We start from the raw sequence: 123208 nt of genomic DNA on the forward strand, positions 1-123208 counted from the left end.
GAAGTAAGGGTTGGGCGGTAAGGGAACGGGGGTGGTTTAATCTAATGTTTAATTAAAAAAAAATAACTATACAAAACTGTTTTGATACGGAAGGGGGCGTAAGATTTTGATATCAGCCTTTATGTACAATGTTAACATGTACGTATACACTTTTAAAATTTTCTCTAGTTATTTTCTCCTCTAAAATTCTTTATATTTCTTGCTTATTTTTACCTTTTGGCGATATCTATTGTCTGATTATGAAAATTCATTTTCCATGAATATGTTTATAATAATGATGAAATTGGATTTTTAAAAATAAAAATTTTTCAAATTTCTTGTTGAGTTTTTATTGGTGGAATGGATTATTTCATAGTTCACAAGATTACTTAATTTCATCGATGGATACACTTGGTGAAAATTCATGTATTTACACACCAACATTTACATTCTTGGTGTAGATGTGTCCTTCTCAAGGACTTATTCATAATGATACCTAGGCCTCTCTCTCTCTCTCTCTCTCTCTCTCTCTCCAATCTTTTTTCAAGTCATAACTTGATATTTAAACCTGATACAGTAGATATAAACATTGTATGTAATAAACTCTATAAGAAAATGTAAGACACTTGGTAATACTTCTTGCATACTACTCAGTATTATGAAAGAAAGGCTTTTTTCGGTTTGCTCATTCGCCATCATGTCTTTATCTAATTTTATTCCGCTTTCACCTGTCCGTATCCGGGGTTTTTTTTCGTATGTACACGATGGAGAGAATCCATACAATACTTTATTACAAATGTATCAGCAATGATTGTCGAGATGAAGACACATCACAGAGACCTGGTTTGTATATGATGAATCACAATGGGCCATATTCTTTAACCTCTTTTCTCTGTACTTTTCATAATAAGCAATGCACATCAATTAATTTCGTCATCATACCACTTTCTTTTAATTCTAGAAATTATGACTTCCTTTGGGCCATTTAACAAAGTATCATATTCTTTCATTCATTCAGTAAATGCTACACCAATTAATGATTTTTACTGACAAATATGTATAATTTTGACCGTAATGTGTGGGCATTTCCTTTGTCATACATGAAATCAATTAAATTGTTGTAAACGCCGCATTAATTGTCAAGGGGTATGCTTCATTCACATTTATTAAAATAAATTAATTATTATGCACTCTTCTATTTATAGTAACGTCGCCATAAAAAACCTTGTAAATAACACAATAAAAGAGTTTTGTCTCAAATCTAAAAATCTTTGAACTACTATCTCGTTGTTCGTCACTGCCCTCTTTTCTGTTTTGAACCAACAAATCTAATGGTGTAATTTTAAAAGAAATAGCATTTTTATTTTGTCTGTTAGACGATTTTAAAGGACAAAATGCAAGATATCACATGCGGGGTTTTTTATATACATATTTTTGGGGGTGTTTTTTTTTATAGATAGTGATAAATAATCTATAATGTCTGAAGCATAAAAATAATGCTACAACGCCGTATTCGATATTTACAATGATTCTGAAACTCGTAGTGATTTTAGATTTATTCTTCTAAATAAATGTGCTTTAGAAGACAGCCCCTCTATTTAAAGAGAATGATAATTCGATTCGTTGAAATATTAATTACTAGTTTGTTTTTAAGTTACGGTTTCCACAAAAATTTTACATTGTATTTTGGCTTTTATTCAGAGGAGGTACATAAGTTGGACAGTGGTAACATTGGTCATTTTGAAAATGTCAACATATTCTGTTAAGTTTGAATTCGAATTCGTTGAATATCAAGTTCAATCTTTGCATTTAAACTTTCGCCTATGCTGAAACTTATGTAAGTCTTTAATGAAATATAGGTTTGAATAAAGTTAAGATCATTTAATGATGAACAGCTTTCGATTAGTATTCTGGAGCGAAATATCTCAATGTCGGTTGTACGCAAACAATAACTATAGGTTTGACTTTTCTTAAATTTATTTTTATTCTGACAGTATTTGCCATCAATCAGTTATTGAACTATGAAATGAATAAATAAATCCTCTCTTTATTCTTTTAAGGCCATAAAATATTTGAACATGATATTTCATTTATCGGTCATTGTCTGTGAGACATTTCAAGCGCGATAACTGTGAAGACACTGTTAAAACTGTGCTGTTGAACTAAAGCCCGCAGTATCTTAACTGACTTAATTAGTGATCAATCAACCTAATTAGGATTTTAACAATGATAACGCATTTTATTACAGTGCACGACGAGTGTATTACCATGGACTAGGAAGTAAGTGAGTTGTATGAAGAGTATTGGAGCATTCAGTGGCCACTGATATATCACTGGGTGTGCTTGCTGCCTTTGAGAGAACATTTTAGCTTTGTCACGGTGAAACACAATGTCATGTTACTGAAAGGCATAATCATCTTTTAATAAATTACGAAATTGGAATCTAAATGAACATTCACATTTGTATATCACTTTTTTCAATCATTTTCTAATTTCTAACAAGAAAATCGTTAATTTGAAAATTAATGTACAATAAAATAATATTTTTTTTTAGAATACAATGATCTATGAATGTGATAGTTAAATCAAGGCATAATTAGTAAGTAAGTAAGTAAGTAAGTAGCTGTGGACAAAAAGTAAGTAAGCAAGATAGAAAGCAAATAATTCTTTACAGTGAAATATTTAATGTTAATAAATGTAGTTTATCATTTAAAACGGCCAAACTGATTCTCGCTTTCTTAGACTACAGTTTACATTTGTATTTGATTAGAATTAGCTGGCAATTCCAAGACTATTGTTTCTTGTTCCTTTGTTTTAAATACATTTTTGATTTTGTAATTATGATTTTATATATGTAAAAAAAAATATTTTCAAAAAATTATTAATTTATTAAATTTTGATAATCAAATTAAAACAATATCGAACGATAATATCAAATAAGACGTATCTTTGAAATACACTGCTTGAATACATATCCCGTTCGCAATTGTTATAGCTAGATTAATTATCATTTCAGTTAGCGTATAGTTGTCATGAACTAATTTCCATTGCGCGGTGACGATCTGATACATTTCCGTCTTATCTTTAATCTTCCGTATATATCACAAGACAACTTATTAACTGTTATATCAGATAGGACGGGAGGCGTGGAAACTTCGTCACAGACATTTCATTCGCCAAACGCTGTGTCAACACAGGCGCTTAGATCTATAAAGGCAGAAGGTAGCGAGGTCTGACACTTATAAGAGTTTTCATATTTGTCACAATTACCACTGGAACTATTTTTAAGATATTCTGTTGTGCTCCGTTTTTCATTTAATGGATATGGCTTCCTCAGAAGAAAGGATCAGTCTGGCTCTGGCTTCATTGAAAGCTGACTTGGTACGACCTTGATTATTCGTTTACCTGTCGTGTTTTTATTTGTTTTGCAATTTATGCGGATGTCTTTTTACAAAACGCTTTCATGCAATAGTTTTCATTGAACACTTTTGACTTTTTTGCAGATGGATATGCGGAGTCAAGATGTCCAGTTGATGAAGCAGTTGATTGCTATTAACACAACCATCAGCTCCATGTCCAGTAGCAGACGACCAGCGTTTCCTGTCCACAGAAGCGCCAGCTTCAGCGTCATCAACAAAGCTCACCCAGACACGTACCAAAACAGACGATGCTCAGACAGTGCCTGCACCACCAGAAAAGTACTCACAAGACACAACAGCGAACCTGTGCAGACCCACAGCAGCTCCTTAAACTCTAGCATGGAAGGTGAGCTTCTTTTCTGTGTCATATTGAAGCATAAGAATCAATGCACTCTTTTTAATCAACTGACTTATCAAGATCTCTTTTTAACAAATAAATAAAACTGGAAATTTTTGCTATTTTTCAGAGATTGACAGTAGCTACGAAGATCTAGCTGGGTCTGACTATAATGATAGTGACAGTGAATCGTTCACCACCTCCCCACCATTGGCTGTCTCTAACCGCCGCTCTGTCAGGAAAACGTCTCTTTACTTCATGAGGCCTCTGCCAGAGGAACACGATGGCCTTGACGAGAAAAAATACCACGGGATTCTAATGAAGAACATCAAATTGTGGAAATATTCTCAGGAGTCTTTAGACAGTGCTTACAACACCGGAGATTGACGATCTTATTGCTGGCGCCGTCTGGTGACGCAAAAAATCGCCGCAGAACTCTTCTGCATCCGAAGGAGGAAATAGTGAGCGTTGTAATTAGTAGTTGATGAGCCGTCCGCGTAGTGTCGCTAATGCAGAAGGTGAAACTGAAGTGCCCCTGTCTCATATATCACAGTTTAATCTATCTCCTAGTGAAGGCAGCCGCTCTAATGGCACGAAAAGCTGTACATGCACCGCTTATGTAACACAGCTTGCCGAGAGAATGCGTACATTAAGGTGAACTTACCGAGATGTTAACATGGACTGAACGTTTCGTTCGTGAAAACAACGTACATGTACCATTCCATTGACTATTGTATGATGTACAGTATTTGTTAGTCAGAAGATGAAATCGATTCTGTCGATTTTTTTTATACAATTGTTATTTTTTTTATTGGTTTGTTAAAAGTAATAAAATCCCCAAAAAATGATTTCATGTTTGATTTATAATTTATCTTAGTAAGATTATTTGCCTTCGTATTTGTGGTATTGAATTACAAGGGATTTGCGCAACTACAAAAGCGGATAAGAAGAAGACCCATTGAGATTTTCGTTTAATAAGAGAACTTCTTTCCTGTCATGGCGTCACTTTGTAGCTTTAATTGCTGAGCTGAAATTCAATTCTATTTAGAAGTTGATGTTTCTCTAAGGAAATAAAGGACCTAACCTGTTCAATCTTTACAGAAACTTTGAAAGGTAGATAAAATTTACCTTTTGCAAACAGATTTTGTCTATCTGCAAAATCTATCGACGATAATTATATACATTTACTTAGTATTTAACAAAAACATGAAATTGCCAATGTAACTTTAAAACAATTTGTCATGGACAACGGTGAATGAATTATAACTAGAACAGACAGCTTCCGTGGTTCACCTTTTTTTTTAAAAATGATTTATTATGGTTTTTCAATTTGATGAACGTGTGCATTATTTTCTCTGCTGTATTTGCTGTGTGTTTGCTGTATTCACATTAAAGACACAGCACGCATAATTATTCTGTATTGAAAGGAACAGATTTTTTAGTCCATAAAACGTTGAAAAGAAGTTTCCCCTTTGATAGCTTAAATTGTCTCATGACACCACTAGAAATGACTTAAATGGTGAACTCGATGGTACTTAAACATTTTGAAGGGTTTTAGCATTTCTGGAGGCCAGTTGTGGGAACAATGAAAGGTCATTTCATGTTGGTAATAAATTCTGAGACACAGATGACTTATAAATTTTGTATTTTAAATAATTTATCAAACTGCATGTCATTTTCAAGAAAAATCGTGCTCTTATGATCTTAATGTAAAACCATAGGACCTACATGTAACATGATACGTCATCTTATTATTTGATGTATTGTATTTCATATTCTTTGTCTGGTTTCTTTACTGTTGCTATTTATTCCACATGTGGTCAACTATCGAAGGAGGCTTACATATATCTCGGCAAATTGTGTATCTCCAAAGAGAGTGTTTCCTGTTCTCAATTTCAAACAGTTTTATTTTGACAGTTCCTGTATGAAAAATATATGAATATGGACAAGTTATATACTTCTACTCACCGATAGTTTCGGCGAGAACAATATTATAATAAAACTCACGAAAGTAATGAAAAAAACCCATCACTGTCACGAATAGTAAACATCGTTATACATTATAAAATGCTATCAGAAACCCAACCATTCTTTCATTGAATAGATAATCAGGAAGAATTGGCTAATAATCATTCATCATTGGTTGAATATTTTATGCTAATTACACCATTATACGCCTGGAATGTGACTTTGATAGTACCTACTACAGAGGAGATGGTTCGGTGAAAATAGTACCTGTGTAGAAAGTAGAGCAACCAGAACAGTATCGGCCAATGAAATTAATTCAGTTATAACTGATGGTACTAGATTTGCTGAACATAAAAACATAAAATGTAGAAATTTTGTATTTGTATGTACAGCCGTGTTGTCATTTGAGATATGAAATAAATTAATTTTCATAAATAGCGGAAATACTTTATTGAAGTACAAATCATATTAAAGTAATGAGATAACTTATAGCATTATTACGATGGTGTTTATTTATGAAAATAAAATCCTATTTGCGGTAATGTAATTTGAGACGTTTTGCAAAAATTGCTTATCCTACTCTGGTTTCAATTAATTTTGAATAAAAAAATTAATCAGTACTTCAAAGCACAAAGTTCATGCACTGTTTATGATCGCTTACAATACCGAGCCCCCACAATTAACCTTAAAGTGTGACCATTCTTTAAAGCATAACAGTACATGCCCATCTCATTAAGACAATCATAAACAAAGATAATCAATACACAATAGCAATTAAAGCAGTTTGTTTACTATGGGGATTTAACACTTGTTTTTTGTAAATGCTCGATCAACAGAGTCGGTGGTTGGGTTACAATGTACTGTTGTATGTGTACTAGTCGTATCGGCAGACACAGGAATTCTCTGGAATGGTGCGCGCTTATTGTTGATCTGTGCACATCGAGACATCAATATCTTATCAGTCATCTCTGTTTATTTGTTAAAAAAAATATCTTATTTCAAAAATCTCCATGTCTTTGAATCTTGATGGATTCAAACAACATCGCTTTGTGTATTTGTCTACAAATCGAGTGATAAAATACATATTTCCTTGTTTTTGCAGACATTAAAGTTATGTGATAAAAAATTTATCTAAAATACGTAATTTCCATAAGATTATCACTAAGTTGCTTGTTATCTATTTTGCAAACAATTTGAAAGATGTTTGAACCAGCATAGTTAAAATTGTGTGCGCATTAAGGTGATTCTATGTTAAAGTACTTCTGACTGTTTACTTGGGGATCGCAAAATGGCACAGTCGTCTGTTATGAAACTGTACTCCCATCTTAAGTGCATAGAAGACGACTTTTTGATAGTCTTCTGTAGATTAGAGAATCAACTCGTATTCTGAGAGTGCATTTTCAACCATTTCGTCTCATTATGATCTTTCTCATTGTAAGTCTTTCTAACCTGGCCGACATATTGCAGCCAAAAAAAACAGAGTCTCAAGACTTCGTGCAGACCTGTGGGAAGATGCACTCTCAACAAATAAAACAGTGCATGGGAAAATGCACGGGCTAATTGGGACTGGCGTGAGAGGAAATTGTATAATCTTTATTTCTAGATTAATTACCAAACAGGTTTTGCAACTTGTATTATTTTTTTCTCTCAAGTTCTGGCGCCATAAAGAGAATGATATGAATATAATATAAATTCAAAAGGAAAAAATGGGCACTGACTTGAATCTCCATAATTGAAAAAGGTTTTGTTTTTGTTTCGTTTTGTTTTGGGTTTTTTTGCCATGATAGCAGTAGATTTGCTGAACATCTTGATCTACATTAAAGTGATGAAATAACAAGACATTTAAGGATATATTAAACATAATATTATAGTATTTAACTACGGTTTAGCAATTAAAACATGTAAATTGTGGATCTGAATTTCAAATAGCCACCAATGTGGGAATTTTTGTTTTCTTAGAAATGTTGTGTGAAGCATTTCCTCGTTATTTAAGTATGCTTATTTATTCTTCTCATTTTCATTTATCTACTAGACTTCTTTTACAACATCTTGGTGATAATTACCTACTCTGCGCTCGGACAGACATTAATTTCACTAATTGCCATCATAAAAACTGAATTGAAAGGTGAAATAAAATGTTTTAAATAACAAATATGGTACAACTATTTTAAAAGGTTAGACAGATACGCTAATATTATGTAATTGGGTTTCTGCGGAGAAGCTGAAAATAGTTCCACAGCTGTTTATCAAATCTATTTCAAAACCACCAATATTTAAAATTTAAAGGCATCCTGAACAATGATAAATGTCGATATATCTTCCTTGAGGGTCATAAAGCATTTTAGACCTAAGACAAAAATTGTACACTGTCTCAATGTCTCTTGATTGAAAACACTGACAAAATTGAATGCTTTAAAAAATGCCTTGATATAAAGTTGTTAATTACAAATTTCAGTTGTCATACTATGATAAACAATCATTCTATGACGGGCTGAAATTTTGGCTGAGGTCTGAAACTGCTTCATGATCCTGAGGCCTGGTTTAGTATCTACAGCTAGTCATATAAGAGCTCACACCCAGCATTAATATAGAATTAACTGATGTTTTTGGTATTTTAATGTAAGTGAAATAATTTTCTTTAGCATGTCCAAGACATTGGACTACGTGTCTATTTTATCAGTTAATAAATTGGTATGTTAAAGAAAGGTCTTAGGAACACTGCATTAGAATTCATTTTCATGCAAAATTATGGAATTAGCATAAAAGGTACAAAGTTGTTATTCCTACTATTCCTTGATATTCATTTAACCCAGTTACCATTGTTTGCAGGTTTTTATTGCAGAGAACAAAAGGTCGGCTTTATTAAAATTAGCTTTTTGAAAACTGTGGCGCCGAATATATATTTTTGTTTATAAATAAATGTAACTAGAGCTAAGAGGCGCTTGATACATCTACGTCCGAGCTGCGTTTAAAGAATAATGGACTGTCAAGTGTCAATTACACTAACAAGTAGATATTATTGTACTATAATGTGTTTTTGATCTGATTTCAACGTGATTGTTGTAGTAATGATTATGAAACGTTGTTTATTAATTCCCCCTAATATTTCACAATTCTAATTTCATCTATTATGTTAAAAAAACGAAACAAGACATGTGAGCTATGCCATCTCTGACATTGACCAAATTTTATGTCTTTCATCGTTAATGATTATTTAATGTTCTGATGTTCGCTAATTAAAAAATATAATCTCTTATTTGTTTTTATCGGACCGCAAAGAAAAGTAAATGCGACTGTTACTGTCAGAAGTTTTATAACGGAATGAATAATTGTCTTTTTTTTAAATTTCTGTGTGCAATCTTTTCTATAAAAAAATGGTCTTTCAATAGGGAAAAAACATCTTATTGCATTGTATTGTTTTGATTTACAATTTTCTTCATAATTAAAAGAAAATGACCATCTTACTAAATTATCATTTTCACTTCCCTGTTTGATTTCTTATGCAAATGTCTTTACAGTTTGACAGCTGAGGTCAATAGAGTTAAAACTTAATGCAAAGTACCAACAACAATGGCGCTTAATAACACGAAAAGTACAGACTATAAGTGCCATCTTAGTACAGTGTACATACATCAAGTATGGAATGCGATGTTTGACAGTTCAAAGACGGTCAGAGCATTGAATATGCATGTGTAAAGTACACGGTTGTACTCACGGATCGGTCCGTGTGTTTGTGTATTTGGGGGAATGGTAGTGTTTGTCTGTGTGTTTGTCTGTGTGTTTGTGTGTGGGGGGAAGTACATTTTGTGATAATAAAATTCGGTCATTCAGCTTTATGAATGAGAAAAAAATGTTGTTATATTTTTACCAGGACGTCATAGTGACCGGAGGATTGAGCACACTAGATACCTGTTTTGTAAGATTGTTTGAAGATTGCACTGTTCCTAATTGATTTTTTCGTGCAGGTTAGAACCGCATTTTATGCCTTTTGAATACAACAATGATAATGTTTGACTTAAAATATGTTTGGTCTATTCTTTTGGTCTTCTGTAGGGGATCTTGTAAACAGTGAAATTGGCTTTTTAGAGTAACTTTCAGCTGTATGAACTGTGTATTGGAGAGTAGTTAAGAATGACGACCGCCATTCAAAACCGTTTGATGTTGGAAAGTCGATTGATCGTTATAACTTTGGCCTATCTGTTTCGATCCTGGAGGTATCTCTCTGGAGGTATATTGACATTGTCACCTGCATTGTAATGCAGTGACACTGGGGGTTAAGGTAGATACAGGTGCATTGTTGTGGTCCATTTCATTACCCAAGAAGAATCAATCCTATAAAATTTTATCTATTCCTCCAAGACTATTGTAATATATATCAGACTTGAACGAACGTTTTTATGATATGAAATTCGTGGTGGGTACAAAAATCTATTTACCCTCCATACAAATTCACAAAATTTTCAATTAAGCCAAAAAATACGCAAAACTAGAGTTTAATTTGTTTCAATTTTTGAAAAAAGAAGGCGTTTTTTCTCTTTTATCTCAGAATGACAGTTTAAGGCTGAACAACTTTTTTATTCATTTTTTTTTGGTAAACATTTATATTATGATTCAACAGAGTTTGGCATTCGGTCTTCCGAAATGGCAATAAAAAAGGCTAAAAACTCAACGGAATACCACACATAGAGAAAGCCGTCTTGTAGGCGGCTATTTACGTATTCCAGATCAAACGTCTTTCACCACCAGAATCTACTAAATGTCTCAGCGGAATCAAGAGGTAAAACGTGTTTACATGTTGAAAGACAATATTCTCCTCAAAGACGAGCAATTAAAAAGAAAAAAAAACAGATAATGAAAATGATTTTTTTACTTTGGAGGTCGCGATTACATTGTGTTTCTTGTGCGTTAAACTGTTGTTTCTTTGTCTGCATATTTTTTTTTTCAACCTATCTATTGGAACAAACGTATTTCTATACATGGTACCTAATAAAGATAATCTAATGCTAGCTGAGGATGGCACCAAGCTTCCATGTAATGGTATATATAACAGTTACTGACATTCTGACCCGGGTCATGGTTACAAAAATAGCAGAGCGATTCTCCTTAAACAGATGACGTGAGCTGAAACCTGATCCGTTTTTAGCTGTTTGGGTTTTATTTATATCGTAATTTTGATTTTCCTTTCAATAATTGTAACTGATATCTTGGAGGAAAATTTCCGGATGTAGCTTGATTGACACTTATTATGGGGAAAAGATTATGATCTTGTTGTACAAATAAACTTCGATTGTTTTACTTTTTAATTAAATACAGGAAAAAGGATGTATTTCTTTCAATTAGCTGTCATAAGTTAATAAACTGCTCGATATTATGTTTCAAGAAACGAATTTTATAAAAATATGAATATTTCACATTAACAAACAAAGAGATGTTCAAGATTTTGAAATCACTGCACGATTACGTCGTAATGCAATAGGAACCGACTGTCTAGTTTGATTGAAGCTTTCTGAATGAATGCTTAGTTCTGAAAGTTATCACAGTAACGTAATTAACATTCTTTAATGACTTTTAAATCATTGGTACGACCTACTTATCAGAAAAACAAACTTACAAACGGCAACAAATGAGCATTAAATACAGTCTAGTGATCCAAGTCGATTCCGCACTGAATCAAATTCCAGACCATTATCTGACAAGCTAAAAGCAATGATAAAAGTCAACAAAGAAAAACCTTTTTATCAGGAGGCCATTCTTATTGCAGTAAATTGCTTATTTGGCCGAAACAGTTCTATTTCATTCATGAAATGGTCACATTTTTCTTCCAAATGTTGAAATTCTTTTCTGCTGTTAACAGTTGGCCGATTACGATACGTGGGTTTAGGGACTGATTAGAAGGGACGAGGAATGTTGTCTTTGATTACCTGTGGTCTGCGGTTTATATTCCGAACAGGTACCGGCCGTCAGGCTACTCCATACAGATAAATTAATATCATGTTTTTACGAAAGTTTTCTGAATTCCTCTCTCAGTAAAGGTCGCATGATATCCGTTCGGACCGTACAAAACAGGAAATTTAAAATTCATTTAAATGGGTTAAAATTGATAATTAATGAAAAAATGTCTTAAAAATTTCAGTACAGTTTAAAGGTGATTGACGTAACGAAAACAAGACAGGTGAACAATATTTTCTAATATTTGCAATATTTTTGAAAAATTACCTTTAATCTTTTCCAACAAATCTAAACTTTTTTTTTTTTTTTTTTTTTTTTTTTTTACAAAATATTAGTAGTTATTTTAAATTGAGAAACACTGATGGATTATTTCTTTTTTTTTTAAATCAAATGTCAATCATAGAAATAAAATATATTGGATTTTACATATCATTGCGGAATCATCTATCTTTAAAATTGTAATTTCGGGAGGAAGGAATGATAGATCACGTACACAAATTGATGCACCTGTATAGATACATGTTAACTTTATTTTGCGCAGTAAAAATATATTAGATATACTTAATTTATGTTCAAAAAGCATTGGTTGTCGATCGAAATACTGTATGATCGCCAATATCAAATCGAATGCAGTTAATGTTTCATAATACATGCACTAATATTCTGTTAAGCCTTCCCATTGGATAAGGGTCTCTATTTATAAATCCGATATATTTAATTTTATTACAAAATTAATCAGTTTGATGCATTGAGAAGAAGATCGATAGCTTTCAGACATGGAGTAAATGAAAACAGTTTATTGGATATTGTTCTCATTGAACTATTGATTGAAAAAGTATGTACTGTAAAAATATTGACGCCAGGGAAATAGGTGTATACATTTCAGATTCATACATAATGCATACTTGATTGTTTTTTTTTTTTTGATAAATCTAGGTTTATTCTTTGATTTATATCAATAAAAGTTTGATTCCATGTCTGTGAAAGATTGGCACATATATCACAATATATTCGCCTGATTGGAAGTTTTGAAGAATCGTTAAATTGTAAAGAATGCAACAAAATATAAGAAATCAAGGTTGATAATTATTTTTATTTACAAATGTATCATTCATTGATTGATATAAATCGATTGGTCATTTGATGTTTGCCGATAATCCTTTGTTTTTTGTACAAAATTTTCATTCATTTTTTGGATGTCAATGCAAATACCTATAGCTGGAATAAAAGCACCTTAATTAACAAAGTGCATTTCATAAACATATTTTACATGCAATTACGTGCATCGTGTAATGAACCCCACCCCACCCCACCCCCCCCCCCCAAAAAAAAAACCCCACCCCCAAAACAGTACATCTAAATAAAATTATACTACTTCACGCTAGTCAAATCTATAGGAATCCTTCTGAAAAATCAAATCATCCCTTGCTGCACAGAGTTTTTTTATTTGTGTTCAAATCTACTGTCATGTTGTAATTTTTGAATTTACTGGGTGGGTGTAAATACAAAATTTACAACATGACACTACTCACAGTGCACTTACGTAGAATGTGATACATGGTTCTTATTAGAATTCAAGTCCATAAGCTTGTCAGAAAAATAAAGTAGAAACAGGATTGAAAATGTAAAAATGAAAAGAATAAAACCCTAAGAGAATATATATGGCAAAACGTGTATACATACAACCATAAAGATGAATTTAAAACACGCGAAACATAAAATAATAGTGTCTCGTACACTTATAATGTCTAAATATAAGATTATAATAACGAAGCGAAGTTTTGCTAAATTATGAGAAAGCATGCGCTGGCACTAAAAACACATGTTGAAAAATATTAAGCACTATTTTTATGTCATTACAATTCTCCAACCTGTTTTTATTTTTTAGATTTAATGACGTCAATGAAATTTTGGTATCACTCTATGCCCACGTCTAAGCTAACTAAAATATCTCATATAAATTTAAAATGAATGTCATTAAAGTTTTAAAATTAATAGACTCGAGCACAATAACATTAATAATCAAGTAGCATAAAGATGGACAAAGTATGGATATTGCGGATCCATCTTCCCATAACCTACTAAAAAAAGCCCACCATTTTTCAACTATGAGTAGTTATATAAATTTGTATTGTAGATGTTAACATTAATATGCTTAAAGAATGAAAATCAAGAATTGTAGTAAATATCTTAAAAGATGTTAGACACAAATATGAAATCTTGATGGAAATTTGACAATATATAGTGGATGGAAAAGATCAACTAATCTATTTATAAACGTATAATTACATTTTGGAACTGTTTGAAAGTAAAGCAAGATAGAAGTGAAAGCAATGCCCATTGTATCTTAATATCTATATCAAATGATCACACTTTGTGATAATTATAAAATATTTTGAATATTAAACCGTAAATTCATGTCGCAATTAATTACATAGTATCATCTTTTCCACACCTGATTTTTATCTCCTTGGCCGTGAAGTTGTTTTCCTGTGTTGGGTTTTCGCACCTCTCGAGGTATCTATTCTGTTTGTCTTTTACTTAATTTTACAAACAGAAAAACAATACTTTCTTTGTACAGCGAGTTCATGGTCATCGTGTTTGTTTGTTCATTGATAAATACATCTGACAGGGTGACTTCTCTCAGTCAGACGTCTGTCTTGGACCGTAGGGACACGGTGTTTTGATGTGTTAGAGGTCATCCCGTGTTGTCTTTTATCGTAAATAGACTCTTCTATAATCTATGAGGTCATTTCTCTCAGTCGAGACCTTGGGGAAAAAAAATTACATGCAAAGTAAGATAACCGAGTAAACGACAGGTTGTGTTGAGTATATATTAACGCCATTGTTTTATAATATTGGTGAAATGAAGAAAACTAGTAAAGACTGTGTTGTTTCTATCAGATGACTAAATAATAATATCATACTGGTACATGTATATGTACATGTTCTTACAATTGGCACCGTTATAATGACCTTAGATATACACCCTTCCTTAAAATACATAAAACTTTTTGGGAATCTTAATTGCTGATACATGTATATTGATTACTGATATTACATGAACACCTCTTTGGGTATTTATACATGTAGTTCCACTTTAAATATCATTTAGTTAGAAAAGTAAAAAGAACTGGGCAGCCGTCAATTTGCGTATTTAATGCTCTCCAAAAAATAACTAATTCATAATTTTAAAAATGCAATGTTTTTCAAGTAAAAAAAAAGGTTTTCTTAAAAAATAGAAAAGCGAACAACTTTTTTCAGGAAACTTTTGACATAATCATGAACTAGAGCAGTTAAATTCCCATGATGCAATACTGCAGAGTTATTGCAGATCATATAGCTGAAACATGTACATACATCTATAGGATGGATAACTGGTTTGGCTCCTGCTTTCACGGACCCCTGAACGGTACAAGATGGTTTTAAAAATTCTCGGACTTAGCAGAATTTCTTTGATGTAAAATGGATTACTGCCTGTGTATGTACATGTACATACATGTATTGCATATCTAACCAAAGTAATTTCTGTCGGCGAAAAAATTAATGTTTTGCCACTACCAACATTAAAATAACATCGTCATCCGCGGAATATAACAGAGATACAGCATAAATTAAGGTTTAAATTAAGTATATACCACGTTGTACTCACTTCACCTAGTGACACTATAATGTATTAATCATGGAAACTCGAAGTATCTTCTGTCTGTAGACTTTTATAAACTTCATGTAGCCTATATTTAGAAAGGTGTGGCTTTATGGTTTTCTTAAACAGGTGCACGTGTGTAGAACAGGTGCTCTAAAATTAACATTGGTTATTTGCTGCTCTAAGCATGTATCATGCATAGTTATAATTTAGAACCATTTTAACCAGGCCTTGGGCTTCCAGTAGGACGTAACTATCTATTTCTTGCGTCAAAACAAGTTAAAAATGACACCGATTGAGTTGTCTTAGCTCAAAAGCCAGACAAATCGTGTTAATTTCAAAGAGCAATGGCTGAGTGGCCTACAATGAAATAGACAGGCCTACGTCACATTGCAGTTTGACGTTTGACACCAAATACCCAAAGTCCAAGCTCTTGTTAAAATGGTTCTATACTTAGTCCAGTACTATCCCGTACCAGTTTCTTGCGCCGGTTGGAATGCACATTTCTGTCATTATCAAAATAATAACGCTCGTCATAAAATATCTTAATTCTCAGTATGATACAGACGCGATGCTTGATATACACAGATAATTAATCGATTGTTTCACTGGTTCGATTCAAAAATGAGACTCATCATGGTTCCCATTTTGACATCGATGGCGCATCGCAAAAGTATAAGCTGTCAAATGCTTAATGAGAAGTCCTATAATAGAAGTATTATTTTAACGGTCTATTTTATTTTGGCTTAAAAATTACACTTTATTTTACTTGCGGATAGAAGGAAAGACCACACATTGTAAAGTTCCGCCCCGCAGTCTTCAGTACGAATTAGAATATGTTCATTTTGAAATATTTTTGTGGGGTGGGGCTGTCTGTCTTGGTCAAGGGATACGCTATTTTGGCTGTGTTATAGGTTATCTCATCTTGTCTTTTGTATTTCTATAATATCTGGGGCCATCTGTCAATCAGTGGCGCGTACGTCAATGTAAAAACAGTATTCAAAGTGAGATAACTCTGTAAACGACAGAATGTGCTAAATATTAAATAACACCTTTTCAATTTTCTTCATAATATAGCAGCATTTTAAACAAAATAATTTCTGTCGGCGAAAAAATTAATTTGTTTTTAATGTTCTATCACCACTGACAGCATCAGTATTAAATTTGTCATCAGTTGAGGTCATGTCAGAGAGACACAGTGTGAAGAGAGTAATTAAGTACCACACTGTCCTAACTTCACCTAGTGACACTGTAATGTACTAAGCACGGAAACTCGGAGTATCTTTTGTCTGTTGACTGTTTTAAAGTACTTGCTATAAGCTTCATGTGATCTATATTTAGGAATTAAGGCGTGGCTTTATGGTTTCCAAGTACAGGTGTTGTAACAGGTGCTCTAAATTTAAACTCGGTTATAATTAAACTTGCTCCTCTAAGCTGATATCGTGCATTTTTATCATAATGATTTATACTAATATCAATTTTTGCACCAGTAGGAATGCACATTTTCGTCCTTATGAAATTATGAAAGCTCGTAATAATAGATGTCAACTCTCGGTACAGACGTCGCTACAGACGCAGTATTTATACTATTAATTTTCTTAATGTCCTATTTGAGAATGAGGCAATATCCCACTGTGATATCATCAGTCCAGAAGATGGCCAATATTCCGGTCGGTGGTTCAGCGGGACTGAAGGAAAATAAGCCATCGAATCCTTGACTAGAATTATTGGCAATCCTCTATTCGATTCGAATTCTGTATTATTAACATGTCCTCAGTTTGAATTAAAATGTTCTTTGGGGGGGGGGGGGGGGGGGGGTGCGGGACATTGGACTTACATTTCATTATATAAATATATAGTTAAAATTCATTTCTTAAAATTATGAATTGTACCAGTATCTGCCTTTAATTCATGCACCTGAGTGCAGAACATTAAAAGGACGTTGGTTCCATAAACCTGTATAATACGTTTGTTGCTTGATGATGATCTGAGGCGTTGAACGAAAAACAATCAGGACACCCCCCCCCCCCCCCCCCCCCCCCCATCCAACACACTCACACACTCAAACGCATTTTTATGCAATATATTGATTGGGGATTGAGTTGTCTTGTGATTTCAACTGGGTTTTTTCCTTTTAAAGTATATATTAATAAATGTGTATTTTGCACTCTTGTTGATAATTAGTAGATTCATAAACCCCGTTTAAAAATGAAACAAACCAACCAACATAATGGGTAGAACTTGAATCGTTTGTCCTTCTGGAAAATGTTTCTATACATTTGTATGTTTACATATAGTCACTAAAAACTGTCATTAAAAGTAAAGGGTTCATTCAATGACAGTTTTTAGTGACTCCTTTTTAAACTATGATACTTTAAAAGAGAATGAAGAACTATATTTTCTGCGTGTAGAAAATCGACTTTTAATACAGTTTTAAACCACAAACAACCATCCCTAACGTTCTTTATACTTAAGACCTATGTTTTAATGAGAAAAGAATTGTTGTGTCTGATGCCTTCACAATGTATAACTTTTTGATGGTATTAAATCACGTGTCACTATTAAAGAAGCTGTTACTACCACGCATGTCTAGTTGTAAAGACTTTAATTCATGGCTTTTAAATTCTGATGTTGACTATATTTAGATAGGATGGTTTACTTTTACCGAACCCCATGCTGAACGTGTGAGCGATTCCATGTTCTTAAAAATAACTGTAATTTATAAGCTGTACAAGGTGTAAATTATAAGAATTTTGGCACAGCTATTCTATTTCTATGCAATGTATGACGTAAAAAATGGAATCATCTTTAATGCAATGTAGACATGTTAGTTTTTTTGTTTTTTTTTTTTACAAAATGAATAATTTTTTTTACAAAATGAATAATGACAATGGGTGATACAGTCTGTACCTCTGTCATAGTAAAAATGAAACTGAGGTGAAATATATAATTCTATACTGCATGGTGCCTGGTTTTCCTTGTACAAAGCATTTCTTTAATTAAGTTACTCTTTTAAAGTATTTAATTAGATACCACTTGACACTTGAAAAGTTTTCACACAGTTAGGTCTTGTGGCCATATGTACATGTATAATATATGTTCACTACATCTCACCATTAAAAGACTCCTACCAGAATTTCGATTTTGTATTGAATTAATTATTGATTCATATTAACGGTAATTTGTACAGAGAATGTCAAAAATAAGTAACAAAAGTATATGAAGTCATTATTACAAAAAGGTTTGTTACCTTAAAATTTAGCAAACATTGCCATTTAAGCGAAATGTTATATAACAATTTTTATGAAACTGCATGTACGAGGGTTGATCCAAAAGTAAAGTCACAGATGCGATAAAATCGTGAAAAATCCGCGTAAAGTGACAAAAACTTGTGCTTTGAGCTATCTAACTATTTCAATTCAGATAAAAAAATTTAATGCATTATGATGAATATTTCTGAAGATAATATCATGCTATAAACATCAATATCTTGTTAATTAAGTGTTCAACGAAATTTAATCAAAATTTTACTTCAAATTAGAATTTTGATAAGGAAAATTTTGATGTATCATTTTGTATAATACAGCGCCAGTGTGAAACGCGGTGCATAGTGTGACATTACTTTTGGTTCAACCCTTGTACGTTTATATGATAACTACATGTAGAAAACCAAAATTTGTATTAAAAGATGCATTGGTTTGAATTACGAATAACTTATGTCTTCTAACCAATTTCATTCTGTAATTAAATTAAAAGTAAATTCAATTATTTTGGAAACCATGCAATTATACTGAACATCAGTGATTGCATTTCATCAAAATATTTATCAAATTCGCGCACCAAAATTAAAAGTGTGTTTAAGTTGTTTCTGTCAGCTGAAAAGGTAATAAATAACCCGAATAACATTTTATCCGACGAATATACCATATATTATAAAAGCAAACATCTGAACTGTTCATTTGTGAAAGATTTTTTTCTGAACAGAATTCCTTACTGTATCGGGCTCGACATACATTGAAATTGGTCGTAAACTTCCTGTGAGGTGACACGGATCGTTCGATGTCGGATGATCCTATCTTACGTACGTGTTCTACCGATAAAGTCGCCTTTTAATTCAGGTAAGAAAATACTTTACATTAAAGTCCTTTTATGCCTCAAAATTTCATGCCATTACAGGTATGTATTAATTAGATAAAACGCAAACATGTCTGCATATGCGTGTACGTTTGACAGGTTTGCACGCTTTTGATTCGTGCCAGTCGTGGTACCGGTACTTTCACTTTATCTATGAAGAACGCGCACCGGGTTGTTTTATGTATGTTAAAGTAATTCAAAATTATAGAGCATTTTGGATTACTGTTACTGTTCATAAATGTCTGCATGTATACAATGATATAAGATGAACGTGATAGCATGATGAAATTTAATTGTAAAAATTGAAATAATTTTTTTGACTGTTTAGCGTATTATTATTTTTTAAAAACTAAATAAGGATGAATTAACTATGAGTATTGGTTTGTTAAATATTAATCCACCTTTACAACAATATAAAAGTCTTGGTACATATGGTATATTTAAAAAAGTTTTGTTTCCTCTCTTAAAACAATGGAAAAAGAGTCCATTGTTTAAAGAATTAGGATTTATTGCTTTACTGCTCAAATACCTATATACCAAAGGCCAATTACCATTTCACATTGTTACATAGTTTTATTAGCACAGGAAATTTTATACAAAAAATGATATAACAATGCACATAATGCACTGGTGAGATATCGTATGGTTCTTGGCATGAATTGGTCTTAGGCCAGTAAAGTTTTGGCACTTTAACACATTACAAACTCATGCAGCCATGCACAAAAAATAACCATTAATAGAAATTTTGAAGAGAACAGTTAGCAATGTGGGATAAACAGTATTTGCAGAGTTTCACTAAAATCTATAGGAAACTACTTTTTTTCTGTTCTATCTTAAATCACTATAGCTGAGCTCCATAGTGTTCTACCTACTTTGTCCCATACCATCTTCAGAATGTGTCCTTACTTGAAGACTTTTTCAACATCCATATCCTATGGCCTATGCCATGATCAGACTTAAAGCTGTCATACAGATTGATGTTGAACTGCAGTAGATATTAACTGAGAAATAAAATTGTGGCAGAACACAACTCTACTTCACACAGACAGCCAGCCACATTTTTAAGATGTACAAACTTGCAGTCCTTAGGATATGAACATTGAAGAGCATTTAGCATAGTTGTTAATTATCTGTCAGCAATGAAAGGTTTGTGATAACCAAGCTTTTTCAATGCTTATTTTCTCAGCCAAAATGCTAATTTTTATGGACAAAACGGAATCGATTTATTCATGGTCAGCTGCAATTGATATTCATCTCAAAGAATTGGTAAAAATCAATGTCTTATTCATAATTAAAACCCTTCTTGTAATTTTCTAATCTTTTCATTCCTTTCATTTCTACCATTGTCATATTTTTTGCTACCAGTCTGATTGTAACAGACTCCTTCAATTGTACATGTAAGGTCTAGGTTTTTTACCTTCATGTGTTGCTGATTGACATCAGGTCTCAATCATTACTTAAATACATTTCTACATGGAGAAATATTCATAAGAATAAACCAACAATTTTTTTATTGTCAGTTGTATCTGATGTACAGCAAGTAATTATAATTTCCCAACTGTGAACAACAGTTAAACATTCCCAAATTTTGTCAGCTTCAGCAAATTGGAAATCTATAAATCCTTCAGATAAATGTGAGTGATTTGGGTTACAGAAGAGATAAGATGCTGTGTTATTGGGTCTATAACATCAATACCACCCCAAATTGTTTGATCCCAGATCAATACAGCTCTCAGCTGCGGCTTCTTCGCCTCCTTGTGGACTGGTTAAGTTGATGCTCCAGGCAGTCCTATAAGCTGTTAGTACTGATTAACCACACTGATAGTGTCAGGGCTTGTATATTGTTTTACTGAAGGTTTAGTGGGTCATCACTTAAGATTCTGAGCTGCTAGACCTACGGGTAGCTCAATAGCTCATTCACAATGTAAGTACTAGTATTTATGCAATTTGAAGAAAATAACTTGACTTCTTTGTGCATTTTTCATTGTAAAAGATTAAATTTAAGAATTTTGAATTAAGAATGTCAATTGTTTGTTTAAATTTAAACAGTATACCATGAATGGTTGATTAAGCTTTAACTTTGGAACTCTGTAATACTAATTATGTGTCTGTGTTCACATTATTTTCTGTTAATTTCTATTCCTGAGACAACTAGTATTGATCTAGGTTGTTAGATATGTGGGCTCCTCAGTCATGTATGTAGAGTAATGGGTCCACTCTGGTGCTGTTTATAGATTTTCATATTGATTGACATCTGTCTAATCATTTAACAATTAAGGTATGAAGAGTGTTATTAGATTTATTACATAATAGGGTCCTTGTGATTGCATGTACTTTCATTCTTTTATTTAAATAATTCTACAACATATTTAAACACAGAAGGAAATGAAACTTAAGAAAGATTAATATTGATTTTATGTTTCTAATAGAAAAAATACATAAATTTATTGGAGATTATGATTAATTAGCTATTTCATAATATGAAATCATTATACATGGTATCACATGACAATGATGACAGCAGTGAAGCTTTTTACTGTGACATGAATTAAAAAACTCGTGTGATTGAATTGATCAGCTTGTTTTGAATTCAACATGACGTCCATTTCTCCATCTATTGGGCCTTTGCATTGTCTGAGATTTCTACAAGGTTGCAAGGCTTTTGTGTTACGCATTGTCACATTTTCATTGAGTGCTATATCACATCATCTGTCCTGGTCATCAATTGATTTCAGCAGGTTCAGCAGGTGTTAGGATGGGATGTTTTGGAATGACGTCTTGTCCTTGCCATTATATAGAATAAAGCAGTGAGATTTTTATTGTCCTTGACTTTATATTTACATGTACTTTATATGCTTTGATTAAACCTTCACTGGCTGGGGTATAGTACTCGCGTGGCTATTTACATACAGGTAAAAAGGTCAATTTAGATTTGACTTATAAATCAAACATGCTGTGGAAGATAAGTGTTGATTTTTGGTCCGGACATCACACACATTATAGCTAATGATTGGCGAGTGTAGAACGGGGAGAGATATAACATGTACACATGCTTTAAAAGGCTTACATATTTTAATATATTCATTCAGTACATTCAGAGGCCAGTGAAATATTTATGAATTGCATACTATCATTTTAAAATTCTTATCTATGACTGGTAGTTCAAATTACAGAATTTACTCTTCTGAGAACACATATCTGTATATCATTTCTTTGTATTTGTCTTGATAAAGAATCCAAGAATTTAACTTCCTTAATATCCCTGTTTTGTTCTGTAGTGTTTTAAATCTCTGATTTTAGAACTGAGTGTCTTCCTCTACCACCAACATGTCCGCCAAGGCTATTTATGAAGCTAAGGGGAAGGAGCTACTGAACAAATACTTAACTGATGAGGCTGCTAAAAACAGGTTTGCTGTAGTCACAGAAACTGTCAACTGGGACACACTAACAGCTGACCACCCCTGGCTCCTCACAGAGGTAAGATCTACCTGTATTCTTTCTTAAACTCAGGTATTACAAGTATTTTTTAATTTATAAAATAAACCTTAACTTGCCTTGTTAAAGTATGTCATAATGTAAGGAATGTTTTTTAGTAATAACAAAAGTACCATATTAATATATCAGGAGTTGTTGGAAATTGAAATCAATTCTACATTGTTTAGTCTGTATTGAGTCTTCATTGTCCCAAATATACTTCCTGATTTATCCCTTGCTGTGTAAAGCTGTTTGATTTTACCAACACAAAAATGTCGAGGTTTCTCCAAAATTCATGAACATGCTTCTAATGTTGTGTTTTTACAGAAATTAGTGGTAAAACCTGATCAGCTGATCAAGCGCCGAGGAAAGCTTGGTCTAATAAAAGCTGGGGTGGATCTAGAGGGAGTCAAGGAGTGGCTGAAAAACAAACTGGGCAGGGAGTTTGAGGTAAGACTTCATATACACAAAAATGAAGTCTAGAATATCACCCCGTCCATCCCCAAATTATTTCCAACCATGAAAAAATATTTTTACTGTGAATGAAAGTGTTTCATTATTGATATTGTTTTAATTGCTATGATAATTTGTGGAAATTTTAGTGATGTGCCACACCTTGGATAAAAAAAATGACAGTCACTTGTAAATGTAGTATCGACGAAAATACAGATTATGATAATACCCACCAGGAAAAAAGCTGATTTCACTTGGTATTAAACAGCTGTGTCTTCTCTATGGTGTAGACAAGGAATACATGTTTATTGAGAGTCCTCTAACATAATGTTTGATGTCCCTCTTTAGATATTCTTTCAAACTGTGTGCTGTCTGTCATTTACTATAGATATATTGGGTAGTTATTCTACTTCGCCCTTACATGTCATACATATACATCATGTCAATAGTTTTTCATAATTAAGTTTTCTTCAAGTTGAAAGCAAACCCGTTTAGACAAACTGTAGTTGAGCTGAGGCAATGACTGTACTGCCTGCTTTTAGAAGTGATTGATAAGTTTTCTAAGAATTCAAGCATTGATTCGCAGAAGTAAAAAGGTTACAATGAAATACATGATGGAATAGCATGAAGGGATTGATTTTTGGGGCTTTATAGGCCTAATAAAGAAAGTCTTGATTAGAGTTGTTATGTGAAGTGACTAGAAGCAAGGAGACAAGATTGGCCTCCGCGAAAAGATAGCAATGTTCAGAGCAGGATTGGAACCGTTTGGTTAAAATCAATATATGAGGCAGTAGCTTTGCTTCCATTTCCCTTTTTTTTTTTTATAAATCTGGTAAAATCATGCAAATGTATCAATTACCAGATAAACCTAAAACCATTGTGGTTTAAGCTTTGAAATTTATGACTCATCTTTACAGAAACAGGGAGGATGAGTACTAATGTATGTCATGTATGACTACATATTCTACATGTTTATCAGATAAATATATGGCATTGGTCATGCTAAGAAAGTTTTCATGGTTGATTATTGTACTTTCTTTGTGGTTTTGTTAAGTGCCACTGGGTTTAGTAAGTCTAGATTGGAGGGAATGGGATGGATTTTACACACACAAGTTGAATCCAGATTTATATGTATTAGGCCTACATGTAACCTCAGCCATAAAGCTGATACATGTAAACTCTCAAAAATTTTCAAAAGCTGACAAATATTAAAAAAATTAATCAATCTTAAAAGTTTCAAAAGCTGATATTAATATTGAACTTCTTATATCCTGACATGTTATCCCCTAGAAACTTTAAACCCATTGAAATATCCATTGTAATTTATTGAGTTTACGCATACCGTAATGTATATAAAAGTGAAGCAGTTTACATTTGTGGGGGTTTCTTTATCAGAGAGTTTTTATGGCAACCTTTGAGAGTTTACTTCAAAGCTTTTTTTTTTCATATTAAATCACTTGCATCATGAACACGCAAATTTTAGCTTCCTTCAGATAATATCCTTGAGTTTATTAAACAGTGTCCTTGACTGATAAAGATTTCTACCTGTTTCATTGATACCAGCACTCTGTCACACCTGTAATCTGTTAGCTGACCATGTGCTGAATCAGCAAATTAATGTAATGATACATCACATTGTCCATACTACATGTAACTATATATGCATCAATTGTACTTAAACTTCATACATGTTACATGTTTATATTAATACATACAAGTCTTTTGTAGAAATAAAAAATTCATTTGAGATCTAAGTGGGTTAAATAAAATTGATGACCATCAAAATACAGGTTAAAAAAGAATGAACAATTGATATGTTTTGTTTTGTTTATTTAGATTGGTGCAGCTAAAGGGAAACTAAAGAATTTTATCATTGAGCCTTTCATTAAACATGAACAGGTAAATGTACATCAAGAATGTACAATAGTGGTCTGTGAATATCTTTTCAATGTTAAATGACCATAGAAGTTTCATATCATTAAATTAAAAAAAATATTACAGATTGTAATTTAAGTACAGACACGGATCAATAAACATGAAAATACGATTGTCTTTTAAGATTATATTTCATTTGTATACATACATGTATGAGTGTTTCTTTGAATATTTCTTTTCTTCTTTTTCAGAATGAAGAGTTTTACCTGTGTATATATTCCTCCAGATACTGTGATACCATACTGTTTCATCATGAAGGGGGGATAGATATTGGGGACGTGGATGCCAAGGTTATTATCTCAAAAACTTACTGGTTGTACATAATCCATCTATCAATTTCTCAGTGTGATCAAATATTTCTTAAACAGCAAAAGATACTTTGATATGATTTGTGCCTACTGTAAATTCCTTATATTACACGAGTACTTAAAATAAAATCGCAAACGTTGAACTTTTCTCCTTATTTCTTATAGTTTTCAACTCTCAGAAAATAATGGCGAGATTTTAAAATCCGCGAAGGATGCTTTTCGCGATTTTATGCGGATATTAATTCCTCGCGTTTAATTAGGAATTTACAGTATTTTAGATATCGAGGACCTAGTGGTATTATCGTATAATAATTATTGTGTCTATTTCAGGCTGTTAAATTAGACATTCCAGTGCTAGAAGAAGTCTCTGATTCGGACATTAAATCCAAACTGTTGTCCAAAGCTCCGGCCTCCGCCCAAGAGTAAGTGGAGGATATCATGAGTTACTGCCCTTTGATTGTGTTAATTTCTTTAAAAAAAATGTTTTATTTATCATGCATGACTTTTTTTTTATATTTATTAAAAATTTTGTCCATACAGTTAAATTCAACTTGTATAATACAAATAAGATGTATATTCATTTTTCTAACCTGTTATATGTTTTTCTTCCTTACAGACCCCTAACAAAATTCATCAAAGCTCTCTACACTCAGTACAGGAACTTACATTTCACATACTTAGAGATCAATCCATTGGGTATGTATTCTTCACGCTAAATATCTAACTCATTTCATTTTTTGAACTGTTCTTTGCTGGAAATGACTGTTATAACTGTTACAGTAATTTGTTTTAATAGATTGTGCTATCAGTAGATTGAATTGAACAATGCATGTATATTTTGTAGTGTTCACGGGCGGCAGACTCTACATCCTGGACCTGGCGGCTAAGATTGACCAGTGTGCCGAGTACCTGTGTAAATCACTTTGGGGAGACCTGGAATTTCCTCCACCCTTTGGGAGGGATGCTCTCCCAGAAGTAAGTTATAGATGTATGGCTGGTACAACATTGTCTAAATAAAAATTCACATCAGAAAGATTTTATTTCATCACAAAATGTTGCCTTTTTTGTTGCCTCAGCATGAACAGGTGCAAAGTTATAATTGATCATGGAATCAGAAATCAACAATAAGATATTGAAAAAAAAATTTCTTTAGGAAGCGTACATTGCTGAACTAGATGCAAAGAGTGGGGCATCTCTAAAACTAACCATTCTGAACAAATCCGGCCGAATCTGGACAATGGTGGCAGGGGGCGGAGCATCTGTCATTTATGCGTAAGATTTTATAATCTTACTGGTCATTGATTAAAAAGATGTTAAAAAATAGAACATTCTTCTATGCTTTTTGTGAAGTGTTTAAGTCAATTTAAGAATCAAAAATTTATTTTGATCTCTCTTCTTTATAGTTGATTTGATTATGTCACAGTATTTCTAGGTTTTATAGAATCATCCTCATTTAGAGAAATTTTTTATTTTCAGCGACACAATCTGTGATTTGGGAGGGGCCAAAGATCTTGCTAATTACGGGGAGTACTCGGGCGCACCTAGTGAACAGCAGACATATGAGTACGCAAAGACGATCCTGTCACTAATGACAGCAGAGATCCACCCCGACGGCAAAATCCTTATTGTTGGAGGGGGCATTGCTAACTTCACAAATGTAGCAGCAACATTTAAGGTACATTTTCTCAAAGTTACTTTAGCAATTTCTTATGCAATTTTCTCTGTGTTACAGAAATATAGTTACAAGTCAGTATTAAGCAATAAAGGTATTCCCTGTGGGCCGAAATATCCATGTTGAAATGAAGTTAAACAATGTATATTTTAGGGAATTGTTAGAGGCCTGCGAGAGTACCAGCAGAAGTTGATTGAAGGCAACGTCAGTGTATATGTGAGGAGGGCCGGACCGAACTACCAGGAGGGCCTCCGGATCATGAGGGAACTCGGTCTGTAAAGTTGTTCCTTTATTAATCTTAATATTTATGACCTCATTCTCATTATGAGAAATTCTCTTTTTTGTCGTCCTTTTTGTCTTCTTTTACGTAACATGGTCTCATTTTTATAATGAGAGATTATCTTTTCCTTCATTTGATAAATAATGCCTTAAGACATATTTCCCAGAAGATGAAAAAGCATGAAATCTCACATTTGTTAAAGCCTTAACTTGTTTATCGCTGATTAAAATAGTTATTGCATGTTTACTTTGATCACAGGAAACACCCTGGGAATCCCGATCCACGTGTTTGGCCCAGAGACCCACATGACAGCTATAGTGAGCATGGCCCTGGGTAAGAGGGAGATCCCTCACACACCGCGCCCAATGAACACCACCGCCAACTTCCTGCTGCCGACAGGAGGGGTAAGTGATCACCAGACCGTAACACAGTCCAAAATGGTCTCCAAGATTTATGAAAATTTCATTACATCTTCCTAAAATATAATGCCCTATTTTATAAGATTCAGAACCCAGTTGGATTAAAAAGATGTTGATTGTTGTCTTTAGGATAGTTATAAATATTAATGTTCATCTACGTGTATTTGATAAGACCCATTTTCCTATTCCACTGTTTTATATATGTGTTGAAATCAACCTCTACTGTTTTCTTACAGGTAGTTCAGGTAAAACAGAGCATCCAGTGTTGTAGTGTCTGAATGTTTGTAGAATTTACAACAATCATTTCTAAATCAGCTGGTTGAAGTAATACACACACTTACTAACATGTCTGAATTTTAATTTCCTTATTCTCTCTATTATATATTGTAGAATAACCATTGCATTATAGCAAAAAATACAATTTACCTCACACTGTGTAAAGTTTAAATAAACTTATGCATTAGACTTCTATCTAAAAAGTGCATTATATTCTATACAATTCCTTAAGTGTATTCTTTAGTTGTTGAATATACAAATATATACAGTTGAATTTCGATATCTCAAAAACTGATATCTCGAATACATTGGATTATCAAAGTGATTTGTAAGTCCAAACCATTATTTTTTAAGTATTTTACCCTCTATATCTCGAGTACTTGGAGATGGATATCTCAAAGTTTTTAACTGTCCCATCTAGTTCGAGATTAAGTTTGACTGTATATCATTTTTATATGAAGTGAACTGCAATTATGAGTTCAGGAGAATATGCCAAAGAAGATCAATATGTAAAGTCATGTACCGGTACTATTGCATCCTTGTATCTATATCAAACTACTAGCTAATGTATTGAGATAAACTAGTTCTCCTTATATTTATTTTATGGAGAAAGTTATGTATTTTGAGCTTTGTTGTTAAAAGACATGAGATAATTCAAAATTGGTGGCTATTAAATTCAGTTGAAGTAATACAAAAGTCAAAGTGTATGACCATGTAGTATAAATATTCAAAAGAAATATGATTTCTGTGAGTCATCATTAGTTTGACCTTTGAACCATTGTGACCTTTGAATTGACACTATATTTCAGGCCCCCTCGATCTACCGCCAGCAGGGAGGGTTAACTGGGGTAACTCACAGTGTTGTAATCTGAGCATGATTGACTTTTGTGACGACTGTCTTTGAGTACATAGTGTAGTTATTATAATGGAGTTCTTTACTTCGTACCATAGTTAAACTATTCAGTATTGTTTATCCTTATGTTTCAAATGTACACATTCATTGACTGACTGCTCCTATTTCATACACTGTTCTTGTATATCATTCTTTTTGACATTTTTTTTTTATCTTTCTTATTCAGTGTGTATTTTAAATTTATGAAGTTATTAGTGGGGTATTTATTTAGTCATTGAAACAGTAGGAATCTTTGTTAATGTACACAAGCAAATTTTATACTTCAAGAATCATATATAGCCCATATTAAACAGATTGAGATACTTGTAGATCAATTATTTAAAGAGAGTACCTAAATCCACCATTCCACCATGTAGCAAAGAGTGAGAAACTAAAATTGATAGCATATTGACGTGCGACCAGTTCTCACCGAGTACCATTTCTTACCAATGCATTTTTACGTCATTTTATCAACACGTAAAATTATATACAAAAAATGACGTACGTAACAATGCACTGGCAAGAAATGGGACTCAGCGTGAACTGGTCTCACGCCAGTAGATCTTGTGTAAAAATTGCATATAGTCCACAACTGTCAGAAAAATACAAGCAAAATTTTAAAATCATTATATTTTGCAGTTACATGTATTAGTTCCTCAAGTTCAATTAGTAGGAAGCAAGAGTATTTTTCAAAACTACATGTATGATATTCAGTTACTTTCGCTTAATCTCAATCAATAGCCACAGAGAAATTTTTTTATATAGTTGTGAAATGCAGGAAAACTACAAAACTAAAAAACAAGTATAGAGCAGTATGCAGGGATACAATTGCTTTGCTTCAATGCATGAATCCAGTTTTTATGTCGAAATTTTCTTGCTGCACGAATTTTTATAAAAATTTAGAAAATGATACTTGAAAACTAATTGTTTGTGAGGTTTCAAGTTTGACAGGGCTTGGATATCAGCTTTGACAATTATATCTTATATCTATTAAAAAAATACATAAAAACTTTAAAAAATTGCTAAATTATTAAGAAGGTATTTTGTAGGGCATTGTTTAAATGTCATTTGTGATTCCCTATTGTTGGAAGGAATATGGTAATATTTACTAGATAATGCCTATTGATGTGTATATATATCTGACGAAGTTAACTTGGCTGAAGTTGAATGTAATCCTCCTGCATGTGTTTTCAGTATATTCTCATCCATATTTAAATGACTCTGAAATGTTATTGCAAGAAGGTCAATGGAGAACAAATCATCAAAACCATTACATCAATGCTATAATATTTCAGGCTTCCCCAGCAACCAGCAGAAGAGGGTCAGTGAACGAACCCTCTTCAAGGTCAGAGGGCAAGGTCACAGTGCCAGATCAAAGTCAACAGGCCTCCTCCAAGTCTGAGAGAACCCAGACACTGTTTACAGAGAAGACGCAGTGTATTGTCTGGGGCATGCAGCAGAGGGCGGTGCAGGGCATGCTGGACTTTGATTACGTCTGCTCCCGCCGCGAACCTTCTGTGGTGGCCATGATTTATCCATTTACGTTAGTCACCTTTTTTTGTAATTTTTTTTGTCTTTCTTATTCATTTAAATCTGGTAATAAAAATTTTTTCAGAAAAGTACTTTCATTGATAAAACTTGTTACACAGTTAATTAATTTCATACATTATGACAAGCATTAAGACCGCGGAACATTAACTGGCAAGATTGGAAATATACAGCGTACGTCAATTTCACTTGTTGCAGTCAAAACATTTGAAATGGGTGGGGGAAAATTGACACAGACGTCTGAGAAAACATTGGATTGAAACTGTACATGTAGTTATAGGAAATGTATTTTCAATCCACCTCGGCATTTCTAACTAGCTATATACATGTTAATTAAAGCGATCGAAAAACATTATATTTAGTATCAGCAAAGTGATTTAAAAAAATTATTTTACCAATAAGTATATAATCAGCAAATATCAGAAGATCTCAATTTCGGGAGAGATAATACACAAGGCAAGGCATTGTCCGATGACTTCAGAGAATCAGTCGTTACAAGTCTTATATCAAGTGGGGTTTATTCACAGAGAAGAACAATCAAAGTTCCCATTAATAAGATTAAAATTATATCCAATAATAGAATATATAAAATGTTTCATATAAGAAGTCATCGGACAATGCTTTGCCCTGCGTATAATATCTCCGAATTAGTATTTTTTCACATTTGCTGATTATACTTTTTGATGAAATAAAATGTTTTTCAACCGCTTTTCTGATACAAATTAAAATGTTTTTCGATCGCTTTACATTAGTATGCAAGTTAGAAATGCTGACTCGGAGGTGGATTGAAAATACATTTCCTATAACTACATGTACAGTTTCAATCCAATGTTTCTCAGACGTCTGTGTCAATTTTTTCCCACCCATTTCAAATGTTTTGACTGTAACAAGTGAAATTGACGTACGCTCAGTCGCTGTATATTTCCAATCTTGCCAGTTAATGTTCCGCGGTCTTAATACAATCACAATCAGAAGTCATGTCATTGGGAAATCTTAACATATTGACACACACATATATATATTATATATATGTTATCTGTTTTATATGTCATGGAATTTCAGAATTTTTTATTTTTTACTTTAAAAATGATTGTATTCCCTTTATTTTGTAGACATATGAACCATTAATATTGAAACTATTTCATTTAATTTTTCAGAGGAGATCATAAGCAAAAGTTTTACTGGGGGCATAAAGAAATTCTTGTTCCAGGTGAGAATCGTAAGGATTTGTAAGAAATATGGTAAAGTAGGATAGTTTTTCCTAGTACTCACATGTATTGTATATTTAGTACATGCATAGTTTTATGGTAGATTCATGTTTCATGAAACATAACTGGATCTTTGCAGACAACAAAATAATGTTTTCACTTGTTAAAACCCTCAAAATGTGAACTTCAACATCTAAGAACACATTATTTTCAATCTTTGCAGTGTACAAAAACATGGCTGATGCCATGAAGAAGCACCCCCAAGCTGATGTTCTCATTAACTTTGCCTCCCTTCGCTCAGCCTTCGAAAGTACCATGGAAACCATGACTTACCCACAGGTATAGAAGCAGGCAAATGCTATCATTAAATCACAGGAAACCTGCTGAAGGATATATGTTAATTTAGTGTCTTTATTGTGTTATCTTATGAAGGAAAGGAACAGTGACTGTCAGCTAATAACATTATGTTGCCATGCTTTGATCAACATTTAATAATAAAACCAGTTCTTGTTTTATACATACTGGTAGATTGAATCATTTTATATTTAATTATTGAATAAGCTTTCATATGCATATAAATGTCTTTCAAGATACGTTCCATTGCCATTATCGCCGAAGGAATCCCAGAAAACCTAACCAGACAGATCATCAAAGAGGCGGACAAGAAAGGCGTATTTGTCATTGGACCTGCTACGGTAGGTGATACTTATTATATTTATTGTAACTATGCAAAATCTTTACTCTAGTATCATTTATAAACAAGAACATAACCATTACTTCATAATAAATTTTGACTTTTTAAACATAAACTACAAAGCCCGAATTCATTTCAGGTTGGAGGAGTGAAGCCGGGCTGTTTCAAAATTGGAAACACAGGAGGAATGTTGGACAACATCCTGGCATCTAAGCTCTTCAGGCCCGGGAGGTAGGGAATTGAATTTCAAGAAACAGTACAGTGTTTTTGTAAGAAATAAGTTCTTATTAAATGTACTTTAAATCTTGAAAATTCATCCTTTCCTAACAGTGTGGCATATGTCTCACGATCAGGAGGCATGTCCAATGAGTTGAACAACATCATATCACTGAACACAAATGGAGTGTACGAGGGAATAGCTATTGGAGGTGACAGATACCCCGGTACCACCTTCATGGACCATATACTGAGGTACCAGGACGACCCTAATGTCAAAATGATCATCTTGCTTGGAGAGGTAAGTCTGTTATTTTCAGTGTGAACAGTTTATAATTAGGGTCTTCCGTTTCCAACGGAAGACCCTCTTGTTTTTCTTCGGTTTCTTTTTATTATTATTTTATTTTTTATTTTTTTTCTGACTCCTTCTCAGCTTTATATCTCAAAAAGTTTTCATCCGATTTCAATGAAATTTGCAGAGCTTTTGTAAAGTTACCGTGCCTAAAAGATGTTAAAGTTTCAGCATTTACGTCACTTCCGTTCAAATTTTGCGGCCATTTTTAAATTTTAAAAAAGTGATTTTGTCCGGAAGAAATCTCCGTAAACTTTAAAGATATAACTTTGAAATTTTTACTGATGATAGATGTATCAATTCTTTAATGTACTGGGGGGTTTAAAATTTTGTTCATCAAATTTGCTCAAAACCGGAAGCAGTTCCAATTTTTGGAAATTTTCATTTTTTTGAACAAAATAATACAATACTACATTCTTATAGAACTTGCCATGGTGAATTCAAATCTGAAATCCGTTTGAAAATTGGACGATGCATTACAGAGATATCGGGGTTTAAAAATTGATTTTTCCGGAAATTTTTATTCCGCTTCCTTGGTTTAAAAAATAGCGTAATGTTCAAAGTTAAATTAATTCGTACCAAAAATAATTGTTAAGTCGTACTTGAACACATTCGGATTTTTTTTGGTCAAGTCGTTCTTGAAATCAGAAAGGTTTTTGTTAATTCGTACTTAAAATCATTCGGATTTTGGAAGTCGTACCAGGAATAATTCGATTTTTTCATCTTTTTATTTTAGATACTCTTGTTGTTGGTTTAAGAGCTCTGCTTCTTACAGGAACTTCCGGCTTTACTTCCGAAATTAACGGAAGACCCACTCGTTGCTTTGCAACGAGCTTTGCTCTAGTCTATATTTATATTCATGATTGATTGAAAGTTTCTTTTGTTTTACCAATTGGATGCTAATATTATTGTATCAGATGAGTAGATATAGGTTTTAAAGACTAATAGAGACTTCAAATTCTTTTCAGGCCAAGGTCATAAATAATTAAATTTTAGGTCAATGTCATAGAAAATTAATAATTTAAGGTCATTCAAGTGGTTTTTCGCGCTATCATATGACTACTCTCAAGAGAATGAAGTCAAATTAGTTATATTCAATATGTTCAATTCTTACCTGTACATTGATCGTGAACAGGTAGGTGGGACAGAAGAGTACCACCTGGTGAGTGCCATGAAGAGTGGGCGTGTCAACAAACCGGTGGTGGCCTGGTGTATCGGAACCTGTGCCAAGATGTTCACCTCTGATGTAAGAGTCTCAAAGAAGGACAAATAAAGACATGTGTTTTGTTTATTTTCTATTTTTTCATTTCAATTCAAAAACCTATGAATAGGGGCTTTAAAATTAAACAAAAGTAGAAAAACTGCTAATCTACATATATTTTGGAAAGAAAATTATATCCCAATGCATATATTACAGGTATTTAATTTAAACATACCAATAAGTATGGAAATGGCCACTATTATGATGGTGTGATACTGTTATTTTAGGTACAGTTTGGCCATGCAGGGGCGTGTGCAAATGCAGAAGCTGAAACAGCATCAGCTAAAAACCAGGCTTTGACTGATGCTAAAGCCTACGTCCCCAAGAGTTTTGATGAATTGGGCACACTAATCAAGTATGTTTATCAATCTCTCGAGATTTTTGATTGCACATTCATCGAGTACCTATGTATATATTATCACCAAGATTATTTTGTAATTCAACAGTCATCAGATTTGGAGACTTTAAACTTTGTAAACTATATACCAATAATATTCCACCATTTTAATGCTTGGTATCTGTACAAAAAAATAATAATGTAAATTGATTGTACAGGGATGTGTACGATAAGCTGGTTGAGAATGGAACCATTGTACCAGAGCCTGAACAACCCCCACCCACAGTACCCATGGACTACACCTGGGCAAGGGTAAGTTCTTTGATTTCCGTGTAGTAGTACATACCGTTACTGATTTCCACAAACAGGTACACATTAACTGCGTTTCATGATGATACACATGTAAATGTACATGTACAGATAAAATGTGACATGTTGAATATGGCATTTCAAGGATTGGTGTATTCAAGTATATTGTTTATTTCTCTATACTTTATATAAAGGAGTTGGGTCTAATCCGTAAGCCGGCCTCCTTTATGACCAGTATCTGTGATGAGAGAGGACAGGAACTGTTGTATGCTGGGATACCGATTACCGACATATTCAAAGAGGACATGGGAATCGGGGGCGTGCTAAGTCTGCTGTGGTTCCAGAGAAGGCAAGTTCTCTCTGCTAAGAGGCTGTATCTTAGTCTCCATGTAATTAGATTTATGTAAGATGTGAACTTAGACCTCAACTATTATACTTTTAGTAAGTTTGAATGCAGTCCTACCATGGACATTATCAGATTTACCTCCCTTTTCACAACTGTCCTAGCTTTGTGTAGCTTTCCATCTAACAATTTGCAGATTCCTAGTAATCATTATTCCAACAGCAAATTTTCTATAACACAAAGCACTCTTATAGATTTTTGATAAAACCAACACTCAATATAATACTCAAGTGACAAAAGCTTAACTTATCTTGGTAAAAGTCTAAATAAAACATTTGTCTATTTCAGGTTACCCAAGTATGCGACTAAGTTCATTGAAATGTGTCTGATGGTGACAGCTGATCATGGTCCAGCAGTCTCGGGGGCACACAACACCATCGTGTGTGCCAGGGCCGGCAAAGATCTTGTGTCCTGTCTTGCATCTGGTCTCCTCACCATTGTAAGTCAAACTAGTTGTATAAAAGCTACTCTTAGTTTAGAATCATATTACATGGATTGGGAAACATGTCTTTAATCAAGTGAAAGAAATGAATTATTTGGTTCATATAATGCAAGAGGTTTTATACAACAAGTTTATAATAAATTTTAAATTAAGGGAAAATGAAACTTTGCTGTGATCATAAATTTCTTGTGTGTTTGATGCAACTGTGTTTTATTGTATATTTCACCCTTTCATGTTTTGTGATGGACAAGGCAAATAGTTAAGGATCGTGAGAGATACACTTATGTCTTATAAAAATTATCTAATGTACATTATTACTTTTTTGACCCCTAGGGAGACAGGTTTGGGGGTGCCCTGGATGCTGCAGCTAAACAGTTCTCTGATGCCTACACCAGTGATATGATCCCCATGGAGTTTGTCAACAACATGAGAAAGGAGGGAAAACTCATCATGGGCATAGGTCATAGGGTCAAATCTGTAAGTTCAGGTCAAAGGTCAAATGATCAAGTCTGAAACAAGTACTCATTGTATAATGTCATATTGAAAATTAATTGTTCTCTGATATAGAATTGAATTACTTGTATATTTATTTTCTGCTTTGATAGATCAACAATCCTGATATGAGAGTTGTCATTCTAAAAGAGTATGCAAAGAAGAATTTCCCAGCTACACCGCTATTAGACTATGCAATAGAAGTAGAGAAAATCACTACATCCAAGGTAATTGTTAGTCAAGAATCAAGAGGAAACAAGGGGAAGAACTCCTTCCTTCCAAACACTTTGTAGAAACTGTGCAATGAATATTGTAAATAATTTAAGTTACGTAATTTTCATACCCATCAAACCTGCATTGATAGATTTCAATAAGGATTTTAAACTGGAGTTCAGCATTGAAGTGTTGAATGTTTTTGTACATAGACATTTAAATCATGAATGATACAATGGAAATAAATTTTTTTCATGCTTTGTTAAGAGAGGAAATATTTTTTTCTTCTAAAGAAACCCAACCTAATTCTGAATGTGGATGGTTTCATTGGAGTGGCTTTTGTGGATTTACTCAACAATTGCGGATGTTTCACCGGGTAAGTGTCTCGATCCCACAATGCTTTGTAATCTTCAGAATAATAAAATATGCAAGGTCATGTGGGGTCACTGTCATTAGTTAACCTGGTAATTAATTTTTCAATTCAGTCATTGCTAAAGTTTGCAAATGTTGCAATGTGTAGATCTTGAGTAGTTGATAATGCTGTATAATAACCTATGCATGTTTACTTTTCAGGGAGGAAGCCAGGGAACTGATAGATGTAGGTGCCCTCAATGGACTGTTTGTGCTGGGTCGTAGTATGGGATTCATTGGTAAGTCATCTTACTTTTATTACAATTTACATTTTGCAGTGTAGATTAACGTGACTGTTTAAATCTGTAGTGAAAAATGGCAAAAAAATTTGAAAAACCTGTCATTATACACAGTAGATACATGTATTTCATGAGGTTAGTCTGTTTGTCTTGGATCTTGGATACATTTTGGATGTGCTGGATTGGAAATACTGTGGAATCATCAATATTCGTGGGGGGACCAATGTTTGTGGCTTTCGTGGGTAACGCTTGCCCAAGAATTTATAACCCCACGAACGTATTTACAAGCATTTGTTTAATATTTATTAGTATTATCCCAAACTTCTATCAACGAAATTACGTCCCCACGAACCACAAAAAATTTGGCTAACCACGAAAATTGACCCCCATGAATAAAAATGATTCCAAAGTTTACACTGTATCATGTTTCTATGTCAAAATTTCTTATTGCAGGTCATTTCCTGGATCAGAAGAGATTGAAGCAGGGGCTATACAGGCATCCTTGGGACGATATCTCGTACATCATGCCGGAGACTATGGGACTAATGGGAGAAGACACAGACAAAATCTAAATACCGCCAACTATAGTGAAGACTGTCCTCTTACACTGCCAATCATAGTGTAGACTGTCTCCTTATTCTGAGCAAGGCTGGCCTTGAACAATCCAAGATAAACGCTTAAGAGACTTAATACATGAATGTATTAGATTTTACACAGTGCTAGATAAAAAAACGCATCAATATTTAGCTATGTGTACTATTTATTGAACTACCGGTATAATGAAATGTTTTAGATAGAAACACGTCTGTGTTATATACTTTTATGCAATTGCAAACAGCATAATAATTTAGCTAGAGAATGGATGACAATATTAGCTTTATATGAGTATGTTGCTTAGTTTGGCTTGTAAAACAGACAAAAAACAAAAGAACTTAGTTGTTATTATCTGATTGACTTCTTCAATCTTTGATGTGCAATAGCTGATATTCAGTTACGTACAAAATGTTACACAATATTAAAGACCTGTTGTAAGTTATATAAAGTCTGCTGTTCATCTATTGAAACTATTTTGAAATGTTATAAGTGAGAAAGATACCAGTTTTGTGACTAGGTGTGCATTATAAGTACCATATTTACTTGGTATGTATTGTGGCCATATACTTTGTGGGTTATTAGTTTTGCTGATTTTAAATGTATAACAGATACACACGATTTTAATACATGTATATTCTAAGATCATTCCTCGACTTGACAACCATGATTTTGTTTTCACATTAGAGAGATACATTAATAGCACTGTTTTTTACATTACATGTATTACCTTTCGTTTATTGTGCTTACATTAGCCATTTTTTTCATTATTTATAACGGACAACATTGGATTTAAAATCCTCGATGGATTGTCTCTTGTTATAATGAATATAGTTAATTACATGTACTGGTATGTATGCCAACATCTCTTCTTGTTTGCCATGAATTCCCTAGTTGGACGTAGGTGTAGTTTGTATGTGCTATTTAATCATTTGTTGATGTTAATTTGTTAGAATCTCTACTCATATTCACAAAGCATATTTTAAAGTTTCATCCACATAACAAAATGTGATTATTTCAATGTTGATCAATAACTTTAAAAAGAAATTGTAAGAATTATTCATGTGAAATTTGATTTTCCACACAAGTATTTCGTCTCTTCTCATACAAAGCAATATGTGAAAGCTTGTCAAATACTGAAATGAATTGGCATTATAGTTGTATGTAGTGGTACATGTATCATTTATTTTGATCTGTTTAGTGTCAAAATAGCACATCCTCATATATATTTTTTTTATTTCAGTTATGGGTTACATATCAAATATGTGTATCTGAGCTTTGGTTTAAATAGAGCAAGGCAAAAACAAAATTGTGTTGCGTTGTTTTTATCACACGTGTCCTCTATTTCTTGAAAATGTTTATTGCACTAAATTGTTGGAAGTTAGTTTACCAGGATTAGAAAAATTGTAGCTGGTACATTGAACAGCGGTCACAAAATATTTCATTATATCATTATAATTACTTCATAAAATGTTTAAGAATAGTACTGCTTTCCTCTCTAAAACCATAAAAAAAAAGTCATGTTAAAGGAGAGACAATTCTTGCCTCTGCACCAAAACACTTCACACTTTAGAACGGTCACATCAAATACTTAAATTTCAATATTGGTATAATTATTGTTTAGTTCAAAAAATGTTGTCTTAAGAATAATATGTTCAAAGATTTTTTGACATGCCTATGAAAAAAAGACTGTTTGGAAAAAAAGAATGCCTGTATTTTGATTCACTAGGTGGTATGGCACACTTCCATATTGTGAGGTATTTCCTATCGAAATAAGCAATGAAATCAAGTATAATTTTTATATATTTTTTTCTTTCCTTTAATCGTTAACTTAGAGCATTGCGCAATGGGATAGAGTGTTCACTAAAAATCTGTAAGTCATGAGTTTGAATCCCTCTGGGACTTTTATTACTAGTATTCTTTCCTTTCCAACAATTCAAAAACACATTTTTTATTTGGTTAAATATTATAAAGATTTGAAAACTAAAGACCAGGGAAAGTAAATTAATTATAACGGACTTTTATCTACATTAATATCGACAGGTGTCCCATACTACAAAATGTACCTTAAATATGTAGTAAAACTCGGAGTTGAAAACAGGTGCCCAGTTTCTTACTTTATTTTTTAACGCAAGTATTTTGTTTGATTTGTCAATTAGTTTTACATCACTCCTCAAGTATGTAAATAAAACTTTTCTCTCTGATGGAAAAACATAAACATCTTGAGAATTGAAATATCTTCTATGCTTCCAGAATCTTTTATGTTCTTGAATGAACAGATGAGCTGAGGATTTGGCTAGTTTGGAGAACGAATTATGTAAAGTGCAGTGTCTAAATAGAAGACAACCAGGTTAGATAAACCTGTTTCTGTTGGAAGACAAGAATTGTTTGTTATGTCTCTGAATGGCCCATCAAGTAAGTGGTGTTTTATAGAAAAGTAAACACGCAGAAATCAAATCCAATATTTACTTTTCCCTCAATAGGCTTATGTAGACTAGATGTGTGGATTGGAGATAAGGGAATCCCATTCATAAAGCTGGCCCTGTCTGTACATGTAGATCTATTCCAGGTTGTAGGCAGTGTGAATAACAAGGGTTTACTGGGAGACGGTTGACATTGGGGCTTGGCCTTCAAGATATCTGTTATCCCAGGTCAATCATGAAAAATGTATCATCTGGGGAAAAAATGGACTTCCCCTTCAATTTCCATTGTCTTAGTCACTTGAAAAGTGTGTGTGTGTGTGTGTGGGGGGGGGGGGGGGGTAAACAAAACTTGAAAAAAAATAAATTTAAAGCAAAAAAAAAAAAAAAAATACATTAATAAATGCATATATATACAAATACCTTTGTATATGTACATTTGTATACATATGTATTGAATAATTAATTAATTTTTAAACTTTAAATATAAAATACTTTAAAGATATTCGTCTTTTTTTCTTCTTATATTTCAGTTCATGGATAATATTCAACTTTTATACTATTGAGACATGTACAAAAAAGTTAGAACGTTTATCTACAAGTACTTTCTGGGAAGATTTTGTTGACTAGAAAAAAAAAACCGGTGTGCATATGAGAGTAAAAAGGGTGAATATTTTAAAATAATTATTATTGATTTACAATAAATATTCATGTTTGTTGAAAGTACTATAAAATTTATTATAAAAGTTAAGTAGAGAACAAAAAAATTTGCCTCCCCGGCGGGGAATCGAACCCCGGTCTCCCGCGTGACAGGCGGGGATACTTACCACTATACTACCGAGGATTGGCGATAGTAAAATGGTTTAATAATGTACAGTCTAATCTATGCACTAAGACGTTATACCTGTATATTGCAGTACCTGTATATATAATATTTATGTTAAGCCGGCACGTAGCATCGTTTTTGAAAGTTGGGGGGGGGGGGGGGGGGAGGCAGACTCATCCAAAAAATCTTGACAAGCAAAAAAAAAAAACAAAAAAGGGAAAGAAGACTTTCCCAAAATCTTCAAAATCCTAATCCGGGGGGAGGAGGGGGGGGGGGGGCTGGCGTGTCTATAACTTCAATTTCAATCCTAATTTCCTTATTTTCATATCAATTTTTTACATCCTCCAAAAAAAAGTGGGGGGGGGGGGGCAACTCCAGGATAATTCAATTTTTTATATGTAAATTGTAAAAAATTACTCGCTGCAAGAAAAAGGGGGGGGGGGGGGGGGGGCAGGCCCTCTCTGCCCCCCCCCCCCCCCCTGATGCTACGTGCCTGTTAAGAGTGGTTTTTTTAAAATTTAAATCAGTTTTATATTATTATTCATGGATATACAATTAATTAGTTATAATTCTTTTTTCATTGGAATTTTAAATTTACTTTTATCAGATAGTTTGATACAATCTACATTCATGTATGGAATATTAATTGCAATCGCACACAGCGCACATATGGATATGAAATTGCATTTTGAAAAAAAAAATCAATATATGCAGCTGGAACAGTTACAGAGCTTCCTATCATTTTCTAAAGTCAGTTTCCAAAAAATAAATGTGCCATTTTATTTACAATGTCACTATAATAAACGATTACTTAGTACTTTCTTACTTAATGTACCTAAAATTATATATATATATATATATATATATATATATATATATATATATATATATATATATATATATATATATATATATATATATATATATATATATATATATACCGGTAGATAGAATAACAGTTTTCATTCTTTTAGTGTGTCTCGACAAATTGTTAAATATATAATTTATATTAATATCCTTGGAAATACATATAATTCCTGAAGGAGTAAATATTTTCCTATATTATATAGGGCCTACATGTACCTGTGTAGAAAATCCCTTGTGAATATTATTTTCTATTCTCCATTTTTCATAACAGTAAATATCTCTTAAAATGTGAGATAGATCAAATTTTTAAAAGTGGTCACGTGGTATGTTTTATTTTTTATGGAAAATTCTTCTGAGACGATTGCAAAACTGCCACATTTGCACTGGTATAACTCTCTACAAATGTAACACATACGTAAAATGTACATTTTCTGCAAATAGAATTAGAAATAAAGAATAAATAAAATAATGAATAGAAATAAAACAACAACAAACAAACAAAATAAAACAAAAACAAACAAATACAAAAACAACAAAATCGAGGCTAAAACCACAAAGAATTTTTAAAATATAAGAATACATATTTGTCGTGCACCGACCACTTCTGCTTTACACTGCTGATACGCTTACGATTTAAAAGCACTTAAATGTTACAAATTCTTTACAGTTGTCAACGAAGCATTTATCGCGCATGCATGACAAGTCAATTAAATTATTATTTAATAAACTGCACATGATAATTCTGTCATGGAGAGTTACTCCATGGGCGTGGTCCTTTACGACCGAGCGTGAATTCTTTGGGTGGAACCATTCTGCCAGTCCTTAAAACGTTAACATGCTTTGATCAGACAAGCCTAGCGGCGAAATGTTTCCAAAGGAGGAAATTCAATGATAAAAATTATTGCACTGAATGGACTTCCTAAAATCCTTTTTTACTCCTTTTATTAAGGCAAAAATAATTTATAACTGAATGAGTTGCATAATTTTGTGTATTTGACTGTGGGATTTTGTGTTTGCGTGGGAGGATGCATGAATGACAAGAAAGAATGGACTTAATGGGCAAAACACATTTATATATTACGTTTGTAGTATTTTCTGTTCATATATGAAACGCTCAGAGGAAGAGTTGATTTATGTAATTTATTAATGGGCTATACATGATGTTGAAATGTTATCCCGGACTTTGTAGTCTACGATACGTCATCGAATGACCTTCAGAAATAAAGAGATGCCTGCATGACCGCACACAGCGCTGTAAAAATGTCTTTGTAATACTCCGCGTACATGTAATATGATTTATATATATGTATACGTGTTTGTAAACTTCTTCAAATATTTAAGCAATTTGAATTGCAATTTTGGGGGATTTTTTTTTTTTTTTGTTTTCTTTAGATTCACTTTTATTGAAATGAAAATCAACTTTACCATAGACTTTATATGGTAAATGCTGTTCATGTACATTACTCGTAAATAATGCAAGTTTCATTTGTAATTATTGTATAATTTGAATCAACTTACAGATAAATGAAAAACAGTATTACGGTTTATAAACTATTTGAAGGATCACATAGAACAAGTGAACATTATTTTCGTTCTTCCAAAAAATTATTTGGTTTGCTGTTTTTCATAGTATACATTATTTTAAATTTTTCTTTTAGTCTTATCTGGGTGATGTTTTATTTTTGAACTTAAAAAATTAATTTGTTTGTTCAACGTTTACACTTTTTGCAGCAAAGTTTTACAAATTAAAGTATAACGCTTTAAATGCTTGTCCGGTGTAGTACATTTACATGTACATGTATATCGGTAACCAGTTACACATGTACTTACACATTACAGATGTACTTGTACATGTATGTGTACATATATATGCTGGTATATTGAAGCATCTGAAGGCAGTCAGAATTTATAAATTGGGGATGTCGGGGAAACATCATAATATCAACATGAGAGAAGAAAAAAAAACTGTTTTAATACGACAATTGAATTTGCTAGAATAGCTGACATGGGATAAAATAAATTGCATTCCATATTAATTGAACTCTAAAATTAAATACTGCCGATCTAATTACATAACCATGATTGATTGAGCATGGGTATTGTGTGCAGTGCCGAGAGGAAAATAAATAAAGGCCGTAATGCTATAGCCGGATTACTGCTGCACATTTTAGCCACGTTATGCTTGCCTTGATTATAGGTTTAACATTCTAAAAATGTTCCATGAGCAGAAAAAAAGATTGATAATCGTCATAAATCTTCCTAATCTTGTCCCAACGCCATTATTATTAAATTGATTCATATTAATTATTTCTCCATTTTGCTCTAATTTGTGTGTATGGAATGCATTTAGATCTTTTTTTATTTAATCTGGTTCTTATCTTTTCATCAACTCAGAGACACATACTTCAGATCTTTGTAGCGATTGTCGTAAAACGCATTCCGTTTTGTACCCCACGTGCGATAGCAACCCCAGTGTTGCTTCTCAAGGATTTGTCATCTGATACTATTAAACGACCATCATCAAAGTTAAACGATCAAACTTTCGGTATTTGATTAATCTTTAAGTAATGCAACCTCCCGGAGTTAAAAGAGAATCGGGGATCCATTTTTCATTTCTTTTTGGGTTACTCTAAATTGGCTGGAGATTTCTTTACGTTATATAATCTCTTTGGATTTCAGGTTGCCATTGGTTGCCATTCTCTTAAAGGTCTGACGTCACACTTCTCACATTTTGTTGCCAGGTTGCTGCAAGTGAAAAGAATGTTCACATTGTTCTCTGTGTGAATCTTTGCTATAATGACAAATTTGCTTTCTCAGATCATATCTGAGATGAACCCATCATAGGAGAACCCTCTGCAATGTTCTTCGATGAAAATTAAACCATAGCAAACGTTTCTGGTTTCAACCTGGAGTTAGATCATTTGGTTTCTTCGTTATTTTTGTGACATTTAGAAGTATCAATCTATCAATTCTAATCTCTATCAAAAACTTCCACAGATGTCGCTATGACCCAGTGACAGCAGACGACAACTTTTACCTATACTGGTAAAACAAATCAATGCCTTCTTTTGTTCCCGAGTTGAGATCACTTTTTACACCTGCATAAATTTTCCTGAGTCAGAGAAGATACCTGTATGATTTCAGTAAATGTGCGGTGTCTAATCTTTAAAACGAGACGGTCCTCTGCATTTCAATTACATTTATTGCTGTAATATGATTCATTGTTTGCTTTCTTTATGTTTATTATGTAATAGAGTGAAGACATTGTCTTCACCGAGATTTCCATGACAAACCTTCCCACGACCATAGCATTAGCATATAGATCTGATATATATCCGGTTTACAATTTTTTTTTCAATTTAAAAATCGTGTGCAGATACGCTGAACAAATAAATAAACTTAAGTTTTTTTTATGAGTTTTATATCATTTACACGAAATGCAGTGATGGAATAATGAAATTATCTTTAATGCTCTTGTATCTTTAATTTGGTATCGGTAGTTATTAGTTAGTTAATAACCTTGAATAATATTAGGTTGTATGACAAGAGAAGTGGTTCTAGTACCATGTACACACTATCTTCTCAATGTAGTAATATACATTAGTACATATATTGTTTAAATATCTTTAAAATATACATAATTGTTTATAATCATATATATATATATATATATATGTATCTTAATTACAGTTTTAAAATAATAAAAATGATGTAGATCTGGTTGCACATGTACATTTATATAAATTATAACAAATGTATACGTTTTGTCGACAAAAATCACATTATGAAATACATGACACATGATGAAACTAGTTATAGTTTCTTGGACTCTTTGACTTTTTCCAAAGTTTTATATTCTTCATAAGAATCTGGTGATACTTTGCATCGTCCATTTCTTCCTCCTCGGTTAGAGAACCCATGAGTGTGATAGAACTTCCTCTTCCGGAGAAGGATAGCGATAGCGGAAAAGCTGGGGCGGACTCGGCATTCAAATCTGACACCGATTCTTGGGAACCAGTTTTGTCTATATCGTCATCTATCACCAAAGGTTCACTGCCGTATCTGACCAATGGGTTTTTGAGATTACACATGACGTCATCGCACGCTCTTTTCTTCGTGTATTTGACGGTTGGGCGTTTTTTTCCAGAACAACTGAAGGTGGCGCTCCTTGAAATGGGGTTTCTGGTTCTTGGGTTGGTAATGGAGGTTATGACGCTATTGATGGCCAACAGTTGTTTCATGAGTTTAACATCCTGACTTCGGATATCCTCCTAAAAAATCATAAATTGGATTTAAGGAGATGATTCATATGTATTTGATCAGTTTGATTAGCCATTTGTACCCCTGTTTTGATTCAGTAGTGTCTTCGAAACTGATAAGGAGAATATAAACATAGCTGCATGACATCTAACAACCAAATAGCAAGAGTTAAAACGAAAGTAAACTTGTCCAAAACTGAACTTACCAAGTCGGATTTTAGTTGTGATAAGGCATGGGTTATCCTGTCTTCTGGGCAGGAATCCTTTTCCATCTCCTCAGACAGAATCAGGTTTCACTAAGCTCCGATCCCTTCTGTTCTTGTTTTCAATAGAAGAGTTGTATTTACCTCAGACAAGACAGATCACTTGCATTTTGTACGATATTCGTAACATCCATTTAATCGTGAGGTTTTTATGCGGTTTTTATGTGTCTCTCTCTTCGATCAGTAAAATTCTACCTTTCTGTCGTATTTCATTAAACCTTCCATACGCCTGAATAAACATCAGACATTATACAGTAACGCTTTTTATAAAATTTATTACGCAAGTCTTCAAAATATTTGATGACAAATAAAGTACCGCTTTACGGACAATTTATTATACATTTGTCAATCATATCTTGAGTCTGAGTGATCTTGGTCAAACAACACCTCTATAATTTATTTCAAGTGCCAAACAACTTTCTATTTTCCAGTTTTTAAAAGAAGAGATTTGGTGAGCAGATCCCAGCGAATTCCTTGCCTACGGAGGGTGTCTTTAATTAAATAAAAAAGTGGAATTTGTCGTTATTATCAGTTCACGCACTCCAGCCGTTTTTAAAAAGCAATGACATTTATATTTACAATATAATGCAGATTGAAGGAATGTCTCTCATTAGAGAAAACAGGTTCAACACAGTCCGTTTTGTTGCTTCTTTGTATGTATATTTTATTGAATTGAAAATTCGCGTCATAAATTTCCGTATGTCGGTGGTATCTCATTACAACTGTTATAAGCGTACGTTTTCTTTTCAGAGTGGGCCTTTTTGGCAGATTTTGAACAAACGGACAATTTTACAGCTATACCAACAAGTTCATTAAATCTTAGTTCGACGATCTGTGAAAGAGGATGCATTCAAATAGTTCATCTAATCAGGGATTTGAACTGCAAAGCACCCAACTCTGTCGACCCTGGCACAATGGTTAAAGTACTACCCAGTTATCGCAACAATTCAAATATTTTGCAGTCGACTCGTGATGTTTAACATTCGCACTCTTCACTGACTGTATTTTGAATTAATTGTTACATGTTTGAGTTTTTAATAAAAAGAAGTTGAGGATTGTCAAATGTCCTTGGTTCGTTTCCGAAGAAATCGTACTGGATTGCGGGGTTATGTATATATACGGAGAGGGAAAAGAAAAAAAATGTTATTGCTACATAAAACATTCTCTTTTCTTGAGAGGCAATTTATTGGATGTTCAAGTCAAAGTTTCTATTTTACCGAAAATTCAAAATCTTTAACAAGCTCGTCAAAATGCTTTAAAAATGTACTTGGCCTAGCTTATTCTCTTTTCAAACCCAACAAAAGCGTTACATGTATAGTTTGCACTTTAAATACATTTAGAAATCGTACTGGATTATGAGGTTATATATACACAAGGAAAGACAGAGAAAATATTATTACTAGATAGAGTCACTTGTTCCTAACTGAGAAGCAATATATTGGAAATTCAATTCGAATCAAAGTCGCCACATATACACTGAAAAAGTAGAAATTTTAACACACCCCCCCCCCGGAGATTGTCTTGTACATGTTTCTAACCCCCTCTTGTTATTGGCATTTGAATTTTGCACTTTATATTCTTTAGTATTTTGGCTAAAATCATACTGCGTGTGTAAACACATATAATGTTACATAGAACTTTTTGCTTACAGGTTTTAAAGGTTAAATAATTTTAAAGTACCTGTAGTTCAAACGGACTGAATAAGGCGGGGGGGGGGGGGGGGTTGAGTTAACAAATTTCAATTCTTTTAAAAATAATATTGTATACCAGTTTTAAGAGAAAAACAATGAAAATGTCTCTACATCGTTCTTAAAAAGTTGCACAGTTATTCATTTTAAATTGTTAATGATAAGTTGCTTTATTTTGTCAAGAATTAGTACATGTACCTGTACCAGTATCTTTGTTACAGCTTAAAACGATGATGAGTAAATTTAAGTACAATCAAATCTATTAAGCCTTTTTGTTGACCTAGTAACTTATTTGTCCTACATCTTACGTGTATATATCGGACCGATAAACAGGAAATCTTTATTAATCAATCTCATGCATGACTTCAGATGGAAAGTCGGAAAAAATTCAGAATAATTGCTTCTTTCTTTCAAAACCGATGTGTGTCGAGATTCACAAAGAATAAGCAAATGAATTAGAATTTAAAAACGGAATTAGTCACGACAAAGATGTAATCTCCATTTCTAGATTTGATAATACAAACAATTTCTTTTTTACTAGTCAACTCTCAAAATTTGATTTGACACGTTTGCGTTTTGGAAAATTGGTTTGCATGATTCAAAATGATAGAATAAAGAAACAAAATTGACACGGTCCTTTATTGTTGGTTAGAATGCAATTTTTTAACAGCATTCAGAACTCTTTCTACAGATTCTCTAGTATAAATACCAATTTTCCATTACTTAATCCCCCAGCGATCGAACTCTAAATTTACCATTTGTCAAAATGCAGCATTCTTAAGATTTATAAAATAATACAGATATGCAAAACTTCGATTTGTTTAACTTTGGTATAAGGAAAAGCAAGGAAATTGTATTTAAAAGACATTATCTTTCTGTGAGACAAACGATCTCGAAAACTAAACTGCAATATGAAGTTTTTTAACTATACACATTACAATTATACATTAAGTCTATCTAGATTGAATATAGACGAAAGGGAAGGAAAAACAATTAATACTAATACCAAAAATATACGGTAACAAATTCACATGCTACATAACACTCAATTTTTGTTCAATATAGATATTGATAAAATATCACAGATAATTACTGAACTTGATTGCCTTTGAAATAATTTAAATAATAAATAAACATGTTCCGATCTATCTTATTGAAGTCAAAATACATTTGAGCTATTTGAGTAATAGCAATTTTTAAAAATGTAGTATTTCTTCCCTTTAAAAATTATGTTATTTGGTGAACTGCGTGTAAGTAAATAATGTCAATGAACAATAGCAATAAAAAGATCGAACTACTTTCTCTTTCTTCCTTTGTAAACTCTCAGTGCACTGTACGAGTCTCTCTTATTTATCTATATAACGGATTGTGGTGGGATTACGGGGACAACACCACGGGTTTAGTTTTAATGTTTGTAGTAAGCTGCCACTCCCGTTCTCAAGCTCCCGACACAGACTGGCTTTTATTTTGCTAAGGCCACTCATCATACCTGGAAATGGCCCTCTATTATCCGCGCTAATTGTCTCGTGCACTTTATGACTGACTGTCTAATTTTTTGGTTGTTACGTTTGACAACAAAAGTGGGCTTGAATTGAAGATCACGTGATCTCAGGTAAACCTCTAGAAGGACCCGTCAATCAATTTTTTTTAAAAAGAAGGAGACGTATAAAATCTGTTGACACCTTTGCAATCGGTTTAAAAACTCTACAATACACACCCGTCTACAGTCTACACACGACTCAAACAGTTAAACATGGAGAAGGATTCATCTTTGGACAGAATCACCCTAGCTCTGTCGAAATTAAAATCGGAGTTGGTGAGTTACGAAGAAAATAAAATACTTTATCATCTTTTTTTTTTATTAAAAAAATCATTAAATTGAAATTTTGCATGGCTTTTAATCTAATAAAACATTTTTTTTAAATTAATTTTTATTAATTTCAATCGATTTGGATTAGAGAAGCAAAATTTTTATGAAACAGGGTTATCTTTTCAGATGGACATGAGAAGTCAAGATGTGAAGCTGATGAAGCAACTGATATCCATTAACATCACCATTGGCTCCATGACAAAGAGTGGACACAGAAACCCGGTGTTACGTAGCGCCAGTGTCTGCTCCCTGAAACCCCGGAGTATGGAGCGGATAGCCAACCGACGGAGCGCGGAAGTGACCACCTGTCTCCGGAACCCACTGGTCCGGCATAGGAGTGCTCCAGTCATGGTCCAGGGGGACGAGCGGGATGATTCCAACTCAGGTACACAGATATTCCATATATCCACTTGTCTATAAGTTATCCACGTTTTTACTTGTCTATGTATCTATTCATCGAACACTTATGTATAGTTATCTACATATGCCAGACTCATGATAGCGGTTTTGAAAGGGGTGGGGAGTAATTAGTCAAAAACTTTCACAACCAAATGAGCATTGGTGCCGTGAATTACCCTTGTCACTATATGCCCTTAGCTACATCTGTATTTGCTTCCAGTTGTGACATATGAATATATCTACATGCACGTAAATCTTACTAGAAACTGAAAATAGTATTGAAAGTCTATTGTTTAGATTCTGAATTACATTTTATCTATTAACAGACATTGAAGACGTTGGCGCCAGCAGCCCCACCGATTCAGAGAATGACATTGCATCTCTGTGTTCTTCCGCATCATCCATCATAGCGTCCAATCAGCTTACTCCTCCATCATACCTCCGACCACTTCCGGAAGAGGAGGACACGGACGACAGAATGTATTACGGAATATTAATGAAGAACATAAAGCTCTGGAAATATTCACAGGAGTCTATTAATAGCTCAGAAAGTGACATCTCGATTGACAGTTAATTAAGCGTAGGAAATGATTAGCAATTTTAATGAATGTGGTTTTTTGCGTGTGGATATGATCATATGAATCATGTGCAATATTGACAGTTAGGATCCCTAGACGTAAATCATCCTATATTCTCCCTGCATCACTCGGCCAAGGAACCCATAATGCAGCAGACCACGGAGGAAATATCACTGCAGGTGCGCGACGGCATTGTCTTATCAATTGAAAAAAAAAGAGAAAAATACTTAAACATGTATACACACAAAATTGATGAATCTAAAGAAACACAAAATGGATGAATCTAAAGAAACAAATTTGAGAGAAAACTGAATGCTTTTATATAAATAGAAAACTAACTTTATCCATTGATTTTTTAATTCCGTAAAATGAATACTAATGATTTCAAAATTTTATTTTTCAGGTTTCTTTGACAAAACAACAGACAGAAGCTGGGAAAAGATTTGTTCTGAATGAAAGAAGGAAATGATATATTAATGATGACATTCCATTTTTCTTCATCTCTTGTGTGCAATACTCTGACATTCTCAGTTGGAGCAGAATTTATCGGTGTATTTATTTATGAATAAACATTTTTATTATGTTATTATAATTTTAGTTATAATTTTTGCAGACCTTACTTTTCAAAATTATGAGAATAATCATATTACAAATTCTTTTATCCGAAGAAAAAAGTTTTGAAAGCATGTCTGTTAGTATATCAAAATGCTACAAAATTTTATTGTTAAAAAAACCCAGTCCTTTTATGTATACCTATACTTAAGGAAATAATTATTATTAACCTGTTTGTGTATATTTTATCAAAAGTTCAATTTAAACGTTACAGGGAAATAGATATCCACATTAGCTATTAACAGTGGCCAAAAAGAATAAAGAATAGCGGTACTTCCCTGTTTTAAGTTTATCAACATTATTTGTCCTTTATCAAATCTTTTGGATTCTTAAAAGAGTTCTTTTCGAAAAACAACATTCAACATACTCGTGAACAATTACACAAACGCTGGACTGATACATGTATATATTGGTTTTAAATACTAGTGCCTGTAATTTTGATTAATTAAGATTAAGTCTTCGCAGGAATTGCTGATACTTAATAAAAAAAATTAACAAATTAAATCTTTGGCCACCAAACGATAATAACGGTGTATTCGAGTGAATGATAAAGTTCTGCATGTGCTGATTTCGATTTCAATGGTTGAATCAGACTTTACATATCAAAGAAAATACCTTTCTGTATTACGTAAGGTGGATATTTTGAATAAGACTGTAAATTACTCAGCCGCCCAACAGTCTATTCAACATTTAAGTCAATATTGTTTAGTTGATATCTACAAATATTGACTTGTGAAGTCGTTTGGCACACGGGAAAGTCGGTAGTTCATTCATGATCAGAAGGGGAAAAAATGAATGAATTTTGGACAGAAGCCAGGACAAATTCTTTTAAGTAATTTTTCCTTAATTTTGACGTCAATAAAATCAAAATACGAAAATTGGATAAAAAAGCCTATCTTTCAATCAACTTTCATCAGAGGTTAGAGCTAAGGTTAAGAGGAAATGGGGAAAATATTTCCGTTAAATTTTTTAGGTAAATCACAAAGATTCTTACAAAAAGAAAAGAAAACCCAATCCTTGAACTACGAACGAGAGAGAGAGAGAGAGAGAGAGAGAGAGAGAGAGAGAGAGAGAGAGACATTTTCATGCAATTAGATACTGGTAAGTTACTGCGGGGGGGGGGGGGGGGGGGTCGATATAAAAAAACAAGTTTTATAAAACTGCACCATATACATGTACGTTACTTATGGAAATGAATTCGTATTACCCACGTATAGATGTTTATTGAGATTAGCCTTTTGGATTTCTTTTTGTAATATTTGATAAAAATGAATGTTTGTTATGTAATTAAGGAATCGATACTATGAGAATTTAATGGCACTGCAAGTTTTCTACATACGTACAAAGTAGCCTATATAATATCTTTAAAATGCCTTGATTATTTTTTACGTGCATTTCATCAACTTTTAACAAGTTTTGTCTACTCGCTTATTTGTAGTATATTACATTTATTTGTTGACAAGATCTTGATGTGTGAGACGGCTAGAAATTATTGTGAAAACCAAATTAATTGTATATATCAAATGGGAAGTTTTCATCATGTCAAACCGTAAACTATATCCAAGTCAAAGTTGATGGACGTAATATTTCAACAGGATTTCAAAATTTAAATAAAATTCTCTAGCTTAGCATTATAAATGACTGATATCTCTCATTTTTTGGAACAATTATCATATTTTCCTATTTAAGCCAGCCAGAGCCGGCTAATTAATCTTCATTTAAAGAATTTGACGGTTGTGGATTTTTTTCGATAAAAGGTTACGATCAGGTAATCAAAGGCATTTATAGAACCGATCTAGAACCAGACTTGCGTGGAAGCATGTTGCTGATAGCCGGTTTATGAAAGACTGTGAGGCGTTATCGTGGAATCAAATCCACGATTTAAAGCGCAATTAAACATCAATATGTGTTTGTTCCGATATCAAGGACTAGAAAACCTTCCCTATCTTCAGACATATTTGACACTTGTTCATAAACGCACAGAAAAAATCGATGGTATCGGCTGTCATTTTTGTGCTCAATTAAGTAGGTATAAAACACAATCAAATCATATTAAATTTAATATTTTTTTTAAATGTCGTCAATAAAATAACTATAGACTATTGAGCATGCCTTTGATACATTGATAATCAATTCAAAATAAGGTTTATGTTTTAGATATGTCACTATTGTGGATTAATTTAAAATACCATCAAAAATTAATTGTTTCACGATTATGATGATAAAATTGGTAAAATATATAAACTGCCCATATTTTGTATGACTCTCAACCCAGATCTTGATGAAATGTGTCACGTACATTGTCATTAACTGTTACAGCTAGCTTACCGATGTTTAAACATTTCGCAACAAAGAACTTCTTACAAATTTTAAAATTTAATACAATATGAAAAAAAAAACATAACTAGAATATAGAGTGTTCATCTTTTTTGGACAACGCAATAGAATCCCCGCTCCCAAGTTGGAAATGCTCCAGCTGCAAGTCTGTAGATCATGTTCTGGAAAGTATTCGGACGGACGACCTGGAGATATAGTTCCGTGCATGTTAAAAAAGTTGCAATTTATGGCGCACAAAAAGCCACAGCATTGGACTGACTAATCTTATTTCCACACAAATTCTGTAGAAAAAAATTAATACCATTTATAATTATTTAGGCAATTAACTACTGATATCATCACTTTACTTGCCTCATACACGCTAACCCACCTCGGAAAATGAAGTATATGAAATGCACGTGCAGATCGAGAGTAGCCATTTTGCTAGCTAATGACCCGAAGCTAGGAAATGACCCATCATCAAGGTAAATGCATATACTTCAGCATTAAGCAACTTCAAATTGGATAATTTTGTTTTGACCCAATTGTACCCTCCCCTTTTCAACACACATAGTTGTATTTCTTAATTGTGAGCCATCGGGACGTAAGAGATTTACATGTACTTTGATTCAATGCTACTACACTGTATTTCTCAATTAGTTTACTCATGTTTATCTTAATACAACTAGAAGTTTTTCAGGAGAGTTACAGGAATCGATGTGTCTGAACTTACTCTCCCTTTGACTTCAGCCGACGTCTCGTCAGGTCGAACACTGAGCAAATATTGACACTGGATACCTACAAATATTGATTGCTGAATACTGTATATGGGAAATGCAAACGTCTGTTCATTCCATTAAAAAAAAAAGAGCTCGGGAGTGTTGCCACTCCTAATTCTTGTCCTTTCTTTGAATTCTTTGAAGGTGCGTTCGATTTCATCAATGCACAGGACTGATTGAAAAAATGAGTTTCTTACTTGTTTCCTATGACATTTACATTTGTAATCATGAAAAATTCGAAACAAGGATAATATACACTACCTTTAATATTAAATACGCTAGGGTCGGTAAAGCGTGTTGCAATATTGTAGCATGTCCCCGATTTTTACGGACTTTTTGCAGTTAATCATTCACCAATATTAATTGAAGACTGCATGCCATTTTTGCCTGTATGCGCTTTTGGGAAAGCAAATGAAAACTCACTAAATTCTAGTGTTATAAACTGTAAATGTATATTCATACATTTAGCATTTTAATGGTCTAAGCTATTGTAATATACAACTGTTCTGGTGACTGTTATACGATACAAATTATATATATATATATAACACTGTCAAACACTATCAAGCCATATCAAATAAAGGACAGAAATATACACAAGTGTAAGGTTTGTGGTCAGATTATCACATGTTTTGCATTTTTAGGATCTTGACCTAGTGATTTGAAAGGGAATATTATCAGGTATCTAGTGTACAACTGGGGCTTTTTTTCCTTAAAATTTTTGTCATCTTACGCGATATCAAACTTTTTTTAAACCGCACAAAGAAAGACTACTCGCTTTTATGGTAACGTAAAGAGATTTCATACGTATGCGCTATAGCTAGAGTTCACAATTTTTAAAATTAAATCTTCATGTTTATCTTGAAGTAACATACATATAACATAACGATATGATCAGATAAATATCATGATAGTTTTTCATTTATTTTCAATCTGTATCATGGGAAGGGCAATAACTCATATATATATATTTAACATTATTATGGCATATTTGAAAGATAAATCATAACATATCAGTAAAATATTTTGATAAAACAAAATAGAATGTATGAGCAAAGACGTTTATTAACAAACGAAATGATATCCAATATCAGTATAAGATGGCACATACTTGTGGTTTCATCAATATTCAATGAATACCAATTTTCGTGGATTTCGTTGTTAAGTTGATCCACGAAATTCAATGTTCATTGAAGTTCAATTTCAACTAACATTTCGTATTGATTGGATCATTGGCCACGAAATACGTATCCTTGAAACTGTGGTTTTTAGAAAATCCACGAAAATTGATACCCACGAAAATTAATGAAACCACAGTATGTTGTTTCCAAAAACAATACTTTTTAAGATAATCATTTATACGGGTGAATATTGGTCCGAAAAAACATAATTCACACAATATTTACAAACACTCCGAAAGATAAAATTTCTAACCTTGACACATTTGAACACTGTTTAACAGCTATGCTACGTATAAAAGTGTAGATTAATAGGTGTGAGTTAATTAAATTTGATGCTCCTGAAACTTAGTCAGGTGATCTAGAGGGCATCTTTGCTAGCCAATGATTAATGATCTACTCTGCTCCTCTACAACAGGGTTGTGAAGGAGAAGAGTGGATCGTAAACCCTTGGTTAGCGACAAGAAGGTTGTCGAGGAGCAGAGTGAATCGTAAACTCTTGGCTAGCGACAACAGAGTTGTAGAAGAGCAGAGTGGATCGTAAACTCTTGGCTAGCAACAACAAGGTTGAAGGGGAGCAAAGTGGATCGTAAACTCTTGGCTAGAGAAGATGTGAAGAGGGCTGTAGTGAGAAGACCGACATGGACTTTCAAACGTTAACAATGAAGCTGGTCCAATAAAAAAAAATTGTGAGTGTAGATCGCATATGTTTAAAAAGAAAGGCTACAAGATAATGTTGACAATCATCGCAGATATTAAACACAGATGTACAAAATTACTCAATATCCCAGTAAACAATTGAGAGCGCATTTTAGAACCATTTTAACAAGGCCTTGGACTTTCACTAGGACGTAACTATCTATTTCTTTCGTCAAAACAAGTTGAAAATGACACTGGTTTCAAGCGAAATATACACCGATTGCATAGTCTTAGCTCAAAAGCAAGACAAATCTCGTTGATTTCAAAGAGCAATGACTGAGTGGCCAACAATGAAATTGCTGTTTGACACCAACTATCCAAAGTCCAAGCTCTTAGTAAAATAGTTCTAAAAGTCAAAACCATGCATATCATGCGTGTCAACATCTTGCAAATCATGCGTGTCGAATAGCCAAAGTGCAGCAGGCTCCCGTAAAATGAATAATAACTCCTTACCCAAAGGATATCAACCCTTATAAAAATCAAGATGGAGTTATAAAATCGACAGTCTGGCTGTTTTTCAGAGACTGGACAAAATTTGACCAAATTGAGAGCAGAATTACCAAATTAATCAAAGTACTGAAATACTGAAAGCCGGGCTCTGTTGGTGTGTCTTTATGCATATTGTGTAAAATCTCTCTCTCTCTCTCTCTCTCTCTCTCTCTCTCTCTCTCTCTCTCTCTCTCTCTCATGCTTTTAATGTCGGCAAAGCGTCAGAGAGCGATCAAATTTTATAAGCGTCTATAAACAAAAATATGTCTGTTTAGTAGAAAAAAGTACAATAGTTGCTGCCTTGAATTTTACAACAAGCGTTATTTATTCAATCCTCATTTCTTCAATGCGCAGCAAAGTAGTTCATGGAATTCATTCGCATAGTATGTGTTCAAAATGCATAGCCTTGTTTTTAAAACAAGTTATTAATAAGAAAACTATAAAAGATAGACAATTCTCACGAAATTAAAAAAAGAAAAGAAACAAAATGCCAGCACTTTTGACAAAACCTGGCTCTTTGAGTAACTATTTGGTATAGCGGAAGCTTTTACTTTGACGCTGTTTGGTTTTTTGTTTACTTTTGAAGTTGTGCAATTTAAAGTAACTGCCTACAGCCAGGCCTCTGCTTTCAGCAGAGCTCAATAAAATATAACAATATATTTGCTCGAACAAAAAAAAAACCTTCAGAACTAGAAAAGGAAATATATTTACCTGTAGGAAACTAAATGAAAACGAGAAAATATAATACGAAATAGAAGCAGGAACAAAGAAATAAAAAATAAAAAAAATCAATTATAATGCTATAAATAAATTGAAGTACTGAAAGCCGGGCTCTTTTGGTGTGTCTTTATGCATATTGTTTGGTAAAGACTGAAAATTAATCTCTCTCTCTCTCTCTCTCTCTCTCTCTCTCTCTCTCTCTCTCTCATAATTATGCTTTTAATGTCGGCAAAGTATTAGAGACCGACCAAATTTTGTAAGCAGCTACAAACAAAAATATATCTGTCTAGTAGAAAAAAGTTCAACAGTTACTGCCTTGAATTTTGCAACAAGCGTTATATTATCAATCCCAATTTCTTCAACGCGCAGCAAAGTAGTTCATAAAAATTCATGCGCATTGTATGTATCAAAAATGCATAGTCTTGTTTTGAAAACAAGTTATTAATAAGAAAACTAAAAAAGATAGACAATTCTCTCGAAATTAGAATAAAAGAGACAAAATGCCAACACTTTTGACAAACGTGGCTCTTTGTGTAACTATTTGGTATAGCGGAAGCTTTTACTTTGACGCTGTTAGGTTTTTTGTTTACTTGTGCTATTTATAGTAACATTGGCTATTTGCCTTCAGCAGAGCCCGGCTAAAAAGGTGGAAACAAGAGAATTATAAAACAATTGAAAAAAAACTACATATATAAGGAATAAGGAATCATTCTTTGAGTATTATGAGGTGATAATTTTGGTCGGGGCGTGATCAAATCCAATAAAGCCCGAAGGGCTTTATGATAGATTTGATCACGCTCCGACCGAAGAATGATTCCTTATTACTTATAATTATATAATTTTAAGCCATCGTACAATTAAATCTTTAACTTTAAATAAGAAAACTATACTTTTAATCGTGCATTTCTTACTTTAAGCGTTTTCATATAATTAAATGCGGTTAAACTGTATGTTTATCAAAAATAAACATATACGAGGGTTGTCCCAAAATAGCGTAGACAAGTGGCGTTATTCAGTTAATCGAAGACAAAGGAAGATGAAATTTGTGCCACAAAGGGTTCAAGAAATTTGCATTCAAATAATGTTTTAAAATCAAATATTGTTTGAGATTAAATTAGTGAAATGAAAGCATGTTAGATTAGAAATTCGACATGCGGCGCAATGTCAAAAACAAAAAGTTAAAATCAACATAATGAAAAGAAAATTGCGAGGAAAAGTACTTTTCGAATGAAAAAATTCAAATAAAACATACATTGATATTTGATAATAATTCTATTATTTACTAAGCGGCTTTGGAAGTAAATGAAATTAACAAAATCGATTAAAAATGCGTTTTGTGAATAAGTAGTTAAACAACATTAAAAATATTTGAACAAGTATGATAAAAATGAGTGGAAAAAAGAAACCCCGAACGATATCGGTGGACTTCAAAATGCTGAACGATACATTTCGGCAATACGGACGTTAGACAAAAGTAATACAGGCAAGTTTGGAGCCGACAGATCGATTGTACTAAGAAAATATTTAATAAAAAAAACAAAAACAAAAAAACTAGAAATATATGTTGAATGTGCAATCAGGTTGTTCAAAGGTAATATTTTTTCTGAGACATTTTCGGAATTAAAACGTAAATGTTGTCGTAAACGATGTGGAGGGTTTACCAACAACGTAAAACTGGAAATTTTCGACGTCGCACATTGCGCCGCCTGACAAAACTTGTTGTTACTAATTATTCATTTTCTCGAGAAATAAATAAAATACAGATTTGAATTTTTCAGTATTGTTTGCCAAAGGGTCATTGAAGAAAACATAGAAATCTAATGAAATTCCAGTGAACAGATTATAAATTATGTGTCCTGTCTACGCTATTTTGGGACAACCCTCGTATAGATGCCATAAAAAGTGATGGAAATCCAATACAGCAATCTGCAAAGATTAAATATCATTTCTTGTCAAAAAAATCATTAACCGTTGAAAATAAGTAAAGCTGTCATCTGTCAAGGAAACATTAATTTTAATGGACACACAAAAGGGCACAATTTTGCGGAAGAAAGAAAAATATACGTTGTTCAGTGTTTAAATCAACAACAAGCAATGTTTTAATCGCAATTATCAGTGAGTGAGGTGAAGAAATGGCGATGTTCCTTATATTGATGATGTTTGCAATGAATACCTCAGCCAAGTTCTTCTCAGAAAATTGCACATGGAAATTCAACGGTGAGGAGGCAAAGGTTAATTGCTCTGGAAGAGGTTTATCATATATACCAAAATTCAATAACAGCGTTTCTTACCTAGACTTGAGTCACAACGGTATTCATGAAATCACTCGCAATTTATTACCAAAGAAATTGAAACAGCTCAACATTTCGTGGAATTTTATAAAGCATTTAAATAGGACATCCTTTGGATGTTTATCAAAGCTGGAATATATCGACTTGTCATACTGCAACATACGTGATGTCGACCAAGGAGTGTTTGGGGAGCTGGTTAATCTACGGTACCTTGACATTTCATACAACAGAAATCTGGGATTTGCATCTTTGCCTAATATAACATTTGGCCTAAGCCAAACACAGATTTCGGTATTGAATTTTAGTGGAATCAATTGTGAAAGTGGTGTTGGTACCGTCATTAAAAGAAATCACTTGGACAACATTAGAAAAACTAATTTGACAGAACTATATCTTGCAGGAAACAGACTTGAACTTTTTGAACCGGGCGTGATTTATTACTTGCCCAAAACCATACAAACATTGGGAGTTGCAGAAAATAAATTAACAGCAGGTCTGTACATGTTAGAGTTTAGCTCGATGCTGGAATTAAAAGTAATTAACGCAAGTTTTCAATCCTATCACCCAAGATTGTATCTTAACCCGATCATAAGCCAATGCCAAGAAAAATTAGATAAAAATTGGAAAAAAAGTATTTATCAACAAGAGCACGTAACTTTCAATATCAACTGGACTATTCCTTTACCACCGAATCTAGAAACTTTTTATGCTCAAAATAGCCAAATCTATATCATTGAACCTCATTTTAAAGTTACTGCTAAAAACCTTCGACATGTTTACCTACAGAACAACTTTATATTGGCTTTAAGGGAACATGTGCATACTTTTCCAAATCATATTGAAACAATGGATATGTCAAACAATTTTTGTTCCCGCATGGTTCGATTACTTGATGCAAAATCAATGAAACATTTGAACTTTTCTCACAATGATATCAGTCAGGATCTGGAAGGAGACTCAACCGGTGAAATCTTTAATACGTTTACCAGTCTTGAGGTGCTAGACATATCTTTTAACAGGATACTGTCACTACCAAAACTTCTCCTAAAAAACTCGAACGAATTAAGATATATAGATGCAAGCAACAATGGATTATCTGAATGGTTGGTAGATGTGAGCAAAATGTCGAATCTCAAGTTACTTGATTTGTCTGAGAACAAATTTGCAACGCTAAGTTCACACGCTCGGCAACAGTTTGGACACGCTTTTCAACTATCCAATTTAACCATCGACATTTCAAGAAATGGGATAGCTTGTACTTGTGAGAATCAAGATTTCTTGGTATGGATGCATGAGAACAAAAATTATTTTCTACACATTGAAAACTATACTTGCTCGACAACAGATTCCATGTTCGATTTCAAATCTCTTGAATCCTCTGTACACAACTTGCAAAAGCAATGTAAATCATTCTTGGGTTGGTACATAGGCTGTTCAGTCTCCTCAGCAATATTTGTCACATTTATTATTAGTATAATAGTTATTAAAAACAAATGGAAAATACGATATCTTATCTACAAATCCAAGCAAAGGTTTGGTTTTGTAACTCCGTTCAACAGATGTATACCAGATACCATGCATTATGAATATGATGCCTTCCTTTCATACAGTGGTCAAGAATTAATGTTTGTCTTAAAGCAAGTAATACCTAGATTAGAAGTCAACAAACACCTCAGACTACTAATCAGAGACCGGGATTACTTGCCAGGCATTTCAAAGGTAGACAGCACCATGAAGGGTCTACAAGAAAGTAGACGGACAGTTTGCATAGTGTCCAAAAAGTATTTGGAGTCTAAGTGGCGTGACTATGAACTAAACATGGCTAAGGTAGAAGGTATCGAAGACCGTGGGTCTCTTGATTACGTCATTCTTATATTGTTACCCGAGGTATACAACGGAAATCATCTTTCTAAAACACTCATGGATCTTATTAGGAAAGAACGGTATATTGAGTATCCAATGGAATCGTGCGCATATGATGATTTCTGGGATCGATTAATCAGAATGATCGAACAGTGATTCTGATTTTCTGTATAATGATGATATTAGATATATGTGAGGAAAAATCATCAAGTGACTTTGGTGATGCATTTGAATTATTTGTACAATTTTCATAGGTGCTAAGTGACAGTTTAAGGTAGCTCACTACATCAAGATCTATACTTGTTTGTGACAGTTTAAATGTTTTTTGAATTTTTTATCATTTGATTAGCTTTATCATCATAGGTCAGTGGATAAAATATCAGACTTGTGAACTATAAATTTACAAGTTTGAATCCGGTTTTTCAACATTGCGTATTGTTTCGGTCACAAAGAAGGAATTTTCTGCTGAATAGAGAAATTAGTTCAAGGTGTAGTAAGCTTTCTGAAGTACAGTACATATTTGGTAAGTTACGTAACACATTCAATTCAGAAATAAAGTTAACTAATTTATTTAAAGGAAGATTGCTTGTGTACTCCAGAGAGAATTATCAAAAAGGTAAATTACATGGAACAATTACTGTTAATAGCAGTCTACACATTATTCATAACACTTTGATAAAACCTTGATTAGCATAGCTGATCATGTGCATAAACATTTAAATGAGTGTGTGTTTGATTGTTGATATACATTTTAGATATGTGATGTCCAAAATTTTATTAAATTCTCGTTGCATTACAAATAACGTTTTCAAATATATTATTAAATTTAATGCAGGCAATAGAACTCATGTCAGATGTGTCTGTTATAATTTTTCCGTGGCCGTACAGTTAATGTTAGTATGGGAAAAAGTTGGTAGTTTTTGCACTAGTATTCATAACCGATTTGGTAAGAAGAGCTTCCTTTAAAAGCTATTCAAAATGACACACTGATTTATTCCATTTTGTGTTTTGCGTAATTTGGGTTTTAGTTAGCAAACCAGTCGTTGTTGTAAGGTTATAACATCAAGGGTCTGGATAAGGCTTGGTCACGAACATTAATCGTTGTTTGTTGGAAGTAAAAGGCGAAATAAATAATAAATAGTTGCTTTAAAGTATACGGTTTACTTCCTGCAGATTCCATGGTTTTCAAGACACATTTAAACCATTTATTTTACTGAAGATTTTGCTTGGGTATAGACAGATCTAAATGTAATCATTTGTAGGAATAAAATTATCTTTTAATCTGAAAACGGGCTTTGTTATTTCTAATTTTAGATTAACTAGTAGCGGGAAAAACAAAATTAATAGAATGTTTTCCAAGATCTACTAAAGTTAGTGGAAAATCAGTTGTATTGGTTCAAGCAGCAAGATGAAGTGTATCAAGAATTAACTCAATATTAAAATAATTTTAAATAATACACATGTGACACTACGTTATACATATGAAAAGCATATGTTTGATCCACATACGTTAAACGTATGATTCGTTTACATAGTTTAAACAGAAGTGTTACTTGAAATCACGTTCATTGTACGTGATATCACATATGCATCTCACATGTTTAACATATGTGACATATATATGATATAAATTGCTGTGTAGATCACACACACATGTAGAGAAAGCAGAATCACATGATTATGCGATACATGCAGATATTGCACACAAATGAAACAAATGCACTCAATAACCTGCCAACAGACAACTGAAAGTGCATTTTAAGCAATCATGCGTATCAAATACTACAGGTGCAGCAGGTTTCCGTTATAAATAGCAACCCTCCCCAAATGATCTCAACCCTTAAAAATGAAACTGTAAAATCAAGATAGAATTTAACCGATTGATTAGAGTTACAAATTTGACAATCTGGCTAAATCACACTAAATCACTCAAGACGTTTTACAAGGACTAGACAAAATTTGACCGATAAAAACTTCAGAACTAGAAAGGGAAGAATATTTATCTGTGGGAAATTAAATGAAAAGAGAAAACGTCTCAAGAAACAGAAGCAGGAAACTCAAAGAAGAAATCAAAACAATTATAAACATATTAAAAAGCAAAAATAAGGAAATAAAAAAAAAAGATTAACGAAAACTACAAATAATTTGAAAGGCTTTTAGATCAAAGATTAGAATAGATAACAAGATATTTGTCAGATATTTAAATATTTTTGAATATAGATAAACTGAGAAAAAAAGTACAGAAAAGTGGGAATAAATCCATGTACTCTAGTGTTTGCTAGAAGAAAAAATGTGCATAACAAATTCAATTTATTTTATGCGACGATGAACAACAAACAAAAATCTCTGGTCGTGGAATAACTAATAAAAGTTTAGTTTAAGAATCTGACACACATCGTTATACCACTGCATTAGATTTAATTTACCAATACCCAAAGGAAGGTACTGGTATACTTGTCAAAAGCAATAAAACGGCAGGCCTAGGAGAAAAAGTCTACCATGTTATAAATGAAATATATATCAAAGGGGTACTTTAGCGACTATCCACAACGTTGCACGCATTTTATTAATATAGTCAGCTAACAAAAAGGACAATCATAAAAGACACTATAAATGTATTCTTTCTTTCCTATTATTTTTTTAAAAAGTTTTTATTTCTTTTAAATATCTTGTATTTACCCACATCTCCATAATAAAACTATTTCATCTTTAGCATTTTTGTGCGATTGAATTCGATTAAGTTGTGCTTTTTCAATATGATAATAATTAAATATAGTTAGGCGGAAATTTAACAGGCCAGACTACAAAGAATTTAAAGTCGCTTCCTCCAGAAAAAAATATAAACCGATGAACATAAAGTAAACCTGACATCTAGAAAGGAAATCTTTAATTTATGGAGCATATTTAGGACACATTTAAATTTATTCGTTAAAATTTGAAAACACTCCAAGGAAGTTAAATTCATATTGTTCAGTGCATAAAATTTTTGCAAACAATGTTTTAATCGCATTGAGAGAGGAGAAAAATGCATATCTTCCTTATATTGATAATGTTTGGAATAAACACATCAAGCTTAGGCAAGTCATTTTCAGAAAAATGCAAATGGACACACAAAGATGAGGAAGTGATGGTCAATTGCTCTAGAAGAGATTTATCACATATACCAATATTCAATAACAGCGTTTCTTACTTGGACTTAAGTGGCAATCAAATCACCTTCATTTTGCACAGTTTGTTGGGAAAAGATTTAAAACATCTAGACATTTCGTGGAATAATATCAAGCAATTGAATGAAACGTCTTTTGGATGTTTACCTATGTTAAACTACTTGGATTTTATCATACTGTAACATACGTGATGTTGACGAAGGGGTCTTTCGAGGGTTGATAAATTTACGGTACCTTAACCTTTCATACAATAGAGAACTAGGATTTGCATCTTTGCCTAATATAACATTTGGCCTAAAACAAACACAGATTTCGGTATTGAATTTTAATGGAATCAATTGTGAAACTGGTGTTGGTACCGTCATTAAAAGAAATCATTTAGAAAACATTAGGAAAACTAATTTGACAGAACTATATCTCGTAAGTAACAGACTTGAACTGTTTGAGTCGGGCGTGATTTATTACTTGCCAACAACTTTACAAATATTGGGAGTTGCAGAAAATAAATTAGCAACAGGTCTGTACATGTTAGAGTTAAGCTCAATGCTGGGATTAAAAGTGATTAACGTAAGTTTTCAATCATATTCACAATTATACCTCATGCCGATCCTAAGCCATTGTCAAGAAAAAGTAGATGAGAATTTGAAAAGAACTGTTCATCAACCAGATCACATGATTTTCAATATTAACTGGAGTTTTCCTTTACCACCGAATCTAGAAACTCTTTATGCACAAAATAGCCTAATATACCTCCCTGATCCTCATTTTACATTTACTGCTTCAAACCTTCGACATATTTACCTACAGAACAACTTTATATCGGTTGTAAGGGAGCATGTACATGCTCTTTCAAATCATGTTGAGACAATGGATATGTCAAACAATAATTGTTCCCGCATGGTTCGATTACTTGATGTAAAATCAATGAAACATTTGAACTTTTCTCACAATGCTATCAGTCAGGATCTGGAAGGAGACTCAACTGGTGAAATCTTTAAAACGTTTACCAGTCTTGAGGTGCTAGACATATCTTTTAACAGGATACTGTCACTACCAAAACTTCTCCTAAGAAACTCGAACGAATTAAGATATATAGATGCAAGCAACAATGGATTATCTGAATGGTTGGTAGATGTGAGCAAAATGTCGAATCTCAAGTTACTTGATTTGTCTGAGAACAAATTTGCAACGCTAAGTTTACACGCTCGGCAACAGTTTGGAGACGCTTTTCAACTATTCAATTTAACCATTGACATTTCAAGAAATGGGATAGCTTGTACTTGTGAGAATCAAGAGTTCTTGGAATGGATGCATGAGAGCAAAAATTATTTTTTACACATTGAAAACTATACTTGCTCTACAACAGATTCCATGTTCGATTTCAAATCTCTTGAATCCTCTGTACACAACTTGCAAAAGCAATGTAAATCATTCTTGGGTTGGTACATAGGCTGTTCAGTCTCCTCAGCAATATTTGTCACATTTATTATTAGTATAATAGTTATTAAAAACAAATGGAAAATACGATATCTTATCTACAAATCCAAGCAAAGGTTTGGTTTTGTAACTCCGTTCAACAGATGTATACCAGATACCATGCATTATGAATATGATGCCTTCCTTTCATACAGTGGTCAAGAATTAATGTTTGTCTTAAAGCAAGTAATACCTAGGTTAGAAGTCAACAAACACCTCAGACTACTAATCAGAGATCGGGATTACTTGCCAGGCATTTCAAAGGTAGACAGCACCATGAAGGGTCTACAAGAAAGTAGACGGACAGTTTGCATCGTGTCCAAAAAGTATTTGGAGTCTAAGTGGCGTGACTATGAATTAAACATGGCTAAGGTAGAAGGTATCGAAGACCGCGGGTCTCTTGATTATGTCATTCTTATATTGTTACCCGAGGTATACAACGGAAATCATCTTCCTAAAACACTCATGGATCTTATTAGGAAAGACCGGTATATTGAGTATCCAGTGGAATCATGCGCTTATGATGATTTCTGGGATCGATTAATCAGAATGATCGAACAGTGATTCTGATTTTCTGTATAATGATGATATTAGATATATGTGAGGAAAAATCATCAAGTGACTTTGGTGATGCATTTTGAATTATTTGTACAATTCTCGTAGGTGCTAAGTGGCAGTTAAAGGTAGCTCACTACTTGTGTATGACAGTTTAAATGTTTTTTGAATTTTTTTATCATTTTTTATCATTTTATCATTCATCATCATAGCTCAGTGGATAAAATATCAGACTTGTGAACTGTGAATTTACAAGTTTGAATCCGGTTTTCAACATTGCGTATTGTTTTGCCACAAAGAAGGAATTTTCTGCTGAATAGAGAAACTAGTTCAAGGTGTAGTAAGCTTTCTGAAGCACAGTACATATTTAGTAAGTTACGTAACACATTCAATTCAGAAACAATGTTAACTAATGTTATTCAAAAGATGATTGTTTGTGTAATCCAGAGAGAATCAAAAAAGTAAATTACATGGAACTATTACTGTTGATAGCAGTGTACACAATATTCAACACTTCGATAAAACTTGAATTAGCCTAGCTGATTATGTGCATACACATTTAAATGAGTGTGTGTTTGATTATTGATATACATTTTAGATATGTGAAGTCCAACATTTTATTAAATTCTCGTTGTCATACAAATAACGTTTTCAAATATATTATTAAATTTAATGCAGGCAATAGAACTCATGTCAGATGTGTCTGTTATAATTTTTCCGTGGCCGTACAGTTAATGTTAGTATGGGGAAAATTTGGTAGTTTGAGCACTCGTACTCATGACCGATTTGGTAAGAAGAGCTTCCTTCAAAAAGCTATTCAAAATGGAAAACTCATTTATTAGTCCCCTACCGGTTTCACCGGAGGGGACTATAGCTTTCCTCTGCGTCCGTTCGTCCGTCTGTCTGTCCCACTTCAGTTTTCCACACTTTTTTTCTTTATGCATTTGAGGAATAATATGAAACTTACTGAACAGCTTCAAAATGTCTAACTACAGATCAAGTTTACACTTTTATAGCGTTTGGTTGACATACTGGTATTTCGAGAAAATTGATTTTTTATATTCCAATTTTTTAATGTTCGGGTTCGTAATCGGGTTTGTTGTGTATTAAATAAACGAGGCCAGTGTGTAGTTAGAAATAATATCGTGCATTACTTGTACCATTCCTTTTATCATTTCTAACGAACAAATAAATTCTGTAAAATAGTGTCAAACATTGCGTTGTAAATTTAATCGGCAGGTTTTTTTGTATTATCACAATCGGCCGGTTCGTTGTCGGGTTCGGCTGTTTAACTGTTTGGTTTGATTCGGGGTACAGAAGACGGTAAGAAATAATATTGTGCATAACAGTGCATCGTTTTCACAAATTTTTACCGGCGAATACTTAATGGACTTGTCGAAATTACATGATACAAAATAAGGAGTATTATTTTACCGACTTTGTATTTAACTTCTATACCAACTAGAGACGAGCTCGTTGCAAGCAACGATTAGGTCTTCCGTCGTAGCTGCGTCATACTTGTGACGTAATACAAAAATTGATACCTGACCATGGTGCAATATTAGATGTATAAACACTGTGTAAAAGAAACAAAGTACATGTATATAAGCAAATACAGATCTTTAAAAGTTGTCTGAAGTTTGATTCGCCGCATGTTGTTTTTTTTGCATGTGCATTTTATTTTGAGAAACTTATCTAATCATCATAATTGACTCAATATACACAGAATATGGACGACGATTATAATCACACAGTGGGTATGACCGGTATGAACGTAAAAAGACCAAACATTTTACTCGCATTTTTTATCAAAAGCAAGGGCCAATGAATCTTTTAGAATGTATGCGGAGATCCTGGAAATTTTACAGGGGGTTCTGAAGAATTAATTTGTTTTTTAAGGGGGGGGGGGGAGGGGGGCATGCGCGGATAAGAAAAATTTTCCTGGGGTGGGGGTTGAGTGTCTGACGGTTATTTGAGTTTGCCTGGGGATGTCCGAGGCATATTTTTGTAATTTTATATTGTACATGTAATGGTAAGAAATTTTGCGGGGGTTGGGGTGGGGTCTGGAACCCTCACCCTACTCTTCTAGATTCGCGCATGGGGAAGACCGATGCCGGTAATTTAACGGTAATTTTAACCATTTTTATTTAATTAATCATTTTCAAAATTATCGGAATTCCAATATTACCTTTAAACGCAGTTAAAACTTAAAATACGAACCATTTAGTCTCGGTGAGTATTCGGCCAACATGCGTCCGCGTACGAAAGAAATGGCAATATTCAAGAAATTTGGATGGACGATCTGGGTCCTAGGTCGTCCATCCGATTCTTTTTCAGACTAAGAGCTACAGACCTGCACTTAGAGAATGTCAAACTGATTATGTCAATTTATTTTGTCTCAAAGAATCAGTTTTTTTTAATCAATAAAGTTTTACCTTAAAAAAAAAAAGAAATCGGGCACAATTTTCCATGTTAGCATTCTACAATTTAAAGGTCTTATAAAATTTTGAATGAAGTTTCAAGATCCTACTCTTCGTTGTTTTATACGAAATATTGCATGGAAAAAAGATTTACATCGCATATTTTTAAATTACAAAAGGATATACAAAATGAACTTAGATTAACCGCTAACAAACAAGCATAAAGTGAGACTGAGAACTAATTTCTTCTCTTTTTTATTAACATCAAAATAAATCCAAGAAAAAATCTAAATATTTTTTTTCCTTTATATGCGTTAATGAAAACGTTGATCAGCAAGGGCCGGTTCTATGTCGTGCAAGCACCTACTTAATACATGTAGATTGTTACACGGATCTACCACGATGACAAATATCGAAAAGGCAATATTGTGGGTGAAGGATGAAAGTGTAGTTTGTTTTTTAGGTTTATTTTTGATAATTATATTTATCTGGATCAATTTGGTCTGTTGGTTTGTTTTGTTTATTTAAAAGGGGAATAAAGAAAATGAGTAATTTCCGTTATGAAGTCAATCATATATTTTCATATTATCATTGACTTAAAACATGTTGGAAAAAAGAAATATTGTATCAAGCAGTTAGTTATTATGCGCAGATCATGCATTCCTCTATGGTTTTCACAATTGCATGTATCAGTTACTACACGTATTTGCTTACGGAGAAATAAATTTCCAAAGAGATGATATAGTTATCAGTTAAGTTCCAGATTGTCTTCTGCACATGCAAGCACGTGTGTAATCCTGATTTAAAAATAGGTATAAAGGCCGGGGGGAAGGGGGGTCATCGCAACAAAATTGTGTATTAGCGTACTAGAGTGTACATTGTTAATTAATAATTGATGTTGAATTGTTATTAACAAACAAAATCATAAATTCATAATAACATACACTAAAATGCCAGGGAGTTCTGCTGGACGCGATTTCATTTGTCTTCAATTAATAGGGTGTAAGGATGCCCGCCTACTTAATACATATGCTCACGCGTCAACCGATTAAAAATGACTGTACTTTGGATTTATAAATCGTTCTAAAACATTCGATCTGATATATCGTTGTTAACAATTCAAATCTTTGAACAATTAAATTTGTTTTTATACCTACCCCGACCCTCACGGAAAAATCCATTCAGATCAATGGAAATTTCATTTACAAGACTCCGCGCCAGAATCAGAATGTCTCATTCATTAATTTTTTCGTAGTTATAGAGTACGAGTCCAAAATAGGAATTTTGAGAAACATCATACAATGTGAACATATGCCGTGAATGCAGTTTACTTTGCGTCTATTTTCTTATTTTGAGAGTCCTTTTTATCATGTTTATCATGGCTTGAAAATGACGGAAGGCCCTTGAATATTGTTATCTTTATGCAGGCACGTAGCATCCTTTTTGAAAGTGGGGGGGGGGGGGGCAGACTCATCCAAAAAATCTTGACAAGCAATAAAAAAAAAAAAAAGAAAAAAAAAAAAAGAAACTTTCTCAAAATCTTCAAAATCCTAATCCGGGGGGGGGGGGGGGGGGGGGGGGGGGGGGCTGGCTGGCGTAGTATGTATATAACTTCAATTTCAATCCTAATTTCCTTATTTTTATATAAATTTTTTTAAATCCTTGATAATTCAATTTTTTATAAGTAAATTTTAAAAAAATAAGTTGCTGTGAGAAAAAGTGTGGGGGGGGGGGGGGGCACCCACAAGCTTGAATTAATAATTGCCTGACGATGCATCTTTAATGTGTCAACATTTATATTCATAATTGATGAAAACGTTATATGGGATGTAATAAGCAACAATGAGCAAGAGTGTTCAATTAAAAGGGCTTTTCACATTGCACGTGTGTAATCCTGATTTAAAAATAGATTGCCATATTTGAAAGGTCAAAAAAAAAAAAAGAGGGAGGTGTCATCGCAACAAGATGATACACATTGTCTAAGTAGTACAATGTAAGTAATAGTTTGTGTTGGATTATCATCATTAACAAAGAATCATCAGTTTGGATTAATTGAAACAAATATAAATTCATATAATTGGAATATTTACTTTTATTTAAAATGCCCACCTTTCCAAAACTTTTCTAAATATGATCGCATTTGTACTAGTGCCAGATGATGTAGCGCACCCATTACAGAGGTCACATCAAGTTCCCTGGGACGACAATAGCTTTTACCATTGTATTACACACGCATCATTTATTCAGCAGATAAATTATTCCCATTCTTTTGTCATATCCTATCATTTAGACCTTTATTTAAAACACCAAAATCGATATACAGTTCAGAATTTATAAACATCAAAGACATAAAAAAAATTACCAAAATATCAATTTTTATAATAGTTTGTCGTAATTATTCTGAGTTATTTTTTGTTTCTTAGTGTTTCTTTTCTATCAAACATAGACGCACTTTCTCATTGCTGGAGACTTGAGTTTTTTTTAGGTTAGATATTATGCAAATCTTCCTTACCTAAACCTAAACGGCAAAACGCTTAATAATGCAGTGCACTCTGCTGTTGAAATAGATGTGAATTAAATAGTGATGAGATAAATGTTTATTAAATACAGTTGTATACGCACGGAAAACGTTCAAAAAGTCCTTGTTTATTGACAAATGATGAATTTTGCACATATTGGTTTTTATCAAATGGAACAACCCCCCCCCCCCTTTTCAAATTGCTGGATCCGCCTCTGGATACATGTACATTCCTAAGATGATTTAAAATTAATTTCCAGTGATGTACAGGTACATGCACTCGATCGAAGAAAAAGATTGAAATTGCTTCTAAACTCTGCACGTTCAGTTTAATAATTTATGATCCGCAGCGAAAATTAAATTTCATTTCTTATAAGATAGCCTAATTGATACATGCATGCTTCCATTGAATAAATTTGGGTAGTCAGGCAAGCTTTTTGGAAAGCTATTGCTTGTATAATATTAAGGTCAGACGCAACCTTCATGTATCTTCCATTTTTTCCTATCTCCACAATGTGAAGATTTCCACTTTGTTATTTCATAATTAAATCTTTATGTAATATGATTTTTTTTGGTTTGAATATAAAGTGTTCAAATTAAAATATATAGTATGACTTTACTTATAAGCATTCAAATGCATTTTGCGTGCTATTTTAAGGAAAGTTCGAAATATTCTAGCTCCAAAACGAGTCTGGTAATGTACTCTAAATTTTTTGGAATTAACAGGTTTAAATGTTAATAAATAAGGAATGAAATATCAAGGAAAATTATATAAAATTGAGGAAGGTCTCGTCTGTCCTTAATTAAAATAATATAAATAGACATCATAAATCCCATATCAAACGACATATAACCACTTGAATCTGCGCGTCTTTTAATGAATTTATGAACAGCGGCAAATTCTAAGGTAATGTTAGCTGCAAGTCTGTATAGCCCTTGTATGAAAAATTTCGGATGGTACTCAATTTTTCCAGACGGAGAGCTACATATATGCAGCTAAGGTAACTAATAATGCTTCCGATGAAATACTTTGTTTAGTAATGCAAGGTTTTAAGAGAGCAATACTTATTTGTTTAAAAAATAACACCCTAATACTTTGCATTTCATTCGCTGTTTGTAGAACAAGCAGAACCAGTATCAGTTCGATCCCTACCGTATGTACATTGTTCGAATTTAATAGCCCTTGCATTGCATTGCATTGCAAATACAAAATATCTTTTAAAAATTCAACACTGAAAGTGTTTATCTATATGGCTATTAATCTATATGTACATGTACACATAGCGTACACATGTGATTCAAAATACCCCAAACGGAAAAATTCACTTATTGAGTCTACATTTTATAGAATTTGCAAAAAATACATTGCGGGTCTGAATGTTTGTTAATGTGTCAATCTATCAATATACAGTTTGTTAATTATTTTCGATTGCTAAGGCTACATCGTTTTTGATGAACATTGAACAACATTTTTTCCATGCCATTATTTCCACGGAAGATAGCGAGTACAATTATAAAGCACAATTTAGTTAATTATCTCTTTAATATTGTGTACTAGTATGTAATAAATAATTTATAAATTGCTGCCGAAGGTTGTTTGGTATTTTCGTTTGTAGATGCATTGCAAGTAAAAAACGTGAAACGCGGGGCAAGTCATAATTAATATCCCTAATACCCGTTACTTAAAAATTGCGGGTTTGGATTCAAATATTATCGTATACGAATATTAAGTTCACTTTTAAAAATCATCTCCACGATGATAATATTATATCCATCGGAAATCAGTATTTTGTTTTGCTTTAAAAGAAATGTTCTATCGGGAGCAATCCCGCGTTCGTTTAAATTGCCAGCGTACATTTGTCATGTCAGTAATACACATTGTGCTTTATATGACGGCCATGGATACGTACTGTAGAAAAGTTGAGTTTAATTACCATGCATTCGAACCATTTTATTAACACATCTCCCAGTACTGAAACAATTCAAAATGTCTCTGTTACAGTAACACAGTGGGGCGTTAAACATGTGTACGTCCAGCTCTACAAGCATATGCACTGTCGTCAAGGCGACGGCCTGAATACAGCTAGCGACTCTTCTATCGATCGGTTACCTGAGTCTCGTAATGCATCTAAATATAGAAAGGGGCACAGTTATGAAACAAACAACAAAAATAAGGTCAAAGAGGTTCATCTTTATGAAATGATTATGTACATATGAATAAAAACATTTGGGAACTTTATGTAGAATTATTTTTGCGCGCTGCATGTATCAGTTAGTGCATTACAAAAAGCCCTTTCATAACCTCCTAAACGTGCACACCCCCTCAAAAATGGACCGAACTGACAACAATTGTTTCTGCAAATACTGGCTATAAATTACGAAAACATTAAATTGAATACCACGGAAGGATTCAAAATTAATTTCTTTACAACTTTGCCTCAATAATGCATTAGAAATTTTTATTCCTTTACAAGTTATTGACAAGAAACTTTTGACGCATCTAACTCCCTAATTATAGGGGCCAGCCCCTTTTTCTGTATACCGAATGAAAGGTCTTGGTAAGACCAAGATATTTTAAAATACATGTTATAACAAATTTTTATTAGTTAAAAAACTAACACGGAAAATACGCGAATTTTTTTGATTTTTTTTCTTACCTTTGTTTCAACATCTATACCACCCCTTTTATTTTCATTTAAATAATAAATAAAATATATCTCGCACAAATTCAATGTATTAGCTTCCAAACCAGCCCATCTTTGAGACTCTGCCAGTCATCGTTATAGCTAAACCCCCCTGGACAAAAGAAGTCGTTAAATTTTACTAAAAGGGGAATAACTCAAAACCGGATAGGGATTTTCCTCAACTAAAATATGCAACGACAACATCACGCGGCATGTTATCAGTCCTGAAAATTTCAAAACAATCGGTGAACAAACGAGCGAGATATTAAGGATCAAAGTTGGCGTCTAGAAGAAAAAAAAAATAATAAGAAATTTGAAAATTTTTCAGAATAATAGTAAGGTCTTCCGTTGGAAACGGAAGACCTTAACTATAGCGTTTTAGTTTTAATTTCCTCATAGTTTGTTCTTTTATCTTATATATTAAAGCATGACATCTCGTTTACAATAGTTCTGAAATAGTTGTGTGCTTGGAAGCTTTCGTAGAATAATACAAACCGGTAGGGGACGTGTATTGCTTTTGCAATACTCTAAGAATGCTTGTTCCATTTTAATGTTTTGCGTAAATTGGGTTTTAGTTAGCGAACCAGTCGTTGTTGTAAGGTTATAACATCAAGGGTCTGGATAAGGCTTGGTCACGAACATAAATCGTTGTTTATTGGAAGTAAAACTTGAAATAAATAATGAAATGTTGTTTTAGAGAATACGGTTTACTTCCTGCAGATTCCATGGTTTTCAAGACACAGGTTATTTAAACCATTTATTTTACATAAGGTTTTGCTTGGGTCTAAATATATCTAAATGTAATCAGTGGTTGGAATCAAATTATCTCTCAATCTGAAAACGGGCTTTGTTATTTCTAATTTTAGATTAACTAGTAGCGGTAAACAAAATGAATAGAATTCTTTTTCAAGATCTGCTAAAGTTAGTGGGTAATCAGTTGTATTGGTTCAAGCAGCAAGATGAAGTGTATCAAGAATTAACTCAATATTAAAATAATTAAGTCATTTCATTTTAAATAATACACATGTGACACTACGTTATACATATGAAAAGCATATGTTTGATCCACATACGTTAAAAGTATGTGGATCAAACGTATGATTCGTTTACGTACGTTAAACAGAAGTGTTACTTGAAATCTCGTTCATTGTACGTGATATCACATATGCATCACACATGTTTAACATATGTGACATATATATGATATAAATTGCTGTGTAGATCACACACACATGTAGAGAAAGCAGAATCACATGATAATGCCGATACATGCAGATATTGCACACAAAGAAACAAATGCACTCAATAACCTGCCAACAGACAACTGAAAGTGCACTTCAAGCAATCATGCGTATCAAATACTACAGGTGCAGCAGGTTTCCGTTATAAATAGCAACCCTCCACCAAAATGATCTCAACCCTGAAAAATGAAATTGTAATATCAAGATAGAATTTAACCGATTGATTAGAGTTACAAATTTGACAATCTGGCTAAATCACACTAAATCACTCAAGACGTTTTACAAAGACTAGACAAAATTTGACCAATAAAAACTTCAGAACTAGAAAGGGAAGTATATTTATCTGTGGGAAATTAAATGAAAAGAAAAAACGTCTCAAGAAAGAGAAGCAGGAAACTCAAAGAAGAAATCGAAACAGTTATAAACATGTTAAAAAGCAAAAATAAGGAAATAAAAAAACGATTAACGAAAATGCGACGATGAACAACACACAAAAATCTCTGGTCGTGGAAAAACTCGTAAAGGTTTAGTTAAAGAATCTGACACACATCGTTATATCACTGTGTTAAATTTAATAAACCAATACCCAAAAGGAAAGTACTGGTATACTTGTCAAAAACAATCAAACGGCAGGAGAAAGAGTCTATCATGCTATGAATGAAATATATATCGAAGAGGTACTTCAGCGACTATCCACAACGTCGCGCGCATTTCATTCGTAAAGTCAGCTAACATAATGGACAATACTAAAGGAAACCATATTTAATGTATTCTTTCTTTTCTATTTTTTTAAAGTTTTTTTTTCTATTAAATATTTACTGTTTACCCACATCTCCATAATAAAACTATTTCATCTCTAGCATTTTTGTGCAATTGAATTCGATTAAGTTGTGCTTTTTCAATATGATAATAATAAATATAGTTAGGTGGAAATCAAACAGGTCAGTCTGCAAAGAATTTAAACTCGATTCCTCAAAAGAAAAATATAAACCGATGAACATAAAGTAAACCTGACATCTAGAAAGGAAATCCTTAATTTATGGGGCATATTTAGGACACATTAAAATTTATTCGTTAAAATTTGAAAACACTCCAAGGAAGTTGAATACATATTGTTCCGTGCATAAACTATTTGCTAACGATGATTTAATACCATTGAGAGATGAGAAAATGTCTACCCTCTTTATATTGATAGTGTTTGGTATAACCACATCAAGCTTAGGCAAGTCATTTTCAGAAAAATGCAAATGGACACACAGAGATGAGGAAGTGATGGTCAATTGCTCTAGAAGAGGTTTTTCATATATACCAAAATTCAATAACAGCGTTTCTTACTTGGACATTTCGTGGAATAATATCAAGCAATTGAACGAAACGTCTTTTGGATTTTTACCTATGTTAAACTATTTGGATTTGTCATACTGCAACATACGTGATGTTGACGAAGGGGTCTTTGGAGGGCTGATTAATTTACAGTACCTTAACATTTCTTACAACAGAGAACTTGGATTTGCATCTTTGCCTAATATAACATTTGGCCTAAACCAAACACAGATTTCGGTATTGAATTTTAATGGAATCAATTGTGAAACTGGTGTTGGTACCGTCATTAAAAGAAATCATTTAGAAAACATTAGGAAAACTAATTTGACAGAACTCTATCTCGGAAGTAACAGACTTGAACTGTTTGAGTCGGGCGTGATTTATTACTTGCCAACGACTTTACAAATATTGGGAGTTGCAGAAAATAAATTAACAACAGGTCTGTACATGTTAGAGTTAAGCTCAATGCTGGGATTAAAAGTGATTAACGTAAGTTTTCAATCATATTCACAATTATACCTCATGCCGATCCTAAGCCATTGTCAAGAAAAAGTAGATGAGAATTTGAAAAGAACTGCTCATCAACCAGGGCACATGATTTTCAATATTAACTGGAGTTTTCCTTTACCACCGAATCTAGAAACTCTTTATGCACAAAATAGCCAAATATATATCATTGAACCTCATTTTACATTTACTACTTCGAACCTTCGACATATTTACCTACAAAACAACTTTATATCGGCTTTAAGGGAGCATGTGCATGCTCTTTCAAATCATGTTGAGACAATGGATATGTCAAACAATTTTTGTTCCCGCATGGTTCGATTACTTGATGCAAAATCAATGAAACATTTGAACTTTTCTCACAATGCTATCAGTCAGGATCTGGAAGGAGACTCAACTGGTGAAATCTTTAAAACGTTTACCAGTCTTGAGGTGCTAGACATATCTTTTAACAGGATACTGTCACTACCAAAACTTCTCCTAAGAAACTCGAACGAATTAAGATATATAGATGCAAGCAACAATGGATTATCTGAATGGTTGGTAGATGTGAGCAAAATGTCGAATCTCAAGTTACTTGATTTGTCTGAGAACAAATTTGCAACGCTAAGTTCACACGCTCGGCAACAGTTTGGAGACGCTTTTCAACTATCCAATTTAACCATTGACATTTCAAGAAATGGGATAGCTTGTACTTGTGAGAATCAAGAGTTCTTGGAATGGATGCATGAGAACAAAAATTATTTTTTACACATTGAAAACTATACTTGCTCTACAACAGATTCCATGTTCGATTTCAAATCTCTTGAATCCTCTGTACACAACTTGCAAAAGCAATGTAAATCATTCTTGGGTTGGTACATAGGCTGTTCAGTCTCCTCAGCAATATTTGTCACATTTATTATTAGTATTATAGTTATTAAAAACAAATGGAAAATACGATATCTTATCTACAAATCCAAGCAAAGGTTTGGTTTTGTAACTCCGTTGAATAGATGTATACCAGATACCATGCATTATGAATATGATGCCTTCCTTTCATACAGTGGTCAAGAATTAATGTTTGTCTTAAAGCAAGTAATACCTAGATTAGAAGTCAACAAACACCTCAGACTTCTAATCAGAGATCGGGATTACTTGCCAGGCATTTCAAAGATAGACAGCACCATGAAAAGTCTACAAGAAAGTAGACGAACAGTTTGCATAGTGTCCAAAAAGTATTTGGAGTCTAAGTGGCGTGACTATGAATTAAACATGGCTAAGATAGAAGGTATCGAAGACCGTGGGTCTCTTGATTACGTCATTCTCATATTGTTACCCGAGGTATACAACGGTAAACATCTTCCTAAAACACTCATGGATCTTATAAGGAAAGACCGGTATATTGAGTATCCAATGGAATCGTGCGCATATGATGATTTCTGGGATCGATTAATCAGAATGATCGAACAGTGATTCTGATTTTCTGAATAATGGTGATATTAAATATACATTGTATGTGAAGAAAAGTAATGAGGTTAGATGTATAATGTACCTCTGGCTTTAGAGATAAGTACGAATTTTATTGTGCTTAGTGACAATTTAAGGAAGCTCACTACAGCAAGGCTTATACTTTTTTATGACGACGTAATGTTTTATTTAAATGTTTATATTATTCAATTTGGTGAATATCATCACAGCTCGGTGTATAATATATCAAGCTTGTGAGCTTCGGATGTTTGGAAATCATAATTAAAAATTCAATACTTGTTCCTCTTTTTGACTAATGTACATCTTAAACATTATGCTATTTGCCATAATGAAGTAGTTTTCTGTTGGTTTAAGAAACTATTTCAAGGTGTGATAAGCCATCTTTAGTACAATTGCTATTGTTAATAGCAGTCTTCACATTGAACTTTGATTAAACATTGATAAGTAAAGCTCACTTTTATGTTAGAGTTGAAAGTTTAATGTTTAATGTTATTTAAATTCTCGTTTGTCATACAACTAAGATTTTCAAACATATTACTTTTTTTAATTGTATGTAATTGAATTAATGTAAGTTCTGTTCAGTATATTTTTTGAGGCCGTACAGTAAAAATTGGTAGTAGAAAAAATCTATTAGTCCGAGAGCTCGTGCTTATGACCGATTTGGTATGCAGAGTTTCCTTCAAAAAGCTTTTCAAAATCGCAGTTGCATGTACCTGTATTTATTTGTTTTACTTTATAAACCTCAAACCTGCGATTTCTGAGGTTTTTTGTGATTAATGTTAATCACAAACTTTATAAAAGTATAACTTATATAAAAACTTATATAAAAATAACTTGTATAAAAGCATAACTTTTCCCCTGATTTCCGCTTTTTAAACTGTGATTTTGATTATTTTCCGCCTATTAGGCACACACAAACTTTCGTCTTTTTATATAAGTGAAGTTAGAAAATAATGACAGAGAAAAGGAAAAGAAAAAAGAATAAACAAATTCCTCTTGACTAATCGATTAATGTTTTACAAACTTTTCCCCTGAGTTCCGTTTATTAAACTGTGATCTTGATTGTTCTCCGCCTAATTGGCACATACAAACTGTCGTCTTTTTTATAAAAAGGAAGTCAGAAAATAATGACAGAGAAAAGGAAAAGAACAAAGAATAAACAAATTCCTCTTGATTAAATGCAAATAAGTAAAACGCACTTATTTTACGGTAGAGAGACGCATGTGTCGTGTATCGCGTATTTAGTAAAATCGACCCCAGTACTTATTTCGGGTATAATAACTTTTCTAATGTACATCATTTATCGATATCAAATATCATATCCTTTAAATGTATATATTTTGTGACTTTTTTGGTAAAAATCGGACATAGATATTATATTATATTGATCTTGCTTAAAATTCACAACTGCCAAACAACAATAAAACTCATTTATTCCATTATTTTCCACATTTTGATTTAGTATGCATATGTATCTACAGCATACAACAAGGTTACTGAGCGATATTGTGCTTTCAAGGCTGCTTGGCACACTATAATGTTATTTTACCAATTTGTAATGTTTCTGTGATGATATATTATTACATCCACTAAGTATGTTTTCCTCTATTTCTCACGGAAATCAATTGTAAATTATGCATGCATGAATAGACAGATATCTACGCAATCCAAGCAAGACTTACTTATCGGCGTAAAAATATAAACATTTGTCCGATTTAAAAAAAAAAACCACTACAGATATATTGTTAAGGTTTTTGAATAGACAACGTCAATTCAAGTAGCTATAGTTAATAAATTTTATACATTGTTCATCATTTTTCTCTTGATGCCATTTGTTGCTTACTTCGCATGGATATTTTCTTGATCCAAACTAATCTACAAATATTGTACATAAAAAGCACGAACTTTACAGATTTGCACGGATTAACCTTTGAATCACAAGAAAACTGTATTTACCATGGCAACATTCACATATATGGAAAATGGGCTGTTCCTTTTGTTAAACGCCTGATCGACAATGATTTTAATTTAAACAATTCCTTTTTGGATGACTGATTGAATAATAATAATAATGTTTCAAAGATATTTTTCACACGCAAACTGTAGCACAATAAACAAATTGATCTTTGTTTGATTGACCCTTTTAACGTGCACCCATAATGGCTACTTCAAACAAAGAGCCCAGTTTTCGAGATATGGAATAACGAACCCGAACTTACGAACTGATTGGTACCCTCACCTTTTGATATCTTTTTTTGTAATAAGATCAAATTTAAAACATAAAAATCACTTTATTTTTGCAATTTATTTTTTGCCTTTCCATAAAGATTTATGCTAAATTACGTTGAAATTGACTCAGTAGTTCTTGAGTAAAACATTTTTTAAAATGCACCCCCTTTTTACAGTCTCGAGGTTTTCTCCGCTTTGAATATAAACTGACCTTTCATTTGGGCAATTTATATATACCTTCCCATAAGATTGTTTTGTGATAAATTTGGTTTTAGAGAAGAAGTTAAAAAAGTAAAAAAAAGTTTACAGACGGACGGACGGACGGACAGACATTCGGACGACGGACAACATGTGATCAGAAAAGCTCACTTGAGCTTTCACCTAAGGATGGCTAAAATGTTATACCTCTTTCCATTGTTTAATTTTGAAATCATTTTTTTCAAACAAATTATAGATCAACCTTTAAAAAAAAATACATTAAATTAGTTTAAAGTTTTGAAAATATGCTTAAATTCATATCTGAAAGGAAATAGTATTTAAAATATATGGAGTTATTTACTTCGTCCGGGATCAAAATCCGCTTGTTTTGTTCATAAGAGATGTTAAGATGGCGATTCCTTTTAATCCTGAATATTCGAAGCGTGGCGTTTTAGGAATAAAGTGTATTTAAAGAGACCGACTTTAGTTTTCATTGCGCATGTCGCATTTTAGTACAATACAGTGGATTTATACTTCTCATGAATTTTTTCGATATCATTTATAAAATTGAACACAATACACAAAATACAGATGAAATATTTTAGATTTTTGTAAAGAAATTTTTGTTTTTAACACGATTTTTCTGTTGTGCAGTAGGGGAGTAATGCCATTGCTCTTTTATGAGGTTGTGATCAAATGAAGTTTTGTAGGAGCACGTCATTAGAAATAACATAAAAGAAAAAGTAAAAATTGTACAACGTTGAAATTTTATACACAGAATGATGCTATCCTCGAGAACATTTTCCTTACTTTTTGAATGAATCAATAATACCAATCTTCATTCGTAATGCTCCAAATATATAGCAAAATTTGGTGCATTTGAATATTTTGAGATGGCCCCTACTAAAAACCGGACGGTAGAATTTAATATTTTTTACATTTAAGGCAGGAAATAATATTACTAATCATATATAACACTTTGAGAAAAAAAGCTTGTAGTATTTTTTTTAATCGGCTACGAAATGTGGAAAACGACAAGTGCCTTTATATTCCTATAGTAAATGTACCTCTATTTTGAGATGGTCCCTAAAAAAAACAGACGGTCGATTTTCTTGAAACTTCGCAAATAGAGTTGGTTTTAATGACATATGGTTAAAAGTTAAAGAGTTTTGCTAGTGTAGTTTTTCTGCAAACCCCCCCCCCCTCCCAAAAAAAAAAATCGGCATAGTGATAAAACAGCTCAGTAAGGTATTTCCGAATTGATTTTAAAAATACTTGCCATTCATAGGCAAAGTTCTTCCTCGTCTTTGTGCAACGTTTTTATTGCAAACTAATTGCGTTAGAAATCTAGCTTTGTTGATTCCTCTTTGACAAATCTACTTTCAATTTGGCATTTGTCGTATTTTTCGTAAGCTATCGAACTCGCAACTCGGCAATTAATGGGGGTTTTATTATCATTATTGCGTATTTCTGTAGGAATTATCAATAGAAATTGAAATAGATTTTTTTCAGGTTATAATTCTATTTTGTTTCAAGCAAGATATTTAACTGTTTTATTTATCATCCATTTTTGCTGGTACAGTCCTATTTTTAGATAATATATTGGTTGAATAGTGAGGCTTTTCAAGTTAATTTGAGATGTGAATCACTGATTTTAATGACAAAACATACACAGATAACCCGTGCAATGCCCTGACAAGTGTTCTCGTTAAAAAAAATACAAGTTTCGATTTAATCACAGAAATTTAACACATAAAAGGTATGTTGTTTTCTTCAGTGAGGGACATGAATATTAATGAGAACAGTGTCACGTGGAATATACCTCATGAGTAAAGTGTACGCGATTCCTGCTCTCTGATTCTTAAAGCCCGCCTTCCTTGCCGTCAACTTGCATTTTCCTTTACCTACAGATAAGATATATATGCATCCGGGTCCTGTTGAACGCATTGTATTTATAAATTAACGCTTGTTATGCATTATCTAATTTAAGATCAACCCGGTTAAGAAATTCATTGAGATGCCTTTAATATAAAGTGTTATTTTTTAGAGGGCCATTTACAAACTGGTATTTTTTGTAACAAGTCATAATTTACGTACATTTACCTTCCTCGAGTACTTTATTTTAACAGAATTAAAAAAAACCAAAAAACAGAGACACGTATTTTCTTCTTCACCAAAACGGTTATGCGACATAGCTCATCCTGCATTTACCACTTGACATTGTAAGGAGTTTCTCCAGCATTGGCCAGGACGTACAGTGTAAACAGGAGTCCCGCCCCCGTGAGACCGGCCCCAACAGAAGAGGCCAGAAAGGGAATGATGAACTTGCGGATAACTGGCGTTGCTGCTATTTAAAAAAAAGTACAATTATTTTACGTTTTTATTAAAGATAATGATTATGCATTGTAAAAATCATTTTCAAGGATATTTTTTTAAATATATAGCAGTTCACATGTTTTGATGTTGAAGTGTTAACAAAACAGGATGTATTTTTCTTTCGATGTGATACAAATCGATGGAATTCTTTATTTTAAAAGAACTCGAGAAAAAGAAGGAATCTATAAAATTGATAATTCACATTGCCTCAGCATATAATATTAAAAATACTTTATTAACCACATTTTGAAAATGTGTTCTTTTGTCAGATATTGTTTTACGTCTTTCACCTTCGCATTGGAATCCATTGCCTGTAAATCCGGGTCTACATTCACACAGGAAGGATCCGTCTGTGTTCATACAAATGGCATTATCAGAACACGGCCCTGGTAACGCAGCACACTCATCAACATCTGTAACAAAGCTATTTATAAAAAAAAATTGCAGCCCGAAACACCTTTCAGTGTGGCCGATACGATTTCTTCCCAAACACCCCTTTTTGTACACACAAGTGAAATTATAAAATCAGTATATGATATATGTTACAAAAGTATAACTTTAAAATGTCTTTAATGTCAGGCGATGTGACGTACACTTCACTTACTCCGTCATAATGAAAGTCAATAAATTGGGGGGGGGGGGAATTAAAATCAATCTATAAAATGAAATATGGCAATAAAAAACTGTCAACTATCTAAAAAATCCACATAACGAAATAAAAATTCAAACCAGAGCACCACGGACCTCTAAAAAGATAGAGATGGGACCTAGGAGTGGTAATCATCCCTTGTCACCGGTCGCGCCCGCCGTGTGCTAATTGCTAAAGCAAATTACTAATGTCGTGTCTAGTTTTGGGGGATAATCTATGTTTGGGGAACTCGCTTGTAGTGAGGCACCCTTATGAATCCAGTCTCGGGTCCAAACGGTTTGGGTGCAGATATAATTTGAAAAATAATGTATGCCAGAAAGGACACTAGTACAAATTCTAACAGACACGAAGATGCGCTGTCTATAAACAGTCGTATGACAGAAAAAATATCAAAAATACTGATAACCTTCTTGCTTGTACCGCAGAAGAAACCCGAATTCCTCCTTAATAGACCCAGTTTCGTATCGAACTCGCAGACTTTGCCCACTGCTGAGTCCAAAGTTTTGAGGGAAGAACGGATCACAGCTGTCGAACAACGTATTGTCAGTTGAGGAACCTGAAACAGAAAACATGTGTAGATTATCTGTATCTGTTTCATATAGGGAGTTAAAATAGTTGTTAACTTTGTAGGTTTTAACATGCGCAGTAGTACATTTTTGATTTATCACATCAAATTACTTCACATGGCGATGTTCATATATTTCATCACAGGATGAACCTTTGCCATTCAGTCAACTGAATGTTGACTGAATGGTCTGGAAAGGTGACTGAATGGCACAGCTATGCTATTCAGTCACCTTTTAGTTACTGATCACATTCCATTTAACTGAATGGCAGAGATTCATCCTGTGTATGATGTATTATCAATTTTCGCAAAATCACAAATTTGATATAGAATAGTTACAAATTTAGAAAACACGTTAATTATTAACAATAAGTCTAGTTGAAGTTATTTCAACAAAGAATATTCATAAGACTGCTTTTTTTAAAAAAAAATCTTATATTATCTACCGTCAAATACTTCAATGGTGTCAAAACAGCCGATTCGCCTTCGGGCAGGTACGAATTCCTCCATATTTGTAAATTCAAAAGTATAATTCACCACTTTACCCTCCTCCGCTAGGATAGTGACGTCACACTCTTCGTTGCTATAGCAATGAACAAAGTTGATGTGTTTTCTCATTTTGTTTTGTTTTTTTTATTTCGTTGCTCTCTCTCTCTCTCTCTCTCTCTCTCTCTCTCTCTCTCTCTCTCTCTCTCTTAGTACTTTTGTAAATCTTACCTCCCATATTTACTAGGGAAATTATTCGTTGTCAAAAACTGAGGCGTGTCAGTAGCAAAAAGCGTTGTTGTACCTGGGCAATTGCCTAGTGAAAAAAAATCTTATTAGACATTACAAGTCACTCACATAAACAGTATCAAATCAGTTGCCAAAGTCGGCAATGTGTATTTTTATATTTCTTTATTCCAAATAAAAAAAATACATATCGTCAGCTGATTAATGACCAAGTTATGCAGAAACCAGAGAAACAATGTGTGCATGTGGCTGAATAACATTTCATGATAAAGATACCTACATGTAGCATAATGTCAAACTCTTGCATTCAAATCACCCGTTCACCTTCATACTTTTTAAAAAAAATTGAAAATATGATATAACCCCTGAAAGATTAATTTTACCAGATTTTATTATCTTTTTCATTATTAGTATAGCTGTATATTTCATCATTGATGTTACAGACGATTGCTTCAAAGCACCTGAATCTGTGCCAGCAATGACGTTGATAAACAACTCTTCTGTGCTTCCTGTATTGCCGTCTGTGGTCAGCCTGACCGTCAAGGAATCACCGGTAGAAGTAACGATGTTGGAATCTCGATCTGTCAGGGCTCCGGGTTCATCCTCAAGGACGTCATCTGGAATGGATTTTTTTTTAGCTTTCTCCGAAATCTTTATCCTGGTGATAATGAATTTTGCTTTATTTAGATTGTCTTTAATTGTGTAAACTTTTTTAAATTCTATTGTAGATTATCTAAGACTTTAAAATCTAAGCAGACATCGTACCTGTAATAAAGACCAAATTATGCATAAACCTGCATTAATGATATACAACTTTGTGATTAACAGACCTTACAAAAGATATAGGTAAATGTTTATTTATATATTATGTATTATATATGTATATGTTTATACATGTACCTGTCACCTGAGTTTACACATTGCCGCCTATCAAACATAATTTAGGCAAAACGTGTATCAGAGAATATTTATTTCATTGCAAAACAAAGCAAATTAAAAGCAATTTTTAAATTCTAAGTCAATATCAAAGGCAAACTCACCATTAGTATCTAATACTTGAATTCTTTCATTTTCATCTATGGTCGCGTCCCTGCTCTGTAACAAAAGTCGGAGTCCTGGCTGTGCTTTAAAGATCCATTTGCATTCAAAATCCCTGAAACAAGAGAGAAACAACACTATCTATGCCGAATATAGTGCAAAACAATAAATTGCCTCAAAAAAAAAAAAAAACCTTATTAAAACGATCAAAATAATAGGTTGTAAATAGACCTACTCGGGGAATCCAAAAGTGCCAACTGCCGGAAATCGAAATTTTTGTGACTCCATACCAATGCCATCAATGACGATTTCTGATCCGCTATTCGGACAGACAAGATCAGCTTCAAAAACACAATAATATATTATAGTGAATTGAATCACTATCATTAATTTGAACGTGTATTTATCTTACAGTTAGCAGGTTAAATCTATGTTCCCTTTTATAGATACAGGTAAATCAGGTAGTTGAGACATGCCGGGAGGCGCACGCAGGTCGATATGATCCATCATATGTTCCTAAATTCAAACATGATGTTCTTGAAGCTTAGTTACAAAAGCGTTTTTATTTGTAAAATTTGAATTTAAATTTTTATAAGTTTTACTTAATTTTGATTTTTTTTAATTTGTCAAAATTTTAATCTCGTTTTGTTTTATTATTTCAACAAAGATTTCAATTTTTAACTCAATTTAAAACATTTCGGCATATTTTGAAAAATTTAAACCATTTAACTATTTCATTACTAAAGACACAGATTAACAAAGAAAGAATAAATGTGAAAAGATGAAAATACAGAAGAGAAGGGTGTACATATATGTGGTTGTTATCTAAAGTATTAACTAAATCAACTTAATTTGTAAAATGCAATTTCAAAGGACAAATTGTTTGTTTAGAGCCTGTTGACATTTTACAAAAACTGTATGCCGTTAAATTTATAGAGTCATTTTTTTTATTGAACTTTACAACATTTAAAATCAGATAGAATTGTGCCCATCCCTAATTACAAAATCGCATTTATAAAAAGTTTCATTTGATGTTCGTTGCTGTCAGATCGCTGCTGTCAGTAAAAATTTAGCTTGTCCTTTCTTAATTTTCTGTTGTCATGTTTGCTATTTTGGATCAGATTACCTAATTCGCTGAGCACACAGTCTCCTTAAAAGTTGCTAAATATTTTTGATTTTCTGTCAAATGGTTTTGACATATAAACTGATATCATAGTTATTACACCACATTATTGCTATTTAAGATAATAACATCCACGAATCGATAAAACTGTCATAGCCACATCGGGAAGAATACGAGTATGTAAACTTGCAATTATTTTTTAAGTAAAAAGTGCATTTACATTCAGAAATGGAGTAATAAACTTTTCGACAACACTTAGTCTTGGCTTAAAGTTCAATGTAAAATTGTCAACAACAATAGTAGCGTAATTTTATTCCGAATGCCTAGGTTTGTTATAAATCACATTTATTCTTAACAGTTCGACGTTTATTTTATGCACACATATTTTACACCATGGGTGGTGTCAACGTTTACCGGATTACAAAGCTTGATTATTAATCATACATTTGAGTACATCTTAATGCAGAATTTTTCCTTATCCATTCGATCGTTTCTATGTGCACTGTAAAACCACAGGATCGTGTACTACGGGTAACTGCCGTATATCATTTGACATTGATCGACTTATACTCAGTGCGATCCTTCACGTCATGTTGTAAACCCTACCACGACGAATAAAGGAGAAATTGGTGGGGTTCTTTTTTACACTACAAAATTGTGGGTTTTTTTAAAAAAAATTTTATACATGTGCGCTTTTCTTTATCATCACCTCACCGGCGACGTCGTCGAAAAAGTGCTTTGACGGATGGGGTTGAAATTCAAAAGGTAAATAAAAACATTTACGACTGCAGCTTAAATCTGATAATTATTTAGAAAATTGGTCGTACGTATTCTCAGAACATAAACAATATTTTGTAATTTACTGCCCGTAGTGCGACAAATCTAAGCGAGACATCTTAGGTTTTTTTAATATGAAAAATAGGTGTGTCACTAGTACTGTTTCCATTTTCCTTTCTGGCATCGCATATTTCATGCCGCCAACAACGACAAATTTTATTTGTATGAATGAAAAGCGCTCTCTTTATTTGTTACAGAGGCAAATCTCTTTTATTCTAATGTTTTTTTTACAAGAAAAAAAGAAAGAAATGTACACGTTAAACAAACATCCAGTTGACCTAGCACATGCAAAAGTCGAATGGTACCTTTAGAGCCATGTCATCTATCACTTACTTTAAACATCTTCTAGGATCCAAATGACATTTTAAAATTGTCATATTTTAAAACATATCAGAGAAGAGAACAGAAGTATGCCATGTTCTTACTTGGTAAAATGCAACGAGCACATGTCGAATACATCAAAATCAGCAGAAAAATCGGTTGAAAGATCATTTTGTTGAGAGGAGCAGAAATAAAAAAATCTACAAAAATAATTTAAAAACCTCTGTATTTTTCTGATTTTCGACTTGTCGAAAGTAAATTTGATCAAATATTCATGAAATCAAGATGAAAGTAAATATCATACTTTTCTCTCTTTTTTGCTATCATACAACTTGACATAGATATAGTAATCAAAGATAAGAATCCAAAAAGGACTATGTTTTTTGGCGTAACATTGGCGTAGTAAAAATCACATGTTTTTGCAATTCGGAATTGCTGTAGATTCATGAGTCTATTTAACATCAACGTTGGATTTTTCCAACTAATGTGAACTAATTTTAAGACACTTGGGTTTCAGAATATGTTTTTAAATATTATTTACTTATCAAATTACATTTTTATTAGCTTTTTAAGCGCCCACTCTATAAATAGATCTGTGAGGGGAAAAATCAGTAAAATCAGATTTTCCCTCTTTTTAAAATGTAAATATATGAGCATTTCTTTCAATATTTATCTTTATACAAGGTCTTCAGAACATATAAAACTGGGCTAAGCAAAATCAATTTTAGTTTAAATATTTATTCTAATTTAGTAGTATAAGCTGTTAGACATCATGGTATTCTATTATTTCATTGAATTATAGAAACTTCTTATAGAAATTGTCTTTGAACTTACCAAGCGTTTATTGTAGGTCTCTGGGACCACCAAAATCCACTGACTGTACAGTACACCTCGATAAAGTATTTATAAGGTTCAGCACTAAGGCAGTTTAATAACCAAGTATACATGTTTTCTAAGAATTACACGTGTACTTCATCCATTGGGTATATTTGAGAGTGGCTTTAATGTGCAGACCTTATCACATAGCGAATAGTACTAGTCATAGTATAAAAAACAAACTTTGTGCACTGTTTTATCAGTCAAGCTCACAGCGACATGTCAAATACGGGAGCGAGAAGGATCTTTTATTAATTAGAATGACTGTTTTATGAGCAATGGATGTTTTTTTATTGAAATAATTGTACATACAAGATATGAAAACAGTATTTTTCATACAAGAGAAAAAAATTGTAAAAACTTGATATGAAATGTTACAAGTTCCAAAGGGATATTGAGAAAGATCGAAAAGGGTGTGTAGTTCCAAACCTATAATCAATGAGATGCACAATAGATAATATTAATATTACAGGCACGTAGCATCAGGGGGGGGGGGGCAGGGGGGGCCTGGCCCCCCACTTTTTCTCGCAGCAAGAAATTTTTTAAAATTTACATATAAAAAAATGAATTATAATGGAGTTGGCCCCCCCCCCCCCCACTTTTTTTGAAGTTAGTAAAAAAATTGATATGAAAAAAGGAAATGAGTAGTCAAATGAATATTACCTCCCCCCCCCCCCCCCCCCCCCCCCCCCCCCCCCCCCCACGGATTAGGAATTTCATGATTTGGAGGGAAAAAAAATTTGGTAGGGAAGAATTTTTTTTTGGAAGTATAGTTGATTGCCCCCACCCCCCCCCCCTCCCCCCACGGATTAGGATTTTGAAGATTTTTGGAAACTTTAAATTTCCCTGTTTTATTTCTTTTGCTTGTAAAGATTTTTTGGATGGGTCTGCCCCCCCCCCCACTTTCAAAAACGATGCTACGTGCCTGTATTAGATTTTTTCTTGGTAGTTAAAGTGATTATGTGTGAAGGGTTTAAAAAAGGAACTTGTCTATCTTTTTTTTCAGTGCAAAAAAGTAATAAATGTTAACCAAGACAAAAGTAGTGTTTAACATATGATATTTAAGTTTTTACATGTGTGAAAAAGTATACCAAATAAAATACATGTAGATGGCATGTTTATGACAGAGAAATATGTATAGATTGTTGGACAATGGAAGACCTGAGAGTCAAGCACTCAAAACAGTAACGAGATATTTCATATTCTCTTTATCATACAGGGAATAATATAGTGTTAAAATAAAGATTTAGCTTTATTTGTTATTTTGTTACATCAGCCAATTGTAAATACATAGTCTATAATCATTGCCATTACTATATAAATGCAATAAAAATGGCTTCTTTCTTTATGAAATGGATCGTTGATGTTTTGATATTCTCTAATTAATATACAGATATTCTCTAATAAATATACAGATATTTTTGTCTTCTTTCTCTTTGTTACCTCAGTGATATAACCTTCAGTCATCCGTCTCAGTATCGCTGCAATATAAGTGTGCGGACATCCCTATTTGTAGGTGTTGGTTGTGGTGGAACAAAAGTGTTTGGTCAGTTCTGCAGGTGTTTTGGCCTTTCAGGCGCGAGTTTGCCTTGCACCCTGCTTCCATTAGGTTTTGTAGTGTTGGCGCAAATGTGTAGCAATCAGGACTACCCGTTTCTATCTTTTGTACGGGCCCGATGTGGAACCAAGACAGTGGCCCCCTTGCACGTTACATTTCTTTGCAAAGACTATATGCTTTCTGATATAAATTGGCAAGTCTGCCCATAATGTTTTGTGTACTTATTAACCGGTCTATCTCTTTTTTTTAAAGGATCGCTTTAAGAGGATGAAAAACACCTGCATCTTGATGTATAAATTATATTGAATTGACATGATTTAATGTATTGAGATACATAAATCATACTTAAAAAAGAATTTTAATAAGTTCACTTCTAAAAAAAAAAATAGTTACAACTGTCTCCATTTCCGCATTAATAATAATTGATAATTCATATATCAGTTTCCAAGTCATTCTGTGACAATAATTAATGTGCTCACTGAATAGTTAAAAATGACGACTTAGGTGATATTCGATAACAGAGTTTTACTTACACAATAATTAATTCACAGGAAACAGCACAACAAACTGTACAGATTCTCTCTGATTTGTTCTCGCTTGCATAAAACATATTGTTCTCGCGGGCATAAACGCGAGACTTCCTGATGTAGAAAGAAATAGAGATCTACCTCAGACCTGCAGGGTGTATAGCAATTTAGAGCACCCTCTATTATACACCAATTAACGGACAGTAAACAGCCTTCAGTACATCAATGTAACTCCTGGTGGGAGGTCGGGGATTTTATCTAACAACAGAGTAACGCAGGATGCATTCATTCTTAAACTGAAATAAACTATATGTTAGACTAAGTTTAATCAACGGAGTTCTGATACATGCGCAAATGCAAGTTAATCCTCGGGATTGACCTAGGGGGTCCGAAGGATAATTTTGTAAGTCATGGGGAGAGGGGGTCTAGCCCATCCCCCGACCCTCCTCTTCATTCCTCATTCATTTTACAATCACATATTGAGATGCAAACTTAAATGTCTAATGCATTCTTTCGTTGTTTTGACAAGATAAAAAGGGCTTTCCTGTCACCAAAAAATATTCCGGTATTGTCGACCGATAAAACATTGTTATACATGTATAACATTATTCTAAAAATATCTTAAACAGTTTACGGATAAATTAATTTCATTATTAAGTGTATTTTACTAACACTTGTACTTTTATCTTACCAATCGTCGTACAATGTTTGTAAAAAAAAAAGTGGATCGGTGATTTTCCAAGTCCTAAAGGTTCAATTAAAATGATAACGGACTGCCGGATAATAATGTAAGTACCAAGGTTACATCTTTGCACCCGCTAAAGATGCAGTTTCGCAAAAAAAAAACAACAAAACATATATACCAAGTATAGCTTATTGACTATTTGAATATTTCGATACATGCAGCTTAGACGGGTTCAAAAATGCAACCTTAGCACTTGCATAGGTAGTAAGGGACATTTTCAGAGTACCACTCAATATTTTTGTTGTAAAATTAAAAGTTGCTGTACTTGAAGGGCTATGGGTGTTGCTAAAATTCATGAAATGATTTTTGATGATTATTAAATAATTAGTTAGAGGGATGTCTCTTGTTGAAATTGGTATACAATAACAAGTCCCATTTGTTAAAGCTGAACACCGCGCGTAAATAGGCGCTGTCCGCCATATTTCTTTTCAGCACCACTTTCCCTACAACCCCTATATAAGCCACATACCTCTTAATAGTTCACAGTATTTCGCTGTAGAAGTCTCACCTGTGTGGACGTACACGTACATCTTGCCTAGCCGTTTTAGTCAGTCGCGATGAATTATCAAGTTTTACGCACTTTTCTCAAACCAAGAGTGTCAAATAAACTGTTTAATGCATTAATTACAAACATGATAAGCACATAAAACAAGAATTAAATGCATAAAAATCCAAAGACAACAAAAGTAACACTACACGTCGGCCACGAGTTTCAGGTGTGCAATCGGGTGAAACGAAATCGAAGGATTTATTATCGTTTTACTAACAACGTGCCAGTTTGCCTGTCGGGGCTTACGGAAACTTTTGTATGCTGATTATCACTTAACTCATCCACCCCTGCGAATGTTATTGTCATTCAAATTTTAGATCACGTGGTTTTATTTGACCCTTTCAGTTCCGCAGTAAAAATATGCCTCGTGTTTATAGTCTATTTTAAAGATACTTGTAGTCAAATATAAATTCTAGAGGTTTATTTATTTTAAACTTTATCTTCATTAATTGGTGGATAAAATGTGTTCTAGAAATAAATGTAACAATACAAAAAAAGGGTTTTTTCTGCTGTTGCGACAATTAACATGCGTAATAGAAATCCCCCCTAAGAATTAATTTTCGATCCGCACCTGACCTAGTAATAACATCAATAGTGAAACAGACTGTACTATTTTATGCAGAATGTTCCTTGAAAATGGCTCGATATATTAAGTTTTTATGCAAAACATTCACCCATTATTTTAAAAAAAAACATGGTATTGCACACCACAAGCATCAAACATGGCTATGATTTTATTAAGCAGCCCAATGTTTATATTATCAACAACTCTTCACGTGGTTTTAACTAACGATAACTCTGTTCTGAATATCATCGTTTAATTTAAAAAAACCGCTAGATGGTGAAATAAGACATACATCTTAAAAGATGTTTATGTTTTAGCATAAATCCAAGTAGGATATGATAAGAAAATCGACGAGTACTTACGTATTTTGAGAATATTATCCGAACACTTATACTTCCGCTCGAAAATTCACAGGAAATGAACAAATCTCGGTGAAGTCTTGTGAACTTTCATTCGAGCACCTCTAGATTTATTACATACTTAACAACGATAAAGAAAACATTCCGAACACATTCGCAGGGGTGTCATCGATTGGTTGTTCGATTTCAATGATGTGAATGCTAATTTGCATATCAAACATCGAACCCTGGAACGCACTGACCAATGACATTCCCACCCCTGCGAATGTTATTGTCATTTAAATTTTAGAAAACGTGGTTTTATTTGACCCTTTTAGTTTCGCAGTAAAAATCGTGCCTCGTGTTTATTGCGTGGACCCTGAGGTCCACGCAGAAAATATATAAGCGAGGTTAAACCGGATGCTATGGGGAAAATTCAGCCTACGCGTGAGCGTAATGGGTAGCTCAGGGAACCTGGAATTCCGTGCTAAATGCACACATAAGTTCAGAGGCGCTGTAATTTTAAAGTTGTCGGTAAACAATACAGAAACAAAGCATTCCTTTTAAAGAAATGATTGGCATGTGATATGAACTATCAGTATTATGAAATAAGTTAATGTTATGCCGAAACTACAACATGCATCAAATAGCATAATTTGCAATGTTTGGTTGTTTTCCGAATACACATGTAACTTAACTTTACTTTCATAGTAGGCGAGGTTAGAGAACTTCCCGATTAAATTTTTTTAAGCATTTAAGTATGATTGAATAATTATGTCACTGTATAAAAGTTTTAATCTCAAGAAAAATACATCAAAATATGAAATTTTTAATTTACACAAAGCTGTCACTGCATAGTTAACAAAGTAGTGCGAATCGTAATGTGTGCGCAAATAGTAGAATTCACCGAATGCCTGATACTATACATGCAAACTTCATTCATAGATAGATCATAATTATTTTAGAAGTATGAATCCTTTAAATTCTGAGATAAAAAGTCAGGGCTATACATACATGTACATGTATACGTAATACAACGTACACATTAATTTAGTGGTTAAAAGCAGAGGGCTAGAGTCGTTGGAATCTCTGATAATCTTAAGGCTTTCACGTTTTCGTTGGAAACACATGCAAATGGTCCACGTATTGTAGTCCTTTTTTTAAAGGACAGCAACTTGTAATCTATTTTATAGAATCTAAGTACCTGTAATCAAATATGGAATCTAGACATTTATTGATCTTAAACTTTATCTTCATTAATTGGTAGATAAACTGAGCTCTAGAAATAAATATGACGATAGAAAAATAGGGATTTTTCTGCTGTTGCAATAGCTAATATGTTTATAGTCTATCCCAAGATATTTACTAGGCAGCACATTTGGACGATTTTTTATAAAAAAAAAATACACATACCTGTGAAAGAAGTGCAATTGAAATAGTTGAAAAGGGTAATTTCCAAGATAATTTCATTGACTAATTATCATCTTTCACTCGGAAAAATTCACAGGAACGAAAATAGATTTTTTACGGAGATTTATAATGGGAAATGTTTACATCTTTTCTCCATTCGGAATATACTCGGAATACATCGTGCAATTTTACAACGTTATCATCCGGGCTTACTGCAATACAAAATCCCTGTAGACAACACATTTTTTAGTATTGTATTGAAACCTGATAAGCTAACAGGGGCGTTTCGACTGAGAAATCTTGGAAATTTTTTATATTTTGAATGAACATCGTTTGAACCCTGAGGTATTTATGAATATCATTCAAGTAAGCAAAATGTAAATCCAGGATATCTTGGGACATAGTATAGTAGCGATCTCCGCTCAGGATTAATTTTCGATCCGCGCCTGACCTAGTAATAGCATCAATTGGGAAACAGACTGTACTATGTTATGTGGAACGTTCCTTGAAATTGGCTCTATATACCAAGTTTATATACAAAACAAACACTCATTCTTTAAAAAAAACAACAACAAAAACATGGTATTGCACACCACAAGCATCAAACATGACTTTGATCTTATTAAGCAACCCAATGTATATATTCTTAACCACGTGTAGAGTGGTTGAACACGACCGATAACTCTGTTCTGAATATCATCGTTTAATTTATATAACTGCTAGATGATGAAATATGACATACATCTTCATAAATTTTCGTGTTTTAACATAACTCAAAGTAGGAGATGCTATGAAAAACGACCAGTACTTACGTATTTTGATAATATTATCCGAACACTTATACTTCCGCTCGAAATTTCACAGGAACTGAACAAATCTCGGAGAAGTCTCGTGAACTTTCATACGAAGCCTCTGGATGTATTGCATAATTAGCAACGATAAAGAAAACATTCCGAACACATTCGCAGGGGTGATTCCAGGATTTTTGTAGTAAAAATCAACACGAGGAGAGCCCGAAGGTTGTTGTTTATGAAATCTATGAAATATACACCCAGTGAATCCCACCATAAGTATTCATAGTTCAGTATCATAAAATCGGTCATTCATCTATCGCTGAATAAATATAAAAATATTAGAAATAAAACATTTTGAATTATAAATAAATTTTTCTTATCTACAAATGGCATCTGACGAACAAAGAGAAGCATTTTTTCTACCATGAAAAGGTTACACTTTTTTGCATTGGAACGTTAAAGAAAACAAGTAAACATGTTGCGGGTCGTTTATTTCATTTGAATACATTGACCATCTTCCCTTTCTAGCGGGTTTTTTTTAACGGCAGATGAGGAGCAGCAACTGAAAATAATCATATATCTTTTTATATCGGAGCGCGGATCGAAAATTAATCAGTTTATATACAAAACAATGCTAAATCTGCGTAGGTCATAAGGTCGATGATCCCGTCTTGGTATCGCTCATTCATGGTCTGCAGTCTCTTCTTAATGTTCGCGTACTTCTTTGTCGGTTGACGAATGGTTTCTCCTGCTTGTTTCTGGATCTGTAGAATTTCTTTGCCGTTCTGGATGCCCGTGTCAAATATTTAACAGTTTGGTTTTCTAGCTCACAAAATATATCATAATCATAAGCTTGGTAAAAAGTTGAACTGTTTGGTGATATATACACACATGCCAAATAAAAATCTTCAGAACTATCTAATAGACATTTACATGTATCAAGCTTAAGCCATATTATAGTGTTACACATAATTTCAAGTAAAGATACATAATGCTTAAGTTTTTCACGAATTAGAATACTGTGGAATCATTAAATTTCGTTGGGGCCAATTTTCGCGGATTGCTTAAATTTTACAGGTTCGTGGGGACGTAATTTCGTGTATTCTCTTAAACTTACAAAGGAAATATGCCTTTATTACCTTAATGTATTAATTCGTGGAAGATGTTAATTCGTGGATGAGAGGTACCCACGAATTCCACGAAAACTGAGCCTCCAGGAAATAAAATGATTCCACAGTAACACAACCACCTCATTGTTTTGATTTTGAACGCATTCTTGGAAAAACAAAGCTATGAAATCCTTCCACGTCAATTGAGAAATTATTTTCTATCCAACATTCCGTAAGGAGAACGATGTCACTTGAGAGAATGCAGCACTGAAATTTTTTATCGCTAAATTTACTGGCAAAACCCCCGTTTATGTTCCAGCTGATTATCTTCACGAAATCATCCTCCAGTTGCCCCTAAGCTTCACCTCTGCCGTTTCCAGCGTCCTCTGTAGGTATCTCCTCGGGCTCGTCATCCTCGGAGTCATCTCTGCCAGCTTCGGTGTTAATGGTGTCTCCTGTCTCTCCCATGCATAGTTTGCCGTCAATGAATAGTTTGTCATATTTCAATACAGCCCTTCGATTTTCCCCCAATGCTTTTCTCAATATAGGCGTCAAAGCCTTTCGTTTCTTGACGATTTTTTTAGGAAATTGTTCTCGTATATTGTACTGCTTGTTTCTGAGTTTGTATCCAGATGTCCTGACACTTTCCCTGACCCTGAAGTTCGAGAATTTCCCAACAATACACCCCTGCGAATGTGTTCGGAATGTTTTCTTTATCGTTGCTAAGTATGTAATAAATCCAGAGGTGCTCGAATGAAAGTTCACGAGACTTCACCGAGATTTGTTCAGTTCCTGTGAAATTTCGAGCGGAAGTATAAGTGTTCGTATAATATTCTCAAAATCAGTAAGTACTGGTCGTTTTTCACATCGTATCCTACTTTGGTTTATGTTAATACATAAAATTCTTTTAACATTATGTCTTATTTAACCATTTAGCGGTTTTTTATATTAAACGATAATATTCAGAACAGGGTTATCGTTCGTGTTCAACCACGTGTTGAGTGGTTAAAAAATCATATCCATGTTTGATGCTTGTGGAGTGCAATTCCATGTTTTTAAAAGGAATAATAGGTGTCTGTTTTGCATAAAAACTTAGTATATTGAGCCGATTTCAAGGAACATTCTGCGTAAAATAGTATAGTCTGTTTCACTATTGATGCTATTACTAGGTCAGGCGCGGATCGAAAACTAATCCTCAGGGGGATCTCTACTTAGCATGTAAATTGTTGCAACTGCAGACAAAAACTATTTTTCACTGGATGAAAAATCAAGTTTCAGCAAAACTGAAACTATATGGAAACCTTGCTGAAACTTGAAGTTGAAGTTTCATGTATAGTTTCCGCAATGCGGAAACCATTATATCGATTCAGCAAGTATCCGTTAGGTTTCAGTCAGCAGAAACTTTAGTCTAAGATTCCTGGTGGTTTCCGCAATGCGGAAACTAGATTTGAATCGTGAAAATAGTTTTGTAAATTATTATGGAAATATCAATCAGTTTCAGAACATTTCCGCTAGGTTTCAGTATGCTGAAACTTTAAGTTAAGATTCCTGATGGTTTCCGCAATGCGGAAACTAAATCTGAATCATGTGAAAAGTTGTGTAAATTATTATGGAAATATCAATCAGTTTCAGAACATTTCCGCTAGGTTTCAGTATGCTGAAACTTTAAGTTAAGATTCCAAATGGTTTACGCATTGCTGAAACTATTACTAAAATTGATTTGAGTTTAATAGTGATATCATTTATTTTCAACAGGTTTAAGTTTAATTCTAGCCTAATGATAATGAATCCGTACATACTAAAATGTATAGTAAGGTTTCAGCGTGACTGAAACTATATGTATACATGTAACTTTCTTCAAATGTGGCAAATAAGGCGATTAAGAACCTTACTAAGTAATTAATTGAATTTGAAAAGAAAAACTGATGTCTGATCTTGTTTAATGCATATGATGAAATCATTAATCTTAGGTACTCGGGCACGTGTATACATATGTATACATTCTTTGTCCAGGTGACCACCTCTGTGATTTTCCTGTATATTCTGTGTGGATTGCAGGGTTTTTTCTGTCAGGAGTGAACAAAAGACTTACATAACATATACACAGTATGAAGCGTGAGTTTATAACTGGAGCCCGGCGGGAATTTTTTTTTCAATTTGTGTGTACCTGAGTTAGTAAAACTGATAAGTAAATTATAATTATTTAGTAAAATAAATTAATATACCTATTTTGTAAGACTCCTTCTTAAATCATTTAGTTATCATTTGAATGCACCTTGAGGTACAGTAACTAATTAAGCAAACAAATTAAGGTAAAGTCGTTGTAAATTTTTACAAATCGTACCAAATATTCGTACAACCTGAAGTTTAGAGCTAATTCATTTCTTTTTTAATACCACGCCAACACATGTACACAGGATTTTTTTTTTAAATTCTACAGTTGATAATAACAAGTAAAACCCACTTGGAGTTTGAGTCTAATATAATAATTGTTTAATTATTTACATGCATTTCAGACTTTACTACATGTATGACTGTAGCATGATTCACTGGCGTCGGAAGCAAATTGAAAGTGGGGGGGGGGGGGCTAGACTAATCCTCAGAATTATTGAGGAAAAACCCTACAAAACCCTAATTCCCAAAATCATGAAAATCCTAATCCGTGGAAGGGGGGGGGGGGGTATACCTATACTATATACTTCCGAAAATAAATTTCCCTACCCAAATTTTTTTTCCCAAAATCATGAAATTCCTAATCCGTGTCGGGGGGGGGGGGGGGGGGGGGGGGGCTAGTATGCCTATTACTCCAACTTCTCAATCTTTCAAGGTAAATTTAGGAACAATTACATTTCCGGCGAGAAAAAGTGGGGGGGGGGGCTATATGCCTATTGGTTAAGTCTAACTTTGCACTAAGCCCCCCCCCCCCCCCCCCCTAACCTCCCCCCCCCCCCGGTTCGACGCCTATGTGATTCGTGCATTTCTATACTTTGTATTTACTTTCTGTACTGTAAACACAGATATTGATACAATCATGTTTATGAAACATGCACATGTTTCTGTTATAAGATATAATAAGCATTATTTATAATTTTACTGAAGTTATACGTTATATTACAAAATCAGTTTAAAATCCAGCACTAGCCATGTGGTGCACGTGATTTTAATCCCATTTTAAAAATTTGATTATACATTCGTTTACATTTGATGTAGAAAGTATACCAAATAATTAAAATTATATTTTGTTTATATATCAGTCCGACGTGTACGTCTTACTTCCCGGTTTGTTTAACGCGTTTGTATTTTAATTTCATAAGTATTCTTAACGTTCTGTTCATCGCATGACCAATCAGTGCAATTGTGTAACTGTAAAATAATTGCCATCAATTCATCGTAGTTGTAAATTCACCGTACGGGTGAACGCTGTTAACCGGACCCCGGCCGTTAATTGATCGGCATCTAATTATATTTGTGATTTATGTGTGTTCATGCAGAACCTGCTCTGTGATGAACATAATATTTTCACACCTCTATATTTTGAATAAGAATATGACCGTGCTTAGAATCGCGGTGAAAATTGGACAAATCAAGACTAACTTGTCAGTAAACTATATATGGCTCTATCATATTTAGTTTGGCAAAATCATCAGTACATGTAAATAAAATATAGTTAAAGACAAAATCTGATACATATGTCTCATTAAAACTTGTTTAATTTCATTAGACATTTGTAAACATACGGTCGGCCATTTTTTTTGGTTAATCACGTGTTACAAATACAATTGTAACAAACACACGCCAATACTTTGTCGTATTTAACCAGGAAATACTGACTCCGACAATTCTTATTTAAAATAAATATACATGTAAAAAGTATACTATTCGGTAAAAAATTATAATTTTGATTAAACATTATTCATTTTAAACTATCCCAAGATGCACTTTTCCAAGATTTAGCGGGTTCTGATTGGTCAGTATTGGCGCACTTTATGATTCCGAGCGAAGGTTAAAATGGACAAGAAGGTGCTGTTGTAAAATGGAGAATTGAGAAGCATTAATAGCCTCTACAACAAGGAGATAATGCAGGAACGAAGAACTCATGTCAAGGTAACTTAATTCACAATATAGATACTCCCAATAACATTTTCAAGGCTCTAATTTATCTCTCATTTGTAAACGAGATCTCGCGCCATCAAATCAAGATGGCGTCATTTTTTCAAACTTGGTTCGGCGTTTTAATTTTTATTACCGTATCTCTTTTATTAAATATATACGTTTTGACCAAGTTAACCATTAACCAACTTTATATGCATGATAATCAAGATTATCCAGGGTATACACATATATAATTATATAAACGTCCCTAATATATGAATGCTTGGTTGGTAAACAAGACGAACAATGAATCTTTCGCACATTATACAATTTACAAACTCTAAATGTAGCGAAAAAAAATTATTTATTAAATCCGGAATATGAAATCTTTCACGTTTTTCTTTTTCAGCATTGACAGCATACAAAGTCAATGTTTCCGGTGATTAGTTGCATCCTCTGTTCTCTGTTCGGTGATTCGGATGAATGTTTTGACCAGCTGGACGATATGAACGCAAGGTATTGCTTTGGAATCGATTATTTTCACCAATAACTTATACATGTGTTGGATGTTTATAATTTACTGTAGTAATTTTTGGGAAATCCAGGTCTAAGTTCTTGAAAATTGATTGGGGGGGGGGGGGGGGGGGGGGTGAAACACACTTATTGTTGATAAGTTTTTCCATTGTTCAACAAACAATAATTGAATCAAAATGAAAATAACATAGCTTCAAACATAAAATGAAACATTTTAGACCAGATACTACTGTAGTCATTATATGACATAGTTTAAACAGCAACTGGCAACTGCATATAGTAGCTTCTGTATTCAGAATTTTATTCAGAATGCTTATATTACATGTTAGGCTGAATGACTTATGTTTATTGTTTAAAAATCTAAATGAAACTTTATTATTCATGTTTAAGATAAATAGAACAGACATAAAGTACAGCCCAGTGAAAGGAACAAGTTCATCGCAAGAAGAAGAATTTGAATGCTACCACTGTCCAGAACTACTAAGTCTGCTGTAGCCATGATGTGATCATGAGTGCTTCACCGGTCTGGACAATGCTCGAAAGTCCCCCAAAAAGGCCTATTTCCATAAACTACGACTCGGGTTACATCAACAACAGCCAAGGACACTCCTTATTGATTCGAATGGACACATCTCTATGACCCGACTAAACCTCTGCAGAACAAGACTTTTAACTGTAAAGTATTCTCATTTCAAAAAACCTATAAACTATAAAAGTACTTTTTTTATATGATCAAATACCAGTATATTACAATGTCTGTCTGTAAGCTAGAATCTTAGAAAATCACATGGTTTTGACTTATTAAATGATTGATTAGACCTTGCAGATATTAACTTTCATTTTCTTAAATAATTTGTTATATTTTGCAAATATTGCATAAAATATTAGACTCCATGTAACATATATCCTCACACCTCCAAGTTGATAAGTGTTAACTACTTTTTTTTCCATTTTCTTTGTTTAAACATTTATTGATAACTTATTTGCAGCAATATATGAAAAATTAAGAAACCAATCTTAAATGTAAAAACACTGCATTAGGAGATGAATGCATGGGTCATAGAAATGATAAATTACACCAAACAATATTCAATTATGTCGTATATGAAAATATATAAAGACAACATATACCCCATGTAATACAATTTTTATATAACAAAATTACTTGGATGGAGAGTTGTTTCCATGTGGGTTTTATTTTAATCTGTGTTATGTAACTAATATATAATTGGAATTAGCTTTTATATTATAAGTAAAATGCTGGTATTGATGAGAATTGTAAGGTGAATGATCTGTGTGATACTTTGTATTTTATACATTCATGCTACAAAAAGCAAGTACATGTACATATAGTAATACTTGTCATATATAAACAATGTATATTTTACTTCATGTCTTGGATTTAAAAATATTAATGTAGGTAAAGTAGTGAAATGTAGGAAGGTAAACCGTGTGTAAAGAAGAATATTCATCAGGAATGAAGTGTGTTGCAATCAGCATAATTAATTAAATGTGTACATCATATTTTTGCACATGATTTGACAGACTGCTCCATTGTAAGCTTTTTATTGGCCAACAAGCTTTTCATATCTCCCTCTGGGTCATCTATTAAATACTGACAGGCTTATGATATTAAAATCTGATCAGTTGGTACATCATGGGTGGAAATGAAAAGTTCACTTTGGACTTAATGGACTATCAAAAAAATGATATCAAATCCTGTTCTATTGTAAAACATTAGATTATATTACTAACAAAGAAAAGGTTTATTCCAACTTGTAAGTGGGTCGCTTTGACCTCATTTTGGAATTTATTGACATATTCAAATAAAATCTGGGTCATACCTCAATAGTCAACTACTATCTTGTAGTGTATTTTTTTTTTAAAGATGGATACTTCAGACTTTTCAAAAATATTTTATGGTGTACATATTCATTGTAATTCAAAACAAATTGAGACAAGTGTATCATGTTCATGTAACAGTTAAGTTTTCTTTGTTTATTCACGTACGTGCAGTTATTTTGTAAATTGCATTCATATTTTTAAAAAAGTAAGATCTTTGTTGCATTTTTAAAGGGAGATCTTTTTTTTAATCGAGATGAAAAAAATACAAATGTAAAGATTTCTATGGGAGTTTTTTTTTCATGTGCAATTTTATCATTTTTTAAATAAAAGTCCCTAATAAGGGAATTGCCATATGGATGTTTCTCCATTATTGTATCTTGGCTGTATTTTATTTATTATTGGAAACAATTTCAGATTTTTGAACAAAATAAATTTGGAACTGTTTGAAATTGTTTTGTTTTTACATAAAGTAGAAACCTTGCTCAGCTTTTGTGAAAGCAAAAATATAAAAAGTTTCAGTAAGTTTCAGTTGCGGAAACCCTTTGTAAACAATATGTTTCCCAATTGTATATGGAGGTTGAAACTATGCAGAAACTTCAAGTTTCAGTAAGTTTCCGTCGCGGAAACCATTTGTAAACAATATGTATCCCAAACGTATATGGAGATTGAAACTATGCAGAAACTTCAAGTTTCAGTAAGTTTCTGTTGCGGAAACCATTTGGATTCATGGACAGCCTAAGTTTCAGCACTGCGGAAACTTAATGAAACTTGAAGTTTCCGTGCTGAAACCTGTCGGAAACTTAAAGTAACCTTAAGTTTCCGCAGAGTTTCCAAAGGGTTTCCGCAGCGCTGAAACCAGATATTTCATCCAGTGTTTTGTATTTACACATTTATTTCTAGAACACATTTTATCCACCAATTAATAAAGATAAAGTTTAAAATCAATAAACCGCTAGATTTTATATTTGACTACTATAGTACCTAGATTCTTTGAAATAGACTATAAACATGAAGCACGATTTTTACTGCGAAACTGAAAGGGTCAAATAAAACCACGTGGTCTAAAATTTAAATGACAATAACATTCGCAGGGGTGAATAGGCCTTGTTTTGTTGTACTGGAATCGTCCAATCCTATGGGCACGCTCGATATTATCTTTAATGCCAACAATGTTTAGTTCTGCTTCACGGAACTCGTTGATCAGGTTTACACAGTTCTCCTTTCCACTGCCGCGGTATTCTGCGAGTCCGAAAAAAGCAAATTATCCCTCATACTTCTTGCCTGCAGATCTGTAATTTGGCCTTGTAATTGTTTATTCGCTAACTTTAGTTCTCTAATTTCCTTAACTGTTTCCTCAACGTCTCCTTTTAGACTAGTCTGAGATTTCTTGATTTCCCCCATCGAGTTCCCCAAGTTACCAGTAAACTTCTCTAGATTGCCATCTCTACATGTAGTCTGTATATTTTCAATGCAATCGCACAATGCAGTCAAATCAGAGCTTACTTTGTCAATTTTCGACATTTTGGTGTCAAGTTCTCCGATTCGAATCATTAGATGATCCACCCATGATGGTTGCGCAGTGTTCGAATGTGCGTGCGGTGGTGTATTTTTGAAAGTGCCGACTTACCCGCCATTGGCCCCCTCCCTGTTTTGGCTGACTTACTGTACGGTTTTGGTGTCGAACCATCCGAAGATAACCGTCTTTTGCTATCCTTATTATCCTCCGACATTATGGGACATGCACAAAGAGTTTTGTATCACACAAACACAGACATATCACCGTAAAATAAGAAATAAATCTCCTCTCAAAAACTCTGACCGTCCATTCCTACCGCATGTGCATTCCCAGGTACAGGTAAAGTCTACCTGTGTCCCAAAGTATATAGAGGTAAAGTCTACCTGTGTCCCCTTAAAGGGCCCCATAATTGCCTTGACCAATTATTATTTTTAATTGAGGAGTAGGCATTCGGAGAATACACCGAAATATCTATTTCAGCTGTCTGCTCCTCTTAGTTGTCTTCCTATTATGATCCTTTATACCAAAATCTTACATAGGTAGTGTTTCTATAGTCTGTCCTTTTTTAATTAAGGTCTTCCGTTTCCAACGGAAGACCTTATTGTTTTCGTACTGTTTCTTATTATTATTATTATTATTTTTTTCCACAAAATTTGTGCACGCGATATCTCGAAAACTATTCGGCTGATTTCGACCATTTTTTCACAGATGATTGCCAGTGGTCATAATTCTAGAAGTTTTTTGAAATTTTGAAATCGTCACTTCCGGTTCCGATTTACGGCCGATTTTGTAAGTTTTTACGACCCATTTTGTGCAGACATAAACTCAGAGACTATAAGAGATATAAATATGAAATTTTCAGGATAGGTAGACCATAGTTTGAAAATGTGCAGAACGTATTTTTTTTGCGCCAGTGGCGCCATTCCTTTGAGCTCGCCTAGGCTCGAAAATTGGATACGAATTTTGCATCAAAAACTTCATACATTTTGATCTGTATCTTTTTATCAGTTAATATTTTGATAAGACATATATAACAAAAGTGGTAGATAATCAAAAGTTCTTTCCAACAAATTTAGGAAAAAGGGGCTGGCCCCTTTATTTAGGGGCCAAAACACTTATAAACTCTAATACAAATAACTTAAAAACGATAAAGATTTTGTAATGCATTATAGAAGCAAAGTTGTTGATCGTACCAATATCTATTAGAAAAAATCATTGCCACGCCCATTTATTACGTAATTAGGGATTTTTAGGGGCCAGAGTATTTAAACTTTGACGCAATATAACTAGAAAAGTAAAATTATTTTGTTAGACATCGTAGAAGAGAAAATGTTTGAATTTATGATTTAAATCGATTCCACTTATCACAACACGAATTTCCGTCCCCATTAGGGATCTAGAGGGCTGGCCCCTTAAATATTCAAACATTTGTATCTCAAAAATGATAAACAATTTTTAATAGATGTAAGAACAAAAAATGTTAGAATTTGTAAGACCTTTCGATTGAATTCAAGAAAAAGGGGCTGGCCCCTTAAATTAGGGGCCAAGACACTCGTTAACTCTATTACAGATAACTTAAAAATGATAAAGATTTCGTAATGCATTATAGAAGCAAAGTTGTTGATCGTAACAATATCTATCAGGAAAAATCATTGCCACGCCCATTTATTACGTAATTAGGGATTTTTAGGGGCCAAAGTACTTAAACTTTGAGACAATATATCTAGAGAAGGAGACATATTTTGTTAAGCTTTGTAAAAGAGAAAATGCTTGCGTTGATAATTCTAATCGATTCCATCAATCAAAACACCAATATCTGTCCCCATTAAGGATCAAGAGGGCTGGCCCCTTAAATATTCAATCATTTGTATCTCAAATATGATCAACAATTTTAGATACGTGTAATAACAAAAAATGTTAGAATTTGTGAGACCTTTCGACCGAATTCAAGAAAAAGGGGATGGACCCTTAAATTAGGGGCCAAGCCACTCGTAAAGTCTTTTTCATATACCTTAAAAACCATAAAGATTTTATTATGCATTACAGAAACAAAGTTGTTGATCATAACTATATCAGTTTGTAAAACGCATTGCCACACCCATTGATGACGTAATTATTGATTTTAGGAGACTAAACTCTTAAATCTTTAATATGCAAAATGTGAAAAAGCAAAACACTTTGTTATGCATTTTAAAGGATATTGACAATCGTATACATTATCTGAAAGGGATTGTTTGAGGTGGAATTCAGAAATTTTATTGATATTTTAATCGTATCGTTTAAAAATTGAACGGAAGACCTACTCGTTACTCGTAACGAGATCGTATCTAGTTATTTATATTATTTCCCTGTATGAAAATGTACCTGTTTTTATGTACCTCTGAGAATTTGTATTTGTGTGTATTATATATATATGTTCCTCTTCTACCAAATTATTTGGTTTGAGCGAATAAACTGAACTTGAACTTGAACTTGAGCAATTTGTTCAATTATAGAATTGATACATAATATCATAATAACATACCTTTGTTTTGATAAGTACTGTCAGGGTTCGGATGAGTCGAAACGGAAAGACGTATTGGGAACTAACAGGAAAAATTGTATTTTCCTCAAGGATGCGCTTCGTTGAATTGCTTCCAGTGTTTCTTGAAATATTATTGTGCGTGCTTTCTATCAAAATTAGAAATGATATTTCCGAAAAAATTTAAGTTATCGGGACACTTTCCCTGATAGTATTTTTCAAGTTTAAATATAGCGCAATTAACGACTCCTGAGGGAGGAAGAAAATTTTGATCTGACACTTGTACTAGATACTTTTGTTTGTTACTGTTGATTAAATGACATCTAAATTTTAAAAAAAAATTAGTTTTTGACAGATTCGGAAGCTTAACATTTCGTTTCGTATTCTACAGTTTTTGTTTTGAGTTCCTTTTGTATTTTTCTCAACACATTATTTTCTGATTCAACAAGAGCTTTTTCCTCCTGATGTTTGTTTATATCTCCACACTGTTTGTTTGGAGACACACTTCTCCAGTCTGCACTGTCTTGAGTTATGGTCTAACTTAAATGACAATCATAGCATTGTCTCCCAAATCCGGGAGTAATATTCCCACAAAATTTGTCTTTTAAATTTTGTAAATGGTCCAGAGCACTTTCGTTTTGAACTCCAAACTCCAAAATTTCTTGCTTTAGATTACTCATCGAATGTTCGATGGGCGTTTGATAAGTGTAGTTTTGGAAAATATCTGGAGTCTTTTCCTGCACATGTATCTGAGTTTCAGGCATACTTTGAGGAGTTTTGTGCATGACTGGCTCAGAACCCTTATCAATGACTTTAATATTTATATTTGAATCCGTTGACGGTGCGAATTTCAAAAATCTATTGTAATGTTTTCCTGTTAGGTCCACGTAATCTACTTCTTCATCGCGGTATGCTAATATCGACGAAGACACAAGACCTATAGCTTTTATTTCTGAATAAATGGCACTTTTTATTCCAATATACGAAGTAAGTTCAGAAAATTCCGCCGACACCGGAGACATGCGTTTCACTCCATTATTCTGTCATACAGCTTTTTCCTCACTAAAAGTTATTGTTAAACATTCTTTTGAAAAGCAAAGGTTTCGTAATATACAACCTAGTTTACCTTGCTAAATCCGAGCACAGCAAGCATGCCAAGGTTTATCCATCCGTAAAAAATAAACAGGTATGTAAACGTATATCGTAGTAAGTTATTAATTATAATAACTCTATTAATGATAACAACAATTATGTAGACTATAATATGTAGAAATTTGAATTAAGTGGGCCGGATGAGTTTTGAAAAGCAGGAGCGTTCGAGTAATTGGTTCCCCCTTTCAATACATTGAATACCCCCTCCCCTCAAATCATGAAAACATACTTAGAGATACACACTTTCCAATATTATTTAATTGCATCTACTAGCTAGAGTGATATCAAATGATTAAGTTATATTATACATTTATATTCACAACTTTTTCATACTGAGAATCCTAAAAGCAGTACAATGTTGAATGCCTTTTCCGCAGCTTGCTCTTATGGCAAGAATTCCAGAAGAAAAAATCTTGACTACCCAATGAGTGATTGTGCCATTTATTGATCAAATAAATGACAAATTTATAAATAAAGCACATTTAATGTCGAATAACAATTATCATATTATATTAGCTAATGTAATAACTGGGATAAGGTCTTATGATAAATTAAAGATTAAAGCCTAGAAATACATAGAGTGCAAGAAGCATAACTCTGTATCTCATAATTAATCTGTTACTGCCAATTTTTAACCAGCCATTGTCAATAATATTTAGCACAAAATTATAAGTCATACACGATAGACATGGCAGGTAATATTGGATCAATAATTATATTTATCATACTTCCTGACTCCCCAAAACGACCTGGAAGGCTAAAAAGATAAACCTGTTGCCATTCACGGTAAGATCATAAATTCAGATCAAGCACATATGCAAGATCATAACATTCTTCAGGCAACCATTTTAAATGAATAAACAGACTTCCTGGCTCCCAACACAGAGACAAGAATTCAGGAAGTTTAAATAAATAAACTTGCTGCCGCACAAAATATGATCATAACTCAAGATAAAGCACAGATGCAAGATCATCAACATTCTTTAGGCAACCATTTTAAAGAAATAAACAGACTTCCTGACATGTTCTAAGGAGTCTTGGAAGGTGAAAGGAAAACAACTTGTTGCCTCACACTTTGCAACATGTAAAATTAATGATGCTCAGACAACATGACTCGATTGACCCATGTTAATAACATGCATGGCATAACTTGATATGCCTTAATTATACACTAATTGTCAATGGGCCGTTATAAATGCATTTCCATACTTAATAATTTGAGATATACTAACCCTGTTGCCATCTAATATTGATACAGTAATACTTATCTAGGAGAATGCCCATTAACTGCATTCCTGATGCTTCTCCAATATTTATTCATTAACAAGGAGGGATCCCCGGGCTTCAGGCTTCTCAGCGGAGGGTTGGCGAGGTGCACGCTATCTCTGCCTAGGTGAGACATATCCATCGAAAATCCCCTTTGTCTCCAGTAGAATATGTTGCTCAACATGCTCAATGTCTGTGTTTTTTGTGTTAAGAGACCATTAAATTTAGTCACGCTCTCGTTGTATCCCGGGGGACTCGCGGAAGGATCCCATTGCAGAAGGTGACCGATGATCACCACTCTTGTCTTGGGTAGCAAGGGACAGTTTCGAATACAGTACCCGTCAATATTTTTGTAAAATTGAGAGTTACTGTACTTGAAGGCTTATGAGTGTTGCTAAAATTCATGAACTGATTTTTAATGATTATCATTAGTTAGAGGGGTGTCTCTTGTTGAAATTGATATGCAATATGTAGGCCCCTTATGTTAGGTACATGAGAATCAGAAGTAAAATGCGAAACCTGCGGCTATGACTGTTGTGCTGACTTTACACAGTGAAATTGCAAGTTACAGACGGGAGGTAAAATAACACGAAAAGTAGGTGGATGGGACATTGAAAACTATACACCGGTAAGTTTGTGACATGTGATAATGCAACATGCACGTGGTACGGAAGGTCAACCCTCTGCAGGGAATTAGCCGGGGGAGGTCTAAAAAGCTGAAAAATCATGAAAAATTAGCAAAATATGAAAAGGTCAAAATCTCATAAAAACCAGTATGTAGAGAATTTTACAGGTTTTGATTAGTAATTTTCTTCAGAAATTGGTGATTGGCCTTATAAAGAGTGAATTAAAGGTATTTGTGCTGAATGGGAACTGAGGAAATTCTAGTGACAGAGTTCCGAAGACATGCATCCCTTTGCTACAATGAATTGTATCAAAAAAACTGTCCCCTGCCACCTTGAGGCCGTATGTCAGGTACTCGGCGAAGGAAACAATGTTGGTTTGTATTTTTTTAAATTGGTATAAACCAATGTCATTGCCACCTATTTGTATTAAAAAACATATTGGGAGTCCCTGTAACGTCCTTTATCATTCGGTGCAGGTCGTATGTTCGTAAACCTCTTCTGGCACAAACTGAAATATTATACCGGTCATCGTCTAGAATTAGGTTTTGCAAATTCGGGTTAACGGTCATAAATTCAGCCAGCCATCTGATGTATTAATGTCCGAGGAGACAGACGTGTGTTTTTGTTGATTCGGGATCCACCCCTGCCATGTTTATTGAAGATATCAATATTTAGACTTACTTTCTTATTTCACTGCACATGCATTAACTTTGCACCTCGTATTAAAAATCTATTTAGAGCGGCAGAGGTTTTAGATTTTGAAAGTTCGATCCCGATCAAAAAAAAACTTGAAGATAATAGATACAATAACCAGAAATCGGAAGATTTGAAAAATTAAATAGCTATACAGCGAAGAGAGTTTGTATACTAACATTTTATGGAGCATATTTTTTATTGATGCACATTTTTTTCAATTTCATAAATAGAAATCATCACGGAAAATAGAGAAATAAATTAGGAAGATTTTATGTAAACGGTAAAGAACTGAGTAAGGGCTTAAGGAGGATTGTAATAGACAACTTGGTAGGATCGAAGGAGGAGGCAATGTTTCTGATCTTCAACTGCCGAGAGGTCTCCGCCAACGGGTCTCAAAAAATTTGGTATCAGTGCAAACTGTATTTCCTCAATTTGGAAACGTTATGTAACTGTCGGTACCGTACGCAGAGGACCGCGTCGACTCGAGGAGGTCCAAGTAAAATTGTGTAACAGGAGGATGTACATCATATTGCTGTTTTGAAAACTATTAATCCTACAATGTCGCTAAAACCAGTCAAAGATAACATCTTACAGTACTCCAAAACACTTCAAAATATAAGTTTTCCTACAGTGTCAAACATTATCAGAAAAGATCTACATGTGACACTTTAACGAGTCACATTCTGTCACGGTAACAGATTTACTCTTCCCAATTTACAATACACTCAAAGGTCTTTTAAATATGTGAACAACGAGGATCCATTTGCACTCAAACTTATGGATGATATAGGATTTGTTGTGTGTGATGGAAACAAAGTATATGGCCCTTCTGCAAAGGAGACCACGTGTGTTGCTGTTGCTAAATCTAATGCGAAAATTCATTTTACTATCAGCCTCATAGTTGGTATATCGGGTGTAAAATTTGTAAAAATAGTTGAGAGTTCCTCGAATTTTATCGAATTTTCGAATTTCTTAGGGGAGGCAGGAAATGTAGCTACTGATGAAGGAAAAAAAGTTCTGCAACGAGGAGACAGCCTCATAGTGGACAACGCACCCTGGCATAGTAATAAGTCTGAGGTAGTTCTCAGAAACTGGCTACCTACAATTGGCATTCAATACATATACTCCTGACTTATATCCAGCCGAGTTGTGTTTTAGAAAAGTTAAAATTTTATTAAAAACAGAAAAATACACCGCACTTTTAGGCCAGAATATAAAGGTTGCTTTGTATAGCGCATTTAGCGAAATAACTGTTCACGACACATTGCCATTTTTCGAGCAACGGAGTATATAGATGTTTAATTTTTAAATGATTTATTAAACGATGGTTGTGGATGTTTTTCTGACTTTGATATCTTTTTCTAAATCATTATGACAATAGTAAATTGTTATAAATAAATAAAGCAAACCGGAGTTTGGACTGATCACGTGTTGATATTTCCAACAAAACAATCGTGTAATATCATTGGTCCGTCTTCTTGGGTTCTGTGTTTGATATGCAAATTAGTATTAACAACCAATCGATGAGTAATATGATAATCAGCATACAACATTTAAGCACGGTCTGACAAGCAAACTGTCACGCTGTTAGTAAAACGATAATATATAACAGGTACGTCTCTGAACCGTTTACGTTTTCATAGCAAATGGTTCTTTGAATTTTGAACCGACGTAATTAACAATGCAGAATAATTGCACATGAGGCTAATTCATTAATTTCAGGAAGCCAATACAACCATTTCTTTTGAAATATAACTTTTTCTGGCAGGACAAATAAATATTACTTTTCCGGTGTGTTTCAGTAGATTTAAGGGAATATGACTAAATTAAAAGTCCTCTCCTTTGTGACTTAACAAGAAAACTGAATTAAAAATATCATATAATCCAAAAACAGTTAGGATATACACAACGACGAATGTTAGTAGTCTAGTTCTTTTTGTTCTTACGTGACTAAGCGAAACACCATATAACATGAACCAAATAGGTGGGCTGTTCCGATATAATTTAGACACTTTATTTAAAGGGCAAATCGATGGTCTGAGAGAATTTGTATACATTAAATTTTACAACAAAATTTAATAACATAGAGATACGAAACATGAAAAAAAAATTGGTTTCTGAAAGTATATAAAAGTATAAAGGATCGAAGTATTTCATTTATATATAAAATTGAAGAGTAGGAATCTGACACTTCAACTTATAAAGATCTTGTGGACCAAGAATCTGTATCAATTTTTTTAACAAGTGTAACATTTATGGAAACTGTTTTTGACTTTTTGGCTTTAAATGGTTGTGGTTTTTAATTCAGCCAAAGAAATTCGACAATGTCCGCAAAATTAATTTTAATTTTGTGGAATAGAGGATTACACGTAAATTTTTGCAAAGAACTGACTATCAGAACATTTTTGCATATTGGTAATATCAATGTTTTCCGCAATCGTGTTTTTTCACTACTTAATAGGTAACATTTTTCTGACAACGTTCGAAACAAAGTGTTCAAATAAGATGCTCAGCACGAAGTGTTATGTCAAAACATGGTATGGCTTTAAATATACCCTAAAGTTATATTCATTTTGAAAAATATATGCTTTTAAGATGAAATTTTATTTGTCTTTGTTATATATCACAACATATATGAGTTTCATAAAAGAGTTTATTTATATTTTATTGATGCATATTATGTTTTTATATTATCAAGCTTTACAATATATCGTTTGTCCAAGTGGTTGGGTATCAAGAAAACTATATCAGGAAAAAACAAACTGGCCTCAGGCTCACGTAATTATTTTGTTTGAATTTCTTTGCTATTCTATTCATGGCAAAATCATTGAAAGTATCAATTTCTCCCTTTATTTGTGGACAAATCCTTTTTCATTAAAATGAACTGTCAAAAATATGGTAGATCTCTTGCTCAAATTGAAGATAAAAGTAAAAACAAATGGCTGAGGAAAAAATATTCAAATATTAAAACCGGTAACTTTATTTAAAGATCCATAATTTTCAGTTACAGTTTCAAGTAGATTTCATTTACTTTGTGGGGTTTCTCGTTTATGATTAATATAAATAAATATAAGATTCAAATGTTTCTCGCTCATTTTAAGTCAGTGTTGTTGTCATATATCTATTACTTTTCGATTTTTTCCTCTTACCAGTACCTTAAAAAATCTAATGTAGAATGATCACAGGGCGAAAAACCATCTTTAAGCAAGTCCTTAAAGGTGGCTTAAAGGTGACTTAAAGGAGCTTAAAGGCTATACAACCTTTAAGCCGCCTTTAAGTCACCTTTAAGCAAGTGCTTATAGGTCCTTAATGTCCAAACTTCTTTCAGCCACCTTTAAGCCACCTTTAAGCATCTTTAAGTGGCATTTACGCTCTCTTTACACTGCCTTTACACTGTCTTTAAGTGGCCTTTAAGTCAATATTGATCAAGCTGAACAATAAAAACATATATTAAATGCAAAAGCTCTTTTATAGAGATGGGAGGGGTCATCCGAGTGATAATATAATTTCCAAGGAAGGGGGGTGGGTGTTCTAGGCGGTTTTAATCGTCGCTCCATTAAACGCAGATCGCTATCATCAGCACCGCTCCGATGGACACAGATTGCCGTTATAAAATTCTTTATAATTTTTTGGGGGTTTCAAAATTATTGTAGGGATGAGCGCAGTCTCTGTATCTTAATATGTGCATAAAACTAATTAAAGTATGTTTGTTTTCTATTATGAATTAATCGGTGAAAAAATCTCTCTCTCTCTCTCTCTCTCTCTCTCTCTCTCTCTCTCTCTCTCTCTCTCTCTCTCTCTCTCTCAGTTCATCTGGTTATTAAACAAAATAAAGATAATGAACAAAAAATTAATGCATGATTTAATTTGTTAATCGGTTTAAGGTTTGTATTTTTTTTTCAATTTTCATTATTGCTAACTCTAGATCTGCTAGATAGGCCTACATGTTAAAGATGAAAAAACTCTCAACTGCCTTTGTTATATCGGGCAGGATATTACTGCTTTGTTTGTCTAGACATAGTTTTGTTCGTTTGTGTATATCTAATTAGAGTCTATTGTTTGTCCAACTTATGAAAACCCCTGGAACTAACACAGAATATACAAGATATACACAACAGTTGTGTCGTGTGCCCAGGTGCATGTTTGTGTATATCTAATTAAAGTCTATTGTTTGTCCAACTTAAGAAAACCCCTGGAACTAACACAGAATATACAAGATATACACAACAGTTGTGTCGTGTGCCCAGGTGCATGTTTGTGTATATCTAATTAAAGTCTATTGTTTGTCCAACTTAAGAAAACCCCTGGAACTGACACAGAATATACAAGATATACACAACAGGTGTGTCGTGTGCCCAGGTGCACGTCAGGGTTTCTAAAGCCGTTGAATCTTAGTATGTACGAGTATACGATAAGTCTAGTGAATAAAAGTTAATTTACATTTGTAATTCATTTTCTAGGTATTATTTCCTAGCTCTGGGTTTCAAAGATGTTACGTCTACAAATTAACGATACATGTATGTAAGAGTAAAATCTTGAGGCTTATTAATTAATGTACCGGTGATCATAAATAGGGGTTGATTATTTAAATATATGTATAAGGGTAAATATGTCAAATATACCCGGCCTGGCACATCATACAATTGTATGTACAAGTCATTTGCAATTGCCACATGCAGTTAATACGTCACCGGTAATTGGTAATTTTGTTTGTTATAGAATTTTTTTTTTTTTTTTTTTTTTTTTTTTTTTTTTTTTAATTGAGTTTTTCACTTTCACAACATATATACATACATACATGACTTATCTTGTACATGTATTTATATAAATTTCTTGAAAAGCTTCTAAGTATATGATTATTCTATATTATACAGTTCTTATGTAGTGAAAGTAAATTTTGAGAGAGAGAGAGAGAGAGAGAGAGAGAGAGAGAGTAAATGAAGGGGAGAGAGCAAGGAAAAGGTTTGGGGCATTGTTCATATATGAATATAAAACTTAAACCATAATCATGTGATAGATCCCTGTTCTACAGGGAAACTTAAGGGAGGAAAAAAGGATAAAACACGAAAAAAGGACATCACAGTTCAAAACAAGATTGAGATGAGACACATAAAGAGACAATTTAACTATATATAGTACAGTGCTATAGCTTATCACATATATTTTGCCAATGGCTTTCATACTCCTTATATCTACAATTTTTCATTAGCATATATTTTTCAGTCAAGAGCCTTTCTATTACAACATGTTTTAATCCATGTATATTTGGATTTGTATTACTTTTGTATTTACAAGAAAAAATATATTGCTTCACAATAAGAACCAACAAGTTAAAAAATCTATAAATATCTCTATTTTTATATTTTCCAAAGAGAACTGATTGTTTATCAAATGTTATTAACAGATCAAACTGTCGCAAAATCCAGTCTTCAACAGCAGACCATAATTCTTTTACAATAGTACATTCATAGAATAAATGTCCAATACTCTCTTCATCTCTTTTACAGAAAGTACATACAGGAGACTCTGCTTTTTTTATTTTGAAAAGATATTTATTTGTCGGAACAATCCTATGAAGAATTTGGAACTGTAACCAATGTAGTTTTGATTCTTGTGTAGATTTAAAGGGGAGTTCAAAAATTCCTCAATCAATCCTTTGAAATAGGAAGTTTTTCAGAAATTAATAAACTTGGTGTAATAACGTGCATTCCAAAGGCAGGAAAACCTAAAAATTTTTTGAAAAATTGGCGCCCTATAACTTTATTAAATGTAATTTACAAGTTAGCATCAGGAAGTATAGCTGAACGTATGAAAACAGTTCTAGATAAACTGATAAATAAGGACCAGACTGGATTTCTAAAAGGAAGATTTATTGGGGAAAATATAAGACTTATTTATGACCTCATGTACTATACAGAACAAAATGATATACCAGGCCTATTAATGTTAATTGACTTTGAAAAAGCTTTTGACACTATCTCATGGAGTTTTATCTCGAAAACACTAGATCTTTTTAATTTTGGACCCTCCTTTAAAAATTGGATTAAAACCTTTTATAATGGAATAAAAGCTTGTGTAATTCAAAACGGTGTAATTTCAGAATATTTTTACCCGGAAAGAGGCTGTAGACAAGGGGACCCAATATCGCCATACCTATTTTTACTTTGTGCTGAAATTTTAGGAATACTAATAAGAAACGATAAAGATATTAAAGGCATAATCATAGATGGGGAAGAATACAAAATAACTCAATACGCAGACGACACCTCAATAATAATGGATGGTACACCTCAATCATATGATGGCATCCTCAGGGTTTTAGACTCTTTCGCACAGGTTTCAGGCTTAAAAATAAATTTCACAAAAACAAAAATGGTTTGGATCGGTAGTAAAAAATTTTCAAGAGATGTATTTCATCACTCACGATGGAAACTGAGTTGGGACAATTTAACATTTGAGCTCCTAGGTATTAAATTCTCAGTAACACTAGATGAAATGGAAGATTTAAACTACTTACCAAAACTCTCAGAAATAAGAAAATTAATAAATCAATGGAAATCAAGAAAATTAACCCCTATTGGGCGAATCACAGTCATTAAGACATTATTAATACCAAAATTAAATAATTTAATACTAACATTACCCAACCCAAGTACTGATTACTTGAAAAACTTCGAAAATGATATTTTTCAATTTTTATGGGGTGGTAAAGTGCATGTTTGTTATAGAATTGATAGTTTATAAATCATGTACATACAATTACATGTAAATATTTAAACATATGGGAACGGCGCCGCGATCATGAAAACCGGGAAATTGAACAAATACCCTAATAGTATCAATGCATTTAATAAAAGTTAGAAATGATTTCATTTTCTTTCTTACATTTTTATAGTTATAAATAAGATGAACGTATATCTACTCGGTTTAAATTTATTAACTACATGTAAGAAAGCCTACTCTAGTGAACCTAACGGTTTCCATAAAGGTATAATAAATTTTTGTTCACTAAAGACCAAGTTCCGTATTTCATTCTAAATACATGCATGCATGTAATTTATAAATTAGATGTAATTGATTGTTACAAACTGAATGGTTTGTCAAAATCTTTTCAAGTTAACACATTCAATACAGTGATTCAATATCCACTGATATATAGGATATAAAAACACTTTTATATCTGTAAGTTGCCGTGGCGCAGAGGGTGTGTGGTGATGCTAGTAAACTAAGGGTCCCCGTTCAACTCTCGCCGTGGCCGGTTTTTTTGGGTGTTTTTTTTTCATTTTTCTTTCTAGAACAAAAACCGTTTTAATACCTTTTCTTTCATAAAGTTAATACATTTTGTTGGAAATTAAGCACAATATTGAATTAATTTTTTTTAATGGCTTAAAGGTGGCTTAAAGGTAGCTTAAAGGTGGCTTAAAGGTGGCTTAAAGAAGTTTGGACATTAAGGACCTATAAGTTGTCCTTAAAGGTGGCTTAAAGTGGCTTAAAGATAGTCTTTAAGCTGCCTTTAAGCCATCTTTACGCTTTCTTTAAGCCACCTTTAAGCAATACATAAAGCTTAAAGGTAGCTTAAAGGTGGCTTAAAGATCGTCTTTAAGCTACCTTTAAACACCTTTAAGCTATCTTTAAGGAGGACTTAAAGATGGTCATTCATCCTGTGGATTCTGTTGTAATTGGCATGTAATCGATCTAAATACACAATTGTTTTGACTTATGTTAAACAGTCTTAGGTTCAAAATTTTTTGTAAAATATAAAATGTGTTATAGATCTAAAAACAAAACAGAGACATATAATGTATTGGTTTTATATTTGAAAAACATAAAATACAATATTGATGCTCTTCGTATGAACAGTTTCTAAGACGAGGCAAGCTACTGACAAACAAGTCGATAAAACGGGACTTTCAACTGTCTCGTTTGAAGTAGTCTCGTCTTAAGTTCTCTGGTCGATACAATGACCTTGTGACAAATACAATCTTCCACTGGGTCGCATGACTGACGTTTTTCATACTAATTGTTAGACCATAATTATTCACCTAATTGTCCACGGACTTTTTCGGTTTTTTCCCGATTACGACAAAGAGCACGCGGCGGGTGTGACCGGTCAGCAGAGGATGCTCACTCCTCCTGGGCACCTGATCCTACCTTTATCTTTTTAGAGGCCTGTGTTGCTTTGCTTTAAATTTGTATTTCGTTTTATGGATTTTTGAGATGAGTTTGTTATTGTCATTTTTCATTGTAAAATATTTCAATAATACAGATATTTAGAATTAATATTGTGAAATTTGCAGATATATGCCATAATTGTTAAAATACATATCTACTACTGAATTATAGATATTATTAATTATTATCTTGAGATAGTTGGATATTGTTTAAGAGATGTTTTGCAATGCGAAATAAAAGAAAAAAAGTTAAGGATTTTTCTCAAAAACAAAACTCACGCTTTAAATGTACACTACAAATGTTTATGTGTGTATTTTATAGAAGTTTAATTTTAATAAGGAATATGTAATGATGTTGTTGATTTAGGAAAATAAGGTTTCTAGATGCGGTTTTTCTTCCGGGTGGAATGTTAATTATCTCCTTTGGTTCAGAGTAGAACCAGATAATTACAAATCTATAGAACACTGTGGAAATGTTGTGTCTTGGCAGTTTGGTGTTGAATTATCATGGTCACCTTTTCTTTATCTGCGAGAAATATTCATCTGTTAATCTGAAAAACAAAGGTTCTTTTTTTTTGCTGGAATAGTCAACACGTGTTCAAAATAAAATTGATTTTACATGATTCAAAAAGTATGTGCCTGTAGCCCTTTTCTAAAAAATAAACTCTTAAGCTTTTGCGTAAGATTTCAACTTAAGAATCTTTTAAGAGAAATCTTAAGTGATTTTCACGAACACATTTGTCACAGGTTTCACTTAAGAATTAACTTACGAGTTATCCTTTCCATAGCTACGATTTGAATTCACTTTATAACTCTTATAAAACAGAAGAAACATATAAATAAACCAACATTTTCATAAAAAAATATATAAAACTTAAATTATATACCACTTTCATCAATGTGATGTAAAATATGACGTCACAATCAAAATGTGTGTTTAATTAGTGGAACGTAAGAAAATCATACGAGAAAAATTTGCCCTTAAAATATTTGGGAATTTATTTGTGTATTTTTTTTTAACAATTACCGCTATATAATAGAGAGGTTTAGCAAACCAACGTGTACGCGTACGTGTGCATGTAGAACGGAAAATATGTGCATTACGTCATCAGTTTGTGTAATAACGAATTTCTACACGTATGTACCCGAATGAACATACGGGTAAATTGCAAAGTACCCGTAAGGTCGAACTTGTAGCCTCTGTTTCCCTGTTGTCTATTAATTTTAAAAAATATGTTAACTTTTCTTAAACCTGAATATTCAATGCGAATACTGATATCTACCAACATAAATTTTCATTAGCGTTTATTATGTTATTGGAGTTTTTTTTCCCGCAACTCTTCCTCCAAAACATGCAATGGCTCCGTTATCCTATTAATTTGCGATAAATAAAAATGTGCATATATAATAAATGATGTTTAATAAAATCAACAAATGCAGAATTCCCACTTTTCGTTTATACCCAACATTAATTCTCACCTTAGTAGGAGAGGATATTTTCGCGAATTAACGCGTAACTTTCGCGAATAAACGCGTTAGTTTCGCAAAATAACGCGTAACTTTCGCGAATAAGCGCGAAAGTTTCGCGAATAAACGCGGAACTATCGCGAATAAACGCGAAAATTCCGCGATATAACGCGTTTTTTTTTTCGCGAATATACGCGAAACTTATATATAAATATTGTTATTTCATAGAATAACCCCTATGAAGAATAATTACTGAAAACAAATGTATTAATTTACATAAAACAAAATAATATTATATAAAGATGTAATGTAAATGAATAAGATTTTACTTTATACGAATTAACATAAATTCAAACGTTGGAAATCTTTAAAATCTTAGTACTGATTTTCAAAGGACATAATGCATCGCGCTTCTCACATTCTAATGGGCGCTGTATTATTTAAAAAAGAGGCAGCAACATTTTTTTTATTATAACGATTTTAATTCGAATTAAACGTTTTATTAAGTATCATTTTAGAATTTAAAGGATATCATTGTTTAAATCGTTATGATATATGTTATATCGCCGCGACATAAACTAACGTCTAGTTAGAAAGATAAGTCGAGCTGTGAATTGAAATTTTTAAGCTTTTGTACAAATCTAGATGACGTTATTTCGTCTTCCAAATTAATCAGATATTTCATTTGAAAATTAATACCAAGATTTTAAAGGTTTCCGACGGTTGAATATCAATTTTATATGAAAAGATAACCAATGAATGCCTGTTCGAACACAGGGTCGACGAACAAATGAAAAGCCTAATATGATGCGCAAACTTATTATCTACATTGGACAAATAACATATAAAAATGTTATAAAGTTTTATCAGATTTATTATTATCTATATGCAAAAAAGATAATTTTTTCTTCATAAATCAACGTAACGCGGATATTATAATAATAATGAATAATAAAAATTTTTTGATATAAAACTTAAAATGTGTTTGTTTTCAATCATTTTTCTTCATTAGGGTTTTGTATGAAATGACAATATTTATATAATGGTTTCGCGTTTATTCGGGTTTATTCGCAAAAGTTTCGCGTTTATTCGCGAAAGTTACGCGTTTATTCGCGAAAGTTTCGCGTTTATTCGCGAAACTAACGCGTTGTATCGCGAAAGTTTCGCGTTTATTCGCGAAAGTTACGCGTTTATTCGCGAAAGTTACGCGTTTATTTGCGAAAGTTTCGCGTTTATTCGCGAAAGTTATGTATTTATTCGCGAAAGTTACGCGTTTATTCGCGAAACAATCGCGTTTTATTGCGAAAGTTTCGCGTTTATTCGCGAAAAAATTTTTTTTCCACCTACGAAAATGAGCTCAAAGGGCTTTCGTAGAAAAAAATATTATTTATAATTGAAATCTCAGAATTCTCTTGAGAATCTAAAATCACGGAAGCGTCTGCAGGAC

General features: G+C 33.2%; 6 protein-coding genes, 1 long non-coding RNA gene, 1 other non-coding gene and 3 pseudogenes across 12 annotated transcripts in view; 8 read left to right on the forward strand and 3 right to left on the reverse strand.

The window, feature by feature from the left end:
* Positions 1–320, forward strand: part of LOC128186260 (uncharacterized) — a 1858-nt gene extending 1538 nt beyond the window's left edge. The window contains exon 2 of the mRNA XM_052856056.1: positions 1–320. This exon is cut by the window's left edge and continues 1252 nt beyond it. The gene's annotated coding sequence lies outside the window, so the exon portion shown is untranslated.
* A 2865-nt stretch (positions 321–3185) lies between these two features.
* On the forward strand, positions 3186–4583 carry LOC128186259 (uncharacterized). Its single transcript, XM_052856055.1, has 3 exons — positions 3186–3360; positions 3483–3744; positions 3866–4583. Exons 1-3 carry the CDS (start codon positions 3298–3300, stop codon positions 4120–4122), a joined length of 582 nt encoding a protein of 193 aa, XP_052712015.1. The 5' UTR covers positions 3186–3297; the 3' UTR covers positions 4123–4583.
* Positions 4584–19324: 14741 nt separating this feature from the next.
* Positions 19325–39166, forward strand: LOC128184339 (ATP-citrate synthase-like). Its single transcript, XM_052853781.1, has 28 exons — positions 19325–19416; positions 22733–22909; positions 23234–23356; positions 25196–25258; positions 25486–25584; positions 25933–26024; positions 26219–26298; positions 26447–26577; positions 26756–26874; positions 27079–27277; positions 27428–27545; positions 27813–27958; positions 30437–30684; positions 31847–31899; positions 32121–32236; positions 32488–32592; positions 32731–32822; positions 32922–33108; positions 34295–34405; positions 34648–34775; positions 34976–35069; positions 35261–35415; positions 35758–35908; positions 36245–36388; positions 36517–36630; positions 36910–36992; positions 37190–37266; positions 37720–39166. The coding sequence occupies exons 2-28, from the start codon at positions 22760–22762 to the stop codon at positions 37836–37838; spliced, it is 3297 nt and encodes a 1098-aa protein (XP_052709741.1). The 5' UTR covers positions 19325–19416; positions 22733–22759; the 3' UTR covers positions 37839–39166.
* A 1883-nt stretch (positions 39167–41049) lies between these two features.
* Trnad-guc (transfer RNA aspartic acid (anticodon GUC)) lies at positions 41050–41121 on the reverse strand. Its single transcript has one exon. It is a non-coding gene; the product is annotated as a tRNA-Asp (tRNA).
* A 4412-nt stretch (positions 41122–45533) lies between these two features.
* LOC128184341 (uncharacterized) lies at positions 45534–46886 on the reverse strand. Its single transcript, XM_052853782.1, has 2 exons — positions 46436–46886; positions 45534–46241 (listed from the first exon to the last, which is right to left on the reverse strand). The coding sequence occupies exons 1-2, from the start codon at positions 46499–46501 to the stop codon at positions 45780–45782; spliced, it is 528 nt and encodes a 175-aa protein (XP_052709742.1). The 5' UTR covers positions 46502–46886; the 3' UTR covers positions 45534–45779.
* A 2951-nt stretch (positions 46887–49837) lies between these two features.
* LOC128184765 (uncharacterized) lies at positions 49838–51616 on the forward strand. The gene is made up of 4 exons (XM_052854355.1): positions 49838–49996; positions 50177–50435; positions 50776–51206; positions 51431–51616. Exons 1-3 carry the CDS (start codon positions 49934–49936, stop codon positions 51021–51023), a joined length of 570 nt encoding a protein of 189 aa, XP_052710315.1. The 5' UTR covers positions 49838–49933; the 3' UTR covers positions 51024–51206; positions 51431–51616.
* Positions 51617–59930: 8314 nt separating this feature from the next.
* LOC128184640 (toll-like receptor 4) lies at positions 59931–61067 on the forward strand (annotated as a pseudogene).
* Positions 61068–64906: 3839 nt separating this feature from the next.
* On the forward strand, positions 64907–66099 carry LOC128185774 (toll-like receptor 4; annotated as a pseudogene).
* Positions 66100–77205: 11106 nt separating this feature from the next.
* On the forward strand, positions 77206–78223 carry LOC128185502 (toll-like receptor 4; annotated as a pseudogene).
* A 4983-nt stretch (positions 78224–83206) lies between these two features.
* Positions 83207–93797, reverse strand: LOC128185101 (tolloid-like protein 2). Of its 5 annotated transcripts, none has more exons than XM_052854776.1 (10): positions 93579–93797; positions 89508–89603; positions 87358–87463; positions 87125–87237; positions 86546–86701; positions 86070–86154; positions 85799–85935; positions 85194–85343; positions 84429–84551; positions 83207–84106 (listed from the first exon to the last, which is right to left on the reverse strand). In XM_052854776.1, the coding sequence occupies exons 1-10, from the start codon at positions 93637–93639 to the stop codon at positions 83970–83972; spliced, it is 1164 nt and encodes a 387-aa protein (XP_052710736.1). In that variant the 5' UTR covers positions 93640–93797; the 3' UTR covers positions 83207–83969. The 5 variants fall into 5 exon arrangements, with proteins under 5 accessions (XP_052710736.1, XP_052710735.1, XP_052710738.1 ...); XM_052854775.1 differs by having other exon boundaries at positions 83209–84109; positions 93579–93796; XM_052854778.1 differs by lacking the exon at positions 93579–93797 and adding an exon at positions 92371–92480 and having other exon boundaries at positions 83210–84109.
* Positions 93798–101368: 7571 nt separating this feature from the next.
* On the forward strand, positions 101369–105213 carry LOC128182981 (uncharacterized). The gene is made up of 3 exons (XR_008243508.1): positions 101369–101979; positions 102377–102483; positions 102892–105213. It is a non-coding gene; the product is annotated as an uncharacterized LOC128182981 (long non-coding RNA).
* The last annotated feature ends 17995 nt before the right edge of the window (positions 105214–123208 follow it).

Source organism: Crassostrea angulata, chromosome 5, assembly GCF_025612915.1.
Source record: "Crassostrea angulata isolate pt1a10 chromosome 5, ASM2561291v2, whole genome shotgun sequence".
In the NCBI taxonomy this organism is placed as follows: Eukaryota; Metazoa; Mollusca; class Bivalvia; order Ostreida; family Ostreidae; genus Magallana; species Magallana angulata.

Bases quoted from the DNA above. Each gene is read 5' to 3' on its own strand.
- LOC128186259 (XM_052856055.1), top strand. From the start codon at position 3,298: ATGGATATGGCTTCCTCAGAAGAAAGGATCAGTCTGGCTCTGGCTTCA. The intron at 3,361-3,482 runs GTACGACCTTGA...ACTTTTTTGCAG, and splicing joins CTTCATTGAAAGCTGACTTG to ATGGATATGCGGAGTCAAGA. The intron at 3,745-3,865 runs GTGAGCTTCTTT...GCTATTTTTCAG, and splicing joins CTTAAACTCTAGCATGGAAG to AGATTGACAGTAGCTACGAA.
- LOC128184339 (XM_052853781.1), top strand. From the start codon at position 22,760: ATGTCCGCCAAGGCTATTTATGAAGCTAAGGGGAAGGAGCTACTGAAC. The intron at 35,909-36,244 runs GTAAGTCAAACT...TTTGACCCCTAG, and splicing joins CATCTGGTCTCCTCACCATT to GGAGACAGGTTTGGGGGTGC. The intron at 36,631-36,909 runs GTAATTGTTAGT...TTTCTTCTAAAG, and splicing joins AGAAAATCACTACATCCAAG to AAACCCAACCTAATTCTGAA.
- LOC128184341 (XM_052853782.1), bottom strand. From the start codon at position 46,501: ATGGAAAAGGATTCCTGCCCAGAAGACAGGATAACCCATGCCTTATCA. The intron at 46,242-46,435 runs GTAAGTTCAGTT...ATGATTTTTTAG, and splicing joins CACAACTAAAATCCGACTTG to GAGGATATCCGAAGTCAGGA.
- LOC128184765 (XM_052854355.1), top strand. From the start codon at position 49,934: ATGGAGAAGGATTCATCTTTGGACAGAATCACCCTAGCTCTGTCGAAA. The intron at 49,997-50,176 runs GTGAGTTACGAA...TTATCTTTTCAG, and splicing joins CGAAATTAAAATCGGAGTTG to ATGGACATGAGAAGTCAAGA. The intron at 50,436-50,775 runs GTACACAGATAT...ATCTATTAACAG, and splicing joins GCGGGATGATTCCAACTCAG to ACATTGAAGACGTTGGCGCC.
- LOC128185101 (XM_052854775.1), bottom strand. From the start codon at position 93,639: ATGTACGTGTACGTCCACACAGGTGAGACTTCTACAGCGAAATACTGT. The intron at 89,604-93,578 runs GTATGTGGCTTA...TTATTTTTGTAG, and splicing joins ATACTGTGAACTATTAAGAG to ATTTTTTTATTTCTGCTCCT. The intron at 85,344-85,798 runs GTAGATAATATA...TTTCTGTTTCAG, and splicing joins CACCATTGAAGTATTTGACG to GTTCCTCAACTGACAATACG.